This window comes from Carassius gibelio, chromosome A17 (assembly GCF_023724105.1).
Source record: "Carassius gibelio isolate Cgi1373 ecotype wild population from Czech Republic chromosome A17, carGib1.2-hapl.c, whole genome shotgun sequence".
NCBI lineage: Eukaryota > Metazoa > Chordata > Actinopteri > Cypriniformes > Cyprinidae > Carassius > Carassius gibelio.
The window spans coordinates 3,248,623-3,392,801 of record NC_068387.1 but is presented as its reverse complement, the minus strand read 5'-3'; the positions used below and the strand labels follow the sequence as shown (position 1 = coordinate 3,392,801).

Here is a 144,179-nt window from a genome sequence, read left to right as displayed (position 1 = left end):
AGCAATATCAGAAGCTATTGCACCAAGCTAGGAAATGTTTATATGACACTAAATTCTCAACATAACTGCACATTAAACATCACATATCTTCTGTATGTGTTCTGTGTTCAATGACGACAGACAAATAGCTTATCACTGGGAATTCCCGGCAGCTTCTTAGGTTTTCGAATAGTATATGATAATGGATATGTGTGTATGTAGATTCATTGGGTTCTAGTCCAGGTATTTCTGGAGATAAACGGCCCTGTGATTAATGCACACAGTACTGAGCTTCACGTGGGAGCAGTCGCTCACTTACAGTGTGCTGGAGCAGCTAAATTTAAACACTGGTCAGCACACACACAGACCTCAGGGATTCTCACAAGCACACATATTTAATCACACACACACACACACACACACACACACTGCATACATTTGTACATTCATTATATATACATTATTATATATACATATATACATTCATTACATTTGTATAATAAATATAAAGACACACACTCACTGGCCACTTTATTAGGTACACCTTGCTAGTACTAGGTTGGAACCCCTTTTGCCTTCATAACTGCCTTAATTCTTCATGACATAGATTCAACAAGGTGTTGGAAACATTCCTCAGAGATTATGGTCCATATTATTGGCATGATAGCATCACCCAGTTGCTGCAGATTTGTCGGCTGCACATCCATTATGCAAATCTCCCATCCACCACATCCCAAAGCTGCTCTATTGGAATGAGATCTGGTGACTGTGGAGGCCATTTGAGTAAAGTGAACTCATTGTCATGTTCAGGAAACAAGTCTGAGTCTGAGTCTTGGGTTTTGTGACATGGTTATTATCCTGCTGGAAGTATCCATCAGAAGATGGGTTCATTGAAGTTATAAAGGGATAGACATGGTCAGCAACTATACCCAGGAAGGCTGTGTTGTTTAAACCATGCTCAATTGGTACTAAGGGGCCCAAAGTGTGCCAAGAAAATATCTCCCACACCATTGCAGTCTGAATGACGCAGCAGAAATTGAAACTCATCGTACCAGACAACGTTTTTCCAATCTTCTATTGAATTTCCTGTTCTTAGCTGACAGGAGCGACACCAGGTGTGGTCTTTTGCTGCTGTAGCCCATCTGCTCCAGGGTTCGACATGTTGTGCATTCAGAGATGGTTATCCCTGTTATCTGTGAGTACAGTTTTCTAAAAATATACTTTTAAAATGTGAAATTCACTACAAGTGCAAATTCACTTATTTTTCAAAAGGAAGCCCTTGTATCACCATGTATAATACTTTAACATGAGTTTAAATTATTTATCAGATTTTATCTGTCTGTCATCATAAAACGTAACAGAAAAAGTTTTAAGCACAAAAGAATAAGATGCAAAGAATGATGGTCAGTAATAGGAAATATATGACCAATCACAATCAAGCATTCAAGAGCACCATTTCACATTTAACACCATCACAATCTTAGGACAAATTCTGGCAAAATTTATTCGCCATCATGTCAGAAGGAGACATTAAGACATAATACACTAGTCGTTCTTTTCAATGCAATTACAAAGAATATCATATTCATATTAAAGCACTATTAACACTACCTCAACTGAATCATTGAGTGAGAAAAAAATCAAAAACTGGATCAGGAAAAGCTTTCTGTTTTGGGACATTTATTCATTTTCACTATTCCTTTAAGAAGAGGTTTGTGTGTGTATATAAGATCATGTGACACTCTGACCTTTGAACACATTTACGTGTCAGCAGCCTGTGCATTACTGTCTCTAGCACTCTCTCTCTTTCTCTTTCAATCCCATGAGATCAGTCTCACAGTATCCCGAGACCTTTGCATTTTAAATATATGTGACATTGTGCAGTAAAAAAAAAAAAAAACTGCCAAGGCTAGGGATTTTGAGGGTATTTTTAGTAGTGCTGTGAATAGCACACCTATTACTATTGTTCAGATCTATTTTAATGATTAGTACAAACTCCTAACATGACAGCTTCATTTACAGACATGCATAATTATTTAAATCATTTGTTCTCTAAGAGATATATGGTTTTTGCCTGGTTGATGATGATACAGAAAGAAAAAGAAAAAATCCCACCAAAATCCTTCTTTGCCTGTCTGTCTCTTTTCCTCAATATCCCTTTCATCCATCTGTCCTAGTAATTATTCATGATGGATGTTGGAGGTTTGTGTCATCTGTACTAGCAGTAATCAGGATTAACTAGCTGATCAGTGATCTCTGTTTGAGATAATGCTAATCATATCAGCAGCAAATTTGAAAGAGTGAATGAGTAATATTCGAGTGAAATCATGATCATACTAATTAGAATGTAAGAGCAGAATGATTGCTATAAAAGGAGGGAAAAAGTGCTTCCAATCATTGTGTTCTTATTAGCAATGGTTATCTCCTCATCATCAAAATGGCCTTACATGCAAGGTAATTACTATATAGAATATTGCACCTGAAAGAACTTCAAGGAGACTGCAGTGAAGAAGTCTTCAAGACATCCCAGAGTGTCCAGCAAGTGCCAGGACCATCTCCTCCTGAAGAGTCGGCCACTGAGTCGTGTCTCTAGCAGTGCAGAGCTTGCCCAGGAATGGCAGCAGGTTGGTGTCTGTAAGGGAAACAGGTCAATTTAGCTCAAAGGGAATCATTTAAGATTTTAAAGGGAATTTGAACAGAATCACTGTTTCACGGCTGTTCACGGAGACGCGCCTGCGATTCAGTGAACGAGCCGTTTAACATCAAATCTGCGCTGGATATTAATATCCAAACTATAGTGAAAACACTATCAATTAGCACAGTAACAAGATCGGCAGTTTAAGACATTAACTTGTAAGCACAAAACACAAGATACTTCTCTTTTCAATATGAATAATGCTTTATTAGATAAATCTAAGACATATAAACTAATCTAACACATAACGCACGCACACACACATTCACACAAGTTGCAGGAAGGTCGAAAGTTAGGGAAAGATGAGTTTAAGAGAATGGAAATATGGAATCCCAAGTTACAGCAATACGTTAAATTGCATAGACATGAACAACCATCAATCACGTAATTAGCGCTCACATTGAGTTCCTCAATGGGGTTAAAATTATATTAGATACACCAGCACAACAAATATCTGGGAATACGTTGCCTTCGTTTGCTGTGAAAGGGACTCCAGTTGAAAGGGGTATCCCTGTGTCGCTGATTGGCTGGAAGTTCAGTTGGCTGAAGTGACGTCTTGGGGAGCCCGTGCTTGGGCGTTGGCTGAAGCTGGAGTTGTGTGGCTGGTCGGAGTTCAAACGCGCAGACGAGGTCGACGTTACAAAACTTAACTCAGAACACGAAACTCTCAAACGGAAAAGAAAAGAAATAAAGTTTGACGAGACTAGGTTGTGTTCCTTCTCATTGTGGCATAAGTAGCAGCAGGCAGGCACGCTGGAACCGCGCTCAAAGAACCATGATGACTAACCGCATGGCTAGATGCTACAAGCTAAAGCTAGGTAGCAAAGCTACAAGCTAAGAGCAGGCATGACTGATAGCACGAGCAAGGCTGGAACTAAAAGCAGACTAAAAGCCGACATGGCTAATAGCAGCAGCTAGGGACTAAAAGCAGACAAAAAAAACAAGGCATGACTGATAGCACAAGCAATGCTAGAACTAAAAGCCGACATGGCTAATAGCAGCAGCTAGACTAGAACTAAAAGCAAAAATTTAATCGTATCCAAAGTATTTAAACTTTCTTGTTGGCCACCCCTCAAATGTTGCCTTGACCAATCAGATATGTTCTTGGGGTGGGTATCATAAATCATTTGTTTATCTTACGAAGCATGTGGTTCTTGCCTCACAGGGTCTAATTTTGGACATGATTCCTATAACATGATTATGATATATTTTACAAATAAATGATTGTCAGGACAATATCAAGCAAGAAAATGCGATTATTTCAATACTAGACATGACTATGTATCCTATAGTTATCAAAAGACATACACAATAAGTGATTATACATGATAGTCAAATGTGTGGGTTACACGTAAATGAATATGGAGTTAAGCAATGGAATGATTCATTCATAAGTCTTTTTTGAGTTCATTCTGGTCCATATATAATGTATAAAAAGGGTTTCTTTGCCATTCTCTGGCAAAGGACTTTTCTGTGAAGACAAAGGTTTAAAGCCCTTCCCCTTAGGAATTTCAGTCTGGTTCTTCTGGGTGGGGGGAAGTCAATGCAAGTATTTAACTTGATCTCCTGGGTTTACATGTGATGTCCAGCGTTGCATTTCAATCACGAACAATAAATTTGACAATCTCTTCTTCGAATTAAAATTGTTAATAATTGTTCTATTGGTGTTAATGTTGAAAGCTGTTGTGTGAACAAGTTGGTTGGTTGGTTATCTTGCTTGGTTCTTGTGGCACTAGAACTGATTTATGACTTCCTGAGGAGTTCGGCTCTTGTTTCAATGCACACAGCTCTGATAGACTCTTTGATTTGTCTGGTTTGACTCATTTCTGCTACATGTCAGTGCATCTGCAGGCACAATGTTGGACAATGGTTTGGTGTCAAATATGGCTGCAAAGAAGCCACTTCTCTCCATGAAAAATGTCAAGGACAGACTGAAATTCTGCAAATTGCCGGAACACTACTGGGTTGCCTTCTGTGTGAAAGCAGACATGTCCCGGGATTGATTCCGGGACTGATCCTGGGTTGGGGACCTAGTAACATTGCCGGGTTCAATCCCAGGATGAGCGCTGTGTGAACAAAAGCCAGAACTAATGCTGTGTCGGTGTCGTAGTGAGGAGACACGTTATCATGCGACTCTTTTACCAGGTGTTTTGAAGGAAGATCAACGTAACGTTCGTAGAGATCGGTTAGTTCCACACTTTCCGCGCTGACGCTGAGATCATTCGCTATAGCGTATAGTCAAAAGCGCCTAGCGTTTTTGACTCGTACATTATGCATCACGCCCTGATGTCACATGTCATTACGGGACCTTTACGGGTTGTGTGTGAAACCACACACATATTCCAGGTAATCACTGGCAGTGTGAAAGTGCAAAATCTAGCAACCCGGGAACAATTGCCGGGACACATTACCCCTGTATTTGCCGGAATCGCAGTGTGAAAGGGGCTATACACATATTCTCATATTCTGCCCAATAAACACTGCCATGAATGAAGAATGGTTTCAAAACGTCCTGCAAGAGCGACTCCTTCCAACGATCCATGAGCAGTTTGGTGATGATCTGTGCATTATCCAGCAAGATGGAGTACCATGTCACAAAACAAGAGTAATAAAGAATTGGCTTGAAGATCATTACATTGAAATTTTGGGAACCTTTGATCAGTCCTCAAAAGGCGAGTGGACAAGCAGAAGGCCACAAGTTGTGATCAACTCCGGGAACTAATAAGGCATTCATAAATTATGAATTTACTAAAAACGAATAAATATTTGTTTAAATATATATAATTGTTTTTCAGTATACCATAGAAATATGTGGAAAAATAATCTACATAAACTGAAGCAGCAAACTTTGCACAAAACACAAACTTTATGTCACTACCAAAACTTTTGACTGTAGACACTCTCTTAAGGAAGGAGGCCAGTCCTGGAGAGTCCAGGTTCTACAGATGATACTTCATCTTCCAAAGAAGGATGAGGGGTTGTGTCTGATTTTAAGTCTGTGCCAACTAAATTGTTCTGTCAAGATGTTCAGATTAAAGATGCTGACATTGAAACAGATCATGACTCAAGTCAGATCCAAGGACTAGTTTGTCGTGATAGATCTCAAGGACACATACTTCAATCAGGACCACTTCCGTCAAGTATATTTAATGACAATTATAATTGCATACAGTTAGTGTTGGCGGTATGGTTATGTTCTGGGCAACACTCCACACGCCTGTCCATGCAGCCATGCTTGGACAGAGCGGGGAAAGCAGCAAGACAAACCCCACTGGGGTACAGAACAGAACCATAAGCATACATAATTACAATTCTCAATTACACGAGTTGTAAACAAAATGTCATGGAGACTGCTTCCAATGAAGACACTGTAAAGAAAGAACAAATTAGATCAGATTACAGGTTCAGTTGGTGGAGTTGGAGGAGGGAGTTAATTGCAAGCAGCAATGCGATGGAGAGACACTGAATAATGGGAATTTAAATAGACCGCAGGAGATAGGTGTCAAGACTGGATTGGTACACGTCAGAAACAGCTGATTGTCAGCTGATGCAAGCGTGACTCACGTGACCTGACTGAACTAACGCAATGCTCGATTTCAATCAGGACCACTTCCGTCAAGTATATTTAATGACAATTATAATTGCATACAGTTAGTATTGGTGGTATGGTAATGTTCTGGGCAACTCTCCACATGCATGTCCATGCAGCCATGCTTGGACAGAACAGGGAAAGCAGCAAGACAAACCCCCAAAACAACCATATGCCAAAACTCCCCAACACAACTGATGCAATTTGAATGGCCAGCAATGAGAAATGTTGCATGATACTATATTTATGGGGGAAGCATCACTCAAACTCGGAGAGAAGCATACAACAAGCATGTTGCTTAGCTGCTTCTGCAAAATATTTGAGAGAACAGTATGAGGGGGAAGCATGCACCCCTAGCAGCAGCAGCCTAATACGATGGCAGTTGTATTCATTCAATTTAAGTCTAACATACTGAAAAATCTCACTAAGGTGGGGGGTGGGAGCGTCACCCAAAGTTAAGCAATTGAGGATGTGCAACAATTATGTTCTTAGAATGCTTAAGCAGCTGTGATTGTAAAGGGGGAAGCATACGCCCCTAGCAGCAGCAGTCTGATATGATGGCAGTATTATCCAATTTTATGCATCTACCATGCTGCAAAATTCACAAAGGGGGAAACGTCACCCCAAGTTAAGCAACTGAGTATGTGCAACAAGCATGTTTCTTGAAAATGCTTAAATCTCATGCCAATCCAGAGTACCCACAGAGCAGTACGAATCCCCATCTCCAAAAGTCCCCAGCCTGGTCATATCTGCAAAACAAAAATACAGCTTCCGATTCTTTCTGGAAAACCAAGCTCCTGTAGGCATGTTGTGGGCGGAGCTATAACAGCTCCCTGTTGTGAACGCTGGCGCTGTTAGCTGCCGCTGCTCAGGGAGGGAATTTTAAACCTTTTAGCGCTTCAAGATCGTCCTGCACTTATGAATGCATGGATGCCTCTATGAACTGTTATTAAATCATTTTAAGGAGTCTGAACTGAACTGTTTCCACGCCGATTCGGCGGGTTTGTACGCTGGTTGATCTACCCGCGTACCTATGACTGTTGATGCTTTATGCTGTTGCCGATCGACTGACGGTCACATCTCCAGCCGATTGACTGCCGGTTACTAAGTGTTCTTTCGCCGGCACGCGGTTCCACTATGATGATCACTGAGCTACTGGTGCGGATCAACTACATCTGGGTCGTTCTTTCTGCAATATACCACTCGATAGCATGGGCGATGCTCCAGTATTCGGCGGCGGAACTTACTCAGCTCCGTTTACGTCCTTTTAATCTTCTGTCAGCTCCACATCTTCCCTTGGATATTGTGTACATTCCACGTCGGAAATATATACATCGCGGGTCTCGGCGGAGTTATAACACCGATGGCTCATGTCAAATACGGTCCTTTTGGTCATCTAAACCACGCCCGCCTAGGAGGCTTACACGGACTGTCAATCGCAGTGTATTAATCAACCCGGCCAGATCGGTTGGCAACGATTCTGGTAAAAACAATTTTTTCTTTGGATTACTTAACATACGATCGCTTTCCACTAAAGGACCCCTGGTGTACGATCTACTGTCTGACCGTGAGTTTGACTTTCTCTGTCTAACTGAGACATGGCAGAAACCAGATGACTTTTTCCATCTAAACGAGTGTGTTCCCCCAGGATATAGTTATGTTTGTAAATCTCGTGATACGGGAAGGGGAGGGGGGCTAGCAATACTTTATAAAGAGAAATTGAAAGTATCTCAGTTGACTCTATCTACATATTCTTCTTTTGAGTCAATTGCCATAAAAATCAATGGTGCGATTCCAACCATTCTCATAACTATCTACCGCCCCCCCAAGAGCAATAATGCCTTTTTAACTGAATTATCTGAACTCTTGACTTATCTATGTTCCATATCTTCAAATGTTATCCTTCTGGGTGATTTTAACATTCATACAGATAATGTCAGTAATGCATTTACAAGCGAATTTCTATCATGTTTGGATTGCTTTGGTATACAACAATTTAACACACTGCCCACTCATACTAAGGGGCATACTCTTGATCTTGTTTGCTGTTCTGGTATAACACCTTTTAATTGTACTGTTTCTGATCTATCCATATCAGATCACTTTTTGGTCTCATTCTGTGCCAAACTGGCCATTTTTAAGGTAAACCTGTGTCGCCCGATTACATTTCGGAATATTAAGAACATTGATTTGCCTACTCTTGCTGATGAACTTGCCATCTTTTCCAGTGAATCTGATTTCACTACTGTTGATGAACTGGTAAAATATTACAATGATGGACTGAACATGCTTTTAGATGAATTCGCACCTGTGAAAACGCGAAGGGTTTCATTTGTGCATTCAGCTCCTTGGTTTACACCTGAACTGCATGAACTTAAAACTAAAGGGCGTAGGTTAGAGCGGCTGTACGTCAGGTCTGGCCTTACCGTTCATAAAAACATGTATGCTGAACATATTCAAAATTATAAAAATGCACTGACTACAGCTAAATCCGATTACTACTCCAATGTAATTGGAGTTAGCAATGGGAACTCTAGGTCACTTTTCTCGGTGGTAAACAATATTCTGAAACCACCTGATTCTCTGCCATCTGATATGTATTCCACTGACTTATGTGATCGCTTTTTGACTTTTTTTACATCTAAGGTTGAAAATGTACATCGGCAATTACTTACTGGTACTCTTCACAATGACTCCTTTCAGTCTATCACTCACACACCTCCCCACTCTGTCTTCTCTAACTTTACACTACCAACTACTTCAGAGATAGTGGGTCTGATAGGTAAATCTAAATCTTCAACTTGTCAATTAGACCCTCTACCAACTCCTTTAGTTAAAGCTTGTTTACCAGCCCTTTTGCCGTTGATAACTAAAATCATTCATGCTTCACTTGGTTCTGGTTTTGTATCTCCATCTCTTAAATCTGCTATTATTACACCCATACTTAAGAAACCAGGGGGTGATCCATTTGATTTTGAAAATTTTCGTCCAATTTCAAATTTACCATTCATCTCTAAGGTAGTTGAAAAGTGTATTGCAATTCAAATTCATGAACATCTGTCCAATAATAACTTGTATGAACAATTCCAATCTGGTTTTCGTCCCCACCACAGCACTGAGACTGCTCTTGTCAGAATAACCAATGATCTACTGTTGGCAGCTGACTCTGGGCTTTTAACTATACTTGTCCTCCTTGACTTGAGCGCTGCCTTTGATACTGTCTCACATAACGTACTTCTTGACAGATTAGTCTCCATTGGTATTACTGGCACTGCTCTGTCATGGTTTAGTTCATATCTATCTGGACGCAGTCAGCGTATTCAACTAAAAGGTTTTAGTTCAAGAATATCTACAGTCACCACTGGTGTTCCCCAAGGTTCTGTTTTGGGCCCGCTTCTCTTCATTATATATATGCTCCCTCTTGGTAATATTTTAAGGAAATATGGTATTAATTTTCACTGTTATGCGGATGACACCCAACTTTACCTGTCTGCCAAACCTACCGGTTCTTTTCCTCCGCCATCTTTGTCAAGCTGTTTAGCTGAAATTAAAGACTGGCTTTCAGCGAACTTCTTGAAATTAAATGGCAATAAAACGGAGGCTCTGCTTGTTGGCACTAGATCTGTTGTGTCTAAATCTAATTGTTTCTCTTTACACATTGATAATACTGCAATCTGTCCTTCCTCTCAGGTTAAAAGTTTGGGTGTCATCATGGATAGCACATTATCTTTTAAAGCTCAGATTAATAATATCACACGGATTGCATACTTCCATTTGCGCAATATTAATCGTCTACGTCCATTTCTTTCAAATAATAATACTGCAGTTCTCATTCACGCACTAGTCACCTCACGTATAGACTACTGCAATGCTCTTCTCACAGGTATTCCCTCCAAATTGCTACATAAACTTCAATTGGTTCAGAATTCTGCAGCTCGTGTTCTCTCTAGAACACCTTATACTGATCACATTTCTCCGGTTCTCTAGCAATTGCACTGGCTTCCAGTAAAATATAGAGTTGAATTCAAAATCTTGCTACTCACTTATAAGGCACTTCATAATCTTGCACCACAATACCTTACTCAACTTCTCCAGGTTTATACTCCTTCACGTGCACTTAGATCTTCATCTTCAATTTCTCTTGTGGTACCTCGGATTCGACTTACTACTATGGGTGCCAGATCTTTTAGTCATGTTGCCCCCCGCCTATGGAACTCCCTTCCCCTCGATGTTCGCAATAGCGATTGCTTGTTGACTTTTACAAAGCGTCTTAAGACATATCTTTTTATACAGGCTTTTTTATAATTTTTTTTATTAAGACTTAAATCCACTTTATATGTATATGCTGTTTGTTTCTTGTTTGTTTTGTCTTATGCAGTGACCTGTATATTGCTTGTAAGGTGACCTTGGGTGTTCTGAAAGGCGCCATGAAATAAAATGCATTATTATTATTATTATTATTATTATTATTATTATTATTATAATACTGATTTGTGTTGTTTCCATAACATATATTCACTTATGTGCTGATTTCCAACAAAAGACAGAATCTGATGCAGTTGTACTTACCTGACTGGGGTCTTCCACCATGTTTTAATAGCAAACAATGTGCAAATCCAGCCTCCACCTGGTCTTGTTTATAAAACATTCATCACGGAAATGACGAAAACACTTGCTACACTCCATTGGTGCCCCAGAAAAGCAACTACATCCATGGTCCATGTAATGCTAGGTTTTTTGAGAAGTTGAATGTGGTAAACTTTCCCCTCACATCCAAAACACACTTATTTGGAGACATTCTCAAACAATCCTATGCAGCGCTGCCAACGATTTCCTGATGAAGTGTGTTTACGGGCGAGGTCTCGCTCTCCTCTGGTCGAGATGTGCATGGGCGTGCTTTCCCAAGAAAAATGCTCATAAGGAGTTCCACCATCGTCTACATCATAGACCCAATCATCGAAAACTACCGAAACTTGTACCACCCAGAAATAAGATTTCTCCACTCATCCGAATTTGCCATGTTTAGCATGAAAATCCATCTCTTTAACACTGAACAACTCTGAATCCATGAAACAGCATTGTAGCCCCCCCTTTAAGCAAACGTGTGATACATACGACCCCTTGCTGCGGCATGTGGAACACGTCATATGCATTAATGCTGTAGATTGCAGAATAGAGGGTGGTATTCCAGCAGGGGAAGCATGCACCCTTCGGAAACTTAGAATGGCATCCAGTATGAATGAAAATGCTCCATAGAAACACCTCCCTCAGAATAAAAATGCCTAAACCGAAATGGTAATCTGTTGAGAGGTAGGATAACCTTCAAGAACCAACTAAATGAAATCCTGCCATGTAAACATGTTAAACTGATTACTTGTACCCAAGTAATCGCATCAATAGTCGGTCATCAGAATGGGAAAGTGATGTCGGGCAACGCTCTGCATTCAGTGATTAGTAGAAACTGACATTATAGTGGAGACTGGGAAATCGTCGACAAAGATAATAAAACTCCAGTTATACAATAACACACATTAAAATGTGATCTGGAATCTCATGACTAGAGCAGAAAGCTGATGTAATAAGTGAAGCACAATTAACTGCTTTTCAGCTTAAAAACAACACTATGGCTGCATCTGAAAACTTAGGCAGATGACTTGCTGGCTGCTGTCTAATTCAATGACTTTGCAGGCAGCGTTTTTTTTTTTAAATTATTATTATTGTTTTTTAATTTAAAGGCACCTCATGCAATGAATTTCGGACAGGCTTCTGAGGCAGAGTAATGTTTTAATGATCAACATCAAAATATAGAATCTTTGGTTATAACTAAGTGGATATTTCATTACTGCAATATTAATTTCTCGCTTGAAATTACATAAGTGGAAAACGTTGTTGAGAAACATACATTTACACACAAACTGACCACCGACCGCAACTTTCAGACGCCATCTTTCTTTTTTGGCTAACTGTCACAGGATGGAACGCATGGGATTGTGGAATATCAAAGGCAGCAAAGGATACATCTATGCTGCCTTCAAAACCAGCCAGATGAAGTCATCTCAGGAGACAGGAAATGAAGCTGACATTGATTTCGGTAGTGCCTTGAAGCCTTCCTACCTTGGAATGTGACCTCCGAAGGCAGCATTTTTTTGTTTTCATATGCAGCTTATGATAGTGAATAGCTCAATGAAAACACTTGACCAAAATGTGCCTGTTATTGTATGAATTATTACAGATTCATAAACCCGTTTGTAAATGTTGTAAGATAGCTCATTGCAAGCACTTTGCATTCATAAGCTGCCCCCTCGTGCTTCATGTTTTAACAAAACTTGGAGAGAATAATGTATTTTACCATTAAAATTTACCTTTTTTTTCTTTTTTTTTATATCATAATACAATTCATTTCAGAGCTGCATTAAAGAAGGCAGTTATTTCCCCTTGCTGAATTGACATGCCTTGGTGTTTCCCGGTTTTCCCTCTTCATGCCATTAACATTATTCTGTTGTTCAGCCATATTCAGCCAGCAACATTACAGAACCTTTAATGTTCTCATGCGTCACACGACAGTATCAATAATTCTGTGAAACATCTGAATGGCTGAAGCGGTTTATCACTTTAAAATGTTGCGCAAATGCAGTGCTGCGTGGAAGACTCTGCTCTTGCATTCAGCTGCTGGATGCAGTGTGTGGCTCCGCCTCACCTTTTTTTTTTTTTTTTCAGTTTGGTGTAATTTAGAAACGGTGCCTAAAGTGGGGGAGAACTCCTTCGAACGATTCCTGATAGTAAATTACAGATTTTGCGAAGCAACAAAACACTTAATGGCCCCGACCACACCAGTGGTACGACAGAAGACAGTATTGGTAATTTGAACTGAACACGGTCACTTACACACGGAGCACACGAATGAACACTACGGTTTCAATATTAGCCTGCTAATTCCAAGCAAGTGCGAGCAGCTATTAAAAATATGAATGCAACCCCGTTTTTTGTTTTGTTTTTTGCATGTCATCGTAGCCACTCATCATAGTCCCAAAATCGAAGCACGAGCACATGTAAACACATAAAGTCTCATGTGGTCCACCGAATCTTTAAATCTGGATGAAGAAATTGTTGTGAGGATGGGTTTGGGACGAACTCAGATGCAGACAGGATGTACTGAACACAAGATTTATTATACAAAAAGGGGAAAAACAAAACCCACGAGGGGGAAAACAAGGGCTAGGGTAGACACTAATTCTACAAAACACAATAAACAAGGTAAACAAAGACTCTGAACACTAAATACTAACAAACACTCACTGCAAGACAAAGACTTCTTAGAGGGGTTTCAAGGACAAGGTATCTCAGGAGGCTGACAGGTAGGAACACATAAGTAGAACAATGAACCGACGAAAGACAGAGCACACTAGGAGATCTAAATAGGGGAACAATTAAGACACGACAGGTGGCACAGATACGGCAATCACAACAAGACTAGGATAACAAGGGGGGCGGGGCAAGGGAATGAGACAACACAAGCACATGGCCCAAAGACAAGGCCATGTGCTTGTACACAAAACACGGGTCTGTCATGATCCTGCCTCAAGACTAGAGAAAAGTCGGGACATGAAGGCAGAATCATGACAGAACCCCTCCCTTAAGGAGCGGCTTCCAGACGCTCCCCAAGGGAACATCAAACGCGGGACAAGACTGACTGGGACAGAGACAAAAACCAACAAGACATGACAAATAATAACAAAGGCAAACATGAATAGACAATGACAGGGTTAGGGTGACAAATAAAAAAAAAACAAACAGGGAAGGGGAGGGGGCGGGACCACAAAGTTCATGGGGGACAGACCAGGGTGGGTGGGTGGGGTAGGAATCTTAGGAGGACAGGACGAAGGCTGACGACGGGGGCTACGGGCAGGTCTGGGTGGTGAGGGGCGGGGAGGGGTCTCGGGACAACTGACAGGGGACATGACAGGAGCAGACAAGGGACGCGGGGCAACACTTACGGGACGCGGGGAGACGACAGCTGGACACGGGGGGACAATATCTACTGGACACGGGGCAACATCTACTGGACACGGGGAGATGACAGCTGGACATGGGGGGACAACATCTACTGGGCACGGGGGGACAACATCTACTGGACACGGGGGGACAACATCTACTGGACACGGGGGGACAACAGGACACGGGACACCTACGGGACACGGGGCAACATTAACGGGACACATGACTACATCAGCAGGACACGGGGCAACACTCATGGGACACGGGGAGACAACGGCAGGACACTCTGGATCTCTGGGGACAGGGTCTGGGGACAAGACAGGACTGACGGGGACTTCTAAAATCTGAACAAGACGGGACAAATAATCAGAAAAAGACTTTACAGCAATTATAATGGGCATCTCCTTGCGAGATGAGACCGACTGTAGTAAAGCCTTGGCTGCAGAGTCGGCCGCGGCTCTCTCCGCAGCTGGCACGGGCACGCCAATACTTGCCGCTGCTGGCTCGGGCACGCCAGCTCGCTCCGCTGCTGGCTCGGGCACGCCAGCTCGCTCCGCTGCTGGCACGGGCACGCCAGCGCTCTCCGCTGCTGGCACGGGCACGCCAGCGCTCTCCGCTGCTGGCACGGGCACGCCAGCGCTCTCCGCTGCTGGCACGGGCACGCCAGCGCTCACCGCTGCTGGCTCGGGCACGCCAGCGCTCACCGCTGCTGGCTCGGGCACGCCAGCGCTCACCGCTGCTGGCTCGGGCACGCCAGCGCTCACTGCCGCTGGCTCAGGAGGCCTCACCGACTCAGGAGGAGACAGGGTTACAGGAACGGCAGGCCCCTTCTTCTTCCTCTTCCTCCTTGGCCGCGGTGCAGGGGCCACAGCTGGGTCAGAGGTGGGTTGGGGGAGTTGGGTCTCGGGCAGGGCAGACTCGGACGCCGAAGACTCTGAAGCCGACTCCCACAACAATCGTCTCCCACGCTTCCTGGGGAGACTGATGGCTGTGGAAGGCGCCTCAGGACTCTGGGAGGGAGCTGCCTGTTCCCCCAGTGTAGTAACTGCCAGGAGATGACCCTCGGGGATCACTGGCAGCTGGGTAGATGGTTGGGACCTCTGGGGGGTACCCTGCGGCGCTTCCTGGGAGAACTTCTCCCACAGCCGGGCATAATTGTGGAGAACCCACTCGTTCTCAGGCGAATATGGCAGGGCAACCCTCTTCTCGGCGGGGGACGACATCCAACATTGTTGGCGGAACTCCAATTGGGATTGAGGAGTGGGGGACATCCTGTCTGCTGAGTTCCTAGTTGGTCGGTTCATTCTGTTGTGAGGATGGGTTTGGGACGAACTCAGATGCAGACAGGATGTACTGAACACAAGATTTATTATACAAAAAGGGGAAAAACAAAACCCACGAGGGGGAAAACAAGGGCTAGGGTAGACACTAAATAATTCTACAAAACACAATAAACAAGGTAAACAAAGACTCTGAACACTAAATACTAACAAACACTCACTGCAAGACAAAGACTTCTTAGAGGGGTTTCAAGGACAAGGTATCTCAGGAGGCTGACAGGTAGGAACACATAAGTAGAACAATGAACCGACGAAAGACAGAGCACACTAGGAGATCTAAATAGGGGAACAATTAAGACACGACAGGTGGCACAGATACGGCAATCACAACAAGACTAGGATAACAAGGGGGGCGGGGCAAGGGAATGAGACAACACAAGCACATGGCCCAAAGACAAGGCCATGTGCTTGTACACAAAACACGGGTCTGTCATGATCCTGCCTCAAGACTAGAGAAAAGTCGGGACATGAAGGCAGAATCATGACAGAAATAAAATACATGTAAACATGGCTATTTTTGTCACGTTCATATAACCCTATATGTATAGAAGCCATAGAGCGATAAATGCCTGCTTTTGAAGCTGCGTGCATCTGAAACACAGTTAATGTAACCTCAACCTTAGAAATAAACACCAGTGACATTGATATTTCGCCGCTAAATACAGCGAACCCACGTTGAAACGCTTACACGAGAATTCTGGTCTTGTTAACACTGTTCTCATGGCTTAACCGGCGTGTCCTTAGAGCGATTGCATGCTCTAGCTGCGTATTGTTCCAGCTGTATGAACACAGATGTATAAATGCTGCTGCAAATATGCTTAATATTCATTCCTGCAACCGATGCAAAACCATGTTAACCACCAGGCAACATACACAGCGATATGGTTAAAAAGCATTCACTTATCTTAGACGTGGATTTTAGATGTTCTGAAACAAACTGTTCGATTTGCAAGAACCAATGCAACAGTTTGAAGCAGCGATGCGATCAGTTAATTTAAGGCAGCAATGCGATGGAGAGACACTGAATAATGGGAATTTAAATAGACCGCAGGAGATAGGTGTCAAGACTGGATTGGTACACGTCAGGAACAGCTGACCGTCAGCTGATGCAAGCGTGACTTACATGACCTGACTGAACTAACGCGATGCTCGATTTCCATGTACAGGTGCATCTCAATAAATTAGAATGTTGTGGAAAACTTAATTTAAGTAATTCAACTCAAATTGTGAAACTGTGAAAAAGTGTATACAATAAATACAATGCACACAGACTGAAGTAGTTCAAGTCTTTGGTTCTTTTAATTGTGATCATTTTTGCTCACATTTAACAAAAACCCACCAATTCACAATCTCAACAAATTAGAATATGGTGACATGCCAATCAGCTAATCAACTAAAAACACCTGCAAAGGTTTCCTGAGCCTTCAACATAGTCTCTCAGTTTGGTTCACTATGCTACACAATCATAGGGAAGACTGCTGATCTGACAGTTGTCCAGAAGACAATCATTGACACCGTTCACAAGGAGCGTAAGCAACAAACATTTATTGCCAAAGAAGCTGATTTTGAGTTTCCCTGAGTTTGATTTCACACATGCTTTAAGATGCAATCACACAGAGACGTTCACACAGTGATTCAACACATCATCTAGATCCCTCTCAGAGAACCAAGGTTACAGTCCTAACGTAAGACAGAGCCAGCGACAGACCATAATTAACCAGGAGGCACGTGGCTTCCGACGAGGGGGCATGCAATCAGCAACTATAACTTGCAAAAACAACGCATAAAACCAACCAATACAGTGCAAGTGTACACAAATACAACTGGTACAAACTGTCAGCTCATTTCCCGTATAAAGTGAAGAAGAAAATGCCAAACTAATTATTACCACAATCACATCCCAACAAAAACAAAACCGATTGACAATTATATGCTGTTAATGTTCTAATAACCACACTTCATATTTAAGCTTAAGTAAATTAAATAAATGCATAACTCTTTAAAAAGCTGAAGGTGGCACGTGTAGATTTGAGAATTCCGCCTCGGCCTCATTACAGATACAGATACAGATACAGATAGCTTTATTAATCCCCAAAGGGCAATTCAGTTTCTACAGTACACCGTCTAGACATACAACCATTCACACAGCCATAATATGTATATAACAAGGGTAACATGATAGGGTCCGGGACCAAGGACAATTTATAAATAAAAAGACATCAAAGCAGAATAAATAAAATAAATAAATAAACCGGAACAGATCAGTCCATAATTATTTAATCAGCTCAATGTTTAACAGCATAATTGCTGAAGGAATAAATGGTCTCCCATAACGGTTTGTCTTTCTAGGGGGCTGCAAGTAATGCCGACCTGATGGCATAAGAACAAATTCATCACCCAAAATATGATGTTGGTTTAACAGACTTTTTAATTTTTGAAGAACACGTTTCTCCCACAGAGAATTTAGGTCGCACATTTGGATTCCAATAATTTTGGAGCAGACTTTTGTGGCGGAGTGACTGTGACGGGGCGGAACCAAAAATGAGGAAGATTAGTTCCACCCGGACCATATATCGGGAACGCCGGCGAACCCATATCGGCATGTTATTGGGAACAGGTGTCTTGTTGAGCGTGGCGATCACTGATTGGGCAATTCGGTGAAGAGGAGACACATAAATAGGGCATCATAAACACAGGAAGTGGTGGGTGATTCCCAGTAGTTATTGTGGGTGCAACGGAGCGGAGGAGAGAGTTGGAGAGAGAGAGAGAGAGAGAGAGAGAGAGAGAGAGAGAGAGAGAGAGAGAGAGAGAGAGAGAGAGAGAGAGAGAGAGTGAGAGTTCCAGTTCAAGTTCAAGTCTGCTTTATTGTCAATTTCCACATGTACAGTACATGCATGCAGAGAATCGAAATTGCATTACCCTCAGACCCCGGTGCATACAGATAACATTAACATTAAAGCCTAAAAAATAACTAGATCAAATATAAAATGTAGATACAATTATACAATAAGGGAATTATATAAAAAAAGACATATAATAAAAATAAAGTTAAATAAAGCAGCGCAAGGTAAATGACCGATATAGTGCAAATCAATGAAGTGAACAACAGTGCAGTTAAAAGATTTTTTAGTGCAAAAAAATCACTTATTAAAAATATCTTAAGTCTGATTAAAGTGACAAGTAACAAGTGACCAAGAGCAGTTATTTAACTGACTGATGAGGTAGTTCCATGCCGAATGAGGTAGTGAGCGGTGAGTGAGCAGACCAATGCTGCACAAGTGACTCGTGCATGTCATCATATAATTAGTGGGGGGGGGTTCATAGTTCAGTGGTGCCTAGGGAAGAAGGGGGGGGGGGGCAGGTTCGGGAGGGAGTTCAGCTTCCTGACAGCCTGGTGGATGAAGCTGTCCTTCAGTCTGCTGGTCCTGGCCTGGAGACTCCGCAGTCTCCTCCCTGATGGCAGCAGGCTGAAGAAGCTGTGTGATGGGTGTGTGGGATCACCTGTGATGCAGAGGGCTTTGCAGGTGAGACGTGTTCCATAGATGTCCTGGAGGGAGGGTAGAGAGACACCAATGATCTTCTCAGCTGCTCTCACTATGCGTTGTAGAGTCTTTCGGCAGGACGCGTTGCATGCCCCATACCACACAGTGATGCAGCTCGTCAGGATGCTCTCGATGGTGCCTCTGTAGAATGTGTACATGATGGGGGGTGGGGCTCTGGCTCTCCTCAGTTTGCGGAGGAAGTAGAGACGCTGTTGTGATTTCTTGGCCAGTGCTGCGGTGTTTTCAGTCCAGGAGAGGTCCTCTGTGATGTGCACACCCAGGAACTTGGTGCTGCTCACTCTCTCCACAGTCGCACCATTGATGGTCAGAGGAACGTGCTGAGTGTGTGCTCTCCACACTTGATGTGGTGCATGACTAGCCGTTCAAAGCACTTCATGAGGATGGGGGTAAGTGCAACAGGACGGTAGTCATTGAAGCAGGATGGAGATGGCTTCTTCGGGACTGGGATGATAGTGGTAGTTTTAAAGCATGTGGGAACAACAGCCTGACTAAGTGAGATGTTGAAAATGTCTGTGAAGACATCAGTGAGTTCTGCTGCACAGTCTTTCAGTACACGCCCAGGGATGTTGTCAGGACCCGGAGCTTTGCGTGCATTGATCCTGCTGAAGGATCTCCTCACGCTGTCTGGGGTCAGCGTCATCACCTGGTCGCCGGGAGGAGGTGGAGTCTTCTGTGCAGTGGTGCTGTTTTGTTGCTCAAAGCGAGCGAAGAAGGTGTTCAGCTCGTTCAGCAGAGAGATGTTGTTGTCACAGGTCCGTGGTGGGGGCTTGTAGTCCGTAATAGTCTGTATCCCCTGCCACAGGCTCCTAGTGTCTCTGCTGTTGCTGAACTGGTGAGCTATCCTCCTGGAGTACTGTCTCTTAGCCTCTCTGATGCCGCGGGACAGGTTGGCCCTAGCTGTTCTCAGGCCCACCTCATCTCCAGCTCTGAAGGCAGCATTCCGTGTCTTCAGGAGTCTGTAGACCTCCCCCATCATCCATGGCTTCTGGTTGGCCCGGACAGTGATAGTTTTTGTGATCGTTACATCATCAATACACTTATTGATGTAGGCAGTAACAGTCTCTGAGTACTCCTGGAGGTCAGTGGTGTTATTGTATGTGGCAGCCTGTTTAAACATGCCCCAGTCAGTTGTGTTGAAGCAGTCCTGAAGAATCTCTGATGATCCTTCTGGCCACACTTTAATCTGTTTGTGAACTGGTTTGGCGACTTTAATGAGTGGTCTGTATGCAGGCATTAGCATAACAGTGATGTGATCTGAGGCTCCGAGGTGGGGGAGGGGGAGGGCTTTGTAAGCTCCTCTCTGTGTGGTGTAAACAAAGTCCAAAATGTTATTACCTCGTGTTGGAAAGTTGATGTGCTGGTGTATTTTTGGAAACACACTCTTAAGGTCAGCATGGTTGAAATCCCCAGCTATGATAAGAAAAGCATCCGGGTGTGCTGTCTGCTGCTCACTGATAGCAGTATATTCCCTCAGCAGATAGAACGGCCAGCAGTTAATAATCATAAACTCCACCAGGGTTGAGCAGTGTTTGCTGATCACAACAGTATCACGGCACCACGCGTCATTGATGTAAACACAAAGCCCGCCGCCGCAGGTTTTTCCTCCCGCGACGAGAGCTCTGTCCGCTCGATAGCACATCAGCTGGTCGAGCTGAATAGCGCCATCTGGAACGCTGTTGCTGAGCCATGTTTCCGTGAACACAAAAACACAACAGTCTCTTACAGTCCTCTGAGTTGAGCGTAGTAAACGAATGTAGTCCAGTTTATTGTCCAACGAGCGTACATTAGCCAGTACGATGGTGGGGACAGATGGCTTGTGTGGGTTAGCCGTTAGCCTAGCCCGGATACCTCCGTGCTTCCCCCTCTTCTGCTTCCTCTCACGCCGCTTGTGGCGCCTCCGCTGCGGGCGAGATGCAGTAGTGGGGGTCGATGATGGTGAAGGCCTCCGTAGCAGATCGAGATCCCGCAGCTGTTCCGCTTGCGCGGAGTTTAACTGTAAAAATGCGGTTCTGCCGACATCGAGCAGAAACTCGCGACTGTATTTGCGCTTACAGACAGGTAGACGCGACGACAACGTGCAAAAACACTGCGACTCACAAGACAAAAAACACGAAAACACCGTTCTGTCGGGACAGAGAGAAGCCGCTGCGTGTGGACGCGCCGCCATCTTGAGGAACAAGAGAGAGAGAGAGAGAGAGAGAGAGAGAGTGTGTATGGTGTACTGTGGAGCTTTGGCAAAGACAGATACACACACAGGGCTGAGTATACGAATATCTTTATTGGAGCATTGTGTTCAGATGCATTGTGTGATGTGAAGTTAACACACATTGAAGATCTGCTAGGATTGCAGGAAGGAGATCGTGCTGCTAGTTGTGTCGGATGTCGGTTATCTGGAAGAGCAGTGGAAAGATCCAGTGTTAATGAAAGTGTGAGTACACTGAAATATTCATTGAGTCAACAGTTATTTTGCAAGTGTAGAATATCCATATACCTCTTGTGAGTTGTGACCAGTGTGAGCGGCCCCACTGTAATAGGATTGGTGGGTGAGCCGGAACCAGCGGAAAAAGGAGTCTGGTGCCTTGTCGTGGCTGTGACGTTTCCTCTGGCCGTCTGCTGCATCGGTGCCCCCAAACGTCCAGGAACTAATCCCCGGTCCTATGTGGTTTTGAGCCTAATTCACTGCGAGTGTGTGGAGTGCAGTGGGCGAGTCCTTTTCTTTGCTGTGTGTACACTTGAAGTCTGCAGTGTCGTGCTGTGTCATGTTGTCAGTAATCACCCTCTAGGCTGGGAGAGAAAACCCTGTGGAGAAGAACGTGCTGTGAGTCGACCGTCTTTTATATACATGCCTGCTCGTGGCTTTGGACCCCTACTCCGCCGAGTGGTGACGTGTCAACAATAGCAAGTAAGGAACCGTGTGCATATTGTGGGGGACGACGACTGAGAGAAGTGTTGGCTGCTATATGAACATCCAGCTGTGTAGCCCTTGGGTATGAATACCTGTTTGTGGAGTGCTTTCAGAGGTTCGCCCCTGTCTAGATCCCTGGTCCGTTGTCTGGAAGAGGGGAGAGGGAAGCGTTCGAGTCATTCCTGAGGTACATACCCGGTGGCACAAACCTACCTGAAGTCACCCAGCGTGGTGGCACCAGCTGAGGCCGTGGAAGGCCCAACGTGCAGCAACTTCAATCTGTACTTCTATCCACTCTTGGTCAAATTCGAGAGGTGGTGTGTCTTTCTCCATATATCCACTGAAGCTAAGTAAATTTGTGAAGGAACTCTGTCTGTCTGTCTGTTACCAGTCCTACAGGTCTGAGCTTGAGGCTCTGAGTCGTTGTGGGAGTGTTTGCACGGTTGGAGGTGACCGTGTTGAGTGTTGGTCTGGGAAGTCTGCACCGGTAAAGACCACAGTTGTCGTGACATATACACCTTCTCTAGACTCCCGAGCTGAAAAGGGCTAAAGCCTGACGTCCACCTCTTTGAGGGTCTGTGAGTTGTATCCATTCAGTATTGTCATTGTATACCCACCAGCATGCCCATAGCAAAGCTTCAGTTGCCCCTGTAAGCCCATCTGTACGCCTCAAGCTAAGAGCCAGTGTATTTCCCTTGTATACTTACTGGTATGCACAGAGTCAAGCTCTAGTTGCCCTTGTATAATCACCTGTACGTCCAAAGTAAAGACCCAGTTGTCCTTCTGCATACTTACCTGTACGCCCTGAGTGAAATACCAGTGCATCGCACTTGCATGCTCACCTGCAAACTCCATCCGTAGGGTTTACCTGGACAAAAATCAAAGTTAAGGATTGTGTATCTTTCTTGCATACTTGCCTATACACCGAAGGCCAAGACCCCAATATATTCACCTTCATACTTACCACTGGACCTTTTAGGCATTTCCAACCATGGACCCAGAATCTCGTGGCGAACGGCGTCAGGTACGCACCCCACCCAATTCATCAGAATTACTTACCTTCTTTACTCTGCGTGCAGGGACTGGAAGGGCCCCACCGATGGTTCTCCTGCAGGAGAAACACAAAGGCACTACTGAGAAAAACCCTGTTGAGTCACGTGAAGGAAAGGACACCAATTTACCTACAGGCTTACCTGAGAGTCCCCGTGACAGAGTCAGAAGCGACTCGGACCTATACTCTCTGGCCCCGAGAGTGGATTTTAGATTCCCTTTTCCCTTCCCCTAACACCTTTTAAATAATTTAAATAAAGTTTGTTTTAATTATACTCCCTCTCTCTCGTGTGTCTGGTCATTGGGGTGTTCTTGGGACCTCCTCGAGCTCTGACCTGTGACACTTTCACAATATTATTTAAAAAGTTTCAGTCCTTCACTGAAATGTTACCAAACCAACAAATGAAAGAAAAAGAAGGCTCTCAATATAAGACAAATACACAGTGCACAGTATACGTAGATTTAGAAACCCCGAAGGAATTTATCCTGCGCAATAAATGTACTCTCTGCTGGGCCCATTTGACCACTGATTCAGAGTTCCTTTCAAACCTCAGTTGAGAATCAAAAACTGTACCCAGATATTTATAATTTACAATCTCCACATCCTCGCCATGGATCCTGCATACTGAGGTATTTGTCCCTTTTTTCTTTTCTAAAATCGATAATGAGCTCCTTAGTTTTAAGAACATTAAGGTCAAGAAGGCTGTCATCACACCACTTTACGAAATCAGGAAGTGCACGTCCGTGATCTGACTCTGTGCCATGGAGAAGGGACAGCAGAGCAGTATCATCAGAAAATTTTACAAGAAAACTGTCCTCTTTAAGAGACCTACAACTATCTATGTATAAAAAAACAGTAACGGGGAAAGTACACAACCTTGTGGGGAACCTGTATTGGAGACTTGGGTTTTTGAAGTAACCCCATTTACTAAAACCCTCTGTGTCCTATCAGTCAGAAAGTTTAAGAACAAGGCTAAAAGCTGGTCGGGCAGATTAAAATGAGAAGCAAGCCTCTGCATTTTGTTAAAAGCTGATGAGAAGTCAGCAAATAAAAGCCTGGCATGAGATTTAGGTTTCACCAGATGCTTATAAAGTGTGTCCAAAATAAAAAGCTTCGTATCATCCACACCATCATTCCTCTGATAGGCAAATTGAAGAGAATCAAGTTTGCCCTTGACCAAGATGAGAACCTCTTCTTTTAAGATTTTCTCAAGGTTTTTTACTACAAGAGAAGTAAATGCTACGGGTCTGAAATCTTGTAATTCCCTAGCTCTATTGATTTTGGGTATAGGAATAACAATAGAAGATTTCCAAATAATTGGGTGCTTGCAGTTATCAACACACATTTGAAAAAGATGGGAAAAAACACCACTAAGTTGTCCAGCACAGTGGTGTAGTGTGTGACCACAGATAAAGTCTGGGCCTGAGGCTTTCCTCTTTTTTTGTTTTCTTAAATAGAACCTCAACTTGTTCTTGAGATATTTTAATATCATTACATGGTGTCAAGGAGTTTTTCAGCCTGGAGACATCATGCATGAAATCAGACATTTCAAATCTTTAAAAAAAAAAAGTATTAAAGGCATCAGGCAAACAGTCATCCTGGACACTGTTAAGGCTGGTTTGCTGCTTGGGTTCATTACCATACTGATTAATTGTAGCCATAGATTTAATCCCACGCCATGCTGACCTAAGGTCGCCATTTACATATTGTTTTTCTATTTTTTCCCTATACTTACTTTTGGCTTTAACTATTTCAGCCCTAACCTCTCTGGATACAGACTTTCTTTCCAATGAGTCACCAGTAAAACATATCTTTTTTTTTCTTGTTAATCACTGTTTTTAGATCTTTGGTAACCCATGGTTTATTGTTGGGGAAGGTGATAACGGTTTTGACTGGGATAACAGTGTCCACACAAAAGGTGACATAGGACGAAACAGTGTCCGAAAGTTCATCAATATTATCCCCACAACCATCAAAAAAACATTTCCAGTCCGTACACTCAAAACAAGCCTGGAGGGAGGATATACTGTCCTCTGTCCAGAGCTTAACAGTTTTTGATTCTCCCTCCCAACGTCTACTACAAGGTTCATACGTTGGCACAAGGAAGATGCTGTTTTGATATGAAGCCCCCAACCCTGGCATGAGAAGAGACTTATATCCTTCTTTACATTTCCAAAACACAAGTTCAGTGTAGTATTTCTTTGCGTGGTTATACAAGTCACATATTGTTCATATGTCCGCAAGACCTTATCCAACCGAACATGGTTCATATCTCCCATGTAAAATTTGGGAGCATCACTGCAAATAGTATCCAACTGCTGAGATAAATCCACAATCACTTGTGTGGCTGCAGTAGCATTAGCACGGGGATGACAGTACATCAGCTTAAAAAACAGCTGAGGGAACTCACATGGTAAATAGAATGGTCGTAAGGAGAGGGTGAGTAACTCAATATCAGGAGTACAGATTTTTTTCCCTCACATGAATAATTTTACAGTACCTGTGATTTACATAGAAGCAAACGCCTCCTCCAGGGCTCTTTCCTGTCGTCTCCCTGGAGCGGTCCAGTCTGATGGGACAGCCGAAACCAGTGAGCGCCATCTCGTTATCCAGGTCGCTCTCATTTAGCCAATTCTCAGTAATCCCCAGCAGGCAGCACTCTTTAATCTCTTGTCTTAATTTTATCAGGCTCTCCAGCTCGTCTATATTGCACCTCAAGGACTGCGCGTTAGATAAAAAGACAGAGGGCAGAGGGGGCAGCCGGCGTCGGTCATCAAGACAGAACTTATTGACTCTACGCTTGATGCCTCCCCTCCTACCTCTTTTCCTCCGCGGTGGCTGCCTTGGGGGATTCCAGTCAATACGGAGAGGCACAAAAATCTCTGCCAGTATTGTGGTCGGTATCTCACCCTCCGTTAAAGAGAGTAGTAACAGGAGAAGCTCTCTGGTAAACACAAGACGATATCCATGCTGCTGAACAGCCATCGCCCCTCGACAGGTACCCCAGCACTGTAACCGAATACAGCTGTACAAGGTTCCGATGGAGAGAGGACTCCCTCACTCACAACGAGGCCGATGTCAAACACATGTTCAGCCAACATGAGAAAGTGACGGTTACACAAATGGAGTTAGGTGGACACCACCACCGCTCCAAACCGTTCCCGGGAGCTTTGCTTAGAGCCGCTGCTGCCGCCAGAATGTTTAAAATTGTTATGTCCAGTGTCAATGCAGCGAACCAGACTGTAAACTCCTTGAAACCACTGTTTACTGTCTTCCAGAAGGACTTTACCCAGACTCAGCTGTTTACAGCATTAACAACAGACATGCTGTGGGAGGTTAGCTCCTCCAATGACAGCCTAACCACGAGTAAAACCCCACCGTACATGATACCTTTAAGCCTTGTGTTAACTGTGCTGTCTTACGCCATCACCATGCCAGCTGACCTGCTACAAATACACCTGGCCAACTCTCTGGATAGCGCCTTCCTACGGCACGTAAACCCCAAACAGAGAGAAGTGAATGTGCTCCTGAACCAACTCATCAGCGAGTCAAGCCAAGTCTACAGACCTAAAGACATTGTCAGTGTCAGGATGTGGAAGAGCAACACCCACACCAAAACACACATTCCAAATGTGGTGGCCAACTAGACAGCGACACACAGCTGTACCTGGCCCCAAACATGCACATGTGTACTTTAACCAAAGACATTCATTATCTCTGCCTTAGCAAACCCTTCCTCAGACACAACTCTGAAGGAATCTGCGAGCTGCAACCCTGGGTCAGCGATACGCGCTGCCCTGCCGAAGCCAAGCCTCGTACACAAGTCACAGAAATGCAAGCAGAGATTGTGGGTAACAGATGGCTCGTCAACACTCCTGTGCGCTCAGCTACGCTGACCTACGACCAGCATTACACCGCCACCCGTGCCAACCTGCTGGACCAAGTACTGAAAGGTACCACCCAACACATTGACATTACTCCTGTCGACACAGCCCTCCAAGCACTGTCTCGACAGCCCATTCTGAACCAGTCATCTGCGGTCCTAGCCTGGACTGCTGCCGACACTGCACGGGGCATCTCCACTGTCAGTGGTCCCGCCCTGACTCTTGGCGTGACCTTCATCCTATACAGGATACTCAACGAGATGCAAACCTCTACAGCCAAACTCACGACAACTGTGGCTGGAGGTCTCCGATGGAATCCCCAGAAAAGGGACGCAAAGTCAAAGACAATACCGAACCTCACCAAGCTGAATCCTCAGCTTCAGGAACCACCTGTCATCATGACCCACCTGCTGCATGACCATCACGATTCACCTGTCATCTGCCCATCCTGATTGCCGTCCGATGATGTCCACACAGGGACTTCATCTGACGAAAGGGGGAGGTGTGTAACGGATATGCAGATCATCGATTCATGTGTTTAATTCAGATTTTCCAAATGAAACTCTTTTTGCACCAAGTGCCTGGCCTGGCGCCAGCCTGGCTGGACTTAAATTATTTACGATGCCCATTTGAGCTTCAAAGAAGAAATGAAAACCCCCAACCACATTCCAACATACACAAAAGGAAACCTTTCGTAAAGTTCCTTACTTTTGTAAGTCCTTATTAATATGTATTTTAAATATGTTTATGGATTGCATAAAATGGTTTATCCTTGTTATGTGAAGAGTATAAGTTGCAAGCTCATACTTTAGGAAATGTCTCTCCTCACTTTAACTTCCTGAAAGAGAGCCACGTTTCTGCAACCCCCATCTTTGCAGGTCGTAAAACCTTACGACCACCCTGGACACTGGAGAGGAGAGAAGCCAAATCTTCTCCCCAATGCATTCTATGGAATGAATTTGTTACCTGTTAGTTTTTATGTTTTATAAATGTATTACGTATTCCCTTTTGGTACATTTAGATGTTTCCCAACATCTGCAGTGTTATCATGTGTTAAGCAATATGTGTAATTCTACATTTGAATGTAACTTCATGTTTTGATCACATATACCTATTATGTTTAGTCTTGTTCTAATCGTCATGCTCTGACAGACCCATTTGTCTAGAGCAAAGTAATGGAAAAATGTATGTAATCTGAAGTACGAACCGATAGAAATATCCCTGATGGAATCGGACAAGCACTAGATCACCAGGGGGGGTTGTCTCCACAGAGACAAAGGAACTTTTCCCTCCGCTTCAGATCACGGACATTCATTCGATGCTCCCTCGAAAATGGGCGTGAACTATTTCAAGCTATAAGAATTGACCAAACAAGGTCCACCCCTCTTCTTCCTCTTCTTCTCGTTCTTGGTTCTCGGACACGCTGCTCTCCTGTGCGACCCTCCGCGCAGCCTCGCGCCGCGCTCATAGCGCAAGCCCCCCCCCCCCCCCCTCAGCACAGGGGGTGAGAGAAAAAGCCATTTTAATGGCTCCTTAAGAAGCTTTTGTTTCATTCTTTTCTTTTCTTTACTAAGTTTATTCAACTATTCGCCTCTCCATGCAAGGAAGACGAATTCTGGAACATTGTTTGTTGAACCTTTCAAATACCGCGCGAGGACAGAACAAAGGACCACGTGCTCCACGCTCACGCCAAAATCAAGCGCAGCGTGCACGCGCGTCACATGGCCTCCGGCACACGCCACGCACATTGGACATTTTGCAAGTATCACTTTCTCTATGGAGATTTAAATGCTGCTTTAAATTGTTGCTATGATCTGATTTGTTGTTGGCTTCCAAAAGTTACTGACTATGATTTTCATACCTGAGCTCTTTATGTGATCTCATTCTATTTTCTCTCTCTCTCTCTCTCTCTCTCTCTCTCTCTCTCTCTCTCTTTTATTTGGATTCGTTATGTCTTGTATAAAGCTTACTGTTTGTAGTGTCGTACGTATATTTACTCTGTGTGATGTGTAGTTTGATGTATTACTAGTTGATTTATTAAAAACCCATATACTGACGATTGGCTTGGACTCCACCCCACTCACATTATGAGTCACTGAGATGTCTGATCTATAGCTACAAGCTCTAAATTTAGAAACTAAATTTATCATAAGGATAGGATAATGTTTTCATGGCCAGAGAATATTTTTCCTTGAATTATAATAAGTGATAACTTTATTGGAAATTGATAGTCAATTTGGTTTGCTGGTCAAACCACTGTTTGATTTGCAGTAATTTACAGTAAGGCATATCACAACAATTGATATGGAGAATGGAATATTGACATATTCATGAGTAAATTACAGTGCCCTGTGATTACTTATTGGTATAGGCAATTGAGCTATTTTTCATAATCAATCAAATTTAATGTAACTGTCATCTGAGATATAAATTAATCATATTCCTGATTAATTATTCAAATTCCCTATATATCATTTGAGTTAATTATTCTGTAAAACTCATTGTTGCTACATCGACGAGGACATGAAAGGTTCAGTAGACTTGTTGCTTGGAATGAATGGTTGTTGTCATGGTGTAAAGGACAGCAACTGCTATTTGTTAATAATTGGAGTCTTTTCTGGGCATGTCCTAGGCTGTTTCATGCCTGCAACCCAGCAGAGTCTGAGCGGAGCTGCTTTATGACAACATCCACAGGACACTTCGCTCCATATGACTAGTAAACCAATTCTCAAATAACCATTATGATGACTTTTGTTCCACCCACTTAAATGATAAAAGTACTTGCGCTGTACAATCTATTAAGACTGTGTCTGTTCCCAGATTAGTGAGGTCAAAATATAAATTTAATGCAGGATCTAGAAAAAATCGTATCGTGATTAACCAGAAAAAAATGTAAAGTAAATGAACAAGAACCATTTTTTTATTTTGGGTTAATCATAAATATTAGAGCGGTTATTGTAAATGAAATGATCACAGATATTAGTTTCGATGTACTCTGCTTGACTGAAACCTGGCTAAAACCAAATTATTATATTTGTCTAAATGAGTCTACTCCACCAAACTACTGATATAAGCATGAGCCCCATCAGACTGGTCGTGGCGGAGGTGTTGCAACAATATATAGTGATATTCTCAATGTTACCCAGAAAACTGGATACAGGTTTAACTTGTTTGAAATTCTTCTGCTTAATGTTACACTGTCAGACATGCAAAATAAATATACTGTGTCTCTTGCTCTGTCTACTGTGTATAGGCGGATCTTTTGTGATGTCATTGTTTATGTTTGTTGCGTTGTATCATGGGAATCCTGTGGCAGGAAACACCGCTAGATACCTGTAATTTGATTGTTTTGCACGTTTGGAGGAGGATTTAGAGAAGAGGATGGTTCACTCTTGCTGTGTGGTCGATTGTACGGCTTGTTGGGGGCCTGATAAAAAGTTTTTTCGAATTCCCTCCGAAAAGGATATTGAAAAAAGAAAGAAATGGTTGTGTGCAATTAGGCGATTGAACCTGGATGCTCCGAAGAAAGCCTGGATTCCTGCAGCTTCTGATTGAGTTTGTGAGGCACATTCTGTTCATGGTAAGCCTTAGTGACTATGTATTTATAGAAGATTGAATAAAAAATTAATAAAACTGAGTCAAATCAACCGAGTCATATGTTTAGCTGCGCTTTGATACCTGCAAGCCTCACTAGTACATGCAGCGTTTGTAAGTCCTATCCTGACAGCTGCTTCTACTTTAAACATTAAAGCTGCTACACGCTGCATGTTTCTCCAAAACTGGATTTGAAAGGAGAAATGTGTAAGCTGTGATATACAATTTTTCATCATTAGTACAGACGCCATTGAAAGTCGACCAATGAACACAATTGAATTGATCCAACAGACACTACATTTTCAATAAATAAATAAATAAGTAAATAAGAACACTGATCAATGAAGATTGGTGCCCAAGTCGGACCAACGTTTTTTGTCATTCCAGATCTCATATGGGCTTTGAATAACTTCGATTTTGTCACCAATACAAATTTTGAGCTCTCTCCAAACCCCCTCCGGTCCTCAGATGTTAAAGTGCTTATATATTGTGGATTTCGCCCGCTAACTCTATTGAAAGTGCTCGTTGCGTCTTTACAGCCCACCATACTGTTTGTTTTGTTGCCACACAACCACTCGCGCATGCGTACAAAGATGTCAACAAAGATCCTCCTATAAACCACCAGGGCCGTATACAGAATTCTTAAAAGAATTTGCAGATTTCCTCTCAGACCTTCTGGTTACAGTTGATGAAGCACTAATCATGAGATAATTTAATATTCACGTTGATAATAAAAATGATGCATTAGGACTTGCGTTTACTGAACTAATAAACTCTTTTGGAGTCAAGCAAAATGTCACTGGGCCCACTCATCATTTTAATCATACACTAGATTTAATTATATCGCATGGAATCGATCTTACTGATATAGATATCGTACCTCAAAGTGATTATGTGACCGACCGTTTCCTTGTATCTAGCATGCTGCGTATCACTGATATTAACTATATGTCTCAGCGTTACCATCTGGGCAGAACTATTGTTCCAGTCACCAGAGACAGATTCGCAAATAACCTGCCTGATCTATATCAACTGCTATTTGTACCCAAAAATACACATGAACTAGACGAAATGACTGGCAACATGGGCACTATTTTCTCTGATACATTAGAAGCTGTTGCCCCCATCAAATTGAAAAAGGTTACAGAAAAATGTACTGTGCCATGGTATAACAGTAATACTCACTCTCTCAAGAAAGAAACCTGTAGTCTTGAACGCAAATGGAGAAAAACTAACTAGGAAGCTTTTAGAATTGCATGGAAAAGCAGTATGTCCAGTTATAGAAAGGGCTCTAAAAACTGCTAGGGCAGAGCATATCCACAAACTCATAGAAAATAACCAAAACAATCCAATGTTTTTATTTAGCACAGTAGCTAAATTAACAAATAACCAGACTCCACCTGATTCAAATATTCCATCAATGTTTAATAGTAATGACTTTATGAATTTCTACACTGATAAAATAGATAATATTAGAAATACAAGATTCTATAGCGTCTAACACTTCAGTTTCATCCATCGCACCCAAAGTTAAATTGCAGTGCTTTACAACTATAAGACAGGAAGAGTTAAATAAACTTATCACTGTATCTAAACCAACAACATGTTTATTAGATCCTGTACCCACTAAATTAATTAAAGAGTTGTTACCTGTAGCCGAAGAAACCATTTATCAATATTATTAACTCATCATTATCTTTAGGTCACGTCCCAAAACCATTCAAGCTGGCAGTTATTAAACCTCTTATTAAGAAACCGCAATTAGATCCTAGTGAACTGGCAAATTATAGGCCTATTTCAAATCTTCCATTTATGTTTAAAATTTTAGAAAAAGTTGTGTCTGCTCAATTGAACTCCTTCCTGCAAAAAAAGAGAGATCTGTATGAAGAATTTCAGTCAATTTTCAGGCCCCACCATAGCACAAAAACTGCACTTGTTAAAATTACAAATGAACTGGTTCTTGCGTCAGATCGAGGCTGCATCTCATTGCTAGTTTTACTTGATCTTAGTGCTGCGTTCGACACCATAGATCATGACATACTCATAGATCGATTGCAAAACTATACAGGTATTTAAGGGCAGGCTCTAAGATGGTTTAGATCCTACCTGTCTGATCGCTACCATTTTGTTTATTTAAATGGGGAGTCATCTCATTTATCACCAGTAAAATATGGAGTGCCACAAGGATCCGTCCTATTTTCAATATACATGTTGCCCCTTGGTAATATTATTAGAAAATACGGGATTAGTTTCCACTGTTATGCTGATGATACTCAGCTATATATCTCAACGAGACCAGATGAAACTTCTAAATTATCTAAGCTAACAGAGTGTGTTAAAAATGTAAGAGATTAGATGACCAATATTTTTTCTTATTAAATTCGGATAAGACAGAGATATTAATTATTGGACCAAAAAACAGTACACAGAATCTTGTAGATTTCAATTTGCAACTAGACCGATGTACTGTTACTTCCTCTACAGTCAGAAATCTGGGTGTTATATTAGACAGCAACTTGTCTTTTGATAATCATATTTCCCAAAAATATTACAAAAGCTGCATTCTTCGATCTTAGAAACATTGCCAAGCTACGAAACATGTTGCCTGTTACTGATGTAGAAAAACTAGTTCATGCATTCATTACTTCTAGACTGGACTATTGTAATGCCCTTCTAGGTGGTTGTCCTGCATCTTCAATAAACAAGCTACAGGTAGTCCAAAATGCAGCAGCTAGAGTCCTTACCAGGTCAAGAAAATATGATCATATTACCCCAATTTTACAATCTCTTCACTGGCTACCTATTAAAGAGCACCTATCATGGAATTTTGAAATTTACCAATTTACCATAAATTTTCATGTAGTGTGTAACATAGATCTAAGTGAACAAAAACATCCTGCAAAGTTTGAAATATGACAGTGCATCGTATATAAAGTTATTGTCTTTCAAAAGTAAGAGTCGACTCTGAGTCATTTTTATGAATCGTTAGAAGACCGAAGCATTTTCTCTGACTAGATGACGTCAACTTGTCAAGTTATTTGAATACGACACGCCCACTTATTGCGCTCCAAGACGCCAGTGAAAACTAGAAAAAAATCATGGCGACGAGACGCTGTGTTCTGAAGTGCGACTCAAAAGCAAACTTTTTTCATCTGCCCAAGGATGAGCATTTGAAGACTAAGTGGCTACAATTCATATATACAACTGTACCACAGAAGTAAAGTCCGAGCCTTCTTTGTTCACGCCATTTTGAAGACGATTGCTTTACCTTGGATATGCAATCAAACTTGGATTCGCGAGCCGGCTGATATTGAAGGAAGGTTCAGTTCCAAGTGTATTTGCATCAGCTTCCTCCTCCGTATCACAACCTGTAAGTGTTATTAATAATTGTTGCTTTTATGTAGCATGCTCAATAATTGTTTGATTTGTTGTGTTAGCACCTTTAAGAATAGAGTCATACCTCGTAGTAACGTAGCGTAACGTTACTGCTTTTTTTGCGTTATGTTTATGCATCGAGTTAACGCAAACAAAGACTGATGGTGCTTTTACTGAACTCTGGGCTATACTCGCAAAATAAATGCATATTATAAGAAAACTAAAGTCTTTTTTGTCATTGAATGCATGCAAAACTGTTGTTGGGGACTTCTAAAACAATATTTGTAACATTTTAAATGCCATATTTAGTGCTCTTTAAGTTCTGTATCAATTACAAAATATAATTACTTGCCTATAAGGCCCTAAATGGTTCAGCTCCTGTGTTCCTAACCAGCCTCATACCACGCTACAATCCATCACGCTCCCTAAGGTCACAAAACACTAGACTCTTGGTTGTTCCTAGGATAGCAAAGTCCACTAAATCAATCAATCAATCACCTTTATTTATATAGTGCTTTAAACAAAATACATTGCGCCAAAGCACTGAACAACATTCATTTGGAAAACAGTGTCTCAATAATGCAAAATGATAGTTAAAGGCAGTTCATCATTGAATTCAGTTATGTAATCTCTGTTCAGTTGAAATAGTGTCTTTTTTAATTTGCAATCAAGTCAATGATATCGCTGTAGATGAAGTGACCCCAACTAAGCAAGCCAGAGGCGACAGCGGCAAGGAACCGAAACTCCATCGGTGACAGAATGGAGAAAAAAACCTAGGGAGAAACCAGGCTCAGTTGGGGGGCCAGTTCTCCTCTGACCAGACGAAACCAGTAGTTCAATTCCAGACTGCAGCAAAGTCAGATTGTGCAGAAGAATCATCTGTTTCCTGTGGTCTTGTCCTGGTGCTCCTCTGAGACAAGGTCTTTACAGGGGATCTGTATCTGGGGCTCTAGTTGTCCTGGTCTCCGCTGTCTTTCAGGGCAGTAGAGGTCCTTTCTAGGTGCTGATCCACCATCTGGTCTGGATACGTACTGGATCCGGGTGACAGCAGTGACCCTCTGATCTGGACACAGACTGGATCTGGTGGCCACGGTGACCTCGGAACAAAAGAGAAACAGACAAATATTAGCGTAGATGCCATTCTTCTAATGATGTAGAAAGTACGGTGTTATGTGAAGTGTTCCGGTTCCAGTTTACCTAATTAATGCAGCCTAAAAATCCTTTAACGGATTTGGATATTAAAAGCATATTAGTATGTTATGTGTATGCCAGGTTAAAGAGATGGGTCTTTAATCTCGATTTAAACTGCAAGAGTGTGTCTGCCTCCCGAACAATGTTAGGTAGGTTATTCCAGAGTTTAGGCGCCAAATAGGAAAAGGATCTGCCGCCCGCAGTTGATTTTGATATTCTAGGTATTATCAAATTGCCTGAGTTTTGAGAACGTAGCGGACGTAGAGGAGTATAATGTAAAAGGAGCTCATTCAAATACTGAGGTGCTAAACCATTCAGGGCTTTATAAGTAATAAGCAATATTTTAAAATCTATACGATGTTTGATAGGGAGCCAGTGCAGTGTGGACAGGACCGGGCTAATATGGTCATACTTCCTGGTTCTAGTAAGAACTCTTGCTGCTGCATTTTGGACTAGCTGTAGTTTGTTTACCAAGCGTGCAGAACAACCACCCAATAAAGCATTACAATAGTCTAACCTTGAAGTCATAAATGCATGGATTAACATTTCTGCATTTGACATTGAGAGCATAGGCCGTAATTTAGATATATTTTTGAGATGGAAAAATGCAGTTTTACAAATGCTAGAAACGTGGCTTTCTAAGGAAAGATTGCGATCAAGTAGCACACCTAGGTTCCTAACTGATGACGAAGAATTGACAGAGCAACCATCAAGTCTTAGACAGTGTTCTAGGTTATTACAAGTAGAGTTTTTAGGCCCTATGATTAACACCTCTGTTTTTTCTGAATTTAGCAGTAAGAAATTACTCGTCATCCAATTTTTTATATCGACTATGCATTCCATTAGTTTTTCAAATTGGTGTGTTTCACCGGGCTGCGAGGAAATATAGAGCTGCGTATCATCAGCATAACAGTGAAAGCTAACACCATGTTTCCTGATGATATCTCCCAAGGGTAACATATAAAGCGTGAAGAGTAGCGGCCCTAGAACTGAGCCTTGAGGTACTCCATACTGCACTTGTGATCGATATGATACATCTTCATTCACTGCTACGAACTGATGGCGGTCATATAAGTACGATTTAAACCATGCTAATGCACTTCCACTGATGCCAACAAAGTGTTCAAGTCTATGCAAAAGAATGTTGTGGTCAATTGTGTCAAACGCAGCACTAAGATCCAATAAAACTAATAGAGAGATACACCCACGATCAGATGATAAGAGCAGATCATTTGTAACTCTAAGGAGAGCAGTTTCAGTACTATGATATGGTCTAAATCCTGACTGGAAATCCTCACATATACCATTTTTCTCTAAGAAGGAATATAATTGTGAGGATACCACCTTTTCTAGTATCTTGGACAGAAAAGGGAGATTCGAGATTGGTCTATAATTAACTAGTTCTCTGGGGTCAAGTTGTGGCTTTTTTATGAGAGGCTTAATAACAGCCAGTTTGAAGGTTTTGGGGACATATCCTAATGACAATGAGGAATTAATAATATTCAGAAGAGGACCTATGACTTCTGGAAGCACCTCTTTTAAGAGCTTAGATGGTATAGGGTCTAACATACATGTTGTAAGTTTAGATGATTTAACAAGTTTATACAATTCTTCCTCTCCTATAGTAGAGAATGAGTGGAACTGTTCCTCAGGGGGTCTATAGTGCACTGTCTGATGCGAAACTGTAGCTGACGGCTGAATGGTTGCAATTTTATCTCTAATAGTATCGATTTTAGAAGTAAAGTAGTTCATAAAGTCATTACTGCTGTGGTGTTGGGAAATGTCAACACTTGTTGAGGCTTTATTTTTCGTTAATTTAGCCACTGTATTGAATAAATACCTGGGGTTATGTTTGTTTTCTTCTAAAAGAGAAGAAAAGTAATCAGATCTAGCAGTTTTTAATGCTTTTCTGTAGGATATGCTACTTTCCCGCCAAGCCATACGAAATACCTCTAGTTTTGTTTTCCTCCAGCTGCGCTCCATTTTTCGGGCTGCTCTCTTTAGGGTGCGAGTATGCTCATTATACCATGGTGTCAAACTGTTTTCCTTAACCTTTCTTAAGCGTAAAGGAGCAACTGTATTTAAAGTGCTAGAAAAGAGAGAGTCCATAGTTTCTGTTACATCATCAAGTTGTTCTGAGGTTTTGGATATGCTAAGGAATTCGGATACATCAGGAAGATAACTTAAAAAGCAGTCTTTTGTGGTAGAAGTGATGGTTCTTCGATACTTGTAACAAGAAGTAGAATTTACAATTTTGGCTATATGAAGTTTACACATAACTAAATAATGATCTGAGATATCATCACTTGGCTGAATAATTTCAACACTATCAACATCAATTCCATGTGACAGTATTAAATCTAGAGTATGATTTCGACAATGAGTAGGTCCTGAAACGTGTTGTCTAACACCAATAGAGTTCAGAATGTCTATAAATGCTGATCCCAATGCATCTTTTTCATTATCGACATGGATATTAAAATCACCAACTATTAAGACTTTATCTGCAGCCAGAACTAACTCGGATGTAAAATCACCAAACTCTTTAATAAAGTCTGTATGGTGCCCTGGTGGCCTGTATACAGTAGCCAGTACAAACATAACAGGGGATTTATCATTAACATTGGTTTCTCTGGATAATGTTATATGAAGCACCATTACTTCAAACGAGTTATACTTGAAGCCTGCCCTCTGAGAAATCCTGAAAACGTTATTATAAATTGAAGCAACTCCTCCCCCTTTGCCTTTTAGACGTGGCTCGTGTTTATAACAGTAATCTTGGGGGGTGGACTCATTTAAAATAATGTAATCATCAGGTTTTAGCCAGGTTTCTGTCAAGCAGAGCACATCTATATTATGATCGGTTATCATATTATTTACAAAAAGTGTTTTCGTAGAAATGGATCTGATATTCAATAAGCCAATCTTTATCATTTGTTTATCCATATTGCATTTGTTTCTTATTTGTTGAACCTCAATTAAATTGTTAACCTTAACTTGGTTTGGACGTTTTTTGTATTTTCTAGTTCGTGGAACAGACACAGTCTCTATAGTGTGATATCTAGGTGAAAGAGTCTCTATGTGCTGAGAATTAACTGACCTCTGTGACGGGAGGCAGCTAGCAGACGGTCGGTTTAGCCAGTCTGTCTGCTTCCTGACCTGGGCCCCAGTTAGTCAAGTATAAACACTAAGACTATTTGCCATATTTCTAGACAGAAGAGTGGCACCACCCCAGGAGGGATGAAGACCATCTCTTTTAAACAAGTCAGGTCTGCCCCAAAAGCTCGTCCAATTGTCTATATAACCTATGTTATTCTGTGGGCACCACTTAGACATCCAGCCATTGAGTGATGACAATCTGCTATGCATCTCGTCACCACGGTAAGCAGGGAGGGGACCAGAGCATATTACAGTGTCTGACATCGTGCTTGCAAGTTCTCACACCTCTTTAAAGTTACTTTTAGTGATCTCCGACTGGCGAAGTCGAACATCATTAGCGCCGGCATGAATAACAATCTTACTGTATTTACGTTTAGCATTAGCCAGCACTTTTAAATTTGCCAAGATGTCAGGCGCTCTGGCTCCCGGTAAACATTTGACTATGGTGGCTGGTGTCTCTATATTCACGTTCCGTACAATAGAATCGCCAATAACTAGAGCACTTTCATCAGGTTTCTCAGTGGGTGCATCACTGAGTGGGGAGAACCTGTTTAATGTTTTGATCGGAACAGAAGAGCGGTGTTTTGACCCACGACTACGCTGCCTCACCGTCACCCAGTTGCCCTGCTGCAGGGGCTCTGCTGGAACCGGACAATGTACAGGAATCCCTGAGCTAGACGCATCCAAAGCCATATCTAGAGCCCTAACATTCTTACTGTCCTCAATTAAAGTTTGGATGTGTGTCTCTAATTCTGAAATCTTCTCTGTCAGCCTAACTGTTTCCCTGCAATTATCACATGTGAATCCCTCATCAGCGACAGAGATAGATAAACTGTACATGTGGCAAGAGGTGCAAATAACAATTGTAGGAGAAGCCATTACTCACCGTGCTTGATGAAATATTCTTACTGCTGTTGTTTGATGAACTTGTGGAAAACTGCAGCGTGAGAGAGGAGAGGAGAGGAGAAAAGAAAACACTAATGACAAGCTAACGAGTGCTAACGCTTTGCAGGTGTGCTGCAGTCACGGAAGAGTGAACGATCAAAGTTAATCTGATAAGATTGATCGGTAATATCAGAAATATGGTGTGAATTAAGTTATATTTTACAATTAAAAAAACAAACAAACAGACAGTGATAGTAAGAAAGATTATAGAGAAAAAATATAAAATAAAAACAGCTACATGGAGCTATGATTAGCTACAGAAGGCCAATAGGAAGTAGAGAAAACACTAAAGGAGGTAGAGCTTTGACAGTTGGCTCCCAAACTCTGGAATAGCCTTCCTGATAATGTTCAGGGTTCAGACACACTCTCTCTGTTTAAATCTAGATTAAAAAAATGCATCTCTTTTTTGCCAAACATTCGAATAATGTATCTCTTAAATTGTGACTGCAGTTGTATCTGATCAAATGTGCATTCTTATTCTTTAGCTTGGGTTAAACTAATTAATTTTACTTTGTTGAAACAGCAGCTATGCTAATGATGTCTCTATTTGTTTCTATGTTTTGCCACAAGCTCCAGTCTGGATCCAGAACACCTGAGAAGAGATGATGCTGACCACTCAGAGGACCCCAGAACAGAACTAACAAATATTGCTACACGTGTGACTGCATCCTATAATTACTGCTGTTAATAATGTTCATCGTCTGGCTGACTAAAAACTTTATTAATTTTTCTGAAAAATCCTGTCATATGCACACAAACTGACAGTCACCACTGATAAGCTACTACTAAATATTATAGAAACTTAATTTTCTGTAAAGTTGCTTTGTAATTATTTCATGGTACACATGGTACACATTTTATTAGTTTTATGAATTCCCTGGAAATTAAACCATCAAACCTGGCTGTTTGAGCTAAAGAAATGTCATTTGCTGTACAATAATACTTTATATAACTAAGGAGCCAGTTCTATCACATACTCTATTTCTGAACATCTGTGTTGCATAGAAAGAGCAAATGTAATACATATTTATGAAATATGCATAAAGGGCTAAACAGACATATTTTTACTCATTCCTTTAGGGCAGAAATAAAGCATTGGGTTCATATTTGCTATTCCTCCTCAGGCAGAGGAAAAATAAACACTTGAAAACACCAAGAAGGACAGAGCAAGAGAAGTTGTTTCTCATTAACAACCTATGAATTCTTTATCAGGTCAACAAATGACTGCAGCACTCATACATTACAAGAAAACCGTGTATATGTAGGAAATACAACCATGTGTCTGGTTCTCTGAGATGATGTTTGGATCACATATACCATTGCTACACACTAAGAAACATTTTCTTTTTAGTATCAGAGTGGTGATGTACAGCTTTGTGCAGCACCCTTTTATGCTATGGTAAAGAAATGCGCAAAGCAATTTACTCGACTCGCTTTAATAAGGCATTACCATCTGTAAAACTCTGCAGGGTTCACACATGTACTTGACTGCGGTAATGAAGGGGAGAGAATGTGATTTTATATGTGCATGTAATGAGGATGATGGGAGAGGTGCGGTTTACAGGCAAAGCACCCTAAAGCTGAGCTAATCTATATTAAAGCAAATGGCACAGAAATTAGTTTAATATATTTTACACTCTTGCTTTTTCCCTGTAGTCCAAAACTCAAATATTCATTACAACTAGACAAATAACAACATACGGTTCTCTGAATAATTAAAGTATGCCACAATGTTCCACTGTATGTCCACACATGTAGGGGAATGACAATAAAGCTTGACTCAACTCAGTAGTATGTAGTAAAAAAATGTCTGTCTAATACCTATTTTTTTAAATTAATGATTTCAGCTTACACACACACACACACACACACACATATATATATATATATTTTTTTTTTTTTTTCAGTCATCCTTTCCATTCAAAGCACTGTAAAATGTACAATTTAGGATTCAATTAAAGTATTCACATTTACAGAAGTACTATTCTTTGTTTAAAACATTTAAAGGTGTCATATGATGTTGCTAAAAATAATATTATTTGGTGTAATGCAATGTGTTTATGTGGTTTAAGGTGAAGGTAAAAAACATTATTTTCTACATACTGTACATTACTGTTGCTCCTCCGTGTCCCGCCTTTCTGAAACACGTAGATTTTTACAAAGCTCATCGTTTTGAAAGGCAAGTTGCGCTCTGATTGGCCAGATATCCAGTGCGTTGTGATTGGCCAAATGCCTCAAGCGTGTGACAGAAATGTTATGAGCCTTACTTTACTGTGATGCCGTCTCCCAGAGCGACAAGACAAAACCAATAAAATCCATTATAAATGAAGCATTTGTTGCATCGAGTGGGAATATTATTACTGATTATAATGACTTATAGTGTATTTTTATGCGTTGTGTTGCATATTGCTTATTGGGTAAACATAAAACCATGTCTGCATTGTATCATGCATTTGAATCATCAGTGGCAAATTCTTTACAAATGAAAACGTACTTGCAGACTGTTAGTCAGAAGTGCCAGGCTGTCCTTGCAAAGTTGTTATTGCCCCACTTTATAGAAACAGACTACAGCATTGTTGGCTACTCTCAGAAGAAAACAGTCCTCGTCCTTCTGGAACAATGTTGTAAATACAACTTAACCACTGATTTCTAGTCATGTCCTCTTTTGGAATACCAAACAAATTAGTTTCGCATTAGAAACACACAGCGGCTCCACAACATGGCACCAGCAGCAACAGCAAGAATAAAAGTTATGCCTACTTTCTTTGTGTGAACATTTGGGTGAAATCGCATCATATGACCCCTTTAATGAGAAAAAAATATCATAGTAAGGATTATGCATGAATTAACTGGTGTACATATGTGTTTGATTCTCTGTTTTGCACATTTGCATACTTTCAGACATTTACATTTTAAATGTATACAAATGGAAACATTTTTCCTTTTGTGTTTTTGACATTTCATGTCACTGTAATCTTTGTCCACCTCACCCACACTATAGAAAGAGCCACTTAGCCACAGTGCATAAAATACATACTGCACCAGGGTACAGGTGGTCACTCCCAGTGGCATTAGTTAGGTAAGGTTGTTATCTAGCCACCTCCAGAAACACTTGTCAAGTCAAGTAACCTTGAATTGTATAACGCTTTATACAATACTGACTGTGTCAAAGCAGCTTTACAGTGTTAAACTAGAAGACAACAACAGAGTCATTGTTTTTTTCAACTAAAGTCACTTCATTGATGATTCGGTGATGTCATCATTCAGTTCAGTTATTTTCCAATAGTGTCTGTGCAATCAGTCAATCGTCTCCAACTAAGCAAGCCAAAGGTTACAATTGCAAGAAAACTTCATCTGTGACAGAAATGGACAAAAAACCTTGGGAGAAACCAGTCTCAGTCGGGGGGTCAGTTCTCCTCTGGCCACTCAACACCAGCATGGTATAGTTTAATTCTAGCCTGCAACACAGGCTCAGAGGACTTGTCTGGTTCCCATGGTTTTGTGCCTATGGTTGTTGAGGTGATGAGGTCTTCGCAGGGAATCCGTCTCCTACTTGAAGAGTAGGATGGACGCAGATCTAGAGGAACTCCTCCATCTAATCTTACAGAGGATGGCCACCTTGTTGAATACAGGTGATCTTTGGGTGTGACCGGTTGGTTGTTGACCTGCTATTCTGTCACAGAAACTCAGGACGAGACAGAAGGTATGCTTACAAACTTACATAACAACAGATCTATAAAAAAAAAAATAAAAAAAAACTTTGAATGCTGGTTAGTCCAGGAGCGTGAGTGGAGTGAGGATGGTGTAGGAGAAAAACCTCCAAAAACTGAGGGAAACCAGTACAGACATTAACCCACAATCCACCATTAGTAGAAAGTTTACATTTCTAACAACAATGTGCTTGCACTTGAAACTAGATTTGTATGAGTCCTTTTCATCAGTCTGTACATTGTTAATAGTCAATGATCAATTATCAAGCATCAAGTTAGTTCATTCAGGCCATGTCAGTCAGCTGTGTCTGAGTGTACTAATCCAGTTTTCACACTTATCACAGAGGCTTATTTAAATTCCAATTATCCAGCATCTCTTCTATCACATCGCTGCTCACAAATCAACTCCCTCCTCCAACCTCAACTCCACCTAACTTTAATCTAATCTGATTTTTTTCCCTGATTTATTCATATACAGTTCACTTCTCCAAGCATTCTTTATCACCTATTTTGTATTTTCTACAACTCATGTAAATTGTAAATGTGCGCATATACTGGATCTGTTCTGCACCACAGAGGGGTTTGACTTGCTGCTCTCCCTGCTCTAAGCATGACTGCATGGACAGGCGCAGAGAGTTTTGCGAAGAACAGAACTATAACACCAACACTAACTGTATGCTATATAATTGTAATAAATATAGTTAGACCTGACTGAAATAAAAATAAATGGTCACCATCTCATATACACAGATATTTATTTCATTAGTAAAACTGAATAAAACCAGGCTTGAGGTGATGCAGTCATGCAGTCACTGTGACCCTGAAGCTGTGGCCATTAATCTGCAGGGATTTACCTCTGCTGGGGCTTTTCTTCTATTTTTAGCCTGGGGGAGAATTAAGATTGTAAACCACCCTGAGGACCAAATATATCACATTGACCCCCTCATACACCACCTGAGAGGCTCTGAGCTTGTCATCATACAATCTAAAGTTGCATTACAGATTTTACCTCCAGTGTGCCCTAGGTTATGTGTCTTCATGTCACATAAACAATTCATGTTTTTATAGTAACATAACAGTTTATAAACCTAAGAATAATAATTGATATTTTAGTGCCATTGATAAAGTATTATAGTTTTTGATTTTTTTTTTTTTTTTTTTTTTTACATTTCTAGTTTTTATTTATTTTCTGTGTTTGTTATTAATGTTTATACAGTTTTATATAGTTTTTATTTAGTTTTTGTCTATATATTTTTTTTATCATTTTATGCAGTGTTTCAAGTCATGTCAACCATATCACTGAATGAAATGAGAAAACAGAGACACGAGAATCACATGAAGTTAATTTTAATAATTGTAAAATAACCATTTTACATCAAGAAAACCAATATTTAAACAAAGATAATTTTTAGGAACTGAGGAGGACAAAGGGGAGACCTGGATTGTGCCAAATAAAACAACAATCAAAAAGGAAACTAACTAAACCATTTCCATCTACTCCTAAACTAAAAACAAAAGATCAAAGAAAAAGTCTTCAACGTCCGTGACGTCGTAACTAAACTACTCTAATCAAACCAAAAATACAGAGGGTGGCACAAATCCCTAAACTAGTGTGCATAGACAAAATTAAATCTAAATGTGTGCAAATGTATGTCACGTGACATGCTTACCTAAACCCCTTTTTCTCCTTCCAACTTAACCCAGCTTTGAAGAGTTTTTTAAAACTTCAAAAGCTCACACATAAGGAGTTAAATCACAACAGGCAATATTCACATGACAAACTTAACAAAAGGCACAGCACAAACAAAATCAAAGAAAAAAGTCTCTCTCTTGCACTGGCAGTAGCATCTCACTTAAATAGCTCTTCTCCAGGTGTCAAGCGTTGGGATGATTAGGATCACGCCCACACAGGGCACACCCAATCAACTCGTCACAGATGATTGACAGGCCAAACAGCAAATCAGCAACGGCCTGTTAGCGACAGTGAAAGAGAGGCAAAAAGACACAGAAGAGAAACAAAACACACAGAAATGCTAACAGTCCCTAAGGACGTAACACCCCCACATTTAAAATCAAACTCATCGTTTGATAAAGAAAACAAAAAACACTAAACGAGGGAATTCCTATCATACCCACATACCTAAAAATCAACCCCTAGAACCTTTCTTGTGATGAATTTCCAAGTGATAATTCTGAACAAACAGAGCCCAACGCATCAATCGTTGGTTTGCATTGTACATGCGAGACAGAAACACAAGGGGATGATGATCAGTAAACACAATTGTAGGCAAACTGGAAGAACCCAAATAGACTTCAAAGAACTGTAAGGCTAGTAGCAAGGCTAGGGTTTCCTTTTCAATGGTAGAATAATTTGTTTGATGTTTATTGAATTAACGAGAAAAAAAACAAACAGGATGGTCCACACCATCTTTACCCTCCTGAATCAGGACTGCTCCAGCGCCTACTGCGCTTGCGTCGACCTCCAGCTTGAACGCACGATCAAATTGAGGAGCCGCCAGAACTGGACTGGTACACATCAAAGCCTTAACATTCTCAAAAGCCACCTGACACTCTTGAGACCACACAAAAGTCTTCTTGGGGCTGAGGAGGTTAGTAAGAGGAGTTACTACTGTGGCAAAATTCTTACAAAAACCTCGGTAGTAACCAATCATACCCAAAAATCGTCTTAACTCTCGTCGTGTAACAGGTACAGGAAACTTAGTAATAGCCACCACTTTTTCTTCTACCGGCTTTACTTGCCCATTTCCTACCTGCTTTCCTAAATAGGTCACAGTGGCTTGACCGAACACACACTTAGCGAGGTTAAGTGTTAAAGACGCATGTTTTAAACGTTCAAACACCATACGCAACAATGACAAATGCTCTTCCCAGTCATTAGAAAAGATCACCAGGTCATCCAAATATGCCTTACAGTTTGGTACCCCAGCAAGGACGATCTGAATCAATCGCTGGAACGTAGAAGGGACATTTCGTAACCCGAATGCCATAACCTGATATTGTAAATCCGGAGTTACGAATGCAGATATGTCGGATGCCTGTGGGGTTAATGGAACCTGCCAGTAGCCTTTAAGTAAATCAAGTTTGCTAACAAACCTGGCAGAACCAATACTGTCGACACAATCCTCCATTCTAGGGAGCGGATAACAATCAGGCACTGTGATCGCATTGACTTTTCGGTAATCCGTACAAAAACGAAAAGAACCATCAGGTTTCTTAACGAGAAGACATGGGGAGCTCCACGGACTATAACTATGGCGAGCTAAATCATTCTCCAACAAATAGTCAGTTTCTGTCTTCATAGCAGTTCTCTTAATCTCGTTAACTCTATACGGATGTTGTTTTATCGGTTTCGCACCTCGAACATCAATATCATGCTGTAACACCCTAGTCTGGGTGGGGACATCAGAAAATAGAACGGGAAATGATGTGATGAGAGCTGCCACATCATGTCTTTGCCCATCAGGTAGAGAAGATAACTGAGAAGTCAGATTGGATAGAATAACGGAGTTATCCAGTTTACTACACTGTTGAGGAGTATTTCTCACCACCAATCCATCCTCATCAGCATTCATGTCACCTTCTACAACAGACAAATCTTTTGATGTTATCAATACGGCTGAATTGTCAGTGACCAGCTTAACAGGTTTACATACATCCCGATCATGGTATGCTTTAAGCATATTAATGTGGCAAACACGAGTCTTGCGCCGCCTTTCGGGAGTGCATATAACATAATCCGTATCACTTAGTTTCCTAACTATGTTATACGGACCGGTAAATCTAGCAGACAATGCAGACCCTGGTATTGGTAATAATACCACCACCTTGTCATCAGGTTGAAAAGACCGCGCAACAGCGTGTCTGTCAAATCGAGCCTTCATCTCCGACTGCGCATTTTTCAGGAACTTACATGCAAGATCACATGCACTATGCAGTTTCTCTCGAAATCGACTAACGTAATCTAGGACATTTGTTCGTTTCTCCGTTTTACTCTCTGTCATCTGTTCTTTTAAAACCTTTAAAGGTCCCCGAAGAGTATGTCCAAAAACCATCTCAGCCTGACTAAAACCAAGCGATTCCTGCACACTCTCACGTACAGCAAACAATACTAAGGGAATTCCTTCATCCCAATCTCTACTTGTGTCCATACAGAATTTTTGAAGCATGGATTTTAAGGTCTGATGAAACCTTTCGATTGCACCCTGGCTTTCTGGGTGGTACGCACTAGAAACCCAATGTTCAATAGACAAAGACTTTAGTGTTTGAGTAAAAACTCGCGACAAAAAAATTGTACCTTGGTCTGTTTGGACAACTTTAGGAAGTCCAAAGGTAGAAAAGAACTTAGTCAAAACTTTCAAAATGACAGGAGCCGTAATCTTCCGCAATGGAATAGCTTCAGGAAATCTGGTCGCTCTACACATTATCGTACATAGATATTGATTACCTGCTTTCGTTTTCGGTAATGGTCCGACACAGGTAGAGATAGGAGACAGTGGAGCAGGTGAGATAACCTGATTCGGCTTTCCTGCAATTTGACAAGTACGACATGTACGACAAAATTTTGCGACGTCCCGCTTCAACCCAGGCCAAAAAAAATGCTGAAGAATACGCTGGTAAGTTTTCGTTACCCCCAAATGTCCAGAGAGCAAATGTTCATGCGCCACACACAATACATGAGAACGATATTTATTTGGAACTACCACTTGATATACCACATTCCAGTCCAAATCCTCCTCAACCTTAGAACACCACTTCCGCATAAGTAAACCATTGTCTATGAAGTATGCAGTATTTTTTTTCTTTGCAGCCTCGGGGCTAATTACAGCTGATAAACATTTACTCAAAGAGGGATCACCGTTCTGTGCAATAACGATTTGAGAACGAGTAACAGGCAGATCTAATGAACTACAAATTTCAAGTAAATTATCAGAATTTTTCACCTTAGAAACATTTTCACCACTTATTTTAGTTCCACAGGGTTTCCCATCACCTGCTAATGCCGATCCCATCAGTGAGTCAGCCAAATCAACTTCGTCCAATCTTTTACCTGACTGAGCACGAGTAACTGCACAAGCAGAAAACACATCAGGATGCAAATCAACCACATCAACAATTGGACAAACCTGCAGAACATCAGTCACCTCTGGAGCTGGCAACACTTTGCCTCCAGCCAAATCGTTTCCTAAGATGAGTGTAATTCCTTTTATAGGGAGTGAAGTATGAATTCCAACTCGCACGACACCTGAAACTAGTGTACATTGTAAATGGACACTATGTAGAGGTACAGACACTACCTGCATTTCTATCCCACGAATCAAAATGTTTGAGCCACAATAGGATTCATCCGAGAACGGTAATACATCAGACAGCATAATTGACTGCATAGCCCCTGTATCTCGGAGAATGCAGATTTCTCTCCGATCCTCTTCCTTTCCAGATAACGAAACAAATCCTGGCATAACAAAAGGTTTATAATTTGTGTCACAAACATCAGTACAACATGAGAATTCAGACGGTGGTAAAGTCTTCACTAATGCAACACTCTTGAGGTTCTTAGACTGCTGCTTACGTATAAGCACCGGGCAATCAGCAATCAAATGTCCGGGTTTATGGCAGTAAAAACAATCCCTTAGCTCTTTCGATTTCGACATCCCAGACTTCTCCCGAACACCCTGAGTTTGAGATGGACTAACAGTCACGCTCTTTTCAGTGCGTGTCACAAAAAAGACACCCTTATGAGTGAGCATGAACTCATCTGCTAAAACAGCAGCTTGCGACAACGAACTAACCTTCTGTTCGTTCAAATAGACAACCACATGTTCGGATAAACATCCCTTAAATTCCTCAAGCAGAACTAATTCTCTTAAGGAATTAAAATCATCAGTTTTAGTTGCACTACACCATTTATCAAAGAGAAGTGCCTTCTCTCGGGAGAATTCAACAAAGGTTTGAGAAGAATTCTTCTTATGGCCTCTAAACTTCTGCCGATATGCTTCTGGAACTAACTCGTAGGCACGTAGAATTGCTAATTTTACAGCATCATAGTTCAAACTGTCCTCTAAGGAAAGGGTAGAGAAAACCTCCAATGCTTTACCACATAAGCGACATTGCAATAACAAAGCCCAACATTCTTTTGGCCACCGAAAAGACATAGCAATGCGCTCAAAGGCACTAAAGTTTGAATCTACCTCAGTCTCACGAAAATGTGGCACTAAGGTAATATTTTTACCAACATCGAATGACTCTGTTGCTACCGATGAAGCAGACGTCGGGGCAACAGTAGGAGTAGGCACTACAATGGGAGAACGTTCAACAGTGGCAGCTGGACTAACTCGAGGGAGATCTGGTAGCACAGCGGACCCTCCCACAATTCGCATTGCGTCAAGCTCCAGCTGTCTCATTTTTACCTGCGTCTCCGCCTCGATTTCAAACTTACGAATTTGTAACTGCAAATTCATCTCTGCCTGCCGAGCCTGCACCTTTTCCTTTGAGTCAAGTTGCAAACGGGCCAAACTGACCTTAAGTCTCGTTTCCTCTTTTGAGCAGACAGACATAGGGGAGAATGGTTCAAATGGAGGCAACCCCTCTCTGACCTCAGCCTCCGCCATAGGCGTTAGCTCCTCCTCACTCACATTCTCACTCCTACCAAAAGTATCCACCTCTACACTGTTCCCAACTGTAGCATTCTCCGGCAACACAAGCACATTCAACTCCACTAATCGATTATATACCACAGACTTAATCTCTTTTTAAAGAGCATTTTTATTTACTGAAATCTAAAAATGACTTGCTATCATCACCAAGTCATCCTTCCTACAACTATCTAACTCTTCTAGCGATGGACTTTCAAGAAACCTTTCCAAACTAAACATAACCATCCTGATGACGCTGTTCAACCGCCATACAAATTCTCAATACACACAGTGATACAAGAGACGGTGTCCTGAACTGGTTCCTTATTAATTCAGTTGGATCCCGGACGAGCCCCCATTATGTTACGACCCTTCTTTAGCTCTTAACAATCTAGGGATTGAGAAGGGGAACATTAAACCAGTTTGGGCACCTGTCAACCATATCACTGAATGAAATGAGAAAACAGAGAGACACGAGAATCACATGAAGTTAATTTTAATAATTGTAAAATAACCATTTTACATCAAGAAAACCAATATTTAAACAAAGATAATTTTTAGGAACTGAGGAGGACAAAGGGGAAACCTGGATTGTGCCAAATAAAACAACAATAAAAAAGGAAACTAACTAAACCATTTCCATCTACTCCTAAACTAAAAACAAAAGATCAAAGAAAAAGTCTTCAACGTCTGTGACGTCGTAACTAAACTACTCTAATCAAACCAAAAAATACAGAGGGTGGCACAAATCCCTAAACTAGTGTGCATAGACAAAATTAAATCTAAATGTGTGCAAATGTATGTCACGTGACATGCTTACCTAAACCCCTTTTTCTCCTTCCAACTTAAACCAGCTTTGAAGAGTTTTTTAAAACTTCAAAAGCTCACACATAAGGAGTTAAATCACAACAGGCAATATTCACATGACAAACTTACTTAACAAAAGGCACAGCACAAACAAAATCAAAGCAAAAAGTCTCTCTCTTGCACTGGCAGTAGCATCTCACTTAAATAGCTCTTCTCCAGGTGTCAAGCGTTGGGATGATTAGGATCACACCCTCACAGGGCACACCCAATCAACTCGTCACAGATGATTGACAGGCCAAACAGCAAATCAGCAACGGCCTGTTAGCGACAGTGAAAGAGAGGCAAAAAGACACAGAAGAGAAACAAAACACACAGAAATGCTAACAGTCCCTAAGGACGTAACAGCTATAAACACATTGTATTTGTAAATAACAATGACTGCATTTGGCTCATTCCTAGGCTACAATTTTATGTTATAAAATGTTGTGGGAACAGTGTTCAGAAATGTTTCTAAAATGTTGAAATGTCCAGGTTCCCTATCTGTCTGTCACTACGAGTTATGTTGAACGACATATGGGGTCTCACTTGGGCGGCCAATCATCTCTGAGTTTAAGAGAAAACGGCAATTAAAATTGGCTGGTGGATTTAACATACCCGAGCCACTCCCCGTGTCAGCGGGTATAAATAGGGCGACAGGTGCATCCACTCATTAGATTTTTGCCTCGGAGCCGAGTGGTTGTATGAAAGCTGTTATACTCCACAAAGCCATTCATCTGCTGTGTCGGGAAGCTGTTCCGGTTAGCGGTACGGCACAAACAGCGGTGTCCCTTTCAGCGATTCCCCTGGGTGCTTCAACTAAAATTGCAGATTTCCTAAAAGAGCAAATCGCGGACGATTCGCGTCTTTTTAAAGATGCCATTTCGTCCGCGTCCTTCTGGATGTGGTCGTTTCCTGTTCTCTGACAACGGCCATGATCGTTGTCTTCCATGTCTGGGCATTCAGGACGCTGAAGGCGCATTCGTGGATGGTTCATGCACGCACTGCGTGTGTGACCATGGCAATGCTGCGATCGCATCTCTCCTTTCTTAAAGAAAAAGGAGCAGACCCCTCTGTCACTACCCGTTCCGGTTTCTCTGTCATGGGCAGAGGACCGCCGGCTAGTGCTCTGGGAGATTTGAAGGTCGGGTCACGCCGCACGGACCTCTTACCCCTTCCGCAGTGTTTGTCCTGTGCAGCTGCTGGGTGATTTTGCTGGGCTGTCTTATGGCATTCCCAACGTGTCATTCAGTTTGCCACATCGGGGATGTGCTGTTGACCTCTGTGAATGAAAATTCGGCAGGGCTGCCCCCCTCGGGTGTTGTCGCCACTGCCGAATTGGACCCAGAGTTGACAGCCGTGCTTGCCCGGGCAGCTGTGAGCATCAGGATGGAGGTGAATGCACCGCCCAGCCCTGAGTGCTCATGGCTGTTTGATTGGTTCTCGGTGTAGAGCGCGGCTCACAACCGTGTTTTACTCTGGTTCCTTTCTTCCCGGATGTGCATGGGGAAGTGATGTAGTCGTGGATGGCCACTTTTTATGGCCGAAGCAGCTCATTTCGTTCCTCCGTCCTCACTACCCTCGATGGCGGGGCAGCTAGGGGTGTGTTGACATTCCCCAGCAGGAGAGTGCGATTGCGGTGCACTTGCTTCCGCAAAACACCGCCACTGGGAGGAATAGTCCGCGCCTCTCATCCAAGGCCTGTAAGCTGTCGGCCGTGCTCGCTACCAAGGCTTACAGTGCTGCGGGCCAAGCTGCCTCTGCCCTGCATGCCATGGCTGTCCTGCAAACTCAGCAAGCCGAGGCTTTAACAAATGCACAAGGGTAGAACCAACCTGAGGTTGATACAGGAACTGCGCACGGCGACTGACTTCGCCTTAAGGGTGACGAAGGTCACGGCGCGGTCCCTCTGGAAGGCGATGTCCACGCTGGTGGTCCAGGAGCGCCATCTCTGGCTGACCCTGGCCGAGATGAGAGACGTCGACAAAGCCCGCTTTCTCGATGCTCCCGTCTCCCAGGCAGGCCTGTTCGGCGACACAGTCGAAGACTCTGCCCAGCAGTTCTTGGCGTTGCAAAAGCAGACTGAGGCCATCCAGCACATCTTTCCCCGACGTGATCCTCCGGTTGCCACCATTCCGTCGCGGGCAGTGCCTCAGCCTGCTCGTCGCCGTGGGCGCCCCCCTGCGTCCTCCACACCAGCTCCGCCCTGTGCCGAGAGTTCTTCGAGGCCGGTGCATCGAGCCCCGCGCAGTAGAGCGGTGCCTCCCGTGTCACTCCCGGCTGCAAAGTCCTCTAAAAAGATGACTAAGCGGCCCTGACACGGGTAACTCGGAGATGTGGGAGACTGCTCTTCAGGAGCTGGCAGAGACAGCGCCACTCCTTCCCCCGGAGGAGGGCCGGGTGGAGAATTCTGAGTTTTTGTTTCTTTCTGTTTCTTCCAATGGCCGGCGGCACCCACTTTGTCAAAAAAAGAGCAATTTCCCTTTCCTCCGAGTTGCAAGGCTAGTGGGTTGACGATGAATGACACACTGCCTCCTCATTCTCACCCACGACACCCCCTTTCGCCAACGGTCAAGAACGGTTCCGGCCTCTGTTGATAGACCAGCACATGTTGGTCCGCACAGACAACATTGCAGCTGCTTCGTACATCAACTGACAGGGCGGTCTAAGATCACGTCGCATGTCTCAACTCGCCCGTCATCTCCTCCTCTGGAGTCAAGTCGCTGCACGCTATCCACATCCCGGGGGAGCTCAATCGTGCAGCCGACGCACTCTCACGACAGCTTACTTTTCCCGGGGTATGGCGACTCCGTCCCCAGACGGTCCAGCTGATCTGGAGTCAATTTGGGGAAGCCCAGGTAGACCTGTTTGCTTCCCACGAGTCCTCCCACTGCCAGCTGTACTATTCCCTGTCCCAGGCCCCCCTTGGCACGGATGCACTGGCACACAGCTGGCCTAGGGCTCTACGCAAGTATGCGTTTCCCCCAGTGAGCCTGCTCGCACAGATGTTGTGCAAGGTCAGGGAGGACGAGGAACAGGTCCTGTTGGTTGCGCCTTACTGGCCCACCCAGACCTGGTTTTTGGAACTCATGCTCCTTGTGACAGCCCCTCCCTGGCGCATCGCCTTGAGGAGGGACCTTCTCTCTCCGGGGCTTGGCACCATTTGGCACCCACGTCCAGATCTTTGGAACCTCCACGTGTGGCTTCTGGACGGGACTCGGCAGACCTAAGTGATCTGCCCCCAGCGGTGGTAGACACTAACACTCAAGCTAGAGCCCCCTCTATGAGGCAGGCCTATGCTCTGAAGTGGAGTCTGTTCACGAATTGGTGTTCTTCTCACCGAGAAGACCCCTGGAGAAGCCCGGTCAGAGTCGTGCCTTCTTTCCTGCAAGAAAGGTTGGAGCGTGGGCTGTCACCCTCCACCCTGAAAGTGTATGTGGCTGCCATTGCAGCCCATCACGATGCAGTGGACGGTCGGTCCCTGAGGAGGCATGACCTGATCGTTAGGTTCCTGAGGAGTGCCAGAAGGTTACATCCTCCTAGGACACCCCTGATTCCCTCCTGGGACCTCTCTATTGTCCTGGCGGGACTTCAGAGGGGTCCCTTTGAGCCGCTGGATTCAGTCGAGCTTAAGTTCCTGTCTCTCAAGACAGCGCTCCTGATCGCGCTCACTTCCATCAAGATGGTCGGGGACCTCCAAGCATTTTCGGTAAGTGAAGAGTGCCTCACGTTGTCCTGAGACCCCGGCCGGGATACGTGACCAAGGTTCCCACCACTCCCTTCCGAGACCAGGTGGTGAACCTGCAAGCGCTGCCCCTGGAGGAGGCAGATCCAGCCTTGCCGTTGCTGTGTCCTGTAAGAGCGCTTCGCATATACGTAGACATCACCCAGAGCTTCAGAAGCTCTGAGCAGCTCCTGGTCTGCTTTGGAGGTCAGCAGAAGGGGAAGGCTGTCTCCAAACAGAGGTTGGCCCACTGGATAGTGGATGCCATTGCCTTGGCATACCATTCCCAAGGCGAGCCGTGCCCCCTGGGGGTGAGGGCCCACTCCACACGGCGCCTCTCTGGCAGACATCTGTCGAGCTGCGGGCTGGGCGACACCCAACGAGGTTTTACAACCTCCGTGTAGAGCCAGTTTCTTCCCGTGTGTTGGGTAACAGGTAATTGGCGGGAAGGGCTGGCTCGGTGTCGAGCTTGCTGCGTCATTCCCCCTAAACACGGGGATGTGAGCGCCTTTCTTCTCCCAGTAGAGTTCCTCGGTTGCCGTACCCTGGTCGAGCATCCTCCAGCACCCTCGGCAGTCAGACTTGGCGGAGCAGTCTGTCGCCAGGCCAGTACTGGTATTAGCATGCCCGGAGTTCCGGTGAGCCCCTGTACTGGGCTTGGTGTCCATATGGCTTGATTCCCTATGGGTAATCCCATATGTGTATTCTTCCAAGGTAAGGTTTCCCTCTTGGCAAACCCGTGTCTTCCCTTGACAGATCCGCTCTGTCAGTCTCTTCTGGCAGCTGTTCCATCCCTACTCTAAGGTAGGACCTGCCTCAGAGACCCATTTCATATGTAGTACTGCCCCCCGGGCCAGTCCATATCAGTATCTCCACGTCACCTCCCTACGGGTAGGATGTGCTCTCCGTAGTGACCTTTTCCTAAAGGCTCGCTTCCCCATCGTCCTGCCAAGCTGTAAGAACAAATAGGGAAGATTTGAAGCAATCTTTCTACAAAGGTTGAAACCCCTTCCATAACTTTGTGTGGGCGGAACAGCAGCGTGGCCTCCTCCAGCAGTGATGTACTCTCCCTTTGGCCCTTCGGTACCAAGGCCAGTGAATTTGCGCTGGGGCTTTGGGAAGGTTACAACCTTAAGCGTAGCTTTTGTGGCACGCCAGGGCTTGTCGACAAGTGCAGCGCCACTGGGTTGTGATGGTGTTCAGGTTGTGCCGTTTTCCATAGGACCCCATATGTCGTTCGACATAACTCGTAGTGACCGACATATAGGGAACGTCTCGGTTACGTACGTTACCCTCGTTCCCTGATGGAGGGAATGGAGACATTATGTCCCCATGCCAGAACCTTGAACCGGTCGCTGTTGTTGGGACACGTTCTCGGCTCCTCAGCGTAAAACCTAATGAGTGGATGCACCTGTCGCCCTATTTATACCCGCTGACACGGGGAGTGGCTCAGGTATGTTAAATCCACTAGCCAATTTTAATTGCCATTTTCTCTTAAACTCAGAGATGATTGGCCTCCCAAGTGAGACCCCATATGTCGTTCGACATAATGTCTCCATTCCCTCCATCAGGGAACGAGGGTTACGTACGTATCCGAGACGTTTCTTGTCGTCATTAGACCATTGTTTAAATGTTACAAAAATGTTTTTACAACATTCTACTAACTTTATTTTCACTCAAAATATATTGTTTTAACATTTATTTTTTAACATTGTAAGATCATTAAAATGTGCAGTTTTATTGTTGTGACTGGAACGTTACTTAACCCTTTAACTGCCCCACCAAGAAAAAAGCATTTTTTGTTTGCATTTCTTATCTCCTTATGTCATTAGTTACCACACTCAATGTATTTTTTTTCCAACACGTCCCATAATTTTTTAAAACATTAGCTTAGCTTTTCTACGTTTACCATAAAGTGACAAATCAACTATTTGGTTGAGCACGTTTTTGAAAAATTATTGAAAACATACTAAAGATTTTTCATGGCACCAAGTAAAATAATTTTGTAAAGTTAGGGCTCTTACAGTGTAATATGTCAAAAAAATATGCTTACCTTGCAAAATTTCACCAAAAACAGTTTACATGGCAGGAGTGATTTCTTTCTCTCTGACATCCATCAAAGAAGAAGTGTTGTGACAAATGCTGTTGATTTTTTTTGGCTTAACATACCTCTACCAGATGGTAGAGATGGCTCAATCAGCTTGAATTAAGTTAGGTACTCCTCTCAATAAAATAATGTTATAAGAATGCTCCATAAACATTACTTAAGAAAGTTTTGTCCTAATATTTATTTAACTGTAATCATTTCAAAGTACTTATACAATAAGAGCATAGGCCATCAGCAACTCTCACAAAGGATTTAAGAATGTTTAATTTCAGATTCAAACAATTAAGCATACAGCAAACACTTTCCCAATATTGTATACCATGATATACAGACACACACACATAGGGACAGTGTATCTTCTACTATACTACTGAATTTTAAACTTCAAAAGACATGTGCTCAGAAAAACATCTGCCAATAGGGTAGGATTTATTTATTTATTTATACATATATTTTTTTTAATGCTTGACCCCAATGGCAGATACGTCTTATTGTTTTAAGTATAGATGTAATTTTGATACATTTTGCAGAAATCAGAACAGTTATTTCCAGTACAGATATTTAGATATAACATTTATTTATTTGTTTGTTTGTTTTTATTATTTTATTTTATGATTTTGTGTGGTGTATTGGCTGGAGGAGACAATTACCACACGATAGTTGTACTATATCACACCAGAGAAATTCAGTCACTGCCCTGCAGAGTTTAGATAAAATTAATCAAACGCAAACACCTGTAATATTCAAATAAAGACCTAGATTGACTTTTTCATGTGTATTTGATTAAGTAAACTTCTCAGGATAGTGACCCCTCAGGACCGGGGTTAAATATTGCTGGTCTAGAGAGCAGACATGTCCCACAGTTTCTCACAGCAGTGAATCATGCGAATGCCTTGGTCAGGACCTGAAATGGGGCTTATGCCAATAGAGAGATTGTATTAAGCTGTTTGGGCTACAGTTAACTAAATCCATAGTGGATTTACCAGCTGAGATCTACTTAGAGGAATTTCACTAATATGCTTTCTCTGAGTAGACTGTACTATTGAGGGATTGTTCTCATCGAAGGTCAGGCCATGTAAGCAGCTGTGGATTGATTACTTACAAATCATTGTCCATTACTGATTTCAAATGATTTGACAAAAAATGTCATTAGTAACCTAATCTATTATATCACAAGCTTTAAGTAATCTAATCAGACTACTTTTTGATTACTTTTAGATTTCTTGTATTCAGTAACATGATGTGCATTAAATATGAAAGACAAAGACATATATAGTATATGGTTAAATGAATCGAAGGAACCAGAAGTCACTCTGGAAATCCACTCACGTCACATCTCTGCTCAGGTCAGTGCACTGCCTGCTAGCACAGACCGAGCCAAATTCAGGACACACCCAGAGGGTCACTGTGATTGCCTACAAACCGAACATTACAGATCTTGGCTTCCTTGTAAATGTAAAACAAAAAAAACCTGCATCTGTAAATATATTATTTATTGTATCTGGAGCAAAAAATTTCAGGTTTTGCAAAAATGTAGGCAGTGACCCATCTTTTGATGCACATACTGTAGGTTATATTTCTAATGTATCTTGCATAAAATGACTCATCTGGCAGGTGTGTGGTGACTGCTATGCTGCACAGAAATGTGAGAAACGATGAATGGCTTTTGAGTTGCTGTTTGTTGAATGAAATGTGATGTGGCGGACAGGATTATGGGAACATCAGATAAATACATCTAATCTTAACCCTAATCCTAATGTTCCTAACCTTAGCCCTAATCCTGTTAGGAGGTGCTTTGATTATATGGACAAGATTAGAATTTTTCTCATTTAACTCTTTTGTTCCAATAGATCAGATCGCTTAATTCCTTTTTAAGTTAATGACAAAGGATTTTTTTTTTGTTTTTTTTGTTTTTTTTTCAGGAATGAACTGTGTTTGTAAAACTAGGAAAAACCAAGTTTTGTCAGCTGGATCATCTTATAAGCACACGTTAGATTTGATTTAGACCCACTAGTGCAAACACTGAGCTACAGCTACACTCAGAGGTACAGATCATAAGACACTGTGAATTTGAGTGAAATGAGCTGTTGGAAGGTTGCCAATGTTGGCAAGATCCCTAAGGCCTGCGTTTGGCCTCCACATCACTCCAAGCTGCTAGAATTCCCCTGCTGTACTGCTTGAGCCCCATACTGATTAACAGCCAAACTATATAATTAAAAATGCATAATCACCTTTTGTCTCTGTGCTTTAGGGAATCCCTTGCTGAATGTCTTGATGCATGTCTGTTCTCATTTAACCAGACCCCCACTAACTAAATGAAATGTTTGATCCCAAAAGCAAAACATAATGACTCACTGGCAATGTTTTGTCACAGTTAGGATACATATTAACTGCATTTTGGTAGGACAATACACTGTACAGTGGTAACCTGCAATTTCTGTCAATTTATACCTGATTGGAATGTTTATGTTTTTGATGTATATAGGTTTCATTAAATGTATGTTACCATTTCTTAAGTTTAGGTATTAAAATGAACTTAAATGCAATCATGGGTGCGCAAAGGTTCAATATCACAAAAGCAAGAGTGCTGTCACATGCTGCATGTGACAGTACTCTAGCTTTTGTGATCTTGAACCAATGGTAACTACATCACAATTGCAAGTGTGAAATTGGTAAGTTCCTAAATATGCCAGAGGTTTGTATGTCCTCAAGCAAGTCACAGACTGGAACAGCGTATGCTACTGAAGTGGTTGGTTAAAGTATTCTTGGTATTCCCCAGGTTTTCCATTTTCATCTTCCTGCTCGCTGATCAAAATCCAACTGATTTTGCAGAAAGAGAAAACTTTGTGAAATAAATAAATAAAATGCTTCATGAAAAAATTAAAAAAGTTCTATAAAATATGCACACATGTAGGATGCAACTGTCCAACTAAAAATGTTCCATTCCAGCTAACAAGGAACTTTGGCTAATGTTTTGACAAGATTGTTTTCACTAGACATTATGTTCTCATTCCTATCCTGTTAGGAAAGCATCTGCTGAGACCACAGTCTGATGATAAACCACCCATAGTGGCACCCCCAAAAAACTGGGGTGATCTCCAAAGAAGAAGGGTATGAAAACATCCGTACCTAATTTGCATATTAGTCCAAAATGGGGGTTAACAAGATCAAAAGCCTCTGCTGCTGAGCCACCATCACTGAAGCGGTTTCACATGGAGCTGGCCTGAATTCATCAGGTACGCTACTGCTATGAGATCTAGTAGGCCTTTGAAACAGACTGACAGGGACTTCTTTGAGAAGTCTGAACCAGCCTATACAGGTATGGATCAGCCGCACATGAGCGGGAGATAATGTAGCCTGGATTGTACAAGAATCCTACTGCACCCCTATAAAAATCTTATTTTGTCTCAGCAAAAGCCTACTCTTTAAAGGTTCAGTCTGAACCCTACACACTTCATATGGATAAGGATAACATTTCCATGTTGAACTCCCAAATACTGAGACTGCACTAAGATCAGCCAGTTGTCGAGGTAATTCAGCACAGCGAGGGCTGTGTCATTTTAAATGTGCGATTTGACAGGGCTAGGCCAAAGAGAAGAGCCTACAGTTGGTACGCTTCACCCCCAAAAGCCAACTTGAAAAACTTGTGCATGTGAAAATAAGCGCCCTTTATGTCCATTGTGACAAACCATTATCAAAGACGGATTTGAGACAATGTTTGTGTGTCAGCATCTTGACTCTGCACCTTTGCAGAGTGTGATTGAGACATTGCAGATCTAGGACTGGACACAACGTAATCAGGGGTAGGCAAGTTCCGTCCTAGAGAGCCGCAGTCCTGCAGAGTTCAGCTTCAACCCTAATCAAACACACCTGAACAAGCTCTTCAATGTCTTCAGGAGTACTAAGGCTACAGGCAGGTGAGGGTTTTTTCAGGGTTGAAACTGAACTCGGCAGGACTGTGGCTCTCCAGGACCGGACTTGCCTACCCCTGCCATAGATTCTCTCTGGGGTTCAGGTCTGGTGAGTTTGCTTGCCAGTCAAGCACACCAACACCATGATCATTTAACCAACTTTTGGTGCTTTTGGCAGTGTGTGCAGGTGCCAAATCCTGCTGGAAAATGAAATCAGCATCTCCAAAAAGATGGTCAGCAGAAGGAAGCATGAAGTACTCCAAGATTTCTTTGTAAATGGGTGCAGTGAAATGGACCAACACCAATAGATAACATTGCATCACAAATCATCACAGACTGTGGAAACTTAACACTGGACTTCAAGCAACTTTAGCTATGAGCTTCTCAACCCTTCCTCCAGACTCTAGGACCTTGGTCTCCAAATGAAATTCAAAACTTGCTCTCATCTGAAAAGAGGAATTTGGTCCACTGGGCAACAGTCCAGTTCTTCTTTTTCATAGCCCAGGTAAGACGCCTCTGACGTTGTCTGTGGCTCAGCAAATTCCTTGACACATCTGTGTGTGGTGGCTCTTGATGCCTCGTGCCAGCAGTTGTACAGAGAAGCCGTTCCAAGCTGATGACGTCTGAGTTCAGCATTGTGCAACCCTTAAATGGTAAATTAGGCAGTGTATGGTTTTAAATTAGCCTGTATGAGCAGCACACTGCACATGTCCTACTCTCCTCATGTTTTTGTTTGCAATCCCAATCGGCCTCATTATGAATGGAAGAGCCAGGCCTCATAAACTCTATTGATTTGAGTGGCCAATCTGCAGGTAAACCAGAGAAAGAATTATGCACGTGTGTGTTAGTTCTGCAGTTTAAACAAAGCTCCATCATTTTCTCTGCTCACTAAAGCTTCGGTAATAATTGTGATAGAATAAATGGAGCATGATAAGTCAAACTATTAAAATACAGATCCCAGCCAAGCACAGATAAGCTCCCGATTCTAGGAAATCCAGTGATGAGGAATACAATGAAGAGGAAGAAGAACTAAGAGGAGAGATACTAAGATTATCTCTCAAGAGACAGCGCTTGCAAAATGATGTATTAGAACTAGATTTATTTTTTTACATTTTACAAGAAAGTGTGGTGTTTTGCTGTGCAAGAAATTAAACCACAATGTTACAGTTGTTGCAGTAGTTGGCTAATAGGGTGGTTGCTAAGGTGTTCTGGATGGTTGCTCATGACTGGTATTAAAACTGATATTTTATTTTGATATTTTGAAGAATTTTGCTGCCCATGATTTTCATTGTATAAACAAAAAACATTTCCCAAAATATCTACATCTGATATCTACATTTCGGTCTCTAGATATGACTTGGGTCCTTCCTTCAATGTAAATGAACTCTTTTATCATCTGCCAGGTGAAAAGCAAACCCATTCTTCAACAAGACACACAATCTAAGGATTCATCGATGTTTAATAATAGTAGTGGTTCTATTAATCTCAAATCTTAACCTTCTTTCCTGTTCTTCTTTCTTTTATCTCTTCTCCTGTCTTGCATTTGATCTTGTGATTCGTCTTGTTTTTCTCCTCCCCTCAGATCTTTTCTGCAGTAGAGATCACTGCCAGACTCTTGCTGAGACCCAGATGAGTAGATCTGAGCAGACTTCTACAGGAGCCTGTGCTGCAGACCCAACACATGTGCATGGCAGAAATCCACATCTCTGCAATGCTGCGTATCCTCCAAATGACATCTGTTTGAGCCTTGCTGTGCAGTTCATTTAGCTACAGCAAATACTGAGCCTACCCAGCAGGCACACAACGTCATATGACGTTAATATTAGATTAGATTTAGGTCGCGACGTCAGGTAACCAAAATTCAATGTCAAGCCAACGTCTAATGACAACGTTAAATTGACGTCCAAGACCAACATCATCTGACGATGATATTAGGTTGTTTTTAGGTTGTGTTATAAAATAACCAAAATCCAACGTCTAGCCAACGTCTCAAGCCAACGTCACATTGACATCGAATACTGATATTTAGTCGTCAGGTATGGCAACCAAAATCCAACGTTACCTAGACGTCATAATGGCAACGTCCAAACAACGTCAAATTAAAACATCATTTGACGTTGATCTGTAGTTTGTTTTAGGTTGTGACATTAACTAACCTAAACCCAACGTCGAGCCAACGTCTCAAGCCAACGTCACATTGACATCAAATACTGATATTAAGTCGTCAGGTATGGCAACCAAAATCCAACGTTTTCTAGACGTCCTAATGGCAACGTCCAAACAACGTCAAATTAAAACATCATTTGACGTTGATCTGTAGTTAGTTTTGGTTGTGGCATTAACTAACCAAAATCCAACGTCGAGCCAACGTCTCAAGCCAATGTCACACTGACATCAAAAACTGATGTTTAGTCGTCAGGTATGGCAACCATAATCCAACGTTTTCTAGACGTCATAATGGCAACGTCCAAACAACGTCAAATTAAAACATAATTTGACGTTGATCTGTAGTTAGTTTTAGGTTGTGGCATTAACTAACCAAAATCCAACGTCGAGCCAACGTCTCAAGCCAATGTCACACTGACATCAAATACTGATCTTAAGTCGTCAGGTATGGCAACCAAAATCCAACGTTTTCTAGACGTCATAACGGCAACGTCGAAACAACGTCAAATTAAAACATCATTTGACGTTGATCTGTAGTTAGTTTTAGGTTGTGGCATTAACTAACTAAAATCCAACGTCGAGCCAACGTCTCAAGCCAACGTCACATTGACATCAAATACTGATATTAAGTCGTCAGGTATGGCAACCAAAATCCAACGTTTTCTAGACGTCCTAATGGCAACGTCCAAACAACGTCAAATTAAAACATCATTTGACGTTGATCTGTAGTTAGTTTTGGTTGTAGCATTAACTAACCAAAATCCAACGTCGGGCCAACGTCTCAAGCCAATGTCACACTGACATCAAAAACTGATGTTTAGTCGTCAGGTATTGCAACCATAATCCAACGTTTTCTAGACGTCATAATGGCAACGTCCAAACAACGTCAAATTAAAACATCATTTGACGTTGATCTGTAGTTAGTTTTAGGTTGTGGCATTAACTAACCAAATTCCAACATCGAGCCAACGTCTCAAGCCAATGTCACACTGACATCAAATACTGATCTTAAGTCGTCAGGTATGGCAACCAAAATCCAACGTTTTCTAGATGTCATAACGGGAACGTCGAAACAACGTCAAATTAAAACATCAATTTGACGTTGATCTGTAGTTAGTTTTAGGTTGTGGCATTAACTAACCAAAATCCAACGTCGAGCCAACGTCTCAAGCCAACGTCACACTGACATCAAATACTGATATTAAGATGTCAGGTATGGCAACCAAAATCCAACGTTTTCTAGACGTCATAACGGCAACGTCGAAACAACGTCAAATTAAAACATCATTTGACGTTGATTTGTAGTTAGTTTTAGGTTGTGGCATTAACTAACCTAAACCCAACGTCGAGCCAACGTCTCAAGCCAACGTCACATTGACATCAAATACTGATGTTTAGTCGTCAGGTATGGCAACCATAATCCAACGTTTTCTAGACGTCATAATGGCAACGTCCAAACAACGTCAAATTAAAACATCATTTGACGTTGATTTGTAGTTAGTTTTAGGTTGTGGCATTAACTAACCAAAATCCAACGTCGAGTTAACGTCTCAAGCCAACGTCACACTGACATCAAATACTGATATTAAGATGTCAGGTATGGCAACCAAAATCCAACGTTATCTAGACGTCATAATGGCAACGTCCAAACAACATCAAATTAAAACATCATTTGACGTTGATCTGTAGTTAGTTTTAGGTTGTGGCATTAACTAACCAAAATCCAACGTCAAGCCAACGTCTCAAGCCAATGTCACACTGACATCAAATACTGATCTTAAGTCGTCAGGTATGGCAACAATAATCCAACGTTTTCTAGACGTCATAACGGCAACGTCGAAACAACGTCAAATTAAGACATCATTTGACGTTGATCTGTAGTTAGTTTTAGGTTGTGGCATTAACTAACCAAAATCCAACGTCAAGCCAACGTCTTAAGCCAATGTCACATTGACATCAAAAACTGATGTTTACGCGTCAGGTATGGCAACCAAAATCCAACATTTTCTAGACGTCATAATGGCAACGTCCAAACAACGTCAAAATAAAACATCATTTGACGTTGATCTGTAGTTAGTTTTAGGTTGTGGCATTAACTAACCTAAACCCAACGTCGAGCCAACGTCTCAAGCCAACGTCACATTGACATCAAATACTGATGTTTAGTCGTCAGGTATGGCAACCATAATCCAACGTTTTCTAGACGTCATAATGGCAACGTCCAAACAACGTCAAATTAAAACATCATTTGACGTTGATCTGTAGTTAGTTTTAGGTTGTGGCATTAACTAACCAAAATCCAACGTCAAGCCAACGTCTTAAGCCAATGTCACATTGACATCAAAAACTGATGTTTAGTCGTCAGGTATGGCAACCAAAATCCAACATTTTCTAGACGTCATAATGGCAACGTCCAAACAACGTCAAATTAAAACATCATTTGACGTTGATCTGTAGTTAGTTTTAGGTTGTGGAATTAACTAACCAAAATCCAACGTCGAGCCAACGTCTCAAGCCAACGTCACACTGACATCAAATACTGATATTAAGTCGTCAGGTATGGCAACCAAAATCCAACATTTTCTAGACGTCATAATGGCAACGTCCAAACAACGTCAAATTAAAACATCATTTGACGTTGATTTGTTGTTAGTTTTAGGTTGTTGCATTAACTAACCAAAATCCAACGTCGAGTTAACGTCTCAAGCCAACGTCACACTGACATCAAATACTGATATTAAGATGTCAGGTATGGCAACCAAAATCCAACGTTATCTAGACGTCATAATGGCAACGTCCAAACAACGTCAAATTAAAACATCATTTGACGTTGATCTGTAGTTTTTTTTAGGTTGTGGCATTAACTAACCTAAACCCAACGTCGAGCCAACGTCACATTGACATCAAATACTGATGTTTAGTCGTCAGGTATGGCAACCATAATCCAACGTTTTCTAGACGTCATAATGGCAACGTCCAAACAACGTCAAATTATAACATCATTTGACGTTGATTTGTAGTTAGTTTTAGGTTGTGGCATTAACTAACCAAAATCCAACGTCGAGCCAACGTCTCAAGCCAATGTCACACTGACATCAAATACTGATCTTAAGTCGTCAGGTATGGCAACCAAAATCCAACGTTTTCTAGACATCATAATGGCAACGTCCAAACAATGTCAAATTAAAACATAATTTGACGTTGATCTTTAGTTAGTTTTAGGTTGTGGCATTAACTAACCAAAATCCAACGTCGAGCCAACGTCTCAAGCCAACGTCACATTGACATCAAATACTGATGTTTAGTCGTCAGGTATGGCAACCAATATCCAATGTGTTCTAGACGTCATAATGGCAACGTCCAAACAACGTCAAATTAAAACATCATTTGACGTTGATTTGAAGTTAGTTTTAGGTTGTGGCATTAACTAACCAAAATCCAACGTCGAGCCAACGTCTCAAGCCAATGTCACACTGACATCAAATACTGATCTTAAGTCGTCAGGTATGGCAACCAAAATCCAACGTTTTCTAGACGTCATAACGGCAACATCGAAAAAACGTCAAATTAAAACATCATTTGACGTTGATCTGTAGTTAGTTTTAGGTTGTGGCATTAACCAACCAAAATCCAACGTTTTTTAGACGTCATAATGCCAACATCCAAACAACGTCAAATTAAAACATCATTTGACGTTGATCTGTAGTTAGTTTTAGGTTGTGGCATTAACTAACCAAAATCCAACGTCAAGCCAACGTCTTAAGCCAATGTCACATTGACATCAAAAACTGATGTTTAGTCGTCAGGTATGGCAACCAAAATCCAACGTTTTCTAGCAGTCATAATGGCAACGTCCAAACAACGTCAAATTAAAACATAATTTGACGTTGATCTGTAGTTAGTTTTAGGTTGTGGCATTAACTAACTAAAATCCAACGTCGAGCCAACGTCTCAAGCCAACGTCACACTGACATCAAATACTGATATTAAGTCGTCAGGTATGGCAACCAAAATCCAACATTTTCTAGACGTCATAATGGCAACGTCCAAACAACGTCAAATTAAAACATCATTTGACGTTGATCTGTAGTTAGTTTTAGGTTGTGGCATTAACTAACCAAAATCCAACGTCGAGCCAACGTCTCAAGCCAACGTCACACTGACATCAAATACTGATATTAAGATGTCAGGTATGGCAACCAAAATCCAACGTTATCTAGACGTCATAATGGCAACGTCCAAACAACGTCAAATTAAAACATCATTTGACGTTGATCTGTAGTTTTTTTTAGGTTGTGGCATTAACTAACCTAAACCCAACGTCGAGCCAACGTCTCAAGCCAACGTCACATTGACATCAAATACTGATGTTTAGTCGTCAGGTATGGCAACCATAATCCAACGTTTTCTAGACGTCATAATGGCAACGTCCATACAACGTCAAATTAAAACATCATTTGACGTTGATTTGTAGTTAGTTTTAGGTTGTGGCATTAACTAACCAAAATCCAACGTCGAGCCAACGTCTCAAGCCAATGTCACACTGACATCAAATACTGATCTTAAGTCGTCAAGTATGGCAACCAAAATCCAACGATTTCTAGACGTCATAATGGCAACGTCCAAACAATGTCAAATTAAAACATCATTTGATGTTGATCTTTAGTTAGTTTTAGGTTGTGGCATTAACTAACCAAAATCCAACGTCGAGCCAATGTCTCAAGGCAACGTCACACTGACATCAAAAACTGATATTAAGTCGTCAGGTATGGCAACCATAATCCAACGTTTTCTAGACGTCATAATGGCAACGTCCAAACAACGTCAAATTAAAACATCATTTTACGTTGATCTGTAGTTAGTTTTAGTTTGTGGCATTAACTAACCAAAATCCAACGTCGAGCCAACGTCTCAAGCCAACGTCACACTGACATCAAATACTGATATTAAGATGTCAGGTATGGCAACCAAAATCCAACGTCTTCAAGACATCATAATGTTAACGTCCAAACAACGTTAAATTATAACGTAATTTGACTTTCATCTTTAGTTTATTTTAGGTTGTGACATTAACTAACCTAAACCCAACATCAAGCAAACGTCTCAGGCCAACGTCACATTGACATCAAATATTGATATTTAGTCGTCAGGTATGGCAACCATAATCCAATGTTTTCTAGACGTCAAAATGGCAACGTCCACACAACGTCAAATTATAACATAATTTGATGTTGATCTGTAGTTCGTTTTAGGTTGTTGCATTAACTAACCAATATCCAACATCAAGACAATGTCTTAAGCCAACATCAGATTGACATCAAATACTGATATTTAGTCGTCAGGTATGGCAACCGAAATCCAATGTCTACAAAGCATCATAATGTTAACGTCCAAACAACGTTAAATTATAACGTAATTTGACTTTCATCTTTAGTTTTTTTTAGGTTGTGAAATTAACTAACCTAAACCCAACATCAAGCAAACGTCTCAGGCCAATGTCACATTGACATCAAATATTGATATTTAGTCGTCAGGTATGGCAACCATAATCCAATGTTTTCTAGACGTCAAAATGGCAACGTCCACACAACGTCAAATTATAACATAATTTGATGTTGATCTGTAGTTCGTTTTAGGTTGTTGCATTAACTAACCAATATACAACATCAAGACAATGTCTTAAGCCAACATCAGATTGACATCAAATACTGATATTTAGTCGTCAGGTATGGCAACCAAAATCCAATGTCTACAAAGCATCATAATGTTAACATCCAAACAACGTAAAATTAAAACATCATTTGACTTTGATCTTTAGTTTGTTTTTAGGTTGTGTTGTGATATTAACTAACCTAAACCCAACGTCAAGCCAACGTCTCAGGCCAACGTCACATTGACATCAAAAACTGATATTTAGTCGTCAGGTATGGCAACCATAATCCAACGTTTTCTAGATGTCATAATGGCAACGTCCACACAACGTCCAATTAAAACATCATTTGATGTTGATCTGTAGTTAGTTTTAGGTTGTGGCATTAACTAACCAAAATCCAACGTCGAGCCAACGTCTCAAGCCAACGTCACACTGACATCAAATACTGATATTAAGATGTCAGGTATGGCAACCAAAATCCAACGTCTTCAAGACATCATAATGTTAACGTCCAAACAACGTTAAATTATAACGTAATTTGACTTTCATCTTTAGTTTATTTTAGGTTGTGACATTAACTAACCTAAACCCAACATCAAGCAAACGTCTCAGGCCAACGTCACATTGACATCAAATATTGATATTTAGTCGTCAGGTATGGCAACCATAATCCAATGTTTTCTAGACGTCAAAATGGCAACGTCCACACAACGTCAAATTATAACATAATTTGATGTTGATCTGTAGTTCGTTTTAGGTTGTTGCATTAACTAACCAATATCCAACATCAAGACAATGTCTTAAGCCAACATCAGATTGACATCAAATACTGATATTTAGTCGTCAGGTATGGCAACCAAAATCCAATGTCTACAAAGCATCATAATGTTAACATCCAAACAACGTAAAATTAAAACATCATTTGACTTTGATCTTTAGTTTGTTTTTAGGTTGTGTTGTGATATTAACTAACCTAAACCCAACGTCAAGCCAACGTCTCAGGCCAACGTCACATTGACATCAAATACTGATATTTAGTCGTCAGGTATGGCAACCATAATCCAACGTTTTCTAGATGTCATAATGGCAACGTCCACACAACGTCCAATTAAAACATCATTTGATGTTGATCTGTAGTTAGTTTTAGTTTGTGGCATTAACTAACCAAAATCCAACGTCTAGCCAATGTCTTAAGCCAACGTCACATTGACATCAAATACTGATATTTAGTCGTCAGGTATGGCAACCGAAATCCAATGTCTACAAAGCATCATAATGTTAACGTCCAAACAACGTTAAATTATAACATAATTTGACTTTCATCTTTAGTTTTTTTTAGGTTGTGAAATTAACTAACCTAAACCCAACATCAAGCAAACGTCTCAGGCCAACGTCACATTGACATCAAATATTGATATTTAGTCGTCAGGTATGGCAACCATAATCCAATGTTTTCTAGACGTCAAAATGGCAACGTCCACACAACGTCAAATTATAACATAATTTGATGTTGATCTGTAGTTCGTTTTAGGTTGTTGCATTAACTAACCAATATCCAACATCAAGACAATATCTTAAGCCAACATCAGATTGACATCAAATACTGATATTTAGTCGTCAGGTATGGCAACCAAAATCCAATGTCTACAAAGCATCATAATGTTAACATCCAAACAACGTAAAATTAAAACATCATTTGACTTTGATCTTTAGTTTGTTTTTAGGTTGTGTTGTGATATTAACTAACCTAAACCCAACGTCAAGCCAACGTCTCAGGCCAACGTCACATTGACATTAAATACTGATATTTAGTCGTCAGGTATGGCAACCATAATCCAACGTTTTCTAGATGTCATAATGGCAACGTCCACACAACGTCCAATTAAAACATCATTTGATGTTGATCTGTAGTTAGTTTTAGTTTGTGGCATTAACTAACCAAAATCCAACGTCTAGCCAATGTCTTAAGCCAACGTCACATTGACATCAAATACTGATATTTAGTCGTCAGGTATGGCAACCAAAATCCAATGTCTACAAAGCATCATAATGTTAACGTCCAAACAACGTAAAATTAAAACATCATTTGACTTTGATCTTTACTTTGTTTTTAGGTTGTGTTGTGATATTAACTAACCTAAACCCAACGTCAAGCCAACGTCTCAGGCCAACGTCACATTGACATCAAATACTGATATTTAGTCGTCAGGTATGGCAACCATAATCCAACGTTTTCTAGATGTCATAATGGCAATGTCCACACAACGTCCAATTAAAACATCATTTGATGTTGATCTGTAGTTAGTTTTAGTTTGTGGCATTAACTAACCAAAATCCAGCGTCAAGACAACGTCTCAAGCCAACGTCAGATTGACATCAAATACTGATATTTAGTCGTCAGGTATGGCAACCAAAATCCAACGTCTTCAAGACATCATAATGTTAACGTCCAAACAACATTAAACTTTGATCTTTAGTTTGTTTTTAGGTTGTGACATTAACTAACCTAAACCCAACATTGAGCCAACGTCTCAGGCCAACGTCACATTGACATCAAATACTGATATTAAGTCGGCAGGTATGGCAACCAAAAGTCATAATGTTAAAGTCCAAACAACGTCAAATTGTAACGTCATTTGACTTTGATCTTTAGTTCATTTTTAGGTTGTGACATTAACTAACCTTAACCCAACATCGAGCCAACGTCTCAGGCCAACGTCCCCAACATCGAGCCAACGTCTCAGGCCAACGTCACATTGACATCAAATACTGATATTAAGTCGTCAGGTATGGCAACCATAATCCAATTTTTTCTAGACGTCATTATGACAACGTCCCAACAACGTCCAATTAAAACATGATTTGACGTTGATCTGTAGTTAGTTTTAGGTTGTGGCATTAACTGACCAAAATCCACCTTCGTGCCAACGTCTCAAGCCAACGTCACATTGACATCAAAAACTGATGTTTAGTCGTCAGGTATGGCAACCATAATCCAACGTTTTCTAGACGTCATAATGGCAACGTCCACACAACGTCAAATTAAAACATCATTTGATGTTGATCTGTAGTTAGTTTTATGTTGTGGCATTAACCAACCAAAATGCAGTGTCAAGACAACGTCTCAAGCCAACGTCAGATTGACATCAAATACTGATATTTAGTCGCCAGGTATGGCAACCAAAAGTCATAATGTTAATGTCCAAACAACGTCAAATTCTAACATCATTTGACGTTAATCTGTAGTTAGTTTTAGGTTGTGGCATTAACTAACCAAAATCCAACGTCGAGCCAATGTCTCAAGCCAATGTCACACTGACATCAAAAACTGATGTTTAGTCGTCAGGTATGGCAACCATAATCCAACGTTGTCTAGACGTCATAATGGCAACGTCCAAACAATGTCAAATTAAAACATCCTTTGACGTTGATCTGTAGTTAGTTTTAGGTTGTGGCATTAACTAACTAAAATCCAACGTCGAGCCAACGTCTCAAGCCAACGTCACACTGACATCAAATACTGATATTAAGTCGTCAGGTATGACAACCAAAATCCAACATTTTCTAGACGTCATAATGGCAACGTCCAAACAACGTCAAATTAAAACATTATTTGACGTTGATCTGTAGTTAGTTTTAGGTTGTGGCATTAACTAACCAAAATCCAACGTCTAGCCAATGTCTCAAGCCAACGTCACATTGACATCAAAGACTGATGTTTAGTCGTCAGGTATGGTAACCATAATCCAATGTCTTCTAGACGTCATAATGGTAATGTCCACACAACGTCAAATTAAAACATCATTTGATGTTGATCTGTAGTTAGTTTTAGTTTGTGGCATTAACTAACCAAAATCCAACATCAAGACAGCGTCTCAAGCCAACATCAGATTGACATCAAATACTGATATTTAGTCGTCAGGTATGGCAACCAAAATCCAACGTCTTCAAGACGTCATAATGTTAATGTCGAAACAACGTCAAATTATAACGCCATTTGACTTTGATCTTTAGTTTGTTTTTAGGTTGTGACATTAACTAACCTAAACCCAACGTCGAGCCAACGTCTCAGGCCAACGTCACATTGACATCAAATACTGATATTAAGTCGTCAGGTATGGCAACCATAATCCAACGTTTTCTAGACGTCATAATGGCAACGTCCACACAACTTCAAATTAAAACATCATTTGATGTTTATCTGTAGTTAGTTTTAGGTTGTGGCATTAGCAAATCAAAATCCAACGTCGAGTCAACCTCTTAAACCAACGTCAGATTGACATCAAATACTGATATTTAGTCATCAGGTATGGCAACCATAATCCAGTGTTTTCAAGGCGTCATAATGGTAACATCCAAACAACGTCAAATTATAACATCAATTTATTTTATTTGTTTTAATTGTTATTTAATATAGTGGTTTCACTTTATTGTTATGGTTCCTTTTGAAATTTATGTTGTTGCGTTGTTGCACCTACAGTCATGGCCAAAAATATCAGCACCCTTGGTAAATATGATCAAAGAAGGGTGTGAAAAGTGAAAGTGAAGTGACATTCAGCCAAGTATGGTGACCCATACTCAGAATTTGTGCTCTGCATTTAACCCATCCGAAATGCACACACACAGAGCAGTGAACACACACACACTGTGAGCACACACCCGGAGCAGTGGGCAGCCATTTATGCTGCGGCGCCCGGGGAGCAGTTGGGGGTTCGATGCCTTGCTCAAGGACACCTAAGTCGTGGTATTGAAGGTGGAGAGAGAGCTGTTCATGCACTCCCCCCACCCACAATTCCGTCCGGCCCGAGACTAGAACCCACAACCCTTCGATTGGGAGTCCAACCCTCTAACCATTAGGCCACGACTTCCCTTAACATTCATCTGCTTTAATCGTTTTGCACTTTTATATAAAAATTTCACAAAAATGTATCCTTTCATTGGATAATAAGAATTTAAAACAGGGGGAAATATCATTATGAAATAATTTTTTTTTTTTTCCAATACACATTGGCCACAATTAATGGCACCCTTTTATTCAGTACTTTTTGAAACCTCCATTTGCCAGATTAACAGGTCTATTTTTTTTTCTATAATGCCTGATGAGGTTAGAGAACACCTGACAAGAGATCCGAGACCATTCTTTCATCCAGAATCACTCCAGACCCTTTAGATTCCCAGCTCCATGTTGGTGCTTCTTCAGTTCACTCCTCTCATGTTCTGTAAGGTTCAGGTCAGAGGACTGGAATGGCTATAGCAGAAGCTTGGTTTTGAGCTCAGTGACCCATTTCTGTGTTGTTTTCGAGGTTTGTGTTTGGATTATTGTATGGTTGAAAGATCAAAACATGGACCATTATAAGATTTCTAACAGTCACTTACTGATTTTTTATCTGTTGGTATTTGATAGAATCCATGATGCCATGTTTCTAAACAAGATGTCTAGGGCCTCCAGCAGAAATATAGGCCCAGAAAAAAACAAATACAGCAGTATATTTCATTGTGCACATGGGTTACTTTTTTCTCTCTGTGTTCACCTAACCCATCTTGAGTGTTTGCTGCTAAAAAAAATCTCATTTTTTTGGTTTCATCTGATCATAGAAGCCATTCACATTTAAAGTTCCAGTCTTGGCTGATAACTGAATTATGCTTTAGTTTGTTTTTGAATGAGCTAGGATAATTTTTCTTGTAACCCTCCCAAACAACATGTGTTGATATAGGTTCTGTTTGACTTTTTTTAAAAGGTTTTCTGAACCAGAGACTCTGCTATTTGCTGCAGTTCTCCAGCTGTGACCTTTGGCGAGTCTTTAGCTACTCAAACTCTCCTTCTCACCACACATTAGGACGATATAGACAAGTCCTCTTCCAAGCAGTTTTGTAACATTTTATGTTGATTGGAGATTCTTAATTATTGCCCTGATGGTGGAAATGGGAATTTTCACTGCTCTAGCTCTTTTCTTAAAGCCACTTCACCAATTTGTTAACCTCAATTATCTCAATTATCACATCAGAAATACATTCTTTGGTTTTTTTCATTGTGATGAATGATTAAGGGAATTTGGGCTTTGTTTTCCCTCCTCTTTATATTTCTGTGAAACAGGTAGCCATAGCCATAGCTGGATAATTTCATGTTTATAATCAAGCTTGAGTGCTCAAAATTGTGAATTTCAATGGGAATATACTTCAGAGATATTTTACTCATAAAAATTTCTAGGGGGGCCAATAATTGTGTCCAATGAGCATTTGAGAAAAAACTTTTCATTTCTTATTATCCAATGAAAGGATACATTTTTGTGAATATTTTTTTAAATAAAATATCAAAAGGATTAACAATGAATTTTCACAACCTTCTTTGATCACTTTTACAAAGGGTGCCAATATTTTGGGCCACGACTGTACCTGCTTTCATTAGAGTGTTAGAATAAGTTGATGTACTTGCAAAGTTACTTGTAGTCAGTCAAACATATTCTCGGAGAGCATCAGAATTAGAAATTAAGCAGACAGTCTATTAGTACTATAATGAGAGTTAGTTGACATGTAAGTGCAATACTTATATTGTCAATAGAATATTCAAAAGGGACTATGAAAATAAAGTGTTATGACTTTAATTTGACCCATGACCATTCATGAACCATAACAGTTTATATAAATTGATATCCAATCTGTCACAGTTTTCTGTCTTTCTGTCACAGTCTTATGTCTTTCTGTCACAGTCTTCTGTGAGTGTTGTGTTTGTTTGGTGCCATGTGCTTTTGTCCTGTCTCTTTTCTGACCCCGCCCACCTTGTCACCTCAACGTCTTGTAAGTGTTACTGGTTCTTGTGTTTTTTTGCATCTTGGTTTTGTTTTTGCCGTGTTGGCTTTTTTGTTCTTAGACTCCAGAGGGTTAAAGTTAATCTTCCCTGCATTTGGACCCAGACCCTGTTCTTTCGTTGCTGGACCGTGACACAATCTTGTTTGCAATATAATGCAATTCAAACACTCTCAAACATGTTAAGACATATTTAGGAGGATCAAAACAGTATTGCTTACTTAATTCTGGGCTGGAAACATTGTTTATCAAAACATAAACTTGTTGATCTTTGTGTTGGAAAGTAAAGTGAGTGCATGCAGACAATGCAAGCATTACTGTTTATTGTACAGTCTTATAATTATGCAATATAAATGTCTAATTCCTTTGCTATAATTTAGTCTGTTCTTATATATGTTTTTTTTAATATATAAAATAATTGATCAGATTGATTGCTGCTTCTTACTTGCATTTTTCATATTTAAAGTACATTCTAGTTAAAAATTTAAAATTACAAATTTCATATTTAAATGTTGATCTCATCCATCAATGATGAATATGCTTCAACTTTTTCTGTGTATGGATTTTGTGAATAAGCACTACAGAATAATACAAGTTAATTTAAAGTATATTATTGTTTATTTTATTTGGATTTTTATTATTATTATGATTATTATTTGTATTTTTTTTATTTTTTTTGCCACCCCCCCTCCCCCCATAATCCCACGCCCAAACATAATGCAACACGGTGACATCGCGCTATTGCGCCATTTTGCGAATACTTGGCGGTCTTTTTTGGATCGGCAGGCATCAGTTTATCAGGCGGCCTGCGGTGCACTTACAGCTCAAACTGTGGTGAGTATATCTGGATATTAGATCATGTATAACGTAAAAGTGTTTATGCCCCCCTATATAATGATATTACTTGTAATACGTATCAAATACATCGAAGTGTTTTAGCTGCAAGACGATGGGTAGAGATAATTAATTAAAAAATGGTAACGTTAACTGTTATATCCCTGAAATAAAAACGCCTGAGTCATTAAAGCCATCTAACTGTTAGCGCTGAAAAACAGTTCAAATAAAGTTTAAACTTGAGACATATGTTTTTAATTATTATATTATTATTATTATTGTTTCGAATAATTTAACGATTCAATGCTTTTTTTTCTTCAATTGTGTCATGCGAATTAGTTATACAGGTGTTTATAGTAACTTAATATTCTGCTGTACAAGTTTAATTAATTTTGGATCTCCTTTAGCTGTCAGATTTCTACACACGATGTAAAGAGGCTCCTTTTTTATTTATTTTAAGCAAAAACAGCCTTTTCTTCTACAAGCTCTAGTTTTATATTTGGGGTTCAAGTTTATCACTAAGGTATAGTATTTAATATAGTGTGAATTTAGGGGCTATACTATATGAGGTTATAACTTTTGTTTTTGCTTTGTTTTGCATTTATCTCTTTGCCATGTTCTGAAGAAGCCATATTGTTGTAAGGTATGTTTTTTTGTTCATTTATAAAAGAGCCGCTAGAACAATCTGCTTTAATATATTACATTAATTAGATTAAAATATTAATAGATTGAAGGTAGTTAATCTGATTCTTGTGGTTTTCTTGTGTGCTCTTCTGTTATCCTATAATTTTGCACTTTACAGTTGCTAGCAAGGAGAAAATGAATGAAATTAATATTTACAGGCCAAGTTGTTGAAATAGTGTTGGTTTTACATTTTGAAATTGCACAATATCAGTTGTTTTGCAATAAGATAAAAACCTGCCAGTTTGGGTGAGCCTATGACTTTTAATCTAGTACCAACTGGAGGACCTGTATGATATCTGCATTATACTAGATATGATATGATATGAACACGTAACAGAAACTATAACATCTGCCTCATAATGTGTCATGTATAATTAATTATTTGGGCATTACTCTTGTATCCACAGGTTGATGACAAATGAGGTCATGGCCTGTTTCAGTATGAAGTGGGGGAAGGGGAAGCTTGCTTTCACCAAGATCAATCTGTACACTGTTGTCACAGGTAAAACAAAATGAACATATAATACAAATATTAGCATCATATCATTGTGACATTCAGCGTTGTTTAGTTTCTGTTTTAGTTGGTTTAGTGAAAACCAGTAACCTCGTATTGTAGGTACTCATCTGTCACACAGAAATCACACAAACTTCCATATATACACTTCTTATTGATTGGCAGGTCATTCCTGTTGCCAGCCTATCTTTATTGTTCAGAACTCTAACAATTGTTTTTGCATTCTCTAACAATTGTTTTTGCATTTAATGTATTAGACATTAAATGTTAATTTACCTTAAGACACTCTGCAAAAAAATACTGCAATGTGTCTTTGTTGTCATGGTTTTCTTTTGCTAGATTGTCTGCTTAGTGTTTGTCAATTGCATCACAAGCTGAAATATATTTTGATGACTTATAGCATGTAATTTACATTCATGGCTCTTAAAGCTAGGGTAGATTTTTATTTTTTTCTAAGAAACCAAATCAATAGTGTAAGTGGTCTAAATGTATTCTGTGGAAGGCAAATAAATAGTTAATGATTACATTCAGTGATTACTATAGTGCATCATATCCTATACTTACACATTTTCTTATTCAAATATTTCTTACAGAGAGTGTCCAGAAAACATCAAAAGAGACGGGGCAAATACTGCAGCAGCCACTGCCTTTTGTTTAAAATATGCCCCAGCAGAGCCGTCGCAAGGAGGGTGAGAGGCCCTGTGCAAAGTTGATGTGCGAGGCCCTCTACAATTTTGCGTGTGTGTGTGTGTGTGTGTGTGGTGGGGGAGGTTGCTGTAGCAAGGCAAGGCAAGTTTATTTATATAGCAAATTTCGAACAAAATGGTAATTCAAAGTGCTTTACATAAAATTAAGTAAAATAATCATGAAGAACAAAACTAAAACAAGCAATTTTAAAACTTTGGAAATTATTTAAAAATTGACTTGAATTTAAAACAGAAATAGAAAATGATCTTACAGTTAATACATAAAATACAGTGCAATCAGGTCGGACATCGCACAGTGCTCATTCAATAAATGCACAGCTAAACAGATGAGTTTTGAGTCTAGATTTAAATGTGACTAGTGTTTCAGCACATCTGATCTCTTCTGGAGGCTGATTCTGGAAGCAATGTATTTTGGTCCTAGGTCTTTGAGTGACTTCTAGACAAGTAAAAGTACTTTAAAATCAATCTTAAATGTAACTGGAAGTTAATGAGGACTGGTGTGATATGCTCAGATGTTCTAGTCAGAATCCTGGCAGCAGTGTTCTGGATGAGCTGCAGCTGTCTAATGGTCTTTTTGGGAAGGCCGGTGTGGAGCCTATTACAATAGTCCACCCTGCTGGTGATAAAGCATTAACAAGTTTCTCCAAGTCTTGGCTGGAAACAAAACATCTAATTCTTGCAATGTTTTTTAAATGATAGTATGCTGATTTAGTTACTGCTTTGACATGACTACTGAAACTAAGGTCTGTCTCCAGAATCACACCACGTTTCCTGTCTTGATTTTTAGTTGTTAGACCCCTAGAGTCAAAGCATGCATTCACCTTAAAAACTTCATCTTTGTTTCCAAATGCAATGACTTCAGTTTTTTCCTTGTTTAACTGAAGAAAGTTCTGGCGCATCCAACTATTAATTTCATCAATGCATTGGCAGAGGGAGTCAATGGGGCTGTAGTCATTTGGAGATAGGGCTAGGTAAATCTGGGTATCATCAGCATAGCTGTGATAGGCAATTAGGTTCTTTCTCATTATTTTACTTAGAGGAAGCATATACAGGCTAAACAAGAGCGGTGCAAGAATTGAACCTTGTGGGTCTCCACATATCATGGATGTCTACTTAGACTTATGCTCTCCTAGACTCACATAATGATCGCTCCTTTTTAAGTATGACCTGAACCATTTGAGTACCATCCCAGAAAGCCCCACCCAGTTTTCCAGTCTCTCTAGTAGTATGTTATGATCGACAGTGTCAAACGCAGCACTGAGATCTAGCAATACCAGCACTGATATATTGCCAGAGTCACAATTTAAGTTAATATCATTTATTATCTTAATGAGTGCTGTCTCTGTGCTGTAATGCGGTCTGAAACCAGATGTTTAAGTATTTATTCAGCTGATTAAAAACTACCTTTTCTATAATGTTGCCTATAAAAGGAAGATTAGATATTGGTCTATAATTGCTCAAAATGGTGTTATCAAGATTGCTCTTTTTCAGGAGGGGCTTAACAACTGCAGTTTTCAGGGAGTTTGGAAAAGTCCCAGAAAGAGATTTGGTTCTAAACAGTTAAGCACACTTTTGAAAAAAGATGTGGGAAGTGTGTCAATATAGCAAGTTGATGATTTTAGTTGCTGCACTATGTCTTCCAAAATGTTGTTTGTTTTCTTACTGACTATTATTGGAGCAATATCATTAATAACATTCTTAACTTTTGAGTTGAAGGAATCAAGGAGAATATCAACAGAGTCGGCAGAAAATACTTGGTGTTAAAGATATGGCCTCTGTAAATAGTACACTAGTGTTCTCGTTAGGGCTGCACTATTAATTGCATGCAATTGTCATGCATGTCTCGTCAGTAAAGCTGGTTCTGTGATTAGCGGTTGATGTCAATAACCTGCTTTCAAATGGAGCCGCACTTAATAGACAGAGCCGTAGTTCGCTGACAAGCTACGCAATATCGCGTTCATAACCGCATGAGATTCTTCTGCGATTTTGAACGCAATAATGCACCACTTGTCAGCGAACTACGGCTCTGGTTATTAAGTGTGGCTACATTTGAAAGCATATCCTTCTGACAGAGACAGTTCTAGAGTAAGTGGTAGCAGAGATCAATATATCAAAGAAAATACAGAAGTGATCAGATAGTACTACGTCCTTAATAACAATGAATGAAATGTTTAGAGCCCTACTGATGATTACATCTAGAGTGTGTCCACCTTTGTGTGGGTCCATGCACATGCTGAATCAAGTCAAAGGTATTTAGAACTGTTATCATTTCTTTTGTAGTTTTTTTTTCTGCATTGTCTATGTGAAAATTAAAATCCCCTGCATTAGCAAAACAGTCAAACTCTGAGGAAATCATTGATAACGTTTCTGTTACCTCAACAAAATGCTGAAGAGTATTTTGGAGGCCTGTAAATAATAATAAAAAGAATGTGTTGAGCACCTTTTAGCACAACCCCTAAATATTCAAAAGACAAGTCATGACCAAATGACACTTGTTTGCATTGATAGACATCTTTAAAAAAGCAGCTCCACCTCCACCTCTCCTAACAGTCCTGCAAACACTCATGGAAGTGAAGTTAGGAAGGACTGCTTCATTGAGGACTGTTGAACTGCAGCTGTCCTCTAGCCATGTTTCATTTAGAAACATAAAATCCTAATTGTTTGTGGTTATAAAGTCATTGATTACAAAATGATTAAATTTTTTAGTGAGCGAATGTTTAAAGATGCTAACTTGATGGCAGTGCTTTATGTCATTACATCAGTTTTAGTTTGATGCATATTAGATGAGTTTGCCCTTCGGCTTAAGATGGCCTTAAACTTTCTGTCACATGATAAAAGTGAAATCGAGAAAGCTACAGGCACACTGGGTTCCCACTTGTTCTTTAAACATTTGTGAATGTTGCGGTTATTATAGCAGGGACCCGGCACATATCACTGTGAGCTTCTATCAGTTGTTTTTGGTTCACCTTCAGCAGATTGAGGGTTTGGGGCCTGCTGTTGCTGCAGCGGTCTGAGAGCTCTCACAGCCCCCAGGCTTTGATGTTTTGGGACCCTGCTGTTTTCTTGTTGACATTTGCGGGCTTGCAGCGAATGAGTGAGAGAGTTTAGTCCAAGCATACACCAATTCTACCATTTTCAGTGAAAAGCACAGAAGTGGAGATGCTTGAGAGAGGAATAATGTGTCTGGTGAGATGGGTTGTGTCTCTGGTGTTTCTTGTGGCTGTGATATGTTGTCTTGGCTTCCCCGGCTGTCTTCAAGAAAGTCATCCTTGAGTGCTGAGTCTTGTATCTGTTTTGATACATCACAGTCTGTGAGGAGCTCTGAGGGCAGGTCTCTTCCGGGATGGTGTCCATCAGCAGTGCTTTTTGTGGCTGCATGGTGTTATCAGTTGGGAGTGGTCCACTGATGAACGACTGAACTTGGAGTCTTCAAAGTGTTTGAAAGAGTTCACTGAAGTCCTTCTTAAGGATGTTTGACTGCTTTTTGAGAGTATCATTCTTCCCCACATGGATTGATAATTAGATTTGTAGTCTTGTGCTTCATTTTCTGAAGTTCCTTGTTCACATAAGAGACCGTTGCTTGAGGAAGGCAGCATGTTATTGTAGTCCTGCTACGGATGTTTCTGATAATAGAGTCACCCACTATCAGAGTCCTAGGCTCGGCTACGCTCTGAGCTGAATGTCACTGTCTGTTAGTAACGGTGTTAGCTGCTAATCACATTTGGGGATTCCTCACCCGCATTCATTAATTCTTCAAATCTGTTTTCAAGATGTATAGTGGGAGGTAGAATACTGGTATTTACAAGCCTTGTCATAGTTGAATCTGGGGTAGAGAAAGCTACGGCAGCAATATGAGAAACTCATGACAATCTGATGTCTTGTGTTCCTCTGGGTCTTGCACCCTGTTTGTGCCATCGATTAGTGTGATGATCCGTTTCGGCTTGTTCCTCTACACTTGGTTCAAACTGTTGAGATTCAGAAGATTCATGGGACTCACCGGCTGTATGCTGAGAGGGTCCATGACGACAGTCTGCTGAGTGTTTCGCCTGTTTTGGAAGTCCAGCAAGTAACTTTGTTTCAAGAATCACAATCCTTTGTAGAAGTTTGCAGCAGTTCATGCAACAAGTAGATCCAACAGGAGGCATTTTCTCTCTCTTCCATTTGAATGTAGGCAGTTGTTTTCCCATCTCCAGGATGTAAGCTGCTGGCAGTGGGAGGCAAAGTCTTCTTTTGTAGTATTATTCCAGTCAAAAAAAGTTTTTAGTTTTAGCGTTTGTGCCAAAAATATTTTGTTTGAGCACTGTGCTGATCTGCTGAAGTAAAAAATCGTAGAAAAATCTGAGAAAAGTACAGAAATAATAAGCGAAGCGCAGAACAGTAGGCTAGAACGTCCGAACGGTAGCAAAGCCAGAACCGCAACAAACTCAACTTTAACATGCATCTGTTCGATTGTGATGCCTTGCTCACTGACATGCTTGCGCACAAATCATGGCCACGCACTAACTCATAAGGATCTACAATCATAATTATAATAAGTTAATAAGAATGCTTAAATTAGTTCTAGGCTTGTAGACAGTTATATATGAAGAGTTCAGATGGAAAGTGCGATCCAACATTTTCTTCTAAAATAATTATTTTCTCATCTTCCTATGTTTATGTTCAGTATTTCACTTTATTGGGAAAGAAAAGAAACTGTTTATTGCTATTAAAGTGAAATTAAACGGTACTAGGTTTTTGCAGCTGAATTTTACATCTAAAATCAATTTGCACTATTTGAAAATTATATTTTCTTTTAAAATGTGCACTCTCACTCTTATTCGTATGTTTAATAGTCGAAAACGCAAATGTCTATTGTCACATTTATTTTATGTTTTACATGAATCATTAACCTATCGCATTTTTTCAATTCAAAAGGGCGAAATTTCATAAAAGGTTGAGTAGTTTGCATCTCTAGATAGTCTATTATGTTTGGTCGCTGAACATTTCAATCATAAAACAGTTCTCTAATACCGTAGGCTACTGCTTACATTTTTCCACAAACTCTAGTTATGTTGTGACAGTAAGACCCACATTCTTTGATATGATTGGCCATCTCGACCACTGAGGCAGACCAGCCTAGAGCCTTGCACGGACCTCAAATTTAAACCCTATCCCTAGACCTAGATTTTTTTTTTAATGGCCAAGCGGCCAGTGCCAGACAGTGAACCTATGGATCAGTTTAGCCTTCTTAAATCATCACGACTTGCCTAAAATAAAATCTATAGATATATAAAACAGTTCAAGTATGTTTAAAAATTAAACCTAGATAAATGTGCGCTATATCCAGTAGTTTGTGCGGAGAGTGCAAGCAAAAGCGTGCTGGCCAAAGCAATCACTTGCATTTTTTTCAGTGGATATGCAGTAATTTTTGCTCATAAAGGTAAGAGTAATACATCATTCGTAACTGTAAATTGTCTACTTTTATTTGTGTGCAATCACATTATCAACAAATCGTTGTGCTTTTATAAAAAAAAAAGAAAATAGTCATGATGCGCTTTCTACCGTCTCGTCTTGAACAGGAGCACTTAACAAAAATGAACCAAAGCTCAGTGAATACATGACTCACGGACATGACAAATATATCTATAGAAAACTTTAAATGACTACTTAACAAAATACAACACATCAGAAACAAAAACTCATTCATTATAAAGATAATCCATAAAGATGAACTTTTCTCTTAAGGCTTGTAAAATGAAGAGTTGGCGAGTCAGGATTAGCAACATCATCCTTGCTACACCAACTCAGAAAACTATTTATTAGTAAATAATTCAATCTCATTCCTATTTACCCCATGACTCATTTATGGTAATAATTTTTTGAAGATGCTTTATGTCAAGCTTAAGCCTATTGCGTGCATTTAAAAGCAGAACACTGTGATGCTGCGGGACACTTAACACTGTTAAGCCGCTATTGACAGTCATGTTAGCACGGTCTTGTGTTGTTTCCCTCAGTGCGGCAATTTTTTCATCACTAATTGATGGATGTCTTAAATATAAAAATAAGGAGAAGCCTTAAACAGGCCTAAGGACAGCCCGCATCTGAACTATGATGTGGAAATTGGCCCGAAACCCGGCCTGGAGTGTAAAAAAAGTCAGGGTGAAATGCAGGGCTCTAGACCATTTAAAAGTTAAACTTTATAACTTTTTGTCGTCCTATCAACAAACAACTTTACTCATTCTTATACTTAGAGTCTTGTACTGTCTATCCGCTATGACTATTTTAGTCTACCAAAGGACAAGATGGGTGGAAAAAATAGTAATAAAAATTAGATATAAATGACATAAAATGCAGGCCAGGAGCGAGGCCCTCTAGAGGTGTGAGGCCTAGTGAAGTTGCACACTTTGCACAGCCCTTGCGACGGTACTGTGCACCAGACAGGGTGGGTGGAGGTGGCAGGAAAAAAAGAAAGATGTTAATAAAATGTATGTTAATGTTTTCAAAACTATTCAGTTCCAATAATGTTGATGTTAAAATGTAATTATTTTGTAAATGTTCTGTTCCATGTTAAATGTAAATGATACAACATGTGAATAAATAAATCATATTTGTTATAAACCAGTTCATCTCTTAGTCATTTTTCTGATAAAACCACAAAACATTTGTGTATTCCATTTTCAGACAGTCTGACGTTAGATTCTGACGTCAAAAAGATTTTCATTTTCATTCAAAATGCAACGTCTGACCAACGTAGCAGACTGACGTCAGTCTGACGTTGGGTTCAGACGTCAACCAGATTTTCATTTTGATCCAAAATGCAATATCTGACTAACGTTGGAGATTGACGTCTGTCTGACGTTGGGTTCTGACGTCAACCAGATTTTCATCCGAAATGCAACGTCTGACCAACGTAGCAGACTGACGTCAGTCTGACGTTGGGTTCAGACGTCAACCAGATTTTCATTTTGATCCAAAATGCAATATCTGACTAACGTTGGAGATTGACGTCAGTCTGATGTTGGGTTCTGACGTCAACCAGATTTTCATCCGAAATGCAACGTCTGACCAACGTAGCAGACTGACGTCAGTGTGAAGTTGAGTTCGGACGTCAACCAGATTTTCATCCCAAATGCAACGTCTGACCAACGTAGCAGACTGACGTCAGTCTGACGTTGGGTTCGGATGTCAACCAGATTTTCATTTTCATCCAAAATGCAACGTCTGACCAACGTTAGAGATCGACGTCAGCCTGACGTTGGGTTCTGACCTAAACCAGATTTTCATTTTCATCCAAAATTCAACGTCTGACCAACGTTGGAGATCGACGTCAGCCTGACGTTGGGTTCTGACGTCAACCAGATTTTCATTTTCATCCAAAATGCAACGTCTGACCAACGTTAGAGATCGACGTCAGCCTGACATTGGGTTCTGACGTCAACCAGATTTTCATTTTCATCCAAAATGCAACGTCTAACCAACGTTAGAAATCGGCGTCAGCCTGACGTTGGGTTCTGACGTCAACCAGATTTTCATTTTCATTCAAAATACAACGTCTGACCAACGTTGGAGATCGACGTCAGTCTGACGTTGGGTTCTGACGTCAACCATATTTTCATTTTCATCCAAAATGCAACGTCTGACCAACGTTAGAAATCGACGTCAGCCTGACATTGGGTTCTGACGTCAACCAGATTTTCATTTTCATCCAAAATGCAACGTCTGACCAACGTTGGAGATCGACGTCAGCCTGATGTTGGGTTCTGACGTCAACCAGATTTTCATTTTCATCCAAAATTCAACGTCTGACCAATGTTGGAGATCGACGTCAGCCTGACGTTGGGTTCTGACGTCAACCAGATTTTCATTTTCATCCAAAATGCAACGTCTAACCAACGTTAGAAATCGACGTCAGCCTGACGTTGGGTTCTGACGTCAACCAGATTTTCATTTTCAACCAAAATGCAATGTCTAACTAACGTTAGAAATCGACGTCAGCCTGACGTTGGGTTCTGACGTCAACCAGATTTTCATTTTCATCCAAAATGCAACGTCTAACCAACGTTAGAAATCAACGTCAGCCTGACGTTGGGTTCTGACGTCAACCAGATTTTCATTTTCATCCAAAATGCAACGTCTGACCAACGTTGGAGATCGACGTCATCCTGACGTTGGGTTCTGACGTCAACCAGATTTTCATTTTCATCCAAAATTCAACGTCTGACCAACGTTAGAAATCGACGTCAGTCTGACGTTGGTTTCTGACGTCAACCAGATTTTCATTTTCATCCAAAATTCAACGTCTGACCAACGTTAGAAATCGACGTCAGTCTGACGTTGGGTTCTGACGTCAACCAGATTTTCATTTTCATCCAAAATTCAACGTCTGACCAACGTTAGAAATCGACGTCAGTCTGACGTTGGTTTCTGACGTCAACCAGATTTTCATTTTCATCCAAAATTCAACGTCTGACCAACGTTAGAAATCGACGTCAGTCTGACGTTGGGTTCTGACGTCAACCAGATTTTCATTTTCATCCAAAATTCAACGTCTGACCAACGTTGGAGATCGACGTCAGCCTGACGTTGGGTTCTGACGTCAACCAGATTTTCATATTCATCCAAAATTCAACGTCTGACCAACGTTGGAGATCGACGTCAATATGACGTTGGGTTCTGACGTCAACCCGATTTTCATTTTCAACCAAATAACAACGTCTGACCAACGTTGGGATCCAATGTCAGCATGACGTTATATTGACGTCCGGTGCCTGCTGGGTAAACACAGCTGTGTTCTGATTACGTCAATATATTCACTGGCTTATAATATGAATTATATTCTTTTAGTGGCATTTGCAGAGTAGAGCATCAATAATATTATTGCTTATATATACAGTAGGGTTAATGATTTGTACAAACTCACTTAGTATTAAAGGTGCTGTAGGGAAATTTGTACATATTTATTAAACCTGTCATTATGTCCTGACAGTAGAATATGAGACAGACCATCTGTGAAAAAAATCAAGCTCCTCTGGCTCCTTCCAGTGGTCTTATTGCCATTTGCAGAAAGTCATCCGCTCCAGGTAAAAAACAACCAATCAGAGCTGCGGTCTGTAACTTTGTTTGTGTTCAAAATGTAGAAAAATGAAGATAATAAGCGAGTACACCATGAATCCATTTCCGAACCGTGTTTTCAGCTTGTCCTGAATCACTAGGTTGCACCTATAATGAGTGTTTATATTCGGACTATTTTAGATTGCTTCGGGGACACCGCGGCGGAGTAACCCAGTACCTTTGTGATTCTTCATAGACATAAACAGAGAGAAGTAGTTCCGGCTACAATGTTCTTCGGCAAAACGCAAGCAGTTCTGTTTATTAACCGCTAGAGCGTCAAAAGTTCCCTACCGCAGCTTTAAGCCTTGGCGTTTGCCTTGTCTTGCGGTCATTTTGTCTTGATGCTGAATGTGTGTTTTGAAATGCTGTGCATTGACACAGCTATTGAAGGGAATTCAACACTTGGTCACACTTTATTTTGAGGTACAATTCTCACTATTAACAAACTATTAACTATGACTTTTGCCTCAATAAACTACTAATTTGCTCCTTATTAATAGTTAGTGAGGTAGTTGTTAAGTTTAGGTACTTGGATAGGATTAGAGATGTAGAATATTGTCATGAAGAATATGTGCTTTATAAGTACTTATAAACAGCCAATATGTTAATAATAGGTATGCTAATAAGCAACTAGTTAATAATGAGAATTGATCCCTACACTAAAGTGTTACTAACCTGTGTCACACTGAAGTAGAACAGGACAATATGTTCATTATACATATCCTTAATATTTCCAACATCTAGTGAAATGAGAGACCTTCATATTTCTGGTTTAGGAGGCATTTAGGAATATTGTTGGTATTTGTATTTACGGTATTTGTACTGCTGTGATTCATCAGTCGGAGACGCAGAGGTGCGAACAAAGATTTTTGAAGTGTGGAAGACACTCAGTAGCTACCAATTGGATACATTTCTAATGTAAAAGAAACAGTTCACTTCACAATCAAATTCAGTCGATTTTTACTTTGTATTACATTTATTTCCATGACTTGCTTTCTTGAATGTAACACAAAGCTAGCTTCCCCATTTCTTGTCATTGTGACTATATACAAAAAAAAAAAAAAAAAAAAAAAATCAAATGGACACCATAACCAAGTTTTCTGCAGACATATAGTACAATAGCTTTGTTTGTGTCAAATCTTGTTTGCTCTTGCATTCAGTTCATCAAGATGGATCATACCGGGTTTGATGACAAATATGATTGAATCTCACAGGGCTGAAGTGCATTTTTGAAATATGCTTTCAAGTTTTAAAGCTGGTGCATCAGTTGGGTTTGCCTCAGTATATGTGTTTCAGGAAATGAAGTACTCTGTTCACTAGAGATATGCATATAGGTGTATAAAGGCGGAAAAGCACAATGTTGTGCTCTAAATAGCAGTGGTGCTGACTGTGAGCTGGGGCGAATACTGCAGCTTAGATGTAGGTTCAGTAAGCTGTGTTTTTTGGGACTGTCAGCCTGAGCTGTGAGTTTGTGTCAGTGAACGATGAGACGAGTACATGACTCAGCAGCTTCAGAGAAGGGATGAGTCGAGGAAATGCAGACACTGACACGCTGCATTATGGGGATGTGATCAGGGCTCTAAAAGAATAATTCTTTATGGTTATGACAGGAAAGAGAGAAAGTGAAGCAAGAGAGCAGAATATGAATAGACTAGTTCAGAAGTATGGTTTTATATGTCAGTCTCAAGAAACCTGCCAAGAGCAAAGTTTTATATCAACTAATTAATGAAAAGTTAATCAAAAATATGAGTCCTCAAACATTATATTATTGCATGAGATTTATACATTTCAGCCATAATTATAGCAAAATATTCCCTGATATGTTCGGCAGACTGGACATTTATATCTCAAAGAAATATTTTGTATACTGGATGTGAAATATTAATTTGAAATACTTCTATGTATTTTTGTAATGTTATTACCTTCTTTATTTCTTTAGCTTATTTAGACTCATAATTGTTTCATTTGTGTCTTCACATTCTGTGACATGCATGGCTCTATACCAATGTCATGGAATTTAAGTTATTGTTGGTTTATTTAATAATGTAAAAGAGTAGAGTTACTGCATGTGGACAAGTGTTAGACGGGTCAAAGATGCCCTGCTTTATAGAAGAGCTGCTGGAAGGAAACATGTCTCCTGTGGTTGCTTTATAAAGTAACTCTAAATGTTTTGTTCATTTTCATGTATTCCATTTCAAAATAAGGTATACTATACTTGTACATTTTCAAACAAGATAATCAGCAGAAAATGACAAAAGCGAGTGATCTTTTTTTCTGAAATATTCATGGCCTCAGGGAAATCCATGCCAGAAATAATCATTTGCTTTAAATAATGTATGTAAAAACAGAAGTGAGTCTGGCGTCTGGCGTCAGGCGCTGAGAGGGTTGGCGTGGCGTTGGCGTAGAGCTCAGCTCTTGTTGAATGTGGCTGTGCTGTGCAGGGATGCAGGTGATTGATAGCGCCGCCGCTGGGATGCAGCCTGCATAAATTCTAGCCTAAACCGCCGGGGAGGAGGGAGGCCTGAAGGGGAATGAATCACACCATAAAACAAAATCCAATACCAGAGGAGGGAAGAGCATTCAGTGCCATAAACTGCCGTGCCAAACAGGACACCTATTAGCATTCATTTAAGGAAACAATTCAGTCCAGCATCATCTCTTAAAATTATTTCTGCCTTATAAAGGCAAATACAAGGAGATAATGACTGTTTTAAATGTAACTGAAATTGTCAAAAAATAATAATAATAATAAAAAAAAAAAATAAACCCTTGGTAACATTTTACCAATTTTGCATTGCACATTAAATTATATAAGCCAACAATGGGCAATACATTTGTTACAGTATATATTCATGTTTGTTCATGTTAAATACGTTTCACAAAAGGTTATTTGTGACAAAAGAAGATTATTCAGGTTATAAAAAGGTGAGAAAGAGACTGAATGGCTTTTTGTGGAACCAAAAATGTTTCTTACTATGTCAAGAACCTTTTGAAGCAGCTTTATATTTTAAGAGTGTATAGCAACATTTTACTATATGGTCTCATTAACGCATTGGCTAACATGAGCTAACAATGATCAATATGAGTTTAAAATTATTTATTAATCTATACGTTATAAGTTAATGTTATTTAATAAAAATACTTTTTTTTATTAAATGTTGAACTTAACATTAACAAATATTATTAAATGCTGTAGAAGTAATTTTCATTATTAGTTCATGTTAACTAATGTTAACAATTGGAACCTTATTGTAAAGTGTTACCAAAAAGTAATATATAAAAAAATCCATGTAACACCGATAAAAAATAAATAAAATAAAAAACTATTTTATGACTAAATCAATTCAAAATTAATTCTAAGAGTAAAATCAGTTGTTATGCAATTTAATTTGCAGAGAGCAGATTTTTCACACCATGAGTGATTCATGCAGTAACACCCCTGCAGCGCTGCAGAGGACATCCCCGCTCCCGTCCCGTCCCGCTGCAGCTGTTCCTCAGCGTCATGTGACTGCAGCACTCGCTCTGAGAGAGACCAGCTTGCAGCCAGTTGAGACTCTGTGCAGTTTCCATCTGAGCATCGCAACACACGACCTCTGTGAAGCAGTGACAGAGCTCAAGATCAACTCATGAAGTAAGGACATTCTGATGTCATGAAGACCTCAATACACACTCAAATACATTTACAATAATTTTCAACACTGTAAATAAAACAAGGATTATTGGAGTATGTTTTACAAGTTTAATTCCATGTGTTACTTGCCTTTTTGTGTACTAGATGTACAAAATTGTGTAGCACTGCATGTGATGAGATTGGATTGAATAATTAGGTTAAATATAGACCTATATTCTTCTATATATTTCAAATAAAATATGTCTTACTGTAAATTGGTTTTGTAACACTCAGTTGTGCACAAAAAATATTAGTAGACCCACTTGATTTCATAATTTCCAGTGTTTGGATGTGAGAAACCACTTTTAAGCACATTTCCCATTATTTCCATTTCCTTGCCAACACTGATGGTGGCTTTTTCTCCAGGATTAAGAGTTGAGTAGTCCTGGTGTAGCAGACCTAAACATCAAACTAACCAGGGAGCAAATGGTATAATAATTCCGTCCATGAAAGGTTACATTCCTTGGTGTGAAACATACTGTCTGTGTTGTCTATGGGATGGTTGGCAATAGCCGTAGTGCACATGTAATAATTTAGGTACTGAACACTGAATATTTTGTGATTGATAATTAATAATATCAATAATAACGAGTTTACCTGTCACTAACACTTATCATCATTTATCACAAGCTTCCAAAACTTGTTTTAAAACCTGGTTTCCATCTCTATTATAATGAAAAAAAGGTAACCTAAAAACTTCTTACTGTGTATTTGAATGTCTTTAGAAAATCAATAAACTCGGCTCATTTTGGATTTCATGAGAGCTACACATTCCAAAAAAGTTAGCAATAAGACGCCTGAAAAGTTAAAGGTGCATATAAAGAACAGCTGGAGGAGCAATTTGCAACTTACTAGGTCAACTGGCAACATGATTGGGTATAGAAAAAGCCTCTCAGAGTGGCAGTATCTCTCAGAAGTCAAGATGGGCAGAGGATCACCAGTTCCCCCAATGCTGCAGCGAAAAATAGTGGAGAAATAACAGAAAGGATTTTCTCAGAGAAAAATTGCGAAAAGTTTGAAGTTATCATCATCTACAGTGAATAGAGAATCTGGAACAATCTCTGTGAGTAAGGGTCAAGGCCGGAAAACCATACTGGATGCCCATGATCTTCTGGCCCTTAGATGGTACTGCATCACATACACGTTATTTTTGGAAAACTGGGACGCCATGTCATCCAGACTAAAGAGGACAAGGACAACCCAAGTTGTTATCAGTGCTCAGTTCATAAGCCTGCATCTCTGATGGGATGGGGTTGCATGAGTGCGTGTGGCATGGGCAGCTTACACATCTGGAAAAGCACCATCAATGCTGAAAGGAATATCCAAGTTCTAGAACAACATATGCTCCAATCTAAACATGGCCTTATCCCAACTTTTTTTGAGATGTGTTGATGCCATGAAATTTAAAATCAACTTTCTTTCCCCTTAAAATGATACATTTTCTCAGTTTAAACGCTTGAATGACTATGTTGTATTCTGAATAAAATATTGAAATTTGAAACTTCTACATCATTGCTTTCTCTTTTTATTCACAATTTGTACAGTGTCCCAACTATTTTTGGAATCGGGTTTGTAATTACATGCAAGTCACTTTCATGCAAATTGTTAATAGAATGTAATATATGATATAAACATGGATAAAACAATAAGTAAATTTTATCTATTGTTTAATCTAAATGTAAGCAAATAGAAGATTATTCACATTTTTGAGACAGAATACATTTCTGAACCATATGTGACTTCTTCAAGCTAGCTTCTCTCTGTACAATACAAACTCTTACACTTATTGTTTCTTTACCTCGTTCCTCATTTACTCCTCCATTTGCCATTACCACTTTCTCTTTTCACTTGCTGAGTCTGTTTGGCCAGCTCTAATCTTGTTAGACAGAGAACAGCTCTTTTAGTCATTAGGGTTGGTCATCCTGTGAATTTTATTGGCTGGCAAATGGTGCGTATCATATACATTTATCAGGAACAATGGTCTGGGTAAGAGGGCTGCTCACCTCACCTGACAGCAGAGAGAGAGAGAGAGAGAGAGAGAGAGAGAGAGAGAGAGAGAGAGAGAGAGAGCGAGAGAGATAGTTTGCTCTGGTTGACAACAAATTATAAATGGCATCTAAGGAAATTATTGATTTGCCAATTCAGCAGGCTCTATTCAGCTTAATTTTCAGTATTACATGTTAATCAGACTTAGTGAGCATCTTTTATCATTCATTGTGTTTGATCAAAATCTTTAAAGCATTATGTGATTTAATTGCTCAGATGAAAATACTGCTATAGCCAATAGATAGCCCATATAGTTTTCAGTTAAAGGGGTCATATGATGTTGCTAAAAAGAACATTATTTGGTGCATTTGGCATAATGAAATGTGTTTATGCGGTTTAATATTCAAAAAACAAATTTTTTCCCACATACTGTACATTATTGTTTTTCCTTTATGCCCCACCTTTCTGAAATGCATTGTTTTTTACAAAGCTCATCGTTCTGAAATGCGAGGTGTGCTCTGATTGGCCAGCTATCCAGTGCGTTGTGATTGGCCGAATACCTCAAGTGTATGACAGAACTGTTAAGCACCTTACCATACTTTATGTCATGGAGCACCGAGACAAAAACATTTAAACCCATTATAATCGAGCCATTTGAGCAGGGAAAATCTGTTGAAGTTTACTTCACTCCGGAACATACATTCATGAATTTGTGCTGTGCAACGTCTTCACAAACGGAAAAGTGTGACATCATATACCTCTGTACATAAATGCATTTCAAATTCACTTCAATGCACTTCAAATGCACTTCAATGGAACATATATGTTCACTTCTAACTGGATTCATGGCGGAATATCTTGTGATGCAGGGCACTTACTTTTGAATAGAACAAACATCTGAAGCATAAGAGAAACATGCAAAAAGTTCAGAGTAGGGTGGAGCGAGGACTGGAATTGGGAACCGCTGACTTACACTCTCTTTTTACGTGTTGCATGGCATTGTGCTGTATAAACATAAAACCATGTCTGCATTTGTGATTGGAGAAAACGACAAAACGGTACTTCAGACTGCTCAAAACTTGCATTTGAATTATAAGTGGCAGTTCCTTTAAATAAATAAATGTTCTTACAGTCTGTGAGTCGTAACAGCCGGCATTGTAGTCTACTCTCCCAGGATCAGAAAACAGTCCTCCATAAAATGCACTGCACACATCTGAATATTTGGGTCGAACTGTTCTGGAACAGTGTTGTAAATACAACTTAACCACTGATTTCTAGTCGTGTCCTCATTTGGAAGACCAAACTAAATAGTTTCACTTTCACAAGAAGAAACACAGCATCTCCACAACATGGCACTGGCTGCAACAGCAAAAATAAAAGTTACGCCTACTTTCTACATTTGGGGCGGCGTTATGCAAATCTTCCCACATTGTGACATAGACATGTGAGGGCATGTTTGAATGAGGCGTTTTAGATGGGGTTGAATTTTATAAAGAATATCTCTTTGGGTTTGAGACTTAGTCTTTGCAACTTTTCAGATCTTCTTTATGCACCAAGAGCTTGTAACACTCCAAAGAGAAAGGAAAAAAATGTATCGCATCATATGACCCTTTTAAATGTATCAATTGCTACTGTTAGAACAGACTGACAGGCATCACCTTTCTGGGCAGGTGTGTGTGTGTGTGAGAGAGAGAGAGAGAGAGTTGAAGCTAAAAAATATTTAGCAAAATGGATAGATTCCATGGATGTTAAAGGTTCTTCATGGTACCATGACTGCCAATAAACAAACATCATCTTTGATTATATGTTCATGTTATACAATCTGTCTGTTTTTATACAGGCAACATGAATTAATAATCTTCCATAGTAAAATGCAGATAATTCTGATTATGCTGATTTGCTGGGTACTGAAATTAAATGCTGGTCAAATCCAAGCAACGATTCTAGTCATGACTTCTAGACAGAATCTGTCAGTGATAATCTAAAATACATTCATAAATATTTTTCAGCAATTAACAAGTGAACAATAATAAGATGGGTGTGTAGTTTAAATGAGATATTATTTTTTATTTATAACTCATATAGCTCTAGTTTACTCTTAACATTAAATAAATTACACAATACCTTGACAAACGCTAATAAACACTAATAATATACGTAACCATCACTCTGTTTAGCAGTCAGTAAATAGCATCATTCTTTGATATTTGTGCTAGTTTTCCATATCCCAACTACTACTACACACACACAAAACATACACCCACTGAAGAGATTTCCAGTGTCCATGTTCAGTGATGTGCAGGTGAGAGCAGTTGTGCATTGCAGAGTTTCAGCACAGCCCTTCCAGGACAATGCAGTTCAATTAATTCTCAGAGGAGCGGCACAAGTGTGTGTGTGTGAGTGTTAATGTGTTAATGTGTGTGTGTGTGTGTGTGTGTGCACGGCAAAAAAAAAAAAAGATTAGGCCCATCACTTGTATCACCATCCTTGTTAAGAAGTAGATTTAATTCACAGTATATCATCCATCTTAATTTCATTCAGTTTACACATGTACCATCCTCAAGACCACAAGGACTGGAGCCACAGAAAGGAACAGCCCGGCATTTTCTGCGTTCACTTCATGCAAGGCCCTTTTTATCAATGTGCAAATTGTTCAGAATAAAATTACAATGTATATGAGTTACTGCGACATTACACGCTCATACCATCATTTTCTTTAAGATGATGAAGCTCCGGGGAGAATCGCCTCCTAAAAAAAAAAAACCTACAGATCTCTTGATTTGTGTACCTGCAGTAATGGCATCCCATGCTAATGCATTTGGTCACCTCAGGCCTGCAAACAAGACATTTTTTTGCTGGTTTTAACTGCAGTGGAGACATCTCAGCGTGCACAGTGCATCTCAAGAGTCTATCCTTCTGTGAGTTTGCAGCACACGTGGATGTGACTACATTGCCTGACCTCTCACATGATGTATGACACATCAGACCAAGCAGAATTACATTCATACATTCATACATTCATCATTTTGTCATTTATGTGGAGCTGTAAAAACACCAGGTCAGCTCTTGCAGAAAATGCATGAGAGAATGTGAGATGGTGAGGGAGGGAGGGAGGGGAGACTGCAGTACATATAAGGCAAGAGAGATACCAGTTCATGTTTTATTTAAGCTTTACTCTGTCAGGTCCAGTAGAGTCTTTCGGCTCTGGTCTTCTGTTTCTCAGTAAGGACCACTAAAGTGTAAAAATCTCAGAAGCCCTGGAATGTTTATCCAAGGAAAGAGGAATTACTGAAAGAAAAGGGAAGATTGCTCTGTACAGCCAAGCCATTTTGTTCCCATCCCCACCGCCCACCCCTCTCATGACACCAAATGTCCATCTTCCCCAGGGTCGTCATGTCAGGTTTGATCCGAGACCGTCCGTCACAAACTGTTTTTTATCCTTGGTGACCTTGAAGATGTGTCAGTTCTTAATCTATAGAGGGGCTGGGGTGACATATCAATACTTGAGCAAATGCCGCATATATTTCATCCCCTAAAATTGTCCAGATTCTCTTGAATATAAGTTCTTAAACATGCAATACTTTCCCTTCAAGCTCAGAAATGCAGAGAGACATCTCTCTGTGCACACATTTGCTTGTCATAGATATATGGTGGCATAACCATAAAGAACCATTCAAAGAGGAGAAACAAAATGACATCTTAATGATCAGACATTAAACAATAATGCACCAGAAATTGTTTCTGAACAAGGCCTTAAACCAGTTTATAATGAAAGCACACACCTGTTTAAACACACTTGCATTGTCATCGAGAGTGGAAGAGATACAGCAGGCATGGGCTTTAATTGTACATGAATCCTAAAACAAATTATTCGGCTTACAGATATTGCTGGAACTGAAAAACCAACACCAGAGCACAAAACACTGCTGAAACATTGTTGTGTCATTTGTTAGCAAAAAAAGATAGCTGTCCTCTGTAGAAAAGACCAGCGCTTTTTGTCCATCTGGCCTTTTTTCGAATTGAAAGAGAAAGAAGAATGCATTATGCCATTTTCAGTTCATTTACAACAAATAGAGCTAAAGCAAGTCTAGACGCATGAAGCATAATTCAAGCAATAAATCTGCTTTATGGATATGGTTATATTCTTCAGAATATATTTTATATGTATATATGCATATATTTATATACAAGTATGGCACTTGATTACACTTAAACGCGAGAAAAAAAAAAAACTTCACGAAAGCAGAGGGCGCTTAGGTGTTAAAAAAAGAAAATCATCATAGACTTTAAGCGTTTGCAGCAAATTCACCCTGCTCACACACACACACACACACACACACACGAAATAAGATTTGCAATGGAGCTCATCACATAGCCTACGTTAAGGTCAATGGTGTGGTACAGGCAACCAAAAATAAAGAAACCATAGCAGAAACGAAAGTGTTTGATACATGAATGGTGTGTCGAGACTCTCGATGTGCGATATTACGTCAGCATCACTTCATTTTTTTAGTGCAAGACGCATTTACTCCCTTCAAGTACAGGAGAGCAGCTTGTTCGGTTACTCATCACATGTCATTGCTCATGGCACAGCAGTTGTCGTGGAGCCGCGTTACTGTAATAAATCATATAGCATGCATTGTGTGCAACAGGACAGTGTCATGTCAAGTGTCACCGCAGCTTACAGAGAGGCAATACGCATTCAGGTATCAGCATTTGCACTGTGTGTACGTCTCAGAGTACAAACGTTGCATAAAAAGTTGCATCATACAGTAGTGAACTGCTTTACAAACGTGTTTGTCGTCCATAGTTTCCAATGGAGTCTTTAAAACAGTAACAAAAAAGTCCTACCCCGTGTTCTTGCAATTCATGAACCTTACGTGGCGACTGGACTCGTCCACGGTCTCGAACTCGGCGGCGCGCGGACTTCGGGTTCTCGTTACACACCCGTTACACGTAGGCGGAGTCACTGGACTGAGTGCGGCCGAAATTGGGCATACTCATCCTGGGCAAATCCTTGTTCCGTATCTCATAGATGGACTTCCTGCGGGCCCTCACGCCCCTCACAGCCGCTTTGATCTTCCTCCAGCCCAAGTGATTGAGCTCGGCCAGATTGAGGACCACGCAAAAGCCACTGACCGCGAACATGAAGACGAGAAACACGGTTTTCTCCGTTGGTCTGGACACGTAGCACTCCACCTCCTTGATGCACGGATATCGATCGCACTCGTACACGGCGGGCACGTTGAATCCGTACAAGAAATACTGGCCCACCAGAAAGCCAATTTCCAGAGCGTTTCTGAATACCACCTGGATGATGTAAAACCTGGAAATGCCCTCCTGCCGCCGCATTTTGGACTTGGCCGGTTTCTTGCCCGACCTGTCCATTTCTTTGGGCTCCAGACAGTCAGGCTCAGCTTCTTTTGTGTTGTTCTCCGTGTTATGCAGTACTCCGTTCATGATGGTGTTCTTGATCTTTTGGTTCTTGGCCTCTTCTCGTTTTAGGGACTCCTGCTCCTTATTATCCAGTGTGAGCAGGACGGTGGCTGTTGAGTAACGTCGCTCCTTTTGCTTGGCTGACTGATGGACCGAGTACGTGATGAAGCACAAACTCGGCGTACAGACCATTATGATCTGGAACACCCAATATCTGATGTGGGATATGGGGAACGCTTTGTCGTAGCACGCCTGGTTGCAGCCCGGCTGTAAGGCGTTACAGACAAACATGGTCTGCTCATCATCATACACTGTCTCTCCCACTATAGCTACGATTAGGATCCGGAAGATCACCACCACAGTGAGCAGGATCCTAAAGAAAAAGCACACCGAAAAATAAATGTGTCAATATAGGAGCTTGAGCTGCAGGGAGCTGTCCGGTGCTGAAACCGGGCTGCGCTTCATTTCGCAATCACTGAATGCAGCGAATGGATTATGCAGATAGCACTTGGTATGTCACGTTTGATACTGTATTTCTGCAATTTTGACAACAAACATTAAATAAGCAATAAATAAAATACAAAACAAACACAAATAAATCGGGAAAAGTAATAAGGTTAGGGTCATGCCTAGCCCTGAAAATGTGCTGCATTCTCGACCACTGAATGATTTTACTTTAGTTTCACTTAAAACATGCTCCTTTATATTTTACATACAAAAATACTACGTAACTTGTTTTGGCATATGTTTCCCTTCATTTTCTATTGTGTATAAATAATCGTTTTATTTTATTTTTTATTTTTGTTTGTTTGTTTTGTTTTTGCGCACAGTCGGCAAAAAGCATCACTTTGCCTCAAAAGGTGGCTTTAAATAAAGCAATAAAAAAACGAATAAAAATAAATGTGTAAGTGGCAGGTTTACTAATGGGAGTGGGTTAGTAAGGGAGCTAAATAAATACAGACGCGTTTGCAACCAGTGAACGATGCATTTCAGTCACATTTCAGTCGTTCAGTATTGGGATATTTTACAAATGTGTTGTGTACATGTTTGTGTGTACGTGTTTCATTTTATTTTCTACGCTATTTGAATGGGTGACATTTTTGTGCACAACTGGCATCGCTCTGCGTTCAAACGTGGCTTTAAATGAAGCAAATAAAAAAAAAATATATATATATATATATATATATATATATATATATATATATATATATATATATATATATATATATATATATATATATATATATATATAAACATAATATGCTGAAACCAGTCGCGTTCACAACGATTGCATTCAGTTGCATATTATTTTTTCATATGTACCACCCGAATATTTTTTGGTATGCCTAGTTTGTTGGTCATCCACATTTTATACTGTAATTTAAAGGGTGAAATGGGCGACTAATGCCGTTGGCAATGATAAAAAACGTATTATTTTCTCCAAAACTTGAAACGAGCTGAATTTCGGCTACATTAGCTCTTACCTTCCGATCATAGTGGAGTGCTGCTGGACAGCAGCCTCCAAGAGCCTCTCTAGTATGGTCCATTCCCCCATCGCTGCTCATCCGCAGACTCGGCTCCAAATCCAGGGAAAAGCGTGAATATTTCCTCCTACTGTCCGCCGTTATGAGCTGCGCCAGCTGTGGCAGTGCTGATGCTGGAAGATGCCACACTTCTCCTCGTCTTCCAGACTGGAGTGGAGTCATGTGAGCCCTCCTATCTTCGATCTCCACATCAGATTGATGGTGTGGGTGGAGGGCGGCGGGCTTTAATATGGCATCAGTGCCGTGGAGAGCCCTGCTGCGTCATATGGGGCTTTATCTCGAGCTGCCAAAACGCGCTGTTTTCATATGTGCGATGTTCATACCCTGGGAATGTAGCCAGATTCGGTCCGGTGATGGTGAACTCTTGTCATGGTGAGGAGAGCGGAGGTGACTTCCACCTTTTTTTATATATTGGACTTGAGTCTCATACTTGTTGCTGTGTATTTTGAAAGGCGACACGGCTGTTGGAGAGCAAATGTCCTTGAGTACAGTGAGGACCTTCGGCTCCGCCCTGTTCACACGAAGCAGCAGCGATACAGTGAGGTGAAAATGTCAGCTGATTCTCTGTTAAGGGTAAAGACACTTTTGGCCCCGCCCATCGAACGCCCGTAGACATGCGCAGATCCACCAAACCAACTTATTGCCACTTGCTTTGATAGGACACTTTATTTTAAGACAATGTGCTAATTTGATTAACAAGGGTTAGTTAAGGGCATTTGGATAATCTTAAATATTTGAATTCAAAAATTTTATTGTAATCTTGGTCATTACATCTGCTAAAAAAAAGTTTAAGTTTAGATGGTTGAAATGAATATTTTGAAGGGCAAGTTATTTTTTTTAAATATAATTTTTTTAATTGGATGAATTCTTATTTATTTTTTTTTTTTTTTCAGTGAATGACCTTTCATGAATATGTATTGCTGTGGTCTCATTCATTATTTGAGTGATTTTAGTAGGCTAGATGGAGACACCACGTTGCATTGACCCCAGCGAAAAGTGAAGTCTGGAAGAACAAGTGACACACCAAATTGCACAGCAAAAATAATGACTATTTTCAAATGGGTTTCGTAAAAACACTCTCTCCCACCAGCCACACAAACAGATAGTCTCACCCAAAATGCAAACTAGTGTGATGCTGATGGATGAAAACATTGATTTCATTGTCATTGCCAATAATGCATAAAGTGTGCATAAAGAAAAAAAAATCATCTTTATGCAAAATTACCAGCAGAAATAGACTGGAGATTACATTCTTCCTTACTAAAATATAAATGTCAAGTTTCAACACCGGCCCCCTTCTGACATCAGGAAGAGGGGAAGATGAACAGCTCAGCACGAGAGAGAACAGCTTGCTCACATCATGAATCTACCTTGGAATATTCAATGAAAAACTGACTATGCACGAAAAAATGGTGATGAACTGGTTCAATATGTTACAAGCTAAGAAAAAGAGTATTCCCTCAATTCTGAGTGATTTGCTTAGTTCATATATCATTGAAGTCAATGAATAAGCTGAAATGCTTACTGGTGTTTTTCATACAGTCACTGCTGAATAAAACAAATGCATTTTTTTTAAAGAAAATGGACATGCACAGTCAGGAGGGTAGTTCTGTACATGTGAGGGTTAAAAGAGAAAAGCAGTGTGGGGTTCATCACATATGGCAGAAGCACAGCGAGGCATTCAGGCCTTTTTCCGTCCTTGATCTAATACACAAATGAAATATTTAGAAGACCAGTCCAACCACAGCGACTGTCAAATGTGCTTCCTCCGCTGCACACTGCGAGGCAGCCCTGTGTATACGGCCCACGCTGCCAGCACAAACTTGAAATTAAAACCAGGCAATTTTGGCTGGTGAAGGTTCCCTTCAGGACTGCTGAGAGGAAAAAAGAGAAAGACACACACACACACAGAAGGAGAGGCTGTGCACATGCTCTGGTCCTGCAGAGGGCACCACTAGAGCTCTGAAGGTCTCTCTGCTTTCATTGCGTGGCTCTACAGTTCCTCGTGGTTCCTGAAGTCTCACTAATCTAAGTCTCCAGTTACTGCCTCCATCCAAACTCAACACAATCCAGAGTGAACTCACATTCCCTCTCATATGCTGAACCCCCAGAGGAAAGAGGCATTCTTCAGGCATGAGACTAAATATGTCCCATAACCTGCCACTGGATTTTAAAAGAGCAACATTTCCACTTTAATATTCATCAGAGATGATCACTATTGTCAGTGCATATGTACCATTTCTTCATCATTCATCCCTCCTAAAAAAACCTTTCCCCTTAGAGCATCACTTAGTACTTATAACACTTAAGAGCGAAAGAGAGAGAGAAAAAAACCACACCCCTAGTTTTAGGTATTTTAGTACATTATTTTAATTAAAGTAACAAAATTGTTTTTTATGCTTTTGGTTTTAGTTATGCTGCCATACATGGAGCTGAAAATCTTAAAATCAGTTTATTCATTAATCTGTCAATAATGTAAATGTAAGGGTTCTATTCATATTTGACATGACAGTACACAATATTGTTGACACTGATTTAAACGGAATAATGTGTTGATACAAACTTCTACTTCTGCAGTTTCAGTGCCTGGAACTGATGGTTTTGCCTAGAAAACTTGTCCTGTAATATAAACACAGACATCAGCAGCCGAATACTGAAAGAGTATTTTAATTTCTCATGTTCAAATGGCCTAAGAGGAACAGATACAGAGAGGAAGTTTTTGCTAAGGGTTTAAAACAGTACACTGCTTAAATGAAAAGACGTGGACACTGTGGACTCTTCTTGGCAGTGAGCTGAAGAGCTCGTGGTCTCAGCACAGTGCTTTGCCATGCCTCATGTTCAGGGCACACTTTCGGCCCAGATTGGCCCCCTCCATCAGCAGGTCGGCCAGCCGGTCCAGACCGACGCAGACGGTGAGAGGGGCGATGAGGCCGTACAGACCCCCCAGCATAATGCTCAAGGGCCAGCCGAGAACCAGCAGCACCAGAAGCCAGACGATGCCCCAGAAACATGAACCACACGACATCCTCTGCTGCAGGAGCAAAAGACACAGAGCTTTTTAACATGTCTTTCACACACTACTTTTTTTTTTGTCAGTGCATAAACTTTACCAAGCAGCATTGCTCTCCAGAAAAGTAATTTGGTTCATGATTAGGATGTTAACACACTCCTGCCTTCAGAATATTAATACATCGCTCCAACATTTGCAGTGCTAATGAAAGCAGTAATTAGGAGAGAGTGAGATCTGATGCATCACTCCCATAAAGGAAAATCGAAAATTAGCTGAAATCTACTCACTCTCCGGTTATTCAAGATGTAGATGAGTTTTTTTCTTTATCAGATTTGTAGAAATGTAGCATTGCATCAGTGTCTCATCAATGGATGCTCTGCAGTGAATGGGTGCCATCAGAATGAGAGTCCAAACAGCTGATAAAAACATCACAATAATCCACAGCACTCCAGTCCATCAGTTAACATCTGGAGAAGCTGTTTTTGTACGAAACAAAATTATAATTAATTTAACTTCAAACTGTTTCACTGGAAGAAGCGTTATGGATTATGGACTCGGATTTTGTCCAGAGGCAACGGTTTTAAGGTAAAAATGTTTCAATGATGAAGTTGATTCAGCTTTTGTCTTCTCCAGATGTTCACTGATGGACTGTAGTGCTGTGGATTATTGTGATGTTTTTATCAGCTGTTTGGACTCTCATTCTGACGGCACCCATTCACTGCAGAGCATTTAGACCTCACCCCCACCCCCCAAAACTTTACCATAACATAACATAACATAACATAACATAACATAACATAACATAACATAACATAACATAACATAAATACTGATAAGTATTAACATAAGTAGTAAATAAATTGTGAAAATAAATAAATGGAGATGTTGAAGTGCCATGTAGGTATTTTATGAGTGAATCTGTTAAAATAGTCTATTGAAGAGACCATGAGCTACTCCCACAACTGATAAGTACTTATTACAACACAGAGAAATATGAGCAATATGAAATGCCTAAGTTAGTCTAACAGACAGCAAAGGGAACAAAATAAAGGCTAATTTTTTTATATTTGTATGAGTTAGCCAACTAGCTAGCTAGTTCATCTAATTATCATACCCATAACGTTTCCTTTCATTTCAGTTCTGTGCATACGTATAGTGGAAAATGACATAATTAAACTTAATTATAACATTTTTGAATGCTATATTATCGTCATAGTCATTCAGTTGAGTCATAGTCAGGATTCAGTTGATTTTGCTGTTACCTTTTTTAACCTACTATATATATCTAATGCACAATGCTGACCAGGTTTACATTTAAGTTGTATCCGATGTGTTCATGTATGTGACAACTAGAAATCTTGAAATCTTAAAGGGATGGTTCACTGATCCCCACTGACTTCCTTAAAAAAAAAAAAAAAAAAAAAAAAAAAAACACTATGTATGTTAATAGGGTCCAGCAACTGAAGGTGAACTATTTCTTTAATGCTAATATTAAATGTTCTTCTTGGACCTAAAGTTTATTTCTGAAAATGGATCTGAGGGAAACAACAACAACACCAGTGACAGGTTATTTCATAATTATAAATTATAATTAAAAATCATGTTTCAATTTAACTTGACTTTTAGGCACACTGATAATAATAAAATAAAGTCAAAATGAATGGCATTAAAAGCAAAGTTCATAAAAATGTGCTTTTTAACAAACCAGAAGCCATGTGATCAGCGTGCTGTCTGTCTACTACAACAACTGACAATAAAAACCACAGCTGGTCTGAGGAAATCACATCATCAGTCTCACGCTGCTGTCATTATGTTCTGCTCTGGAATGGCGCAATCTTGTCTGACTTTGCTTTAAATGTCCAGCTATTAATGAGACCAAAAAACATTCTGCAAAGCTGAAGAAACAACAAATAAAACACTTCAAACCCACTTTACACTTGGATTTATATTTAGCTCATCCTGTTGTTACTGAGCAAACACGGTTAGTCATGAACTTATGAAAATGAAAGGGCTTACTGTTGAGTTGCGTAATAAATTCTTCTTGAAAGCTCTGTTAATGTTTCCAGGAGTTCCTGCTGACAGACACGAGAGACCTGATGAAGCTGAAGCAGTTGAGTTCCCAGCAGTCAGTCACAGCTCTGACAGCGCTCAGGACAGCTGGAGACAGACGAGTGAGAACGGACGTCTTTCACCAGTTACACAACCAACACATTCATGTGATCTACACTCAGACATGTGCTCAAGTTCAGCATTTACAGGACAGGGATTTTACCATCAGCTAAAACTAAAACCATAAAAATATATACAAATAGCTAAACTTGCTTTTCCACAAATTTTACAAACATCATTTATCATTTAAGTACTTAAAAAAAAGCATTAATTAAAAAAAATCTAATTTTCATTTAAATCTATTAAAACAAAGACTTCTTAAAATATGTAGATATGTAAAAATTAAAATTAAAATTAAAAGAAAAACAAATGTACTAAATGGAAAAATATGTATATTTGTATAGTATGCATATATATATATATATACATATATATATATATATACATATATATATATATATATATATATATATATATATATAATAAACTATATAATACTAAATCAAAAATACTAATATCACATTTCAGAATGATGGTGTCTAATGGAAAACTGGCTCTTGGATACAAAACAATAAGATTTTAAGGGAAAATATACCCCTGGTTCCACAGACAAGGCTTAAACTTAGTCCCAGACTAAACTACAAGTCTGAGCTTTTTCAACTGAAAGAAACTTTGCACTGACTGATCTTAAAATTCAGTGTCCTAATTGAACTATGGCCTAAACCTGTCTTAATCTATGCCCTGACCGTGAAATCATGCCATCGTTGTTAGAGAAATAAAAAGCATGGCTTAAAAGAGTGCAGTTTTAATTACATTTTATTACAAAACTCCTGTTACAAAAGGTAAAAGAACATTCAACACTCAATGTTTGTGGACAATAAGAATCTAAAAAACATCAGGCATCTGTGAGTGAGCTTCTCTAGGCCTCTCCATCCTGCTCAATGTCTCCACTGTCACAATCTCTGCCTGGGTGTCCAGCCATTTTAGTATGACCCTGTTCCTGCTTTTCCCCATCTTTCTGATCCTCCATTTTCACCTGTCCTTCCTCTTCCTCAGCAGCTGTCAGCCGTCGGAGTCTCGGGATGCTCTTCATCAGCCTCTGGGCTCCTGTGAGCTCAACAGCTGACGAGGAGGATCCAGGAGCTGTTGTTGCAGAAGCCGCGAATCTAACATAATGTGTGAATTAGATAACTGTTTTTTAGAACTGCGGTAGTAGACAACAAATTCAAAATTGACACTTTTTTCTTAATACTTGTTTTCAAGAACCAAGTTTGACATAACCAACATGATAATCATACATGCTAACTCCGGATCGGTGGAAAATTCTCAGTTGAAATCATTCTGGAGAATTATGATTATAGAATACCTCTACATATTCTTTAGGACGCGTGACCTTCAAAGAATGTTGTTTGGTAATGAGCTGCTTTATTTTCTAGGCAAGGCAAGTTTATTTATATAGCACATTTCGTACACAATGGTAATTCAAAGCGCTTTACATAAAATAAAGTAAAATAATAATGAACAAGAATAAAACAGGCAATTTTAAAACTTACAAAAAATTATTAAAAAATTACTTGTTTAAAATGAATTTAAAACATTTAGAAAATGATTTTAGATTAAAAAAAAAAAAAAAAAAAACAGTGAAAATATAGTGCAATCAGTTTGGACATTGCACAGTGCTCATTCAATAAATGCACAACTAAACAGATGAGTTTTGAGTCTAGATTTAAATGTGACAAGTGTTTTAGCACATCTGATGTCTTCTGGAAGCTGATTCCAGCTGTGGGCGGCATAGTAACTAAAGGAGGACTCCCCTTGTTTTTTGTGAACCCTTGGTATTTCTAACTGACTCGATCCTAGTGATCTGAGTGCTCTGTTAGGTTTATATTCAGTGAGCATGTCTGAAATATATTTTGGTCCTAGGTCATGTAGTGACTTATATAGGAGTAAAAGTATTTTAAAATCAATCCTAAATGTAACTGGAAGCCAGTGTAAGGACCTGAGGACTGGTGTGATATTCTCAGATTTTCTGGTTCTAGTCAGAATCCTGGCAGCAGTGTTCTGGATGAGCTGCAGCTGTCTAATGGTCTTTTTGGGAAGGCCAGTGAGGATCCCATTACAATAGTCCACCCTGCTGGTGATAAAGGCATGAACAAGTTTCTCCAAGTCTTGGCTGGAAACAAAACATCTAATTCTTGCAATTTTTTTTAAATGATAGTATGCTGATTTAGTTACTGCTTTGACATGACTACTGAAACCAAGGTCTGTCTCCAGAATCACACCAAGATTCCTGACTTGATTTTTAGTTGTTTGAACCCTAGAGTTGTTTGAACACTTCATCTTTGTTTCCAAATGCAATGACTTCAGTTTTTTCCTTATTTAACTGAAGAAAGTTCTGGCACATCCAACTATTAATTTCATCAATGCATTGGCAGAGGGAGTCAATGGGGCTGTAGTAATTTGGAGATAAGGCTAGGTAAATCTGGGTATCATCAGCTTAGCTGTGATAGGCAATTTGGTTCTTTCTCATTATTTGACTTAGTGGGAGCATATACAGGCTAAACAAGAGTGGTGCAAGAATTGAGCCTTGTGGGACTCCGCATGTTATGGACGTCCACTTAGATTTATGCTCTCCTAGACTAACATAATAGCCTCTCCCTTCTAAGTATGACCTGAACCATTTGAGTACCATCCCAGAAAGCCTGACCCAGTTTTCCAGTCTCTCTAGTAGTATGTTATGATCGACAGTGTCAAACGCAGCACTGAGATCTAGCCATACCAGCACCAATATTTTGCCAGAGTCACAATTTAAGCGAATATCATTTATTATCTTAATGAGTGCTGTCTCTGTGCTGTGATGCGGTAGAAAAACAGATTGAAATTTGTCCAGGTATCCATTTGAGTTTAAGTATTTGTTCAGCTGATTAAAAATGACCTTTTCTATAATTTTGCAGTAAAAAAGGAAGATTAGATATTGGTCTGAAATTGCTCAAAATGGTGTTATCAAGATTGCTCTTTTTCAGGAGGGGCTTAACAACTGCAGTTTTTAAGGAGTTTGGAAATGTCCCAGAAAGAAGTGAGACATTCACCTCTTCTAAAAGATCTGCTTCTACGCAGTTAAGCACACTTTTGAGAAAAGATGTGGGAAGTGTGTCAAGATAGCAGGTTAATGATTTTAGGTGCTGCACTATGTCTTCCAGAATTTTGCTATCAATTGCTTCAAAAATAGACATAGTATATTTTTGATATTGTGGCCTAATCTGTCTGACCTCTGCATTACTTGAGGATGTGCTAATCGCCTTCCTGATATTGATGATCTTCTCAGAAAAGAAGGAAGCAAACTCATTGCATTTGCTGTCTGAGAGCATCTCACAGGGAATCTGACTTGGGGGGTTTGTCAGTCTCTCAACAGTGGCAAAAAGAGTAAAAGTGTTATTTAAGTTACTGTTTATAAGGTTTGAGAATAAATTCTGTCTAGTTGTGGCTAGTTTCACATTAAAAGCATGAAGGCTGTCTTTATAGATGATATAGTGAATTTAAAGTTTTATCTTCGGCCACGTCCGCTCTGCTTTTCTGCATTGTCTTTTCATAGTCTGAACTGCTGTTGATCTTCTCCAAACTGATTTCTGTCTGTTTTCTTACTGACTATTATTGGAGCAATATCATCAATAACATTCTTAACTTTTGAGTTGAAGCAATCAAGGAGAATATCAACAGAGTCTGCAGAAATGCTTGGTGTTAAAGATATAGCCTCCATAAATAGTACACTTGTGTTCTCGTTTATGCATCTCCTTCTGACAGAGACAGATCTAGATTAATTTGTAGCAGACATCAAAATATCAAAGAAAATACAGAAGTGATCAGATAGGGCTATGTCCTTAATAACAATGGATGAAAATGTTTAGACCCTTACTGATGATTATGTCTAGATTGTGTCCACCTTTGGTGTGCCTAAACCTAGTAGCAATATGCTTTATTTTTGCAGTTCCTCTAGGTGACACTAATAGTGGAGAACCTTTTTTTCTTTTAATTGAAATTTTTTCTTTTTTTTTTACTGATTGATTTCTGAAATTCCTATTTTCTCAAGCAAGACAAGAGCCCAGATGTAAGACAGACAACCTTGAGATGTGAGGTGCTGGCGGTACTCACACAGCTGCAGTATTCATGGGGCTGGATGTGCACCTGCAGGGGTCGGGTGCTCAGCTGGCTAAAGGCTGGCATCAGCTCATAGCAGTTCTGGAAAAGAAACACTCGAACAAATATGTAGAGGCCGAGCATCGCATGAGACATGGCCACAACCAGACACCGCACATCTCTGAGAGAAGACAGAAAACATCAGTCACTTCCTAGAACAGATCTGTGGATCAGTGTTATTTTAAAACCACTAACACACTATTGAAAGTTTAGTTCAGCCCAAAATGAAAATCCGTTATTAATTACTCACCCTCATATCATTCAAAACCTGTAAGACCTTCGTTCATTTGGAACACAAATTAAGATATTTTTGATGAAATCTGAGAGCTCTCTGACCCTGCATAGACAGCAACACAACTGAAACGTCACCAGACACAGAAACATAGTGAGGACATCGGTAAAATAATCCATGTGACATCAGTGGTTCAACTTCAGTTTTGCGATGCTACAAGAATACTATTTTGAGCGCAAAGAAAACAAAAATGATGACTTTATTCAACAATTTTTTCTCCCCAGAGTTACTGTTCCCCACCAATTTGTAAAGTTTGTAAACAACGCTAATTACACCGATTACGTTCATGCGTGCGCTAGCTGAAATAAAATATTTTTTTTTATTTTATTTTAGTTAAAGGGGGGGAGAAATGCTCGTTTTCACTCAATATCCTGTTAATCTTGAGTACCTATAGAGTAGTACTGCATCCTTCATAACTCCAAAAAGTCTTTAGTTTTATTATATTCGTAAGAGAAAGATAGTCTGTACCGATTTTTCCCGGAAAAACACGACCGACTGGAGGCGTGATGTGTGGGCGGAGCTAAAGAATCACGAGAGCAAGTAGGCTTTTACGTTGAGAGCATGTGGAAACTAACTGTGACATTACCGTGAGGGAAAAGCCATCATCCAAAACAAACCATGGCTTACAGTCAGATTCAGCCGTTTATTTATGATCCAGAATCAGATCCAGAGGCTGAAACTGAATGAAAGCAGCAGCAGCAACGACTCGCTCCGAGCGGGGCTCGAACCCGGGTCTCGGCATGGGAGGGGACGCACTAACAAGCAGGCAGAGATATTTTAAGCAGTTTTACTCACCGCCTGCGGTTCCAACACACGATCGTGACCCTTTTTCATTGGGGTTGCATCATCCTTAAGAAATAAACGATACGCAAATCCGTCGTCAAACTGCTATACGGGAGCGCGCCCTCTTCCGGCAGAAGTGCCCTAGGACCCATATAAGGAAATTCCGCTCCATCCAACGTCACACAGAGCCATACTCGAAAAAAAAACTTTCCGAAACTTGTGACAAACCGGAAGTAGTATTTTGGGAACAAAAATACTCCTTCAAACATTCAACTTAATTTTTGAAACTTTGTCCATGTTTAGCATGGGTATCCAAATCTTTAACAGTGTAAAAAACTCAGTATGCATGAAATAGCATTTCACCCCCCCCCCCTTTAATATTTATTTTCTATAAAAAAAGTTCCTACATCTATATACCGTATTTTTCAGACTATAAGTCTATAAGTAACCGAAAAAGTCGCATCATTCCAAAAATACATCATGACGAAGAAAAAAACATATATAAGTCGCAATGGACTATAAGTCGCACTTATTTAGAACCAAGCACCAAGCGAAAACATTACCGTCTACAGCCGCGAGAGGGCATAGACGGTAATGTTTTCTCTTGGTTAATTTCTCTCGGTTCATGTCAAATTAATTTTGATACATAAGTCGCACCTGACTATAAGTCGCAGGACCAGCCAAACTATGAAAAAAAATGTGACATATAGTCCGGAAAATACGGTATATGAAAAACTTAACTATATGAAAAATGTAATTTATTAAAAAAATTATAAAATAATTATATATATATATATATATATATGAACACTAAAAATAAAGAAACAAAGGAAAACAAAACTAATAAAGTTACAAAAACGACAAAATGACTAAACTTTTAACTAAAATTAACATGAAAGCAGAATATATATAACAAAAGTAATAGAATTTAAATGAAATTATTAGAAAAAAACGATATTTTTAATAATTAAATGGTCACAGGAAGTGCTCACCTCAAATGTCCTACATCTTTGGTGCGAACCAGCGAGAGGATGATGTAATCATTCTGTTGACCCTGGAACCTGTCCACTGTGGTCATCTATTCTATAAGACAAAGGTCAGTACGTTATATAAACAACTCAGCCACTCTTTTTCCAGTTTCCTGAGGGTTTGTTTGAATTGAAGAGCATGGCCTGGCTGGAAACATGCTGTGGTTTAGTGCTACTGATGTCTGACCAAATTTAGATTCCTGAAGTGATGCACCTGTCGACTGACTGACAAAATACAGAACGTGTCTGTGTCTAGAATGTGATCAAATCAACAGGAATCTTCCTTTAGCTCAGAAACTCAAACTCTGACTGAATTAATCATCAGATATCATTAATTTCATGCCAAGAACAATCCCCCAAACTCAGCAACATTTCAACCACCAGTCAGAAAAATGATTTCATTTGTTACATTTCATATATACATTTGTATCTTAAAGTAATAAAATCTCTCTTGTGGCACTTAATTCAGGCTTATATTTTGCTGAAACTGGATCTGTGGATGATGTCCTACATAAACACATTTTTGTATTTGGAAATATGCGGCAGCAATAAAGTCAAGATTAGTAACAGTATTTAGTATGTTAGTTAACAAGGAAGTTAACGTGATTTGATACGTTATTTAAAACAAACGCAAAGCAGTCTGTCTGGATCTGCTTGTGACATAACAGCAGAAAGCAGCGATAGCCTAGTATTTGATTTCCTGTGGCCATGTGTTAAATCAGGCTGGTGTCTCATTATCATTCTGCTCTTCCTCGGTCTCGGTGGCTGGATCTCTGCCTCTCAGCAGATGGTGTCCGATGTGAAATTCATCAGCGAGTCTCGAGGAGCGTGGACACGTGCTCTGTGCCTGCTCAATACATGCCGTGCATACTCAAGCGATACTGGGCCATTTCTGTACTGAAGAAATTATCTCACTCCCAGCAGAGCATCCATTTAACCCCTGCAAAACCCTCTGCATACAAATAAGCCAATACACACTTTGCTCTTAGACTTAATCAGCTGCATTCTTTAGGAGAGACTGACACTGATTTTCACAGCTCACACAAAAATTAAAATTCTCTATAGGATCTTGAACCAACCATTCTTCAAGATTCTCGAAAGCCAAACAGTTTCTGGGCCCCACTGACTGCCATAATATATATTATTTCCATAATTCTGTGCAAACAGCAGTCATCTGTTCATTTGGTTTGTACTCAGTCACGACTCATGTCATGAGGACACGTGGGGTAACTGGTTTATAGACGCCTGGAGCATATGGTTTATTTTACTGCAGTATAAAGAATGCAATATGGACATTAATATAGTAAACAGCAGTGTTTGAAGCATGCACATTTAGTATTGCTCTAATATGTTCAGATATGAACTGTGAAGGTTTACAATCAGAATCAGAATCAAAACGAGCTTTATTGCCAGGTAAGTTTACTCATACAAGGAATTTTATTTCATGACAGAAGCTTCCACAGTGCAACAGAATGACAGCGACAGAACAAAAGCACAGAAAAAAAGTTAATAAGGAATAATAATATACAAATGTACAATTGTATGTGCAGGTACATTGTGTTTGATGGCATAATACTTTATTATTTAAAGTTCTAATTGCCTATAATCATTACCAGTTGCAAAGTATTACCAATGATCAAAAAAAATTTATAGAAATTAAATTGAACCCTTCTCTTGACCTAATTTCATCTATTAAAAATGGTTAAGCCTATGAGTTGTATTTGTAGGAGGAACAGCTCTGAACTTAAACTTTAACTAACAGAGCACTGGTGACATGGCAACAGAGCCAGCAGGACACTAATAAGGGTACAAACCTACTAATAAGAAACACTTCTTCAACGGCTGCAAGCACTGACCGTGCAAACAATGTCCTTCCTATTTCTCTGTGAGAGGCTAATTCATACAGCCCATTAGAACAGCATGTGTGTGTGTGTGTTGGCATGGATACTGTAATGAGGACAATTCCCTCCAGGTCCCAGTAAACAGTGGCGGGGCACATATCCGCACTCATGTGACTTGCACACTGCATGCCATATGGTTTTCACTTAGGAACAATGAGTTTTAGGAGCTGCCAGGATTCTCAAAAACCAATGTCATGAAACTCAGGCCTCGTCTTTCCTCAAATCAACATAAAAGGATGCAATTTTTTTGGTATATGAAGTTCATATTTAAACTTTTCCCATGCCATTAATACAATTTTTGTATTTTTACCTTTTATGTACTGATTTTTTTATGTCCTGTCCTGTCAATTGTAAACTAAGAAAATCCAAATATTAAATTATTAAATAATCTAAACAAAGAGTGAAACAATCTGCATCAATATTTACGGTGTGCTTTCAATTTTATATAACTTTTTTGAGAAATTACTGGTGATGCAACAAAAAGATTTTAAGCTAAATCTAAAGTTTTCATTTAGCTGAAAATTGATATTAAAACTAAAAGTATAATTTATAATCAAGCAATCAATTAATTGAAACAAACTAAATCAACATACAAATGAAACCTAGGTTGTACATAATTTTTTTATTTTATTTTAACCTTAAATATAAAGAATTATACAGTGACTGTAATAAAATGACAGACCTATTCATACATAAAAGATAAATGAAAGAAAATAATATTAACTAAACAGAACTGTCATTTGTCAATTACAAAAAATAAATAAATTACTATTTATTTGAATATAGGATAAATAAAATGCTAGCTATAACATTAACCTTAGCAAGATAAATGTTTCAAATGTCATTTCCGCGACAGAAGGAATAATGATTTCTGAGGTGTTTTGGAAACAACTCTTGTTTATGATGATTCAGGGGAGGAAGAAACACTCTTGTGATGCATGTGTATGTAATTTAACTGAGCTTGTGTTCAAGCTCACCTGATAAAAGTACAGGTTGGGATCAGATTCAAACACGCTGTTGAAGTCCTCTACGATAATAAGCTGGAAGTCGTATATGAATCCAGGGTTCGGCACCTGGAACTCGGGCTGGAGCTGAACATGAGGGAGGTTCCCCAGCTGCTTATAGCACCAGTTATAGAGGTTTCACAGACTGACAGAGACCAGAGAGTGAGAGTCAAAATAAGACACTTCAGTCTCCTTCACAAAGCAATTGAGAACTGATGCTTGAATAAGTGCAGCGTTTTCTTTACTCTAGAAACACTACATCAATAAAGGCTTAATGTGTTTTGTGTGTGTTTGAAGATAAGAGAAGAGTTAGCATTTGCCGCCATCCTGTGCATAGCAGCCCACATGGAAAGAACCTATATGTGGATATATGCACATATATGAAACATATAGGCAAAATTGAGGTGCATATATGTGCATATACAGGAAATATAGGTCTCCTGTATTGCTTCTTCATATCCACATATAAGCCCTATACATACAAGACATGTCTTCTATATAGCTAATGGCAGGATCTGGTCATTTTGTAGCTCATATCTAATTTTTGACTGTCATACATGATGCCTAGCTCATATTTTCTATTATCAAGTCAAAAACTAAGAATTAACGAAAAAAATTATCCAAGAACTTATGTATGTGCGAACATGTGAAATTGGTATCACATGTAATTGGCATGTTATGGAATTTAACTATGGCAATATATTAACATGATATACAGAGCCGGACAGTAACGGAGTAAATTTACTTGAGTACAGTACTTAAGTACAATTTTGAGGGATCTGTACTTTACTCGAGTATCATTTTTGGGGAGTACTCATGACTTTACTCAAGTACATTTGAGAGGCAAATATTGTACTCTTTACTCCGCTACATTTCTATCCATAACCGTAAGTACCTGTTACTTCTTCGGCCCCGTCCACACGGAGACGGACCCCCGATCTTTTTTTCTTTTGTCTCAAGAAATATCCGTGTCCACACGAAACCGATGTAGTAACCATGCCAGACCAGCATGTGGCGCTGTAATTCTGCCACAGATATACACTTAAAACGGAGAAGAAGACATGGATTTGCTGCGCGTGGTACTCAAACGAACGTGGAACAATACATTTATTAATCTGTGTTAATGTTAGCGTTCAGTGTTTGTTCATGTGTTTGTTGCTGTTAGGCCGGGCATACACTGTGCGCTTTTCATCCGATTTTGAGCCGAATTCTGACTCGTGCGACTCTTTTTCGGGTTGGGCCGAATTTCATCATTTTCGTGCGTCGTTTGTCGTGCAGTGTTCGTGCAGTGTACAAGGGGAATCGAGAGGTGATAAGCCTCTCCTGACCGGTAATCGGTTGGTCGGATGGATTTCTGACATGTCAGAAGTTTTGGTCGCCTCTCGTGAGGTATCGCACTATTGAAGCAGGGCTACGAACTGATTTTCTGCATTTCCCTCACTGCGCATGCGCGAAACCATAAATGAAACCATGGTGACACCTGACACAGCGTGTAGTGTGGACTGAAGTGATGGAGGGATAACTTGTGGAGTTATGGCAAAGAAAAATAAAAATAAAAGAGGGGAAAAAACGGCTGCTTACCTCCAGTTCGCATTACAAAATGGATTGACCATATTGGCCACGTCTTCCCAGCCACCAGTGCATCTAGATACGCCGACGCCTTTTTTTTTTTTTTTGTTTCAGCACACATAATTGCGCTTTGCGCATATCATCAAAGCATTTCGTTTATGCCGGGAAAGCATGTTTCCCTTATCGAGTCAGTCTCTCGACATTACATATGGGGAAATCCATTTCCTCAAAATTATGAAGTCTGATTGAATAACTCTTTTGCTTGCAAATAGCCAATGGCGCCCTTGCCCTCACCTGATTGGCTGACAGCCATCAATATAGGTGACGGTGGGCGCCAAAATCCTCAGAATATTTTTTCTTCACTTGAGTCTGGTTTCGCCGTGGATTCACGCATACACAGCGGAAAATTGTGGAAAATTATCCCCTCTCGCGTTCCGGTGATTTTACTCTTAAAATGTCTCTTTGCCGCATGTGTGGTGGGCCCATTGATTTCCAGGACGAACACGAGCAGTGTGTGCTGTGCCTGGGTCGGGCTCACGCAGCGGCGGCATTCGAAGGATCGGGATGTCATGCCTGTGAGGAGCTTCCCATCAAGATCCTTCGCGCAAGGCTGGCTGTTACCCGTAACGGTAGCCCTGTATCTGCTGCCTCTCCCCCGTCCGCCGCCGTCGAGCCGCAAACCGGGAGACTGCAGAGAGCTCCGTCGATGGATTCTGTCGAGGTAACGCCAACGCCCAGGCCACCCTCACGTAAAAGATCCTCTCTCATACTCTGAGGCCAGTTACTGCCCTCCACTAGAAGCGTGGGAAATGGTCTCGTTTGGATATGACGAGGACGACGCCATGTCTACTAAAGCCTCAGACCCGGGAGCGTGGTCCGAGGCCCCATCTGAAGCCGCCCCCGCCTCGCTGGATGCCCAGCTTATGGCGATCCTCACGGAGGCGGTGGCAGATATGGAATTGGAGTGGACAGCCCCCAAGGAGCTGCCGTTTAAGAAATGGATGGACGGTTCTTTCCTCAGCGCTGGCTGCCAGGCTGAAGACCCGCAGAGACCCGCGCCTTTTTCTCTGAGGTCCACAAGGAACTCACCCAGTCATGGCGCTCCCCTTACTCAGCCCGGACATTTGTTTCGCAGTGGGCTGGTCGTCTCGCAACACGTTTGCGAGATTCTATAATCTGGACATTCCCTCGTTCGCATCAAATGTGCTGTCAGTGCAGGAGGAGGGAGTTGAGCAGTCACTGGACTAAGCTATGGGCACACCCCTGCCTAGCGCGTGCACTAGCCATGGTATCTACCAGGTCATATAGACAGCGTCAGTTATTTTAGTAATAGCTGCGGTTGAGGTATTCATTCACTATCTAATGTGGTCCCTTTATTATGCCCCTTATTATAAACCGGCAGTGTATTCCCAAGCACCAACATATTGCTGCATTTTCCCCATATCACACCAGTGTTGCTTATCTGGGTGCACTGGATTACGATGGTGTAAGAGCTGATTTGGCTCTGTGCCAAGAGGTGTTTCAACCAGGTCCGGTACCAGACCTAGAGCTAATGCGCTGTAAGAACTAGTGCTTATGCTCTTCTGTGGCTCGATGCAAGCTAGGCCGGACAGTATTTCCCACATGGCGGGGGTTTTATTGTTCCCCATACGTAATGTCGAGAGACCGACTCGATAAGGGAACGTCTCCGGTTACTCACGTAACCTTAGTTTCCTGAGAGGAGGGAACGAGACATTACGTAACCTGCGGTGTGGAAAACCATCCAGCCTCATTACTATTGTTCAGTCGAAGATTCTGAGGTTTTTGGTGCCCAACGTCACCTATATTGATGGCTGTCAGCCAATCAGGTGAGGGTAAGGGCGCCATTGGCTATTTGCAAGCAAAAAAGTTATTCAATCAGACTTCATAATTTCGAGGAAATGGATTTCTCCATACTTAATGTCTCGTTCCCTCCTCTCAAGGAAGAGCCACAAACATCCGGGTTCTGAGGGATCCTCAGTGTTGATTCGGTTGATTCCTCACGTATAGTGTAAGCAGTCAGCAATCCCGGCAATCGGACCGTACAGTGAGCACACAAAAATCGTAAGCTTTGGCTTTACATCGCATGCGATCTACCCGTACAGTGTGAGTTGGTACGTTGCCGAAATAGCACAGAAATTGCACAGTGTATGTCTGCCTTTACGTGATGTAGTGGTGTTTGACTAGGGGCGAGACGAGGGCTGATGACGTTATATTTTCAGAAAATGTACGGATTCGCCATCGAGACGAAATGCAAAGGTGGCGTTTTTAAATATATCCACTCTGGGACCCGGTTTCAAAACATCGGTTTCACTCTTCCAAAACGCCAGATCCGTGTGGACAAAAACATCTATCCGCTAAAAAATGTGTGCGCCGAAAAAAAAAAAATCTCGGACACCCTATCAAATGTCATTGGATAGTGCCAGAAGGAAGAGGAGGAGGAGGCGGCGGAGGAGGAGAATGAGGATGAGGCGCGTCATGACAGACCTTCAAAGAATAATAAAGATATATTTTTTTTTTCTGTTCAATTTTTTGTCTTATTTTTGTTATTGTACTATTTGATTGTTCTTGTAAATGCATAATGTACATTTATATATTTTGGACTTTTATTTATATTGCCTAGCAGGTTTTTTGTCTTATTTTTGTTCTTGTACTATATTTTTGGTTTTGTACAATTTGATTGATCTTGAATAAATAAATAATGTACATTTCTACATTTTGGACTTTTATTTATGTTGCCTAGCAGCTATGGATTTGAATTTTACTATTATAGGTGAACATATAGGTGCATATATACGTGCATATATGTACCTATATAGGTATATCTATGCACATATATATATGTGTACATATAATATAGGAAAACGGCCAATTTTATATATGTTACATATATGAAAAACCTATATCAAAACCTTTATTGAAACATATATTTTTATACGTTTTTTCCATGTGGGAGTATATATTTTATATCATGAGATTTTGGCCAAATGTATTCAGCAACAAAAACACTGAGTGCCCATATAACTACAATAAACTCTATAACCTGTAAGTTGCTGAAATTGTAAAGCGATGCACTCACTGCCTCAGACGCAGCTGTTAATGACGGACAAAACAGAGATCGACAAATGTAATATTCAGTTTTAATATGCCATTTGATGCAATGGATATTTGTGTCATTTTGCTGTATTTCTGTGCTTCGTGGTGTTTACTGTTCCATGGCAAAAAATATATATAATTGGGAAACACTGGTCTACTAATGATCACCAATCATAATCCAGCGTTTGAGTCGACTGTAGCTGTCCTCTGGGTTCTGTGTAACACAGAGGCAGAGATGTTTTAGTCATTAAGGTTACATACTCTGTTTTGATTAGATAAACAATGCCCCTGCATCAGATTTGCTGAATGAAATACAAAACTTTTTTCCTTACTAATTTTAGGCCGCTGATTACAAACATACTGTGTGTTTTGTTGGAGCACAGTACAATTAATCACAAAATGTGATGTGCATTTCATAGCATTTTTGCTTTCGATAACCATTTGTCGTTTGTCAAGTTGTCGTCTTATATCATCCCTTAATTACTAGAAAAGCTGTCACAAAGGCATGATTCCAAATGTGTTAATTTTTCTCAACCCATTTTCAATCGTATAAATGATTCTGAAGACATCATTTTATGCCTAATCATGACTGTCATTAAAATGGAAAACTTCGACATTTGACTGCTTTTTGCTATTTTGTGTACAAGTGTATATAATTATACAATTTTCATTCTTATTTGGTGAAAAAAAAAATTCTATACATATTGGTGAGGTTTTAATTATATATTTAAACTCATAAAATTAAGTAAAAAAAAATGCAAATCAGCAGATTTATTTATATATTCATGTTCATTTTTTATATTTTATATACATTTTTGATGTATTGAATAAATGTTCCCCTGAAAAATATATAATATTATATTTAATAACACAAACTAACGTACCATATAGCTTAATCTGTTAACCTGTTGCAGCAGTGGGATAAAGGATTTGAGCTGCCTCCTCCATCAGGACATAAAGAATATGAATATTCAGGCATAATGAGGTGTAGACTAAAAGATTAATTTTAGTGAATCAGTTCATTCAAATGATTTCAGGCAACCAGGGTAAAACACAGATTCTCATTTGTTGTAATGTACAGTACTTCAACATTTTGGACACATTTTTTTTTTACACAATTAAAAAAATGGTAAATGGTTATAACGATAAAGTGAAATAACTTGAATCAAATAAACAGGAATCAAAATCATCAACCTTAAAGCCCAGCTCCACCAGATCGTGGCGTTTGAGGACGGCGTGCGTGCACTGCAGGTCATGGTGATGATATTGGCCTCTTTCACCAACAGCTCAAACACCCTGAACTTCTGCAGAGGACAATATAATGCAATATAATGATGATTGGGAGATTTTTTTTTTGTTCCTCAAAAGATTTTGATGATCAGATTTAACTGATTTTTCTAAAAAGTTATGTCTGGAGAATCAAGTAAAGCCGAGCTGCTTCAATCCAGTAAGTGTTCATCTGCAAATATAATTAACAATATTAAAGTTATTCTTATGTTTACTTAATCAGTAAAGAGTTGACAGCAGAAAGACACGAGAAGCACGAGCTGAAGGAGACATTTGGACCGTTACACTAAAAGAAGGAAGGCATGGCCATGGAGTACATTGTGTCAAACAGGATTTTAATTTAAGTTTTGTTTCTATGAATTTCACAAGGTGAGGCTGGTGTTTAAACATTTAGCACAGGAGACTGTGTTTCTTTCTACTTCCTCTCATTTGTTAGAAACAGCATGTCTGCTTTGACTTAATTGCAAATGATTGCACAGATAATATTTAAACTGAACTGTGAGATGATGGCATCACTGAATTCAATGATAAAATGCCTTTAACTGTCATTTTGCATTATTGACACACTGTAATGTTGTTCAGTTGCTTTGACACAATCTGTTTTGTTTAAGAAAGATTAACTTAGCTGAATATTTTCAGGACCGTGTTCACTGGGGAATTAATATTTGATGCACTTCTGCATGAATATTAATCCCACCAAAGCCTTCAATATTGATGAAGCCATTGTTTAACCCTGAGTCTTCAGCAGTGACGCTTGAGAGACAGTGATGCCCAGCAGACAGACCCACACACAGCCCAACAAACACACACATGCATGCTCTGACGCACTACTTTATCACACAAGCATGTCTTTGTTGTCAGCAGATGAACACAAAGGATGAAAGGATGAGAAATCAGCATCAAAGAAATAGGGGATCCCAGAATAATGGACTGTAAACAGAGGGGAGGGAGATCCCTATTGATGTGTTTCTCTTTGTGGATACACTATAACAAGCTCTGATTAGAGCACACATATGAAAACTATTTTAAATTGTTATTTTAGTGAAGTGAAGTGAAGTGACATTCAGCCAAGTATGGTGACCCATACTCAGAATTTGTGCTCTGCATTTAACCCATCCGAAATGCACACACACAGAGCAGTGAACACACACACACACTGTGAGCACACACCCGGAGCAGTGGGCAGCCATTTATGCTGCGGCGCCCGGGGAGCAGTTGGGGGTTCAATGCCTTGCTCAAGGGCACCTAAGTCGTGGTATTGAAGGTGGAGAGAGAGCTGTTCATGCACTCCCCCACCCACAATTCCATCCGGCCCGAGACTAGAACTCACAACCCTTCGATTGGGAATCCAACCCTCTAACCATTAGGCCACGACTTCCCCCCTAAAACACTGGGGTATCGTGATGAAACTGATGGCACCATGGCTCATTTGAAATGTTTAAAGTGTGGCCTGATCTCCATCGGCTCACTGGTCCATCACTCATTGTGAAACACTGTGCACCGCAGAGCCTCAATGATATTTTGAATATAAACCAAAGCAGACTTTTTCAAATGGTAAATGGACTGCATTTATATAGCGCTTTCAACAGACCACATGGCCATCCAAAGTGCTTTACAAGTTGCCACACATTCACACACTCATTCACACACCGACTGCAGTGTTAGCCATTCAAGGCACCATCCAGCTCGTCGGGAGCAGCTGGGGTTAGGTGTCTTGTTCAACGACACCTTGACACTTGGTCAGGTGGAGCCGGGGATTGAACCACCAACCTTCTGGTTTGTAGACAATCTACATGAACCACTGCCGCCCCATTTATTGTGTCTTCTCTTAATCTGGAGTAGATTATCTTCAGACTATGGTATTAAATGACTGGTTATTACAGTACTGACTTACACGACTAGTCAAAAGACTTTTTCGCTCAGCAAGCCTGCATGTCTTTGATCCAAAATACAGCAAAAGCAGTAATATTCTAAAATATTTTTACTAATAAAAATAACTATTTTCTATATGAATAAATTTTAAATAATTATAATATGCTGGTTTGCTGCTCAAAAATGTCACAGTTTCTGGTCTGTGTTTCCCTGGGTGTCCACTAGTGGTCCTTTTCACCTGTTAATTGCACTCAGCTGTCTCCACTTTCATAATTTTCACCTGTCTATATAAACCGGTCTGTTTCTATCTGTTTCGTGGAGTCCTTGTTTTCCGTCACCCGGCTTTCTCGTGGTACCTTGTGGTTTTTTCATGTTTCTTGTTTTTGAACTGATTTAGTTGTTATGACCTCTTGCCTGTTTTTGGATGTGATTTTTGGATTCTCCATTAAATACTGCAATTGGATCTATCGTTTCCTGTGTGCATTTGTAACAGAGAAACATTTCTGATTACTATCAGAGTTGAAAAAATTTGTGCTGCCCAATATTTTTGTGAAAAATGTGATATATTAGATTTTTCAGGATTCCCCAATGAATGTACAGAGTAGGACAAACATAGCAATTTCAGCCCTACCTCCAGCTGGGTGAAGATCTTGCGGATGTTGCAGAAGCAGCCCTCAGCGATGTCCATGTCCTCTTGATAGGACTGGCCTTTGAACACCGGCTGAGGAGTGTTGGAGAAGTACCTATGGAAGGGGAAGTGTGACGCCACGTCGTCCGTCTTAACTTCTCGGCCGGGCATTGCCTCACTTTACTCATGTATTCCTCTCAGCGTGACTACTTACAACACCCGAGACAGACAGACAGACATAGACAGACAGACAAAGAAAGAAGAGACACAAATAGACACACACACACACACACACACACGTTTGTTTTTGTGGAAAGTGGGGATGTCCCATAGGCGTAATTGTTTTTATACTTTACAAACTGTAGACATGGGTTATGTCCTCATAAGTCACCCTCTCCTTGTAATACCTGTGTCATACCCATGTCATTATACAGAGTTGTGTCCTGATATGTCACAAAAACAAGAGCACACACACACACACACACACAGCCACAGACAGACACAAAGAGAGACACAGACAGGACAGATACAGGCAGACACAGACACAAATGCACAGACAGACAGAAAGTCAGACACAGACAGAGGTACAGACAAAGACAGACAGAAAGACAGACACACACAGACAGAAAAACACAGACAGACAGACAGACAGACACACACACACACATACATATACAGGGGCACAGACAGAGAAAGACAGACACAGACGGGCGCAGGCAGATAGACACAGACAGACAGACACAGACAGATAGACACAGACAGAGAGACAGACAGACAGACACAGAAAGACAGACACAGACAGACAGACAGACACACAGAAACAGACACAGACACAGAGAGACAGACACAGACAGACAGACAGAAAGACAGAAAGAGACACAGAAACAGACACAGACATACAGACAGACAGAGACAGAGAGACAGACACAGACAGACAGACAGACACAGACAGAAATACACACGGACACAGACACAGAAACAGACACAGTCATACAGACAGACACAGACACAGACAGACAGACAGAGAGACACAGAGAGACAGACACAGACAGTCAGACAGACACAGACAAACACACACAGACATGGACACGGACACAGACACAGACAGACACACAGACACGGACAGACAGACAGACAGACACAAACCGACAGACAGACAGACAGACAGAAAGACAGACACAGAAAGAGACACAGACACAGAAAGAGACACAGTCATATGGACAGAAACAGACAGACAGACAGACACAGACAGACAGACAGACACAGACAGAGACAGACAGACACACACAGAAAGACAGACACAGACACAAACAGACAGACAGACAGACACAATAATGACTTAAAGCGGCAGTAGGGAACTTTTGGCGCTCTAGCGGTTAATAAACAGAACTGCTTGCGTCTTGCGGAAGAACATTGTAGCCGGAACTCCTTCTCTCTGTTTATGTCTATGAAGAATCACAAAGGTACTGGGCTACTCTGCCGCGGTATCCCCGAAGCAATCTAAAATAGTCCGAATATAAACACTTATTATAGCTGCACCCTAGTGATTCAGGACAAGCTAAAAACACGGTTTGGAAAATGGATTCATGGTGTACTCGCTTATTATGTTAATTTTTCTACATTTTGAACACAAACAAAGTTACGGACCGCAGCTCTGATTGGTTGTTTTTTACCGGGAGTGCATGACTTTCTGCAAATGGCAATAGGAGCACTGGGAGGAGCCAGAGGAGCTTGATTTTTTTCACAAATTAACTGTCTCATATTCTACTGTCAGGACATAATGACAGGTTTAATAAATATATAAAAAATATTTTTTTTTACAAAAGTTCCCTACAGCACCTTTAATGAACTACTTCTAAAATCGATACTATTAGAGATAAAATTGTAACCATTCAGCCGTCTGCTACAGTATCAGACGGTGCACTATAGACCCCCTGAGAAAACAGTTCCACTCATTCTCTACTATAGGAGAGGAAGAATTGTATAAACTTGTTAAATCATCTAAACCAACAACATGTATGTTAGACCCTATACCATCTAAGCTCCTAAAAGACTATTATTTATTCCACATTGTCATTAGGATATGTCCCCAAAACCTTCAAACTGGCTGTTATTAAGCCTCTCATAAAAAAAAAAAAAATACAACTTGACCCCAAAGAACTTGTTAATTATAGACCGATCTTGAATCTCCCTTTTCTGTCCAAGACACTAAAAAAGGTAGTATCCTCACAATTATATTCCAGGATTTCCAGTCAGGATTTAGACCGTATCATAGGACTGCTCTCCTTAGAGTTACAAATGACCTGCTCTTATCATCTGATCGTGGTTGTATCTCTCTATTAGTTCTATTGGATCTTAGTGCTGCGTTTGACACATTTGACCACAACATTCTTTTGCATAGACTTGAACACTTTGTTGGCATTAATGGAAGTGCATTAGCATGGTTTAAATCAGTGGTTCCCAAACTTTTCCATTCCTTGACCCACCTAGACAAGTGTAATCTATTTCACGACCCACCAAAATATATGAGAAAAAAAAAAGAACGGTTGGCATTAATTTATGTCTAATCTTACTTAAATGTTTGATGACAGAAATTAAGTATTTAAGAAAAATAATTAATATTTACTATTAATATTTAAGTTTAAATTTTTGTTTTCGGACGTTAAAATATGTAGTGTCCATAAAAAAAGTGAAACCGGCTCACTCCAGTGTAACAGTGTAACTCCAGTAACAACTGTAACAGCTGTGTTTTGTTGCAGAAAATGGATTCATGATCCTTCCGTGTGTGTCGGTGAGAACGGAGCACAATCCAACACTTTTTTAGAAAAGCATAAGAAGCAAAGCAGAATTATCTAAAACAGTTTGGAGATGAAAATAATTGTGAAATAGGTAAAAAATTATAATAAACAGATGTATCTCATTTTAAATAAACAAAAAAAAAAATGGATGACATTTAGTTCAGGCAGAAATTTATTTTTGCGATGGTTAAATAAATGTTCAGGACTTTGGCAAATTTTTCTCTAAACAGAGATGATAAGTCAAGGAAATATTGCGAACTTTTGTACATTTTGTTATGTGGAAATGTTTAAATATTGTTTGTGTTTTTGTTGCGTCTGTGCCCTGCTCACCCTGTACATGTGAAATGCTTTTTACAAACCGTTTCCTGAATGAAAAAAGTGCAGAGTTCAAACGGACGATAGAAATGAATGAACATGGCCTGCCTGAAACCATTTTTGTAACATTTGAATTTTCTGGTGTATGCAATCTCATGCAGAATATAGTGTATTGAAGTGATAATAATGCGGACCGATTGAACCTTTTAATGACATTGCTCTGAGACCTTCACTGTTATTACAAGTTGTGTGCGCCTGCGCTTTAAAACACGCAACACATGCGGACTTTATTGCAATTCGAAAATCACACTAAGGATATTGGAGTTTGTTATTAATGTTGGTGGGCTATATCATTATGACGAGTGGGTTCCCGGTTCCCGTCTCCTTCTTCCCGTGATTGTGAAGTTTTTAATGTGTTACACTGGTGCCAAAGCCCGGGAGGAACGAGGGATACGCTGCCGAAGAACCCTCGCCCGCTGTGGTTAATCCGCGGTGCCATCGAGCGGGGCGAAGGAGTCTGCAACCAAAGATGCTCGAGGCGGTGGGCTGGAGTGAGTTGCCGGGGGGACAGACAAACTCACTCCAGCCCACTGCCTCGATGATTCTTTCGGGAAGGAGGCGGTAACCGGCAAACAATCAAACAAAGTCTTAATAACCAAATAAAAACAAAACAGCGCAACAGCCCCTCGCGCACAACTGCATCGCAGAAACAAAAACCAAACACAAAATAAAACCCAGGCCTGGTCCTCTCTCATTCTCCACTGTTGTCGCTTCTCTTTTGTATCCTTCCGATCTCCAACGTGGTTCTCGAAACCGGTGAGTGTCCCTCATTTCCAAATCACTACAGCCCTCGCTCCATTCCCACGGCTCTCGGCCCTGCCCCACACGTCCTAGACCTAGACTGAACTGTGTGAGTGTGTGTGTCATTGAAACGCAAATTCAGCTGCAGCCAAGTGACTTTGTGCGACCCACCTTGTTCCATTCTGTGACCCACTAGTGGGTCGAGACCCACAGTTTGAAAACCCCTGGTTTAAATCGTACTTGTATGACCGCCATCAATTCGTAGCAGTGAATGAAGGGGTATCATATATCGATCACAAGTGCAGTATGGAGTACCTCAAGGCTCAGTACTAGGGCCGCTACTCTTCATGCTTTATATGTTACCCTTGGGAGAACATCAGGAAACATGGTGTTAGCTTTCACTGTTATGCTAATGATACTCAGCTTTATATTTCTTTGTGGCCCGGTGAAACACACCGATTTGAAAAACTGTTGAGTAATCAACACTGCACTGGCTCCCTATCAAACACAGTATAGATTTAAAAATATTCCCATTGTTCTCAAAACTCAGGCAATTTGATAATACCTAGAATATCAAAATCAACTGCGGGCGGCAGATCCTTTTCCTATTTGGCGCCTAAACTCTGGAATAACCTACCTAACATTGTTCGGGAGGCAGACACACTCTTGCAGTTTAAATCTAGATTAAAGACCCATCTCTTTAACCTGTCTTACACATAACACACTAATGTGCTTTTAATATCCAAATCCGTTAAAGGATTTTTAAGCTGCATTAATTAGGTAAACCGGAACCAGGAACACTTCCCATAACACCCGATGTACTTGTTACATCATTAGAAGAATGGCATCTAAGCTAAAATTAGTCTGTTTCTCTCTTATTCCGAGGTCAGGAAGACCAAGACTGGAGTAACGATGCTGGAAATACAGCTGCACATCACAGAAATAAATTACACTTTCAGTTTCACATAGAAAACAGTTCTACATTCAAGAACATGTAACTGGTAGTATATGATATTATCATATATAACATATCAACTGTATAAGAATGATATAATTACATGTGTTGCCCATGTAGAATGATAATTGTTCAACTGTAAAACCAAGGCAACCAACATAAAACTCTATGCTCACGACTCAGTCTAATCTGTACGCTGTCTGTGGACTGCAAACTCATCACATGGTTGAGTGAACTCCGTGAACAGTCTGACCTCCCTCTATGACATGGCCCTTATCATCCAGAATGCCCTGCACCTCACAGCCTCTCACTTAAACCAGCCCGGCCTGATCCACAAATGGCTGCTGGCGCAGCCCTGTAAGAACAAATGACGATCTGAACTGTTGTTGTATTTAAATGTACTTGCATATCAGTTCAGGCAAATACAGACTAGACATTCAACAATAATTACATAAATACAATAAAATAAACATTTTATATAATTCTAATTGAAAAGATCCTTTAAATGTACTTTAGGTTTTTAGAGTCAATCTTACAAACTAAATCCTTAAAAGTTTGTTCTGATAAAAATGTGTCATAACAATTCTTCACCCTTCAATAAAAGCAACAGGATTTCTTTCATTTTGTTTGTTATTTTGACTTTCTAGTCCAGGCCTGGCACCCCCACCCTTTGGACCGGTCGGACCTGAGTTTAGTGTGTAATGTAACCAATCACAAACATGTTTGTTGATTTGTTTAAAACGCAATAGCTAATCAGAGGTGTTTAGGTTGGAATCCACCCATTCACCGCTCCAGTCACCTTCTTTTTGGCCAGTGCTATCAGAGTTCTATCATGCTCGGGACTTTTTTTTCTAACAGACTTTTAAAAAGTAGTAAATGTTCATGTTTGTGTAGTCATGTTCATGTTTTATATATTTATTTTTTACACTTCTTAGATCGCGATGAATGAGTGACAGGTTTAACACATTTAAAAGGAGCGCTCTTTGCATGCTGTATACGATGATATATTCAGAATTTAAACAAAACTTGTGTTTTTCATGCTTGACAAGTAGGACACAGAGAAAGCTAACTAGAAAAAGATAATAATTTCAGAGGCACAGATGTTATTCTGTAACCGATCTGGTCCAAATGCAGGATTTAGTTAAGGAAACAGTTATTATTTGTATAGACTGCCACGCCAAATCAAGCACACCTGCTTGCTTTTCTGTTTCATTTATCAGTGTTTTTGTGGACAAATGTATACTTTATTAACAAATAATTGTAAGTCTTTACATTAAGGTTCGATTAGTTAGTGTTAGGTAATGTATTAAAGTGTATTAATGTGTTAATTATTGTAAAGAACTACCTAAATTATGTATTTCAAGTGTTAACTGGAAAAATATTAACAACCCCATATAACAAATTATATCATGCAAAAGAAAATGGAAGTAATATTTGATCATGCAAATCTCACTGTCAAAGTTAAAGAAAAATAAAATAAAATAAAGGCTTTTTACATCATTTTTTTGTTTTAGTTATTTTAGTACTTTAAATGAAAATGAGAAGTGTTGCCTCGGCAACCAGAATTTTTAAAATATGTTTTCACTGTTTGTTGATAACCCTGGTATTTCTTGATGTTTTCATGTGTAGTAGGTAGTTTTTAGATGTGTTGCTAATGCTTGCATAATCATCTTTACCCTCCCACTCATATTTGATGTTATCCCAGACGTTGAGGTTAAGGGTGACATCAGCTCAGAGTTATCTCCGATGTTGGGCTTGGCCGCCTCCACGATAGAAAACGAAGCTATGGTCTGTGCCATTCTAGCCCATCCTCCAAACACCACTCCTCCATACTCAGACTACCTGCAAGACACGAACACACAAACACAGCAGATCATAAACCAGGACACTCACACCAGTCCAGGAGTTATCAAGCTCCCAAACAAATTTAGTTTAGACTGAGAACAAACCAGGGCTTCATTCATATACGACAACATCCTCAATATGCTGCCAGATTCAATAGGTGGACTTCTCAAAAGATAGTCATGCAGGGTCAGAAACTGCAGGTTCAGCTTAGGAAGAGCTAAACAGCCTGCACAATCACAAACAACAACAACAAAATAGTTTAAGACTGTTTTACTGAATTTTAGGTTATGTTTTTTTTACACTCACACAACATAAAAGCTTAAAGGAGTGGTTGTCTTATTATTCTAGGCTTGATTATGTTTATGGGGTACAGTCTAACATGTGTTAATGCTTCGTTTTTAAATACCTTTATTATTGTTGTTGTTGTTTTATACATATTTTACCTTTATTCTACACTATACTCTGTCCCTTGTCCTATAAACACACTGATCATTTCCTGCTTTTATGAAGCCTCTCCCTCAGAAGGGGCAGGATGGACTCTGATTGGTTAGCTGGCACAGTGTGTTGTGATTGGCTAAACCGCTTTATCTGGATTAAGAACAGCTGCTTTAGAACATTGATTTTGAAACTTGTGAATCAATTAGAATTTTTAGAAGACAAAATCGTGATTCACAAATGTATAGTTTTGTACGCACAGCACTAGTTTTCTCTTCCTCTTCTCTAAAGCAGAGCAACATGGCCCCACCCTTTGTTGCATGTTCCCAGGGGCAGGGTTTATCAGGGTTTGTGATGTCATAAACCAGGGAAGTAACTTGTTGTAGTCCCTATGAGCCGTTTCTGAAGGCATTTAACTGCAAGAATTTTAAAAGACGATATCTCCGTTTGCATTGAACTTGCAGATTGTAAATTTGCAGATATTGTTTATGATCAAATAGCAACATTAAATACTAAGTGAAATTTAAATCAACCACCCCTTTTAAATGTAGTGATGCACTGAAATGAATTTAGTGTTCAAGTTCCAAAATTCAAGTTTAATTTAACTAAAAACCAAATATGAAAAATGTTATATTAATCTGTTGAGTAACCAGTTTATTCTTTGTATATATACAATTCTACTTTTTAATTACATAATTATGTTTCTACTCAAATTCGTTGTTGAATATAATTTCAGTCATTCAAAACTTCAGTGCATCACCATTTAAATTTGATTACCTACAGGAAAATTCTGTCTTTGTTCGTTCATCATTTTTTACCTCAACCATTTTTTTCCTTCTGTAAAATAGAGGAGAATTAAAAAAAAATTCTTCACACAGTATTTTGCACAGACAGACACAATCAAGACACCAAATGTATTGCATTAATTACATTTTTTATTTTATTTTTTGCTATTTTTCAAAGCTTCTGTGAAAGAGAAGATTATCAGTAAATGAAATATATCCATGCTCACTGCATACACACACACACACACATACACACACACAACCCTCCATAAATAATCCATGAGTTGTGGGCCAAGTTTTGATGTTTTTATGTATCTTTTGTGCTTCATGGAACTTTAAACACTTGGTCAGTATGAACCTGTAGTTGTATGGAAAAGAGATGATCGTTATTCAAAATGAAGAAATACAGTCATACAGATTAGGAAAGAGTAAATGAGTACATCCATTTTTTGTTGAACTATTCCTCTAATTTAACCAATGCATTGGTATGAGACACAATAGTATGAGAATTATGTGGTGAACTCGTATTCGCTGATGCCCATCTTCTCCTGAAAAGTCCTCAGTGGGAACGATGTTCTGGTCCCAGATGATCTTCTCGGTGTGGTACAGAGGCATCTGGTTGAGCTGCTCTATCTGGGAGATTCGTCTCTCATGACGGGACACTTGAACAGAAGAGAAAAAGGTTTCATGGGGTTTGTTTCCTCTTGGCCGGCTCCTTCATTAACCACCAAATCTGTGCTATTATGGTTTACCCTTCAAGCACAGCAGATGGCCGAATGTAGGCTACATACATCACAGCGCAAGAGCGTTTCAAACACATCCCACGAGCATTTTAAAGGGAAATACTTTACCATCAAATCAAGATCTCTGATCTTTTAAGTTTGATCTACAGTGCAATTTTTTTCCAGCACACATTTTGGTCCTTGATTAAAATTTTGCCTGTAAATCTAAATCTTGTTTTTGAGTGATTTATTGTAAAATGTGCAGTGGGAATCGCAGTCTCCAAACATTCTTAAAAGAAACTCTTAGTGCATGCATAATGAAAGATGTGAATGTCTGAATTAAGTTTTCCTTTAAAACTTTTTCTGTACATCCCGATGACTATAAACCCTGGCTATTATGTTTCCACTCAAAATTCAAATGAGCTAAAACTGAGACAACTATGCTGAGAAAACATTAAACAATTTCAATGAGAAAACAAGTCAGGCGGCTCACATGGGACTTAGCTTTGAGAAAATCAAATGAATTAATCAGGAGTGTTCGGGCAGCTTATCCTGTAGAAGCTTAATTAAGTGTTTTATCTGGTTTGTGACCTGCTCTGACTCCATCGTGGGCCGCAGCACATGCACATAATCAGATTTCAGCTGCTCAGTGCTCAAATGACCGCCTGACACCAGCTCCATCAACACAGCGACAGCATTAACGAGGAAATGCTCGAGTTCTTGATGAGATTTGGAGCGGGTAATTAAAACGCTGAAGCAGGACCACAGATGGGCCTGAAACATCTTAAACGTCTGCAACAGAGGATAAAAATACACTCTATAGCCATTCACAGCCCCCAGCCTCAAACTTTTAGAAATTGAGCAACTCAATCCACAATCAGAAACAAAATCAGCAGCTATTCTGAACATGTTTGTCCCCCGACACTACATCTTTGAGCTGAGCCGAAACAAACTACATGGGCAACAAATAATGCTGCTCACATCAACTGCTTCAGGGCTCGATTATAAGGACTGGACCTGGAGCCAGCGTGAAAGATACTCAGGACAGCTGACTAAACCATTGAACCAAACGAAAATTTAGCATAGGCACAAGTCTTGCCAATTTAAACATTCAAGCGCCAGTTGACATGAAAAAGAACACCATTCAGTAATTCATTAACTCTGAATTTAGTTATTTTTTATATGTTTTTGTACTTGAACGGACAGATCCAAACAAATTATGTAAAAATACCTTAATAATCTTGGTGAGTATCCTCGTAAACACACTATTATGTCTTAATACAAATAGTCAAGAAAGAAACTGGATGTGCATCATTATATTAGATCTGTGCATTAGGTCTTTGTGATGAGTGGAGCGGGGCCGAGAGCCATGGGAACGGAGCGAGGCCGGTGGAGTAACTAATAAAGAGTGACACCTGCACCACTCACCAGTCTCGAGTCCCATGGAGGAGCTCCAGAAGGATAATAGGAGGAGTAACAACAGTGAAAGATGTTATTTTGTGTTTTGGTTCTGTTTGTGTGCGACAGTTGTCCATGAGGAGCTGTCGTGCTGTTTTGTGTTTATTTTGTTATTAAAGTTTTATTTAAATGTTTACCTGTTCCCGCCTCCTTCTTCCTCCCGACCTACGAACTGTGTTACAGTCTTAAAGCGACAGCAACCTAATTCAACAGCTTTCATTAATGATAATCAAACAACAAAAGAAAATCTCTCCCTGCACTTGACAATAACCTTTATTAATCTACATTAAAGACAGTGTTTTTATAAATTTGATTATTAAAGGTCTGTACCTGAATACTACTGTCAAGCCCACTTGAAAAACCTGAAAGAAGTGTTTACTTTGCTCTGTTGCCTGTAATGCGTTCATTTTTTTTTTTTTTTTTTTTTTTTTTTTTTATTAGCGATTGTTCACTTGCCTTTAAAAATGTTTTGCTTTAAAAAACTTCATATCAGTAGTTAGGCTAACAGTTGCAAAGCAAGAATATAGTCCTCTGACATAATCTCTGTGTATGTGTAAAACTTTCTTATGCTCATTTGGATGTCTGTGACAAACACATTTGCTAGAAAAGTTTGAATAGCTGTTTTTGTGAATTGTGTGAATGTGACTAAATGTTCTTAATCACAAATGTGTGAAGCTATGCAGTAAGCGCAAGTACAGCAGAAAAAAGTAAACACTCCTATATACTTGTGATATTTTAAAGCAGGTCATGTAGTATTTTAAAGTGTCCTAATATTGTGTTGGAGTCCCCTACAATGGGTTTAAATGCATCTGAGTTCCGAAAACATTTGTAATATTCCCAGAATATACATTTAATATAATATAATATACATTAATAACATTAAATCTATGATTTTGAAACAATTCTCTTCCATCAGCTTACTCTGCTCTGATTGGTTGGGTGGCAAAGTCTGTTGTGATTGGTCTTTCCTTGTGCAATGCCTGTTGAAAATGAAACGCCCATTACCATATTTATTTTTCTTTTTTTCTTTGAATGGGTACTTGTAAAAAGATGCTGTAAGTTTACAAAAATGGCAACGATATTACCTTATCAATTTGAGCCTGAGTCTGAGGATGATACCGATGCTCAACTGGAAAATACATCACAAGCACACTGAAGGATAGCTAGTTAAAAACTGCAATATATATATATATATATATATATATATATATATATATATATATATATATATATATATATATATATATATATATATATATATATATATATATATATATATATATTTATTTATTTATTTATTTATTTATTTATTTATTTATTTATTCATTTATTTATTTATTTATTTTTTGAAAACCCATATGACCTGCTCTTTAAGATGACCATTCCAGCTTTTCCAGAAGGAATTCTTTATGGTAGGACTGTCTTTTCCATCCGGAAGCTCAGGCAGGAGACACAGGTATGCTGACACCCAGTGGAGGGTGTTGGGACTACACACAGAAAGATGAACAGAAGCACAAAGAGCAGTTTCAGAAAGGTGGCATCTCCATCAATTTACATACGTAATGTAAATCATCTAACATTTTTCAGAAATATCATACACAACCTGAAAAAAATTGCAAAACATTTGAGTTGGAAGGATTTTTAAATCTACAAAACAAGTAAATCATTACACTCCATTTGCCAAAACCACAAGAACTGTAAGTATAGACTATTTATTTTTAGCGAACATCCCAGTCACATCAGTGCTCATTTTCATGTGTGTTCAGTACGTTTCATCATTGGCTGTTTTGAGAACAAATCTCACTATGATGCTGGCTTTGCCAAAACACTTTTACTCAAAGATCAGGCCGTGCCAACTGTTCTGGACCCATCAACACCATCGCAAACTGTAAGTAAGTAACCTATTTAGTGTAAAAACTATTTATAAAACAGTAATGGCAGGAATGGATTTTAGCCAATCATATAAGTGGGTGGTAAACTGACCTCTTAAAAAACTTACTGTTTCAGTCAGAAGAAGAGAAACGGTGGAAAAAAGTCATAAACAACTCAATTTACAGTGATTTTTTCATCCAAAAATACTTTAGTGATGCTATAATTACACCTCAGGGAACATAATAAGAAAAACATGTCATGCCTTATCCATTTTGCATAAAGGCTCATCTCGATTGCAAACAATTCTTCTTCACTTCACAAACTTTACTGAATAAGAGTATTGCAATCTAATTACCATCGGATTTTAACCGGTTTAGCAAATAATTCAAGAAATGATTGAGAGATTAATCGATTTTCAAATATATTAATCATCAACTGTAGTTTATTTTTGAAAACACCAGTCTAAAATTCCCTGATATTGCGATTAGTATTTTATAATTGTGGGAACCCTGTCTGCAGTTAAGAGACTTTATCATCACACTCTGGCAGCAGCCTTTTATCTAATGGGCCACATCGTTCTCTCTCTCTCTCTCTCTCTCTCTCTCTCTCTCTCTCTCTCTCTCTCTGTGTGCGCATGCGCGAGTGCGGAGCATTTGGGACGATAGTATGAGCGACTGAGCGGCGCGTTTGAGTGAGTTTCAAACTTTTTCCTTTTTTCTCTTTTTAGATTAGGTATTGGTTGAGCTTATTGAAACTACGGCAGTTTTTTTTTAAATTATTTGCTGACTCTGTCGGCAAAAGAGAGTAGCAATGGGATCTAATTCTGATGGCTTTGCGTCTTTGACTGCACGCCATGGGTGCAAGTGTTTCTCAGACGAAACCGTCTCAGTAGAAGATTGTTAATTGCTGTTAGCAATGCAGTTGGTGCTTTAAACATCTTGTCTGCATCGAGAATGAATAAGGCAGTTGTTATTTTTTTGAGGGAAACGACTATGGTTGATGATTTGGTTGAACGTGGATTATCTGTGAAAGATGCATTCATTCCTGTTTTGCCGCTGTCTAACCCCTCGACAAAAGTTATCCTCTCCAATGTTCCTCCCTTTATTCCAAAGGATACACTTGAGCACAGTCTTGCGCGTTATGGCAAGTTTAAATCGCGAATTTCAAAATCTGGAGGTTGCTGTGAAACTGGCATTGAATGGGAAAGATTATACGATCTTTATCGCTGTTGATTTATCGCACTTGCTCGAAACCGGGTCATGTCAGGCAATCGTGTCCTTTAAAAATGGAAGCTGAAAAGGAGAAGGAAAGTAATTCTGTAGTGGATCAGGTGAATACTGCTGTGGCAAACTGACACTGCAGCAGAAAATACTAATATAATACAGCAAGATGAAACCGCTGTGTTACTTAACAGTGGAGAGGACTCTGATGTGCTTGCACAAGATACTGAAGTTACAGACAGTGCTTCCGTCATTACTACAGATGGAAGTGTTAAAGTTGATGAGTAGCTCAAACTTTACAGGGCAGTTAGTGATTTAATAAAATACCAAGGAAATCAAAATGAGATTGAGAACATACAGGTTCTCAAAGCAAAGATTCTCTGACAAAGCAGCAGCTTGTCACAGGATGAAGGCCTAGATCTGTTGTCACAGAGAACTGATGATTTATCTGAGAATGACTCTGAATGTGAAGAGTATGATGTAAATTCACAAGGAAATTATGCGGGGAATTTTATTTCCCAGTCAAAGCTTTCTTTTTATACATTTCAACAGTTGAATAATTTTCTGGATGCTACTAAGAATCAGAGAAAACCCAAACTGGAAAAATATTTTCCTGATTTGGAACTTTTTGTTGAATCTGGTGCTATTGCAATGCGAAAGGCAACGTTGGAGGAACTGGATCAACCGAAACGCTACAGGCTTAAAAAACTTGTTACTGTAGTTAGAAGAAGCCTAAATTCACGTCTGAAGAAACACTGATTCCATGAAAAGTGTCAAAAGGCAGATGTGGTGGGTTGCTTTATACCCCATTGTGATTATTGTCATGACCTTTTTTAATATTGGGTCTTTAAATATCAATGGTTGTCGTAGTATAGTAAAAAGAAATGATCTTTTTTAATTAACTAATTCTTAAAAAGGCTGATGTGATCTTACACCAGGAAACACACACGGATTTGCAGAATCAGTCACAGTGGCTTAGCGATTGGAAGGGTAATGTGTATTTGAGCCATGGCACAAATGTTAATGCAGGGTTTGCAGTTTTGTTTTCACCCCGGGTTGGTGGTAATTTTAAGAATTTTACGAGTAGATGTTAATTTAGGTGACAAAGTTTTTTCCCTGTTTAATGTATATAATGTATATTTTGCATTATTGAGACACTGTTTTCCAAATGAATGTTGTTCAGTGCTTTGACGCAATGTATTTTGTTTAAAGCACTATATAAATAAAGGTGATAATGTATATGCACCAATGAATGGTCGGGAGTGTTTTATTATTATTTTTTTTAAATTATCAGATGCGTTATCACACTGTCCCCAGTATAATATTATTATACCGGGGGGTGATTTTAATTGCACTTTAAATCAGCAATTGGATCAGAATCATAATGAACCACATTCCTTTCGGCGAATACTCTTAAAAGAATAGTTGATCAATATAATTTTGTTGATTTGTGGAGAGATACATTTCCTGGGCTTAGACGGTATACCTGGATGAAAGTGAACTCAAATAATATTTTCTCTCAGATCATCATTATATTTCTATGGCTATTTCTGTTGAGTCCACCAAATCTTATAAATCACTCTGGCACTTTGATAATAGGTTACTTCAGGATCATGTTTTTATTCACTCTTTTCACCTTTTTTGGGATTCTTGGAGAGAGGAGAGAGTAAAATTCCAGTCTTTAAGTCAATGGTGGGACGTGGGCAAGATACAGATTATAATTGTTTCACATAGCAGGGGTGCCCTACTAGAGAAAATGAAAGCTCTTGAAGAAGAAATTCTTGGACAAAGTAGTCAAAGTACTACAAGATCTACTTCCACTGATTCTTTCGAAAGGAATAAAAAATTTTTTACGCAATTTAGCGGAAGAACAAGGCAAAACTGCCCTTTTAAGGGCAAAGTTCACTCGTCTAAATGATATGGACTCTCCTACTGCTTTTTTCTTTGGACTTGAAAAAAAAAAACAACAACAACACATAAGCATCTTCATCAACTGAAACTCCCAGATGGACGAGTATTGACAACACAAATGGAAATTAATTATTTTGCTATGTCTTTTTAGGAAGAGTTGTATCGTGCAGAGCCTTGTAATGGAGTAGAAGCAGACACACTTCTGACTGACTTGCCACAATTGTCAAACAAGGATCAAATGGATCTTGAGAGTCTTAACAATGGCTGAACTTTCAAGAGCTGTTCAGGAATTGAATCCTGGAAAGTCACCTGGATTGGACGGTCTCTCAGCCGAGTTTTATAAGGCTTTTTGGAACTTAATTGGTCAGGACTTCTATGATGTTTTGGTGGAAAGTATTGAAAAAGAGACCCTTCCTCTAAGCTGTCAGAGAGCAGTTTTAACTTTGCTTTCTTGTAGGAACAGATCTTGACAGAGAGTTGTTTTTAATTGAGAAGCCTTATGTTGAAAATGCAAATTGCTCTATTTTGAAATTTCATGAATCAATTTTTCATTCATGGAGTTTGTTAAGATTCTCAAGAGTAGATGATGAAAATTATGGGTGTTCAGAACCTCTGTTTTTTAATCCTCTTTTTAAGATACAGTTTTTATTATCGGGTTCTGTAATTAAAATTTTATGAATGCAGGAGTAACTAGAGTTATGGACCTGCTCGATACAACAAGAGGTCAGTGGCGAACGGTTCATTCACTTACTGACCAGGTTGGGATAAGGTCAGTAAGAATGGTGGAAGGGATGGTTAAGAGCTTTAAAGCTTGTTTCCCCCCATTATTAACTTCACTTATAGATTATCTTATCTGTTTGAATTGATGGTTTGGTATTTAAGACTTTTCCAGGATTAAAAGTTGTTCCACAAAAATTGGAACTTGAAGAGAATACTAATAGTTTCTTGTTAAAGGGGTTTGAATTTTTGGATTTCCAAAGAATGGGGAAGAAAATAAGTTACCATATTTGTGCTAAATCCACACACTTTGAACAACTGAAGGAAAGAGATTTAAATCACTCGTGGAGGCTGTTATACAAACCTCCAGTTCCTAAAAAATTTCGCCCTGCGATTCACTGAACGAGCCGTTTAACATCAAATCTGCGCTGGATATTAATATCCAAACTATAGTGAAAACACTATCAATTAGCACAGTAATAAGATCGGCAGTTTAAGACATTAACTTGTAAGCACAAAACACAAGATACTTCTCTTTTCAATATGAATAAGGCTTTATTAGATAAATCTAACACATATAAACTAATCTAACACATAAACGCACGCACTCACACATTCACACAAGTTGCAGGAAGATCGAAAGTTAGGGAAAGATGAGTTTAAGAGAATGGAAATATGGAATCCCAAGTTTACAGCAATATGTTAAATTGCATAGACATGAACAACCATCAATCACGTAATTAGCGCTCGCATTGAGTTCCTCAGTGAGGTTAAATTATATTAGATACACCAGTAAAGGTCACAGTCTGGAGATTACTTGTGTCTCCTGTGAAAAAGGAGTCCCCTTTGTTGTCCGATGTCGCTGATTGGCTGGAAGCTCAGTAGTCGCTGAAGTGACGTCTTGGGTAGCCCTGGTTCGGCGTTGGCTGAAGTTGTGTGCGGGTTGAAGTTGAAACTCAACGTTACAAAACTTAACTCAGAACACGAAACTCTCAAACGGAAAAGAAAAGAAATAAAGTTTGGCGTGAATAGGTTGTGTTTCTTCTCATCGTGGCTAAGTAGCAGCAGGCAGGCCGAAGCACGCTGAAAAGCTAAAAGCACACTAAAAGCAGGCATGACTAATAGCAGAAGCTTAGCTAGAGACTAAAAGCAAAATTTTATGGTGTCCTGAGTATTTAAACTGGCCTGTTGGCCAAACCTCAAATGTTGTCTTGACCAATCAGATATTGTCTTGGCTCGGGGGCATCATAAATCATATGTTTATCTTACCAAGCATGTGGTCCGAATTTTCCCGCTCTTGAAGGGTCTAATTTTGGACACGATTCCTATAACCAGAATATGATACATGTGACAAATAAATGATTGTCAGGACTATTTCAAGCAAGCAGATTCGATTACGTCGATACTAGACATGAATATGTATCCTTAAGCTATCCCATAGTTATCAAAAGACATACACAATAAGTGATTATAACATGATAGTCAAATGTGTGGGTTACATATAAATGAATATGGAGTTAAGCGATGGACTGATTCATTTATAAGTCTTTTTGAGTTCATTCTGGTCCCTATATATGTACAAAAGACAGTTTCTTTCAATTCTCTTGACAAAGACTTCTGTGGAGACCAGAGGTTCAAAGCCCCTCCCCCCTTAGGAATTTCAGTCTGGTTCTGCTTGGTGGTGGAAGTCAAGTGATCTGGTGTATAACTCTCATGGGTTTAAATGTGATGTCCGACGTTGCTTATCAATTACGAACAACAAATTTGACAAATCTATTCACCGAATTGAAATTGTCAATAATTGTTCTAGTGGTGTTAATGTTGAAAGCTGTTCTATGAAAGCATAGGTTGGTTGGTTATCTTGTTTGGGACTTGTGGCAAAGAATGTTTTATGACTTCCTGTTGCCTTACTGAGGAATTCAGTTCGTGTTTCAGCCACAGCCCTGATCAACTCTTTAATTTGTCTGGTTGGAGTCATTTCTGCTACATTGGCTACAAACAACTTTGTTTCCAAGTTCAATGAAATGGTTTTACCTAAATGCTCTTTTTATAAGGCCTCTGACACTGTGTTTCATTTATTTTGTGAATGTTCAAGACTGGCTACACTTTTTGTACTTTTGGGAAAACTAATTACGAAATTGGGATTTTCTTTTACAAATATCCTTTTTAACTTTGGTTGCAAGTACACACTTTTCACGACATGATTGCTTATACTTGACTTGCAACCAAAGATAAAAAGGGTACTTGTAAAAGAAAATTTGGAGGAACAATTTTTTAATAGGACATGCCAAGTTGGCAATCCTGAAAACACATCAATGTAAAAACGCTGGTCAAGATGTTGACTTGTTGCCTCTTTTTAAATCATTGGTAGAATTTAGGGTTGCTGTTGAATTTGCGTATTATAAACAAACTGATAATGTATTTTTTTTTTTTCAAAACAAGGTGGGGTGTGAGAGATGCTTTAGTGACAATGAGTGAGATTGGAGAAATGGTTTTTAAATTGGTAAAATTGTTATGGTTTTATTTTTTGTTTTTGTATTAGTTTTGTAATGTTTTGAAAAAATGGTGTAAATTAAAAGAAGTTTAAAAGTCAAGTATCTCTCTCTCTCTCTCTCTTTCTCTCTCTGCAGAGATAACACATCATCACATTTAGCTGCTCACATACCTGAGATGGCCAAAGTGTTTGGTGAGGGACTCTCGCGTGTCCACGGCGGCCACACTAGACACAGCTGGTTCAGTGGTGCCTGTGGCAGAAGGGGGATGGGGGGGCAAGTTAGGGAGCGAGTTCAGCTTCCTGACAGCCTGATGGAAGAAGCTGTCCTTCAGTCTGCTGGTCCTGGCCTGGAGACTCCGCAGTCTCCTCCCTGATGGCAGCAGACTGAAGAAGCTGTTTGACGGGTGGGTGGGATCACCTGTGATGCAGAGGGCTTTGTGAGTGAGACGGGTTCTGTAAATGTGCTGGAGGGAGGGGAGAGAGACACCAATGATCTTCTCAGCTGCTATCACTATACGTTGCAGAGTCTTTCGGCAGGACTCGTTGCAGGCGCCATACCACACAGTGATGCAGCTCGTCAGGATGCTCTCGATGGTGCCTCTGTAGAAGGTATACATGATGGGGGGCAGGGCTCTGGCTCTTCTCAGTTTGCGGAGGAAGCAAAGACACAGCTGTATTTTCTGAATTCATGGGTACGGATTCAAAAACCGATGGTACGGTTTACAAAATCTGAGCGCACGGATTGGAATGACTTTTTTTTCTCCAACAGGTGACATGCGGGGCTCCGTACATACCAAACCTATATGACTTTTGTTTGTCTTTACAACTCAAATATATTTTTAACATAATTTTTTGTTAATCCATTAAGGGTCTAGATAATCTGTATTTTCAAGCCTCATAAATATAGAATTATTTTAATAATTAATTCCAATATTTATATATGAATCAATCTAAGGAAAAAAGCACCAGGCCCAGATTGTGTTACACCAGCCTGTCTGAAATCCTGTGCTGACCAGATGGCCCCCATCTTCACACAGATCTTCAACAGATCGCTGGAACTGTGCAAAGTCCCTTCATGCTTCAAACGCTCCACCATCATCCCCATCCCACAGAAATACAAAATTACAGGACTAAATGACTATAGGCCTGTGGCTCTAATGTCTGTAGTCAAAACTGGTGCTGGCCCATCTGAAAGACATCACTGGACTCTTGCTAGATCCTCTTCAGTTTGCCTACAGAGCAAACAGGTCTGTGGACGATGCAGTAAACATTGGACTGCATTATGTTCTGCAACACCTAGATTGACCGGGGACTTATATGAGGTTCCTGTTTGTGGACTTCAGCTCGGCCTTTAACACGATCATCCCAAACCTCCTCCTGCCCAAACTAACTCAGCTCTCCGTGCCCACCTCCATCTGTGCCCATCTCCAGTTCTACTCCACCATCATCGAATCCATCCTCTGCACTTCAGTAACTGTTTGGTGCAGCTCAGCTTCTAAATCTGACCTCAGAAGACTACAGAGGGTAGTCCGGACTGCTGAGCGAATCATCGGTACAACCCTCCCATCTATTCAAGAACTGTACTTATCCAGAGTGAGAAAAGGGCTGTCAAAATCACTCTGGACCCCTCACATCCAGCACACTCCCTCTTTGAACTGTTGCCATCTGGTCGACGCTACAGAGCACTGAGCATCAGTACAACCAGACACAGGACCAGTTTCTTCCCTCAGGCAATCCATCTTATGAACAGCTGATAATAACTGTGGAACACACCACACTATTAATATTTATATACACTACACTTATTTATCTAACACACATACTTAGTGTACACTTAAATTTTTTGCACATAATATGCATGTACATACATAAATGCTCATTGTAATATACCTGCCATACATTGTCAATTTGTACATTGTCATTCCTTACCCACCTATTTGTATTTTTTGTATTTTTTATTCCTTATTGTGTTTTTTGTTCTGTCACTCTTATGTTGCACTGCGGAGCGAAAACAATTTCCTCGTATGTGTGAACATACCTGGCAATAAAGCTCATTCTGATTCTGATACTGTTCTTAAATTATATTATAGCAAACATGTATGTTCAAAAGAAAATATTGGTTTCCCAGACTAGCAATGGAGGACAAAAATGTAAAGAATATTAAGTATATTTATTTGTGTTCCAAAAATTTGCAGAGTTTGTATGGGTCTGGAAGAACATGGGGGAGAGTTAATTATGACCATTTTCATTTTTTGGTGAACTAACCCTTTGAAGAGCAGCCCTCCACGAACATGAACATTTGTGAGGTATGTGAATGTCATGTCTGTTTTAATGTAACAGTAAAGAAGTATCTTTCTGAAAGCAATATGTTTAAACAATATCACATGCCCTTACAGAGACAGAGACATTAAACAACCACACAAAGTGTTGAAATTATAAAACAGACTATTTACCTATCCTTACTGATGAGAATACACCTCTATCTGAAAGATAGTTTAATTAAATGTTTTCTTTTTCAAATGTGTTTCTCTTTTTAGTCCACTGATGAAGAACAGGCGGTGACTGGGATGAATGCTGGTCAAAGAGGAGAATGTCCTTTCCTCTAAACTGATGCAGAAGGTGTTTTAAAGGAGGACGCTGCCCTGGATGATGTAAAAGATGTCACATGCTGTGCTAATGGGGCTTCTCCATGTCTACATCAATTATGCTAAAGAGATCACGACAATTGACAGTGATGCATGATCCATCTGTATTCATGGACTTTAAATGTTTAATTTGTAAAAACTAAACGTCAAATGCACGTTCCGTGTTGTTTAGTAGAAACGGAGTTTAAACTGTGTAATTCATACACATGCTCACATTCTTACACACACACACACACGTCTGTTAAATAACATTTACCAAAAAAGTCAAATTTGATCTTAAAATTTATATTCAACAAATGTTCAATGCTTTATTTATAAACTATGTAGCTGTTAATGCCATACTTTTCTGCATTTCTTCTTACATGCATGTTACTTTTTTGATAAATATTTACCTTTTGATAGTTATTATTTGTGTGTAAAAGTGGAATGGTGGAGACACTCGGAAGAGATGCTGGAGAGACACTGGAGAGACACAGGGAACTAGGAGATGAGGTTTGTATTGAGTCTGTACAGGTAGCCTTACAACAGGAGAGGTTTCGCTATTCTTCTGCATGCTCACTGCCTGTTGGAGGTGGTGATGGGCCTTGTCCCAGACTCTCAGAACATCAGAAGGTTCCCCAGACCAAGGGAAGAGAGGAGGCTGGTAACAGAGTATGCATTGGAAAGGTGTTAGCCCTGTGGCATTTGGCGGAGGGAGTTCTGGGCGTACTCGGCCCAGCCTAGGAACTGGTTCCAGGAGTCCTGGTGGTCATGGCAGAAAGTCTGGAGAAACCGTCCTATCTCCTGTATTTTACGCTCTGTTTGACCATTTGATTGAGGGTGGTAACCAGATGAGAGGCTGACGGTCACACCTAGGAGAGAAAAAGAAAGCCTTCCATACATTGGAGATGAACTGGGGCCCACGATCTGACACTATGTCATCTGGGAGACCAAACGGGCAGAATACCCAATTGAAAAGGAATTCAGCTGTTTCTAGAGCTATGGAAAGACCCTATAGGAAATGAGGCGGCAAGATTTAGAGAATCTTTCCACTATTACTAAGATACATGTGTTACCGTCAGATGGAGGTAGATCCATGATGAAATCCACTTCTAGGCGTGACCAAGGATGGTTG

The 144,179-nt window shown here is 39.9% G+C and overlaps 1 protein-coding gene, 2 long non-coding RNA genes and 1 pseudogene across 3 annotated transcripts; 1 reads left to right on the top strand and 3 right to left on the bottom strand.

Moving 5' to 3' along the window:
• The first annotated feature begins 75,618 nt into the window (after positions 1 to 75,618).
• LOC128031393 (uncharacterized) lies at positions 75,619 to 80,493 on the top strand. Its single transcript, XR_008188086.1, has 4 exons — positions 75,619 to 75,670; positions 76,296 to 76,313; positions 76,762 to 76,856; positions 77,462 to 80,493. It is a non-coding gene; the product is annotated as an uncharacterized LOC128031393 (long non-coding RNA).
• Positions 80,494 to 94,805: 14,312 nt separating this feature from the next.
• Positions 94,806 to 99,936, bottom strand: LOC128031389 (gap junction delta-2 protein-like). The gene is made up of 2 exons (XM_052619624.1): positions 99,242 to 99,936; positions 94,806 to 98,130 (listed from the first exon to the last, which is right to left on the bottom strand). The coding sequence occupies exons 1-2, from the start codon at positions 99,310 to 99,312 to the stop codon at positions 97,272 to 97,274; spliced, it is 930 nt and encodes a 309-aa protein (XP_052475584.1). The 5' UTR covers positions 99,313 to 99,936; the 3' UTR covers positions 94,806 to 97,271.
• A 2,016-nt stretch (positions 99,937 to 101,952) lies between these two features.
• LOC128031392 (uncharacterized) lies at positions 101,953 to 104,523 on the bottom strand. The gene is made up of 2 exons (XR_008188084.1): positions 104,328 to 104,523; positions 101,953 to 102,332 (listed from the first exon to the last, which is right to left on the bottom strand). It is a non-coding gene; the product is annotated as an uncharacterized LOC128031392 (long non-coding RNA).
• A 13,939-nt stretch (positions 104,524 to 118,462) lies between these two features.
• On the bottom strand, positions 118,463 to 141,845 carry LOC128031589 (RNA helicase aquarius-like; annotated as a pseudogene).
• Between the last annotated feature and the right edge of the window lie 2,334 nt (positions 141,846 to 144,179).

Coding starts and splice junctions, on each gene's coding strand:
- LOC128031389 (XM_052619624.1), bottom strand. CDS start 99,312: ATGGGGGAATGGACCATACTAGAGAGGCTCTTGGAGGCTGCTGTCCAG. Junction 98,131..99,241: donor CACTCCACTATGATCGGAAG/GTAAGAGCTAAT, acceptor CTTTTTCTTTAG/GATCCTGCTCACTGTGGTGG.